The sequence below is a fragment of the Accipiter gentilis genome, chromosome 11, assembly GCF_929443795.1.
Source record: "Accipiter gentilis chromosome 11, bAccGen1.1, whole genome shotgun sequence".
In the NCBI taxonomy this organism is placed as follows: domain Eukaryota; kingdom Metazoa; phylum Chordata; class Aves; order Accipitriformes; family Accipitridae; genus Astur; species Astur gentilis.
In genome coordinates, this window is record NC_064890.1 from 4,579,895 (window position 1) to 4,724,073 (window position 144,179).

A 144,179-nucleotide genomic window follows, 5' to 3' on the forward strand; every position below is an offset into this window, starting at 1 on the left:
ACAGTCTGATACCTAAATTCTACCTAATTACATGAAACTAGTCTTTCGGACCAGACAGCATCTCTGAAGACTTTGAAGCACCACTGGGAAACACTAGACACATGGGTTGAGGAGGACTTAGGCTGTCTAATCCTGTCTTGAGTGACTTTGATCCTGTTTTTACCTGTGGGCCTGGATGTCTAGAGGATTCAGTGATGGGTTTTGTGGGTCACAGGCTCTTCCATTGTCTAAGCACTGCTGGAAACCCATCTGCAACAAGCCAGCCAAGCATGGGGAAGGCAAGAGACAGATGAGAAGGGATGTGGTTCATAAGAAGTCAGATGTCATTTTGAGTTCTCATCTATGTTTCCTTGGTTGGGTTAAAATTTGGCTGTGATCTTTTGTGCATCGCTAAGATGTCCCGTTGCTTTTCCATCACTGCACATGGTTTTTGCTAGTCTTTGATTTTCTCTGCATCTTCAGAATTTGTTTACAGACATCCACATTTAATGAGATTAAAAGAAAATACTGAATAATTCATTTTGAATGAAGAATTGAACTGCAGTGACCTTTATGTTAATAAAAGTGCCCCTTTCCTATGTGCAAATACTTTAGCCTTTGCAAAGCAGGGAATTCACTGCATCTGTTGAATTCACAAGTGGCTTTTTTTGTTTCTGTTTGTTTTGTTTTAAATAACTGCCTAATAGCTGGAACCGGCATTGTGTTCCTCCTGCTGACTCACTGGTTTCCAAAAGCTCTGCAATGAGTGTGACATCTTTAAACACCACAGAATATACTGTTTCCTTTCAACCAGGCATAATCTGCAATGATTCAACTCACGTAAAAGAACCATGTGGGTAGAAGTATCCCAACTGAATACGTCACCCTCCATACCTCCAGCCTCTGTGCCTTGCACCCCATGTGCTATGCCATTCAAATACTATTTACTATGGCAATCCATAAAAAGACTTTGCTTTTGTTTCAAAAATCATGTAATGAACGTGGAATTTGGCTGAGGCAAAATAGTCCATGCTGATTAAAGTGACTAATTCCAGTTCTTGCCTCTACTATGATATGAAGTGTATTGACACTAACGATAAAGCAGTTACATAGGGTAACCCATACAGGGTAGCACTTGGAGTTATGAAAAAACATAAGGCCAAAAATCCATACAAGAAAAAGTCCCTAAATCACTGCTTGGTAAAATGTATCTAGATCTGAACATCGTGCAAGGATAAGAATTCAGAGAGAGTACAGCTTAATTCTGTGATTTTGCCATTTGTTATCTAATTTAGGGCAAGCCTCTCCATTGTGGTCAACATCAGTTCCTCATCTGTAAAACGAGGACAGTATCATGTCATTTTTTGTACAGTTAGACCAAGCTCTTCAGGAAGGAGGTAATTTTTCATCCGTGCATCTAAAGAGTTGAACACAAGAGGGCTTTTTATTCTGGGTGAGATTTCTATACAGTGCTGCAAAATAAATAATCTGTGAGCGTTCTTGTGTTGATGTGCAAAACCTTTTTATTTGCTTTTTTGAGACTGTTTGAGTGTTTACTTGTAAGAATGTCTGCAGAAAGTTAAGTTGTCAGGAGAATTGGTGAGAATAAATATTCATGAGAATAGTCTCGCTGCAAATGCTTTTGTGGCCATCTGTAAAAGCTTTTTTATTATTCAAACAATGCTGAGCTTTTTGCAGATAATTTGCCAACAGAAAAAAAAAAGTAAAGTGGTTTTTTTCTCCTTTTTTTTTTTTTTTTTAGACAGCTGATGCTGTAGTGGCACAGTCATAATCGCTGGTGTGTGATTTAATATCCAACATGTGGCACAAATAGCCAGGAAGGAGTAATGAGAACGCTACTGTCCTGCTATGAAAAAGGCAAAAATATGTTTACACCAACTATTTTGAATAAAGAACAAATTAGTAAAACTACCACCTGTTTGTGAATAATTAAGGCAAACAAACAAAATATTCTCAATTTATCAAATAACTTGTTTATAGCAGCAATTCTCTTTAATGTTGGTGTGATGCCTTAATGTTGTTACACAGCAGCCTTCTGCTCAAAAGGAGAACTTTTCATTGTGGGAATTTCTTTCTCTTTTTTTGATGTGAATCAGGAGTAACATGACTTAAACAGTTTTGCCTTTATTGGTCTTTTCATCAAATGTCTGTGGTTTTCATCACCATATTAGCAGACTATCCTCAAAGCACTATAGCTCTATACTTACTTACCACACCTCCTTTTTAAATAAGACTTGTTATCTCTTTTTTTGTAGGGAAGGAAGTGCGCAGAGGTAATATTTGCCCTTTGCTAAGATCACCCTGGAAATCTGTGACAAATCTGGAAAATGGAATTCTACCCAAATCCCTCCTGTATTGTAATTGTCACAAAACCATCTTTTCTGTTGATCATTCTATTCCTTATTTACTTTATGTTTGGAGCTGAAAGAGAGGAATAATTGGGAGGATCCTTCTGTTCTTAGACTTTTTTTCCTGTTCAAGGACTTCTCACCATGGTTGGAGAGATGTTTCTGCACTATGAGGGCTATTGATCTGACCCAACTATGAGTTTTCTCATTATTTTTTTTCCTATTCCACAAGTGTCTCACTGAAAATTACTGAAACATTTGGTGCGCTATTAAACTCCATACTATCCTTCAGCAGTGAGTTCCACAAGTTAGTCATTCACTGCATGCAAAGTTGCTTCAAATTTTTTAATTGTGGGTTTGTTTGGGGGTTGTTTTTTTTTTTTTTTTTTGCTTATAAGAGTGTGCAGGAATTCTTGCTTCGCTGCACTGATCTGTATTCCAGCCTCTCCATATCTCAGATTCCTAGGTCGTGGCTTCTGCTGAAAGTCCTAGGGCCAGATATTTACCTCTGCATTGGAAGGGTAAATCTGCTTGAAATGGCAGCCTTTGGGATCTCTTACTTTAAATGGGGATTTTCCCAAAGCACCTTGAATCTTTAAGAAATTTCAGCTGAAAACATCTCAACAGAATCTCTTTATGGTATTTCAGCTTCTCTGAAACCAGTCGTTGAAAACTTCCAAGATGTCATAGGAGGAAAGGAGAGTTTCTTCCCAGCTCATTGCGCCAGGGTGGGTAGAAAGCAGGGACCTGCTTCACGGTGCCCAACTCCACATTGTGGGTGAAAATCAGGGCTCAGGACAAACAGCTCAGATTGTTCAGTCATTAGGGGAGCCCTGTGTTCTTTGAATCCCTGCTCTGCTGAGGCAGTAGTCTCTGGGGAGATGAAGGCAGTACGATCCCAGCATATTTCCTTCTGCAGCAGCAGTGATGAACACTTGAGGGAAGCAATGTCCTTCTGGAAGAGACGTCTCCAGAATTTCAGGGGAAAGGGCCACCCTGCCATCACTGTGGGTGCACGGGTGCATCTGCGTGGGTGCACGTCCTCGTGCGCCCGCTTGAGTGTCTGCGGACGTGGCTGTTCCGCTGAACCATCTCTCGCCTGTCCCCAGGAAAATTCTGTCTTCTCCCAAACAAAGAGTTTGCAAGACCCCTTTTCTTGGTAAAAATATCCTGTTCCCCAGCTTGAGCTATCATTGTCATTTTGAACACTTCTCATGGACTGACTCAGTCTCTGCTGCAGACTTTGTCCTGATTCTGATTGATCAGCATAGCGATAAATCAGGAGAGCATTGCATTTACACCAGTGGTAATAGCAGCCCAAGCTCAAAATAATTTTTCTTTCTCCAAATCTCCTTTTTGTTGCCTAACCTTAAAATTTTAGTCTTTCTCTCTACCTAACATGACCATTCAGAGTCACGACTGTTTGGAGTAGCCAGGTACTGTGCGGTTAGTGGATGCAGGAACAGACAGATTTTGAGCATGGACTTCACAATGCTCTCAGTTCAGAGGACTTCATACGTATCAAACCTGAACCAAAATCAATAAGGATACATTTCATTCATGGCTTTATACCATACCCTGCGTAAGACCCTGATTTGAATGTCACACGCAACAGAGTGAGCTTGGGCCCAGACTTTGAATTTATGACAAAAAATAAATTTCCCTCTCTACTCCAAACGAAACTGGCTTGCACTCTGCAGCTCCTGTCCTCCTGCTCTCTCTCCCTCATCAACTCTCTTTTCCCTTTCACACATCAGCTGCAAACATCTCATTTGGCTGGGATGTTGAAGGCAGGCTCATCTCTAGCAGTTCCAGACTGTTAATTCAATCAGCTCTTATATCAGCACTAACATAAGTAAGTGAAAAAGGCTCTTGAATTTCATCACCTTGTTAAAAACTCAGATAGATTTCTGGAAGGATTATTTGATTTGCTTCACTAGGTTTTATAAAGGTTTGTACACAGCATTTAAACTATTATTATTTACTTTTAACAAGCTATTTATGTCCTATTCTCAACTGCATAATCAATACTGCTCTCCCATCTGTTCAGAGATCCTGACATCATCAAATTTCAATTCTCCGCTGACTGAGTAAAAAGGAAGGAATAATTCAAACACAGTGAATGAATGAGAGAAAAACAGCCCAAGAGAGACTGATCTGAACTAAATCTCCATGTCCAGAGATGGCCACGCTTTCAGGAATTGTGGCTCCAAGTCCTAAACTTGCTGAGGACATTGCTGAGAGCACTGAAGGAAGATGCTATGCTTGGGTTTAGATTACAGTGACTTCTATCCTGGACAAGAAGAAAATTTTGATAGCCACTAATGCTGCTTGAATGAGTTTTCTTTTGAATTAATTACTTGAGACTTTTGGAGGTTTTTTGGCTTTGCCCTGGAGGAGACCAAGGGGCTTCACCTGGGCATTTCCAGCCCCTCTGCTGCATGGCTGGCACAAAGTAACTTCTGAAATTGTTTTGGCTAGATGAAATCACCCCTCTGAATGATGAAAGGTGAGAGGGGGATGAACATCTGCATGTGCAGAAGGATGCAGAAGTGCAGATGGGTGATACAAAGGGAAGAGGTCCCAGTCCATTGCTGCCCTGCCATTGTCAAGGCCTCAGGAGATACCCAAAATGATGGGGACCAAAGGATTCTGGCTTAACTTACAGTAAGGTAAACCTGGAATAACAACGCTGAAGTTTTCGGATGAGGTCACTTCAGGATGGGCTGATTTCTCCTTTTTCAGAGATTGTAGTCCCAGGTAATATCTTCAGCCTGTTGGCGTTATCACCAGAGATAGCACAGAGATCACAGCAGCTGAGTTTACTTCACAGCATTTTTGGTGCTTGCTATCTAGCTAATAAATACTTAGCACTGTTGGGGGGGGGTGCTTAGTCAGCCCACATGGACTATAAAGTCCATGCAGTTGCTCTGCTGCCTCTACAGCTTACAGTTTAATTAGTGCAGGTTGTGATCTTGTTCTGGTCTCACCTGGAAGGGGACTCATTTCTCCTAACTTGAAGTGATTTGACTTTAGGCCCTGACATGAGAGACAGCTCTCCTGGTCCTGTGATAGTCAATGGAGACCTCATCAAAACAGCTGACGAACTTTAGAGTACAAATTAGGTAGGTATCTACTTAAAGGTGAATTGACTTGTGTTATAAGTTTCTCTGGCAGTAATAATTAGCCCTTAGTGACTACAGAGGGAACCGAGGTTGTACTTGTTCAGGTACAAACATCTATACTACTTACTTTAATACACATATAAATCACAGATCTGATTTCTATGACACTTATTTTCATGTTACCTGGACTGCAGGTGTGTCACAGACACAGACAGTATTGCCTAAGTCTTGGTGTTTGATAGGTTTTTAGCATCTGTTAATCTTACAGGCATCTGGAGAGTGTTTCATTCAACCTGTTTTTCGATCCCCCATGTGGGATGGGATAAACCTCCCTCCCCATGTGCCTCCACTGACTGCGCGGGGAACCTACCTGACTTGCTAGACTAGACCCTAACATCCCAATAGCTAAAGTCAGGTAAAAGAAATATGGCTTGTGTTGTCATGGAAAAGGGATTCCAAGGACTTACCATTAAACTCAGGTCTACAGACCCTGAAGAAAAGCGATCTCCACCATATTAAGCGAGGTTTGCATCGCCTGCAGAGCCACACTTCCATAAAAACACTTTCCAAACTGCTCTTCCACCATTCTGTTTCAGTGTCTGGCCAAAGTTACTCTGTAGCAGCAGTCTCAATTGAAGAAGCACAAGATTAATCCAAAATTTCTAATCAAAGGAACAGGCGGATGTTTGGGTATGATTCCCTGGTGTAAATCAGGCATCACACTAGGGACGCTAAAAGTTATACCTGCGGTAAGACATGGTAGAAAGCTGCCTCCATCCAAAAATGAAGAGCTTAATCATAGTTTCATCACTATTCAGTGTTTGGTTGAGCTCTGACGACAAGGAAGAAATGTATATTTCAGAGAGCTACACCATAGCAATCAGAATTTATTATTTCTTTATACCAAGAACAAATGCATCTCTTCTCTTGCAGTGGTCCTCTGCAGCCCCAGCCTGCATCTTGAGCTTTCCTAGTCACCTTCTCAGCTATGTCTAGATCCAAAATTTTGGCAGACTTTGGGTGCAGGTCTTATTCTGCTGTATGCTCCTGTGCTGATAAAGAACCACATCACAGTTCCCAAGAGGTCCATCGAAGACCCTCCGTTTGGAATATGGAAAGTGCTTCAAGGTGGTTGCTGCTGCTAAAAATAGTGGCTTGAGCTGACACAGCTGTCTCCCTTTAGCAGTTAGTCCATATAAGTGTGTGAAAGTGTTGCTAATTTTTAGATGAGGCATTTAGTTGAAATCTTAAGGCAATGGCTGATTTTAGCAGGTTTAAGCCCTGCTTTTGGCACAAAGATGGCTGGTTTTCAGCCAAATATGCTGCGGTCTTTTGTGGAGACTTTCTATTTATTCCTTTCTTTTCAGTCCACCCAAAGAAAGAGAAGCAAGTGTATGATTTGGTGTGGAGAGAGCCCAGCACAAAGAAACAGCTAACGTTCCTCTTCCCATCTGAATTCCTCCTGAAGAACTAAAATGCATTATTAAGTTTTAACATCATCTTTTCCAAGAAAGGTCACTTTGTGTCACTGCTGAGTCCTACCTCACTATCTCAAAAATGCCACTATGGTCTGGGATTTATTATCCTTATGATAACAGTGTGGTCCATTTTCCCCATTTTGTCAGGTTTTTTTACTCTTTTCATTATGCATAGTATAACCAGAACTGAGCTGATTTGCTGGGTGGATTATTGTTTCTTCTGAATTAGGGTTGCTATTTTGTCCCCTTTTCTCCACTACTTTGGCCCCATGACATTTTGGGGGGAAGGAGGGAGGAAATGAGAGGTTATATCTTGAAGAATTTCACCCTGGTGGAAAATACCAATGATTTAAAATAAATATACTCTCTGAGGTATCACATTACCCTGCCGAGCTCATGCACAGCAGAGATAAAATGGCTTTTTTAGAACCGATTTTTCTTTCCCCACCAGCTGAATGGAATATCAAAGTACAAAATTTAAAGTAACTGTTAGAAAAAAGGTTATACACGATGCTATCAACAGAAAGGAGCTGAAAATTAAATGGAAATGATTACTGGAGAACTCATTTCCTTTGCTACTGGGAGGCTAACAACAATAATCAAGAAGAATTTAGAAGTGAAAGCTGAGATTTTTCCTTTGATGTCTGAATATTTTCTGTTTATGTTCCTTTAAAATAAAGGTCCACATCATAAATTAAATGTGATGCTTAATTCTTATTTTCTCTCTGCTCAAACAGCATGTTTTCCTCTAGGTGATTATTAAAATAATGATTCACCTCTCCAGCTGCTGTATACTGGCAGGTTTTTGTTTAGGCAGTGGAGCAGCATGGGTTGAGTGATAGCTGGATCTCAGACAGACAGAATCCTGTTGCCTCTTGGAAGAGAGATTAGGGGGTTTTTAATTTAACATGTGAAAATATAGAACAAGAAAGAGCCTGTGCCCATAAGCACTCCTGTAGGTTCATCTTAACTGAGCATCTCCTATGATACTCAAGTTATTTAGCCAAGCCTTCAACCCACTTCAGTTTTGGAGGCAACGTCATTGCTTTGATGAGAAATCTCAGGCTAAGTCCGGGGTGTAACATATTGATTACACTGGGATTCTGCGTGGCTTTAAAGACCAGTGCATCACACACGACCCACAGTCACCCTTGGGTGCCGTTGCAGGTTGAGCTGCACTGAAGCTGGAGACCCCAAGCACACCCACCACCTCAGTATGGACCCAGGCTCTGGTCAGGCAAGGCATATATGGGCAGAGTTTTGCTAGATCCCAACCCAACAGTGGCTGTCCCAGGACCTTACCAAATACTCCTAAAAGGGCTTCAGCTTCTTTATGGCAACGGACTGTGGGAAATGTCTGTGGCTTTGTAGCTGGGGCTTTCTAAGCTAAGCTACAGGCAGACTACAACCAGGCTATATCCAGCCACATAGACATGCAGGAGCTTTTTGTTTTGAAGTGATTAAGACCTATATCATGACCCTGGTCTTCAATTGGAGTGTATAATAGAAGAAAGCAAATGTCACTCCTACCTTCAAGGAGAGCAAGAAGGAGGCTAAGGGGTCTACAGCCTGGTAAGCCTCACCTCCATCCCTGAGAAGCTGATGGAGAAAATCCTCTGGGAAGCAATTTTCAAACTTGTTATGGACAAGAAGGTGATTAGGGGTAGTCAGCATGGATTTATGAAGGGGTAATCATGTCTAACCAATCTGCATAAAAGCCTTCTACAATGAAATTATTAGCTTGGTGAAAGAGGGGAGAGGAGTTGATGCTGTTTAGCAAAGCTTTCAAGACAGTCCATAACAGTCTTATAGACAAACTGATGAAGTCTAGACTAGCTAGGTGGACAGGGAGATGGATCAACCCCTTGACTGGTCCTCACTCCAGTTACCAAACCAGGGTGCCACAACTGAGACCTGAGTAGCATGACACTCACAGCATAGTCATTCAGCACCAGTCTCGGGAGAACCAAACCTCATGCACAGCCAGCTGAGGCATTTTTATATTCTCCTTATTTATACAATGGCAGTACTGTATGTACCCAAGAGAAAGGCCCCACTGAAGCCCAAAGCGATGCAGAAGGTGATGCACAAATACACACAGGGCAGCACTTGCCTAATTTTCTAGAAAGTAGAGGGAAAGAAAGTTCAGTGGACAACTCTGGTTATCTTAGAATAGGATGAATCATACTCAGACTCTTTCCACTGATAATAGAGGAAATGTAGATTATTACTTTGAATGCAGCTAGTTAAATTTTGATGAACTTTAAAGATTACATACTTTTATGCAACTCTGGTTAGTTGAGCTTGAATTCCATTCCACGAGCCTCTTTCCTGAACAGCTTAGAGCAACAGAGCATGACCTATGTCCATTCAGAGGAAGAAACATCAAAGCCCAGCAATATAGCTTGCGCTAGGCCACAGGAGATATGTATAGCAGAACTTGGAAATCTAGGTCTACAGACACTCAGTATCACCTTAACCACAGGACTGTCTTTCCCCTAAGACATGTCTCTGCAAAGTTGTGTTGAATATTGTTGGTTCAGTTTTGCTCCAACTTAACCCCACCAAGAGATCAGCTAGGCTTTGTTGACCTTTTGAGGAAATCTCAAAAGGCGTTAAGGGTTTGCAATGAGCTTCTGCACCATTTTCAGGGAGGTGGACAAAGATTTCTGGTAGAGCTTTGCTTTTAATTTTTGGCTCACCAGATCCAGATCATTTTCATCAAAATGAAAGTGAATGTCCTTGTGGAGACAGAAAGCAAAGACAGTTCTTAAAAGACCATAAATACCGAGCTTTGTGCCTCTCTGGTTATCACTGCTTTAGTATGGGAGAAGGGGAGACGCTTGTCAATGGGAATGGAAATGCAGTGTCCTCTGCCCCCCCTTAATGAGGATATACCAGGAGGATGGAGAATTTCCTTCATGAAGTTTCTTTAGCAACTACAGAAAACACGTTGATGACTAATTTTTGACGTTCCTTCTTACAAGGCTTTTCCCTGACAGGGTCAAAACATGATGACATTGCCAGCCTCTAGTTTGGGCTGTTTCAGTAGCTCAGTGCCAATAAATATCCCACAAGCAGCTACCGCATGCATGTAGATCCAGTCTGCCTACCAGGGGCTCATGCTCTTCGCTGCCAGCATCTGCTGATTTCCTCTGGCTGGGAGGCTGGTGAGCACCATGGCAAAGGCTGTTTCTGGTGCTTTTCAGGACAGAAGTCAAAGAGATGGTATTTTTGCAACCCAGTGGCAAAAGCAAAAAAAAACCCAAAACCCAAAACAATCGTATGTGTTGAGCTGTGACATGTTGTCCCCATCACAAGGAGCGAGTCGGCTGGTTGAGTGCAGGTGCCTGTTGTAGGGTGAACTCAATCACCAGGCTTGATCCAGCTGCTTATGCAGAGGTGTCCACTGCTATTGGGGGTGCTTTGGGGCAATAAGGCTGTGGGATATGCCACAGGTTGTAGGAAAGACCCATGTTCAGTGGAGGTCCTCCAGGATATCCCAGTGTGTCTCAGCGATGCTAGATGATGAAAGGCGAGCAGTTAAACTGCATTCCTGTGCCATAGGCAGCTGAATTCAATTATTTGAATTGGGACCTGAATCCAGATTCAGGACAGAAATACTTGGATTTCTTGGGGGAGATGTCAGGGTAGGGGTGGCTGCTCTGTGTTGCCTGGGAGGCCAGATTAGATAGAGCCATTCATCTATTCTAGCCTCAGGCTGTCCCATCCTCTGAAATGTCTGAAAATCCTGTGCTTTCAGGTACAAAAGCAACTCTAGGATGGTACTGATGGCTTTGAAGAAAAACAGCAGAGTTGTAATTGAAACCATTGAATGAAATGTTGCATGAGATTATACCAACCTGTATCCCTCTTTTTCTTTTCTGTGCTTGTTTCATCTTCCACAACTCAATGATGTTTTTTCTTTGTTTCACTTTCCTTTTATTTTTCAATTACTTCATACCCTTGTGTATATAAATATTAAGGTAATATAGGGGATAAAGGACTCCACCATGCCTGTTTACCAAACAGTAGAATGGACCCCATCATGTCAGGTACAGCCACTGACCTGTACAGGACCACTGGCTTGCAATCAGTGCCAGTTACAGAAGAGCCAGAAATACATTAACTCCTGTACTGCACCAGCTCTGCCTGCGCTGTCTTGGCTGCTGTGATACAGCAAAGATAAAATTTCTTTGTAAGGAAGGAAGATAGAAAATCTTCCTGTGGTCTGTGCTGAGACCTCCACTGGCTCCTGTAGGTGATACGCTAGGTGAGCTGGCATCTTTTGGAGTGAGAGAGCAGTTTAGGTGCCAGCTGTGATTTCTCGCTTGTGTTTCAAGTGTCTAAAGTACAAATACAATAGTAAAGGGAGGAGCATACCTACTTGCAGTACCCACTGTTTGGAGCTGTACTGGCAGATGGGGACTTTTGATGATACCTCTCCACTGCAAGATATGCCTGGTAATAACTGGGCAAAGCTGACTTTCCTTTCTGCATTGGCAGCAAAAAGCATGGGGGGTGCAGGATGGAGCTTGGTCTTCCCTGCGGGAGAAGCGACCATACCCCTGGGCTCCACGCTGAGGAGCTGTGAGACCAGCCAGCCTCCTCTGGAAAGCAACTCGGAGGTGTTTGCAGGAGGGCTGAAATCAGGGCTGTCACTCACTGGTGACTGCCACTCGTCCTGACCTGTTCATCGGCCTGAGGTTTGGTTTGGTGAATGCCAACAAGTAGGAATTTATGCATCTGTCGAGTGGAGCTGCAAGACTGGGGAAGAAGCAGTTGGGTGGTGAGGACTCCCAAAACTTGAGCTGAGGCAGTTGGTGTTGGAGGTCAGACCCTGACGTTTGCAGGTGCCATGCTCCTACAGCAGTGCTGTGACCCCATGGGGCTCCAGAGCAGGATTGGGCCTTCAGCAAATGAATAATCAAACCAGGCAAGCCCCATTTACTATGCCAGAAAATGAACATTTTATGGAGGAGGGGAGAAAAAAAAAAAAAAAAAAAAAGGAAGAAGAAAAGACAAGATGGGTATGGAGGTGCCAGGTTGAGCCAAGACAAAGGAGCATCTCTGTGAGTACGTTGGCTCCTGCTCATTTCCGTGCGGGTGTTTGGCTTTCAGCCCTCACCGGCTCCTATCTCGCAATCGTTGCCACCACAGGAAAATGCTTGCTGCTTACCACGTCACTCTTCGCACACCACAGACAGAATTGGGAGGGTTTTCAGGCTGTGGCACCGGTGAGACACACAGTACGCACGTTCGTGGCTGCTCGTACCCACCTCCCCCATCTCCCTTCCCCCATCCTCAATGGGTTTATTTGGGTTTTAAGCTGAAGACACCTTGCAGAGAGAAGCAAACGCTTCATCTTGCGGTTTGCATCAAAAGCCCTACAGTAAGCCTAACACTGTATCTGCTCTGGCAGTTACTCAAACGTGTTCCTTTACGAGCCACTCTCACGTTTGGCTGCTTTAGCTATCTGGGACCACAGCTGTAGTGCAGAGAGCCCTGTCTCTGGTCAGAGAGGTGTTAAACCCTGTTGCTTTTCAGTTACTTAACCACAAAAGGTGATTCAGCACCCTTCCTCCTTAGTCTACACTCTTGGGGTGTCCCTGCATTGTTGTCAAGCACAAACCACTGTGCTGTTCCAAAGAAAACATCCCTAACAGTCATCTAGAGCGGGATACTGCCAATCTTCAAATGCTAAGAAATGCAGTCTCTGGTCTGGATCAGGCCACCCAGACTCCATCCACAGTATGTGAACAGAGTCAGGTCCTCCCAGGTCTTGGCTGATCCAGCCTCATGCAGATGTCAAAGGGTGATCGCCCTCTAATAGTAACGACCTCTGCACATCTGGGTCTGCAACCCCTCTGGGACAGCAGACCCCATTTACAGCCATGTCACCTTCCAGTAATTCAGAGGAACATTTTACTCTCTTCTTGGATACTGTTGCACAGTGCCAAATCCTTGTTTTAGATACTGATCTGTGGAGTAGTTACAGTTGTTCAAATGCTTGCTCATCTTGTGTATTTATGGGTTGAAACTGCGCTGGGGAACATCTCCCAGAAAGCACAGAGCCATTTTAATGGCTTTTCTAAGCACCTTTGTCCTTCATCCCTATTTAATCACTTCAGTGCCCATTTTCCAATTGTACACAACATTTTATTAAACTGTACAAACAGCACTGGCATTTAAAAAATTCCTGTTAACCGTTCTAGTTAAACATGATGACCAGCTGCACAAACTGTGAGCACAGATGCCCCCTGCATTTCATACAGCACAAACAAGGATTTCATAAGAATCACTGGACTGAAACCTTTTTCAGGGGGCTCTGCTTTTCTTGTCGACATTAGGCACTTCTGCTCTTGGTCCTGCAGGATTCGGTGCCCGCAGTCACTGCCAGCGATATTCCAGCACTGCCTGCAAGGTTGCATTCATCCTGTTGGGGGGTCCAAGTTGACAGCCTGGTCCAGCAGAGCCAGAAAGGCACCTCTGAAGGGAATCTGATTTTGGGATGACTCACCTTCTAGAGCTTCTCTTCTCCAGGGACTGAAGGGGTTGATGCAACGAAGCTCCAAATGTATACACTTCAAGTAGAGCCTAACACCAACTTGGGTGACTGCCTAAGTCTAAGCTATTACAGAATCCTCTCTTTGGGCTTTGACTTAATTTTGACCGAGTATTTAACTGGTATCTCAGTGACAAGCAGTAACTGGGAGGTTCTACATCTCTCCAACCTCAGAAAACAGTGCAACTTTATTTAAAAGGATCCCGTGATGAAAGGATCACAGAAAAGACTTTTTTTAAACCCATCTCCATTTCCACAGACTGCAAAGGGATAGAACACACAGCAAAATGTCACAAGGTGAAGGAGAGGACCACCCTCTCCTGATGTGCTGTCCTGCCCTGTGACCGTTGGGTGCAGCTTGTTGACGTATGTCCACCATCTGTGCCAAAGTGTTGGGTTATCATTTAGAGCAATAGAAAGTATATCAGCCTTTGCAAGGACTGATTACTACCTTTCAAGTAAAATATGCCAATGCCAGAAGGCCAGTTTTACGACCAAACAATGGTTTGAGGAAACCTCTTCCACCTTTCTCATGAGGTTTTAGGATAAAACTCAAGAAAGCCAAGTTCAGATTTTACTCTGAGCCTGGCGTGTGTGAGGACAGTTAAAGCTTTAGAACAGGGGTTCTTGAGGCTTTCTGCTGGACTGCAACTTCCCAACCTTCCTGACCAAGTACTAAGTGTAAACCACTGGTTTTCTGGATTGATCTTGACACTTGCCATGCCAATGATGCTCCTTCGGTGTTGCGTCCTTAGCTCCAGGGCCTCTGGTTGAGATTTAAGAATGCTGGAATGGGCACCTGCAAAGTCTTTTTGTCCTCCTGGGGCAAAATTGAATCCTAACACCTGTGAATGTTACTCTTAAAGTGTCTAGGAAGTAAAACTGCTTCTTCAAAACTTCTGTGTACACATGCACAATTCTGCACATGTACAAGTGGAGGTCACCAAAGCGCCCAGCCTGAAGTCTTCCCAGATGCCCTCAGGCCTTGAGCAAACCACTTGTCCTTCAGAAGGAGGTGGGCCGAGGTGAGATTTGAAGAAATGGGCACTGTTATCACCAGAAGTTCAAATATACTTGTTTTTTTCTTACAGAGAAACCCATTGACTGTGCGTACAAGTAGTGGGGAACATGTTTTGTCACTTCCTCATTTTCAGATGCTCTCAACTTCAAGAACGTTGGGAAAAGAGAAGAGAGACCAGAAGATACCACAAAGAAACTTCATCATTAGTGAAGAGTGGCTCGCATCTGCTACAGACTGGAATAAGCTGGAAGCCTCCAGGCATGGTACAAACTTTCACTGAGGTGTTTTTCCGGTGGGTTCTTGATAAAAATAACCATGCATAGTATTCAGTTGACAAAGTGTTACTCAAACCATTACAGAGAATCCCTTCAGAAAGGCAGATCTCAGGAAAATATTTTCTCCATTTTAGGGTTCACGAAAGAAAAGTTGCTGAACATATTTTGGTCCATGCTGTTAATCAGTGCTCTGTCAGCACAGGACAGTCTAGGTTTTTCATTTAGAAATTCCTTGTCAAAGTTGCTACAGTCACTCGGAGATTTCTTCAAGAAAAGGAAAAAAAAAAATTGATGTCAAACCACTAATATTCAGATATTCATTACAATGGTACTGGCCCTATCAGGCTGCTTCCTATGGGCTCAGCCCAACTAGTTGAGAGCAAGCTCAGCTCAGCCAGGGAACCCGCAATTCATTTGCTCTTGGCCTTTTGCACGTGATTAGTTACTCCAGCCCAAAGGATGTATAGTAACATGTCAAGCTGCAGTGAACTTCTGTCTGAGCTCTTAATATCCGGCAGCCAGTGCTAATCACTTGCTTATTACCATCCTGTTGAAGTAGTAAAGGGAATAAATATTATATAGGAGGCACTGAGCCTGTGATCCATTAATTCAGCCAGGCAGGGATGTTACAGCTTTGTAACACAGTGGACTGGACCCATCAATTAAATAACACTTGTGAAGGGCTGTAAAATGCAAGTATGATGCACTTGTCAAAATAAATTGTATTATTGTTATTAATAGGACTTCAATAGTTTAATAGGACTGTTATTAACAGTCAGGACTTTCCCGAATTAGCTGACCACTTGGTTACCTGAACTGCTTTTCCTTCTTTACCTTCTGCTGTGCAGTGAAAGGTAATCCTTGCAGAATGGGTTGCACTGATGTGGTTAAGGGAAGGTGTTTTTAAGTGACATCCAGAACCCTGCTATGGTAACTGAGAAAGTGATGAATAATTTATGGTTTCTCAGGTGTGGGCATGCCAGACCTGGGCTTATAGCCTTCAGAAAGTAGTAGTCATGATGATCAGGTCAGGCAGCCTAGCCAATAGACTTACGTAGTTCACAATTATCTTTCTAACGACTGTACAATGAGTGAGGCTGTGGTAGATCCAAATTGTAGATGGTTTCAGCTGCTTGTATCTGGTGTGCACAACATACCAGACAGCCTGTGAACAATTTAATCTGCGTTTGGACATTTAAGTAAGAGTCAACACTTTCCATTCTGATGGCCCAAGACCAAGGTCCTCCATCTACTTTTAGTCAGAGAGACTGCGTGTGCAGAGCAACTCCAGAAGATATAAACCTGAAAATTTGAAGGCATTTTGAAAGCTTTCACTTGGTGCCTAAAACTGTTAATTCCAGGATGAAGCAGACATTTACCCACCTTTAAAAGGCTGACTCTGTGAATCTAAACAGGATTTGAGGTCTCTGACATTAAAGACCCATGTCTGAAGAGTTTGGACTGTGCCCCTAAATAAATGGGTTTATAACATTACTGCGGGTCCTGGCTTTGGTTTATTGCTAGCATGTGCTGGAGGGTTTAAATATTTGGGGAATGAATAACTCAGGAAAGAAAGACATGAGATGGTAGAACTGAAAGAAGATGCATCCTTACCACTCTTGGTTTGAAAGGAGGTTCCATCCTTCTTTCTTCTAAAGCTTCCCAGTTTATTTCCCGGAAAAAGGCATGCTGGCGGATGTTCCCTCTTGCTCCCAGTCTTCTCTCAGGTTCTCTCACAAAAAGCTAGAATGTTGAAGAAAGAGAAATACCTTAGTCTTTTATCAATAACAGTGTGTTCATTAGGACAGTCCTACCAGGTAGGGGTTCAGACTTCAAACTCAAGCATGGCTGGTGAGAGTGTCAAGAATGTTCTACCTTGCTAAATTTCTGATTGGGGAACCAGTTTGGGTTCTTAGCCTAACATGCCAAAACTGAGACACCTTGGCCACATTTTTCCTTTGCAGGAGAGAGAGGACAATTTGCTAGAGTGACAACAACATATGTGTCTGAGCATGCAAATATGCAGCTACACAGGTGAAATATCTGGATTGCACTTGTGAGCTTTTGTCTGGACAATTTCTTCTTATCAGAAAATTTTTAAAGTTGAAATATAAGCATAATTTGTGAAAATACTACCCTAGACTATATGGGGTTACATTCATATCCTATACCTTTGGACACCTGAAGTGTCAGTATTTGACCCTTTATCATTAATGGAGAAAAACAGTCATCTTAGGTGCAAATAATCTGACCTCCTTTACACACTTAAAGATGAGTTAAAAGACACTCTGGAAGTGCTCGCTTCTCTCCACTCACTAGCTCACATGCTGACAACCATCTACTTCGTCAAAAGACAACTCCCCACTCAGATAGCTTGAGTTTGCTGCACACTGCAGGCTACAAGTCCTGCGGATGACTAATTCTGCTGAAGACAGGGAAAAGTCAGAAGAGGGGGCATATTTTTTCACCATCACCTACATACAGGCCTAAGCCCACTTTTCAGTTTAGTGTAAACACAACCTGTTCTGTTATAGATGGTTTTATGGTGATGCAGGAGCCATTTGGCTCTGGAAGCAGCTGAAGTATTCCTGAGGGAGAGTTTCAGGAGCGCTAAATGCTTCAGAGCTCCTCTCAAGGTTTGTGAACAGGAGGTACTGCTGAAGTATTGCTGTGTGTGAATAGTTTAAAACTCATCTTTATATCTGCAGCAAAATGTCTGGGGCCTCCAGGCCAGCTGACCCATAAAGAACCAGATCCTAGATCCCTCCAAAGTTGATGGAGAGGAATAGTGGCAACACTTGACAGAAGGTGACCTGAATACAGCCAGTATGTCCTACTCCAGAGGAAAGGGCAAAATTTCAAAAGCACTTTATTGTTGAAGGTCACCTCAAAATGGACTTGGGTTACATATGGTAGAAGTTTCTTGCTACGCTATTTAGCCAACAGCGAACTATTAATTCAGTTATCCAGAGCATACAATAGATACTACTCAGCAAAGAACTAGTAGAAATATCTAATGCCAAAACTGGCAGCAAAATAATCAGATGTATGGACCATTGAGGGCCTGTTTGAAAAAAACCGAGGCATTGGGTTTTGGTGAACACTGTGGGCAAAGCCTCACCAAAACGGAAGTGTCCTACAGACAACTGATTACTCAGCAGTGCAGACTCTGTACATTAAATTCTGTGCTGCTAATACAGGCAGTAAGCAGGGTCGAATAAGTAATTATCCAGAGTCAGTGGCAATGACAATAGCTCATAATGGAGAAAATGTTTTTTTTACTAAGCAAGGTAGTTTATTGATTGGTATAAAGAAAATTACTACCTCTAATCCTGACAGAAGTACAGGTTGTTTGTGCAGAAAGATGGCAGTGTATGTCCCAGAAATAGAAGTTCAAAATCTCAGTCTGCTATGGTATGTCTTCCTGAACAACTGCTTTTGATTGTTTCCATTATTATCATTTTATAGTGATACCTAAACATCTGAGCCCTGCTGTGCACAGCACAGATGCTAATATAATCTCCTGTTCTCTTTTTTTTTTTTTTTTTTTTTTTGTAATGGAACGCTGTATGTTGTCCTGTTGCTTAGTAAATGCAAAAGTCAAGGTAGGGACTGTAAGTCAAATATGACCAAAATCTTGTGATGAAGAAGTTACCTCACAGCAGCTGAGCCATTATAAGCCTCTGTACATGCTCACTCACCATGCTCCATCTCGAGTTAAAATGCCTTAGCTTAGATCATGTTCAACAGTCCAAAGCCCAACTGAGGGAAGGTAGCTTGTTAGACTAGTTGTGATTTGATTGCATTTTTATCTTGCAACTCTAGAATAATTTGCATCCCAAGCCAGAAAGGCTACAATGATAAGTGGCATGGGGCTGAGAAGGAGGCAATGAAAAAATCAGTGTATTAATGGACAGGAACCTAAAAGATGAGGAGGATGCCCATTAGAGGGAAACAGAAGTGTGCTCCACTCAGAAAGGACAATATGCATTCCTATGTAGGAGATTGAAAGGGCCAAAAATCCAGATGACTTGGTGCTACTAGCTTGAGTAGCTCCGCTACTTCAGGACACAGGCTTTGTTTTCCTGCTCTTTAGCTCAGTGCAAAGATGCAAAATATTCTCTACCAAAAATCAAGCTGAACACCAAAGCAATATACCCTAGATGTCCTCCTATCTCTGAGGCACAAGAACTGCTTCAATGCCATAATTATTGAGGATGTCACTGTAACCCTTAGTTTGAAGCCTGGCAGAATATCTTTTTCAGGAGTTAACATGCCTTGCACCTTAGGGATTGCTCTGCAAAGAAACTTCTCTCTGCTGGTATCCGATACCCTGTGATACTACTTGTGGATGTGAGGAGCCATCATCACAACTCAGGAGAAAGAAGACACAAAGATGGCCTTATGACTCAGGTCAGGTGTGCTTTGAGGTCCACGGACAAGAAAGTGACTCTCTCCGGTCCTGTCACACTAAGTTTGTTTCTCCGAACAACAGCTGAAGGTGAACAAATCAAAGATGACAGTTCTGGCAAAAAGACTTTATTTTGATGTGTGGTATTTCTTACCTTCACCAAAATGTCCTTGGCATCCTTGTCAAGCCAGCGAGGGTAGAATGGGTTATCCATACGGATAGACTGGAAAAGCTCCTCTTCATCTTGGCCATGGAAAGGAGACTGGCCAATAAGCATCTCATACAGGAGGACACCAAAGGACCACCAGTCAACGGAGGTGTTGTACTTCTGCCCCAGCAAGATCTGCCCAAAGAGAGGAGTGACAAAAAGACAGACGCAAAATGTCTGACGTGAGTATTTCAACCTCAGAAAGGTTGGCCAGACCCTGACCTTCCAACAGCCGCTTGGCACTGAGTGGGATAGCAGAGATGCTTCCCCCTGCCTGCAGCATGAACCAGAGCATCTGCCGGGGGTGCAGAGGCTGGGCTTCGAGGGGGTCCGAGTCTCAGCCTCACCTGGGTGCCAAAACAGTCCTTCACACTACAGATAACAGGTTGCATGTAACTCTTAAGTTACTTGAACAAATCCTTGGCTACCGGGGAGATCTCTAACATAAAAAGTGAGGCAAGTCATCCTCTGCCCGCTCTCCAAGTTATCCCAAGGGTTCAGATCAGGCTTGTGAAGTCCAAGAAGACAAATGGTTAGGCATTAGCATTTTGGGACTGATTATACTCACACAAGCTGGTATTTTAAAATTACAAGTGTGGCAGTGTAGGGGTACTTTAGGACTATCAGTCAGTAGAAAAGGTGGGAATCTATCCCAGCAAAATCTGCCCCAGGAAAAACATGAGAAAGCGGTTGCTGATCTGTCCTCTTGAGACCAACTGAGTTATAGGTAGAGGAATGGTCATTTGTCCCTCAGTCAGTCCATTGGTTTGTGCCTTTCTGTGTCAGCTCCAAAGTGAAGGCTACATCCAGTGTGTTGGGGCCGGGGGGGTCACCAGGAGTGACGACCTCCCCTAAGAAGGGATGTGGCCTTTCCTGGTGGCCAGACACCACCAAGTTCTCAAGCTTCCCCTCTGGGGAAGCAAAATTAATCTCACCTGCCTTTAGATATCTGTTATGGAGATATATAGAGCTGAACCAGTTATCATTACCACCTTCTATAGTCAAGGAAGAGAATCAGTCCAATTTTAGACATCCAGCTAAATATCTACCCACTGTAAAGTACGACCCCCTATTCGTCTCCTTTGGTTATCAAGGAGTCTAGATAACTTGCTCATACATAGATATTTACATGGCAGATGTCTAAAGGTACATGTGATGACTATGATGTCTAGGATCCTTATCAGAATTTTAGAGCTGGAGAGGGGAATAGTTCATTTTAAGGCACAGTCTTCACACTTGAGCCCACAGCTTGGTTGCAGTGTGATCCCTTATACTATAGCCATGGTGTAGGTATCAATGACAAGCACTGGAGATGGCTTAATACCAGTGAAAACAGCTATCAGGATGAGTACATATGAAACTACTGATAGTTGAAAAATTATGATTTGGAGAGGTGATCTTTACTGCTGGCTCTGAGTGGAAGTAGGTGAGTAATTTCTTGACTATTTTCATACCTTGGCTTCACTGCTTGTAAATTGCCTCTTGGGCCCAGATTCATCTTATTGCCTAAAAGTTATGTGTCTTATTAATTTAGTTATCTAGAGTCTTTCCATAGTTGATGGAGGGAAAATGGCAATTTAACTGACTTACACACCTAAGATAGGAAGGGATGACTTGTCTTCTGGGATGCTTGTCTTTCTACAACACTATAAAGTGCCATCTAATGCCTCATTTTTAGATGAATTCCCCTCTGATGTACCTGTGGCATCTAGGAAAGCAGGACCTTAATATCAGAAGTCTAAACCCAAGCTGATGTAGAATGCTCATGAGTAACACCTTTGTCTCCAAAAATGCCAAAAGAGGAGATAAAAAATGGACAAAAAAAGCTATTTGAATATAAGATGCAATATATACACTCAGAACCAAAAAAAAAAAAAGGAATCAGCAAGACTCTGTAATATATTTCTTCTGGATGAGTTATAAACAAAATCATCCCAACCTTTCCTTCTGAAAAGACACATTGTTTTTATAAGGCTTTACTTCTTAAAGTACAAAATGTCTGGAAATTAAAATTAAATGTTTTATGACAGTCAAAGAAAAGATTTATTAGCTTTGCAATTCTCTGGAAAAAATAAATAAACTCAGCAATTTCATTTCAGGTTAAGCATTTTTTTTTTTTTTTTTTTTTTTTTTTGTCAAATATTTTTCAAAATAAAAAAATTGCTTGTCTACTGACCCAAAGCCCCCTTATTTACACGGCTGTAGCCAAGGTGCTGAGTCTATAACAAATTACAGTGCTAGAAGCTGCATTGAAATACTGACAAAAAGTCCAGTGCTCCTGCCTCTGGCAGGAGAGATGATCCATAAACTCTAGCAGTGCTTTCAATTTAGAGGTAAAATGCTTTATATGCACTCATTGAATCTCTAAAATAAATGATGGTGCAGAAATAAAACTCTGAGCTATTTTAGTCTTTCTCTTTTCTAGGAAGTAAAATCACAGATAATGGATTATTACTTGGCTCTATTTTTTTTAAGGATCAGAAAATAGCTTTTTTTTTTTTTTTAAGTAAAAGCATATTGAAGTGGAATAAAAGACAATTGTGGCTTGATTGCAGAGCACACTTACACCTGCTTTTAGGCAATACAAATCCAATTGATTTGAAGAGACCAGCCCTTGTGTCAGCAGTGGTGTAACCTAGATCAGAATTGAGCCCTTGGTGCACAGTAAAAGATCAATGAATTATAGCGGAGGGGAAAAAAACCAAAAGCTTTAAAAGCTATTTGGAAAGTACCAATATCCATCATGGAAACACTAAAATCAGGAAATGGGATCTTGAAAGGCAAATAAATGGATTTTAGAGTGATGTTGGACATGATGCATGGATGACTCATAGGTTCTTCTCTGAGCTGAAAAATGTTTTCTTTGGCCTCAATTTGCCACCTAATTAGTCAAAGCCTCTCCATAGTAAGATCTCGCATTGCGTGAAGTCACCAGGTTAAAGGAGCTTTCTCTTTTCTGGAGATATCTGGTCCAAAATATCTAAATTTACCAAAAAAACCCCAACCCCAAATCCCCCCACAAGTTTCTGTCTGGGAAAAAATGGAAAGAAGTAAGGATCTCGCTATGGGCAAGCTGGAGTCTGGGGTCTGTGATGACCCAGCTTTATTGCATGGGCACATAGAGGCCAGGTTCAGCTTTTCTCCACCAACTATCAGTAGATATCAACTGCAGAAGGAGAAGTGGAACTGTTGATATATTTTTTGCATGGAGCTTGGAGACTGTCTCCATGCAAGCCCCACTCTTTTTGAGTCAAGGGGACAGAGCAGGACCTCAACATGAGCTACAATCTCTGCCTTGCCCTTGTCAGCTCAAGCAAATCCTGGCCCTGATACAACTCCATCGTCTCTAGTTTTAGAGCCCCCTTCACCAGGAGGCAGCTTGTGGAGGCATGTCCTCCAGGGATGGGATTCATGCAGTGACGTGAGATGCTCTGGCACCTTGCACAGCCAAAGCAGAGAAGCAGGTAGTCCAGATCCCAGAGTCAGCAGGTCAGGTCCCAGTTGTCCTCCAGACAGCAACACCTCTCCTCCGACTGCTGGCATTTCGAGGGTGAAAATCAGGATGTATGACCAATCTCTTGTTTATGTGTCCAAGCATCTCCATCCCTTTTACAAGCAGCTATTGGTTGTTTTTTATCTTTACAGACCTTCAAGCCTGTGCTCAGTTTTTAGGTTATGCCTCTGATGGCAGAGCCTTTTCAGAGCATATAGTGCCTTATTCAGCTCTGGGAGGATGCTCATGATGCAGGCTGTGTTTGCAGCCAGCTAAGCACCTGTCTGAGTAAGGGAGAAGTCCAAGTTTATGGGTGCCATCCCTATTCAAGCATCAGAGCATATCCCAGAGGGAAGGTAAACCCCAATCTCTGCTTTATAGTGGATCCAGCCTCTCTTCTCTATCTAAAGGGTGGTTAATCAATGAGAAGGGAGAATCACCTCCACGCAGGGATTTTGTCTCACCTTTCTCTATTTTCTCTCTCAGGTTGTGATGAACATCATCCCTTAGAAGTGCCCATAGCTCCCTACCAGCTCTGAAGGAGCCTGTACAGCCATAGAAGCCTACTGTTAGCTAGCTAGGGAACATGCTTCCCATTCCTCGTGCTGTTTCTCTCCCTGAATTGCAGACCTATCTCTTGGAGCTTCTTCTGCCATGGCTCAAACTGGATTTTCATGAGGCATTCTGTTACTTGGTTAAGCCAAGCACCGCTTTCTTCCCAGGCCCATTTGCACAAAAAAGAGTTAGCCACAAAAACAGGCAATGCCAGACAGCAACGCAGGCTCTGAGTCAAACTGAAATCCAGTTCCTAGCCTGGAACTACTCAAAAGCAGGTTATTACTCTTTGCACTCTCCAGCACTGACTGACAGTCATGTCTTAAGACATGTTTTCTCTCCGACAGAAGCATGCTGACCTCCCTGGACCCCACACCTACCTCAGGAGCGATATAGTCAGGAGTCCCACAGAAAGTACTTGTCTTCGCATCCCCAAACATGTTCTCCTTGCACATCCCAAAGTCAGCAATTTTGATATGCCCCTCATTGTCCAAGAGGACGTTGTCTAGCTTCAAGTCTCTGTGGAGAAAGAGAAGGAAACCCCTTCTTTAAAGTGTTGAAGAACCACACAAGTTATTTCAGCAGGTTACACTTATTAACTTGCTATCTGCCTCTGTGTCGTGCCTACATGTTGCAATTACAAAGGAAGCTTGAGGGCCAAATGAGGAGCTGCTCTCTTAGACTTTGATATCCCTCTTCTTCATTCCTCCTGTCCCAGCACTGATTCATTTGCTGGAGAAGAATTTATCCAAGACATCTTCTAAAAGTTACCTCCTTCGAGGATGCAGAATAGTGAAGCTAAAAAGGGCTTCGCTCCTGCCCTAACACAGCCTGGGCCAGGTGAGCAAGAAGGGACCAACTAATGCTCACTTTTTCTTTCGCTGGGAGTCTCAGTACTCTCTCTGAAGCTGCTGCCAGGTGTCCCTTCTAGTGCAGGCTCTACAAATGTTGGAAGACGTAAGGATCTGCAATCTCTGCATGGCTTGTGGAGGGTCAGAATAATCCCAGACATCAGCAGAACACCCACCACTTTTTCACTGCTGGGCTGCACTGTTTGAGCCCTGGGGATTTACAAAGCCCTTCACACGTAGCTGCCAAGATGTTGTCAGAGGTTTCAGGCTCTGAGCTACCATGGGAAGGAAAGAGCCCAGAGAGAGAATAAAAGGAAATGCACAGAGAAGGAAATAAAAGAGAGTTAGCTGATGAATCATGGCCATTGATGGAGAACAAAGACATCTTCACGTGGGAACAACCTCTGAAAGTAGAGAAAAAATATGTAGAGAAGGAAAGAAAAAGTAAGAAAGAAAGAAAGGCTGGCATGGCTTCTTTGTTAATTTTTTTAATATCTTACGTAAAGCTTTTGCTTTTCATTGAAATAATGACTCAGGGAGATGTTTGGATCAGTGATGCTGCACTTCACCTGGGATGTAGGTAGAATTTGGGTTACCTGATCTCAGAGCACCCACATTCCTACACTGCTTATCCTGTGCTATCATTCACTGCTCCTTCTCAGGGCTCCCAAAACACCCAGACACAACATTTGCTTGTGCCCACAGCTGAGGATACAATTGGTCTTTTCCAACCTCCGCTGCTTCACAGCCTACACATATTTTCCACATCTCAGGCAAAAGTCCTAACCACGAGGCTGCAATATAGCTACCCTCGCAGTGACAACTCTTTTACAATGTGTTTTTTTCAGAAGTGGCTCTGACTCCCTCAAAGAAGGTAATTTCTAATGCATGACGTTCCTGAGATAATCGCCTACAATTGCAGGAAAGATGGCTGTTCAGCCTCCCTCGAGGCAAAGCTCCTTGTCTTGGTTCGGCCAGGTCCCAGTCAGGGTGGGGGGACCTCCCAGTGTCTACACGCAAAATTGTTGTCATGGGGAAATTGTTCATTGCTGCTAGAATATGGCCCAAGAAAAAGTGGGAGTCATCAATCAAAAAGAAATGTAGAGACAACCAAGACATTTGCCTTCCAAGTGGCAGACACTCATGTTGTCACAATTTCCAGCTGGAATGACTTATTTTAGTTACACCATTGAGATCAATCTCTGGCTGCCAGCACCGCTTTTATTCATCTGGTAGATCGAAGCAAAACAAAAAACCCATCACCTACAGTTAGCTTTCATTATTTTGATGAGTCTCAAACTCATTGGCTTCAGGGATTGGAGTTTCTGCCAAAACCGCCTCTGCTCATTCATTAAAATTTAAGCCAACATTTCCAAACGTGGGTGCATGAGACAGAACAGCTGGATTCATTATTCTTACTACATCGCAAGTGATGCAGTTTCAAAAATGATTTCTATTCACTTTCCTAAATGCTTAGTTAGCTCTGACTGAGATGCTGATGGCTGCGCATTCTCAACTGACCTCGTTGTCATTGTCTTCAATAAAAAAAGGAAAAAGGGGTAGGACTGGTTAAATCTTTTCTCTCCAAGCGTGGTATCCAAAGAAATGCTGCAATGACTCCTGGGAATGAGCTATTTCTTCCTGTCCCCGATGTCTAGCTATTTCAATTTGCCTACATTTCCCAAGGCTCCAGATTCTAAACCTCTCTCTCCTTTCATGAGGAAGCGGGTCCCAAACCCTGACACATCACTGGTGTAGAAATTCCAAATAAAAATGTAAATTATAAACAAAATGTCAGCATTAACAGTCCTGCCACAAACTCACCATATCCTGCAGATATTTTTAATCAACTTTTCTGAGAAGTCTGAGTAAAAATGAAGACATGGCTAAATGATTTGGGCACTTCAGAAAATGTTTCCTTTCAGTCATCCAGAACACTAATTAGAACCAGAAACTTGCTGACACCCCAGAGATCATCTTAGCTTTATGTCATGGATATTGATCCCACGTTTACGCAGTCACCATCATTGGTCAATAAAGACTATAAACGGCTCCCACATGAGTACTAGTAATTAATAATAAGGAGAGTTTATATGAACCAAAGCTTGCATTTTAATGGGAGAGTGGATTGTAAACAAGCCATTCACTTTTAGCATTTGTTCTAATGTTCACACTACATGGCAAACATTGAAATAAGCTCATTTTGGTTTCAGCAAACACTGTTGCTTTAGTGAGCTTTCTCATTTGTTTGTGACAAGCTATTTGCTTCCTGCTTTTACAGAAAGCTGCAATGTAGTAACTAACTTTGCCATGAAAATGAGCTGGACTAGAGCTCCCCAGAAATTCAGTTCCTCCTTTTGGTCATGGGAAAGCAGACTGTGGCCTGATTTCTGCAGCCCTTCTTGCTCCCATCTTGTCTCTGTCCTTTTATATAGGTCTAAAGCACAATATACCCTCATACATGGAAAGCTTAAACTGGGTGCCTATGCTGGGTGCTGTATGAATGACTGAGTGTAATGCATCAAAGGGCTTGTTTTACTGTTAACTGAAATAGGACTGGATTCTCAAAAAGGTCTCAAAACTGCCTTTTCTACACTATCTCTTCCAAATAAAACAGCCAGACTCTGTAAAAAGGAAATCTGCATTGAAATGCAGTACCAGTAAGTATATCCAAGCAACAGTCTCTCGGTTACCATTAGTGCTTGCAGGGAAAGCAGAAAAGGTTTAGCATATTAGATACTGTACAGTAAAATTACCTGTATATTATGCCCTTGGAATGGAGGAACTGGAGCCCGCATATGATTTCAGCAGCATAAAACCTGGGGGACAGAAGGTGCAAGTTAGAATGGATGCAAGTTAGAATGGCGCTTTCAACTAGACCCGAAAAGATGGAAACTTTGTCTCCACAGAGGCCAAAATTTCCTTAAGTTCCCAGAAGGCTTGGGGTAACTGAGTCTTACAGGTAACTGATGGATGATGTGAGATTCCCAAAAAGCAAGCCACATGGCTAGCAAGCCAACTCCCACTTTGTGAAATGGTAGGGATTTGGAGCCTACTCTTCTTCAGGGATTTGGAAGCCACGCTGCATGGCTAGCTGCATTTTTTTTTTTTTTTTTTTATGTGACTGACTCTGAGGACATGTCCTTCAGTGCCCAAGGATGTCTCCAGATCAGGTGTGGAGCAAAAAAACCATCACCCAGCTCCTACTACCTACCCTGCCTCACCTCAAGATACGGTCCCTGTCGCAAAGAAGGCAGACCGGCTGGTATCCGTGCCTCTCCCTTATTTACATATTTAATGCAAATCAATAATTTACAGTGAGGTGCCAGACTGCAAACTGCAAATTACAGTTAATGCCTCAGACCTCAAAAGAGCAGCTATAATTTGCCATGTTCGGTAGCTGCTGCACAAAGAGTGGAGCCGTCCCGGCGAGGGGACAGGCAGGTGGGCATCTGGGTTTGGGGACCACAGACAGTCTCCTTGGCTTGTCAAACAGATCACTGCTCAGATTTATGCCTTGATTTTGAAATTTTCCCCAAGATATGAACTAGCTAGCAGCTCAGTGACCTTTCTCTGGAGTCTTTTCGAGTTTGAGATCTTTGTTCTCAACACAGTTCTGCCTAAAGGACACCACCACGTTCTGCTGGAAAGAGGCAGCATAAGGCTGAAGCACCATTCACAATGAGCGTGTTCTCCCAGAAAAGAATGTAACTGCAGGATCATAAGCCCCTCTGGTGTTGCACAGCTCTGCTCCCTCAGTCTTCAATGCGTCGGCCCTTAATTCTGAACATTTAAGTGCTTTCGAATAAATCATCAAATTAAACACTGATATAAATGAGGGTTTGCTGGTTTTTTTTTAAATTATTAAATAAAAATTAATTCCGATAGTAGTTTCAATATTGACTTTTAAAATACCTTTTACTCACAGAAGGATTAAAAGCACCTTTCATTTATTCTAATTCATCTATTTACTTTAATGAAAGTGAAATAAATTTTTAACTCCCTGATGGTGTATTAATTTTTAATTTAAATTTACCTTTTGCACTTTTGATAGGTTTTCTCTCTTCCCCCCCCTCCCCTGAACCTTAAAAGGAAAACCGGAAAATCTCATTACTTCTAACAAACAACAGCTTCACCTCTGATCACTGGACCAGGAACCTCAGCTTGTGCATGTCCTGCAGCTTGGCTACAGGCCACCCAGCGTTGTAAAGAACAAGACATTTGGTTCCACAGATGGCTGAAAATGCATCTGTGGGATTTCTTTGACGGCGGTAAATCTGGGGTGGAGGTTGGGTCCACAGTGTGGTTATTGGGGCCTCCAGTTATGGGCTGAGCAAGAACTCAATGAGTGCAACAAAGAGCGACCCCAGGGCTGCTGTAATCCACAGCAGACACCTGTAGGTTGCTTTAACATGACCCTCATCCGTGGTCCATGTAAATAAGATCTTAGGTGTGCTTGGGGCTGTTTATAGCCTGTGGAGGCACTTCCAGAGGTAAGGTCTCAGCTGGGTTGAATGGTCCCTCTGGAGTCTCTCTCTGTTTCAGGGACTTCAGTCCTGGGAAGGGGACTAATTCAGCAAGCAGGGCAGCTTAAGGGACAGCTTCTATCCAGCTCAGCTCTCGGCTCTGAACAAATGTTTGTGGGACTATGCTGAGGTTAGAGCAAAATACGGGAACCAGGTCACAGGCTAGAAGGAGGTCCCTGGTTTGCAGGCTAAAGGATAAGCCTGCAGGCAGAGGCAATGCTGACGAGGGTGTAGCAGCATCTGTAACGCTTCCAGACAGAAATAGCTTCCCTGGTTGACCAAGAATGCAAAGCAAGGTCACGTCTGACTGAAATCAGCTGTGTGGATGGGCTTTAAAAAGCCTTCTGTGGGAGGGGAAAGAGGACAGGGAGAGGAAGTGACTTGCTTCAAGTCCATCGTTGAGTTGGGCTGATGTCTGTTTTGTTCAGTTTGGAGAGAGCTGGGCTAGAGAGTGATTCTGCTTCCAGCACAGGCATTACCCCCACTTTGCTGTTGGGTAAGGTGCAGAGAGGTCAAATGATTTACCCAAGGTTTCCTCTACAGGACAGTAGCAGAGGTGGGAATAAAATCAAGATCTCTGGTGTCTGCAGCTGCTGCCTTTGCCTCTACCATGTGTGCGATCTGCAAGCCAAAAAGTAATAATAACATCTTACGTTGCTCTGGGAAGGTCGAACTTATGACAACTCTGTATATGGAACATGAGGTCTCCTCCATTGAGGTATTCCATCACAAAAAAGAGGTTTTCCTAGAAAATGAGACAAGGTGACAATAAGGGGTGGGGAAGCGTGAGATAAAAGTGAAAAAAAAACAACAACCAAACAAAAAAAACAAACCATAAACCAGCCCAGAAAGCACTCAAAAAGAGGAAGGAGAAGATTACAGTGAGGGTTTTGGCAAGAAAGCAGTTTCTTTTTCAGATTCCTCATTTCTCCTGTTTGTTTTCCAAGTCCATACTCACCCCCTCTGCCCTGATTTATAAAAACAGCATTAGCAAACATTGCAAATCCACTTAATAACCAGATGGTGCAATTGATTTTTACCAGCAGACCTCGAGGCTCAGTAGAAGGGGATAAGTAATTCTACAGTGCCTGCATAACAGAAGGACAGATGGACAAGCTTCCTGGGGGACTAGTGGAAGAGGCAGAAGTAAATCCCAGGTCTCCTCTGGTTCCCAGTGTATTATCCATCCAGTGGAGTGATCTCAAGCTGGTGTTACCTGCATTGCTGTACATCTTTTGTGAACGCACATGGGTCCGATCTTTCCAAGTTAGCAGAGACACTGGCCAGATGCTGCAACCTCTTCTAAGCACATGCTTGATTTTAAGCCTAGGAGCTGCTCTATTAAATAAGGTAGGACGTAACTTGCTAGGGGGAAGATTCATAAATTAGTCATATTTCTGGGTGCCCATTGAGTGCTTGCATGTCAGAGAAGACCAGAAAAAAGATCCAGTCTTTGTCCTCCGTTGCATGCAACCATCAGCCATTCTATGAAGGCAGTGGAAAACTCTCCTCCTGGTATGCAGGAAGATGGAGGGAATCTCTGTATTGAATAAAGAGCAGAACAGAGCATCCAAGTTTCCTTTCCAATTCTTGATGTACCACCAGGCCCCCCCAGAAGCTAGAGGCTGATTCATACCAATTCCTTCCACACTGAATTGCACCTACAAAACAGGACGGGCGCCTTTTTTTGCAAGAAGAGGATCTGTGCAATAAGTTATGCTCCCAGTTTAAACTTCTGTTTCAGGAATCTCGGCTTTTGTGCATAAATGCATGGATAAAATAAAATGGATGCAGTACTTTTTTTTTTTTTTTTCCTCAAAAGCCTCTCTCTGTTCTGTACACATCTGAAGTTAGTCACCTCCAGGCTATGTTAAAGTTTATGAATATCTTCCCTTTGTTGCGTATTGCCCATCAGTTTTTTTGGGGGAAGGGAAATAGAGTTCTTTTCACTTATATTTTTAACAGTCAAAGGCAGATTTTTATCCATAAGATCTAATGTAAGCATCTCTGGCATCAAGCCAAGATCTGGCTATTTAAAAAAAACAACACTGTTTGTTCCTTTCAGATAACAGCTGTCTGCTCTAATTTGTGCAATTTCTTTAGCCAGATCCTTTTAATTACAGTAGTTTTATTTAAATGGATGTCTGGCTGGAAACCCCACCTGTCACGCAACAAGCACGGGGCCAGATCTGGCCTCCCAGGGAAAGAATACAAATTTTGCCAATAAACCAAATGGGTGCAGGTTTTCAGTTTGAAGGTCTTGTATCTGTAGACATCTGTGCACATCAGTCAGTTTAAGCAAGAAGGCCAAATGGAGATGGGCAATTCAGTATAGAAATGCATAGATCTTGGAAGCAATGTGAGCTCAGGAGCCCGTTCGGGAAAACACTTGAACAGATGCTTTTTATGAAGGTACACAGGCATGTGATGAGGTTTAGTTAACAACAGACCAGCAGCCGCACGTATCACACTGCGACAGATGAAAACGCCTGGGTCTTCACATGGGCCACACTCAGCTTCATGGACTGGGAAGGAGAAAACCCCCGGGTTTCCCTGAAAAGTCCGCTGAGTTGGGCTACACCTTATCACACACCTTTAAGCATAACTTGAAGTCCACGTTTAGCAGTCATGCTCTGCTTGCTCGTGGATTTGAGCAACCATCTGATGGACCTGTTTAATTGAACTGGGGACTCTAACTTGAAACTGGGGACTTTGGCAGCATCCTTCTGCCATCTGAGGAAAGAAAAGGTGGACAACCCCTCAGATTAATTGGCATCCAAAGATCATTATATGCACTCAGTTGCTCAACTGCCTAAAGCTATGAAGCTGAAGACTACAAACTTGACTTAGGCATGATTAATACTGAAGTTCATTGTCTACCAGGTGCTACAGAGTGGTACAGAAATATTGTTGAAAAGAAAGATGGCATCACTCTGAGTTTTCTGCTCCAAGACTTGGAAGTTCCCCTTGCTTCTTACAAAGGTCAGTTGTCTGGAACAGCCCGTGGAGAAAAATTGCTTGAGATCAGCCCTAAGTACATAATTATGAGTAGCAAGATGTAACTAAGCAGTGCAAGCTGCAATGAATTATTGGAAACAGCTTCCAAGCCTGAGATCTACACAGCCACAGAACCCATTAAAAATGAGAAGTGGCAAAACCCGTGCTTGAAATCACTAAAAATTCAACAACGTGCTAGACATTAAAAGGTTAGAACGTCACAGAGGGCATGTTTGCAGACAGGCTCCAACCTACACTTCCTCTTGTCCTGGAAAAGTTATCTGATGGCTCCTGTCTGCTACTGCCAGGCTCTGAAGTCTGTCAGTAGCTGAAGCAGGCGAGAGTAGGTTAAGTGGGTATTTCTTAAGACGTGGCAGTTGGGATGGCATGACTTTGTCATGCCTTTATCCCCTGCAATGGTCCTAGCTCAGGGATGTTAAGCAAAAATCCAGGAATGCTGTTCCTCAGTGCCAAGACCTACAGAGCTCTGAAGGAGGCTTGGGAAGAGCCCCTCACCTTCACCCTACCCGTCTGCCCTGCAGACAGATGACAGACGACTTGCTGACCGCATGTGAGAGCATCCTCGGATAGCAAATGCTCGAGCCAAACTTCTGGTCAAGGGTCCAGACTCACACAACGGAACAAAACAAGTCTGGTCTCATGGCAGAGTTTGGGGTCATCTTTTACAACCACAGAGCTCAAGGAGGACTGTAAAGGCATTTCCTGCACTCAGCGATGGACACTGCCCCAGGATAGTTGGCACTAGTTGTCTTGAGGACATCCATATAATAGCCATTCCCTGCTTCTAGATCATCTTCCAGGGGCTTTCTCCATTGCAGCAGAGGGAACGTGACAAACCCCTCTGCGGGAGGATGAAATGCTGCTCCTACAGCAGACAGAAGTATAAACATGACGTTGTACAACACACAGTTAGACAGGTACAGGTATGCATCCTGCACACAAAATATCAGGGATCCCTAGCCAGGCCAATCCCGATTACTGCAAGAACTCGATTTCTTGCCCCATGAGTCCCTCAGTGCCTGGGCTGAGCTGAGCTCCTCTCTGCAGAAGTACCTGCTCCCTCTGCCTCTCCAGGACATGGCAGGGATGGGGTTAAACCAACCTGCTTCTGTTCTGCCTGCAACTGCTGTGAGAATGAATAGTCACTATCAGAGATGCTTTCAACTTTATAAACAATGAGTATAAAGCAGGCAGTATTTAAATTGATCTTTTGAAGGTACATCCTATAACAGGCTCTTAAAATTCTCAAACCAGCTGGAAGCCCTCCAGAGCACTTTTTTGCAGACATTTTCAGATTTTGTTTTCTTCGCATTTGAAAGCACTTGCATACATACAAATACACAATTTAACACCATTTACTGAAGAGCAAAAATTCTTCTTCCCAGGGCTTCCAGGAGGATGAATATCAGAATAATTAATGCTGCAGGATAGTATGGCTTTACCCTTATTTAGAGCAATTACCCTAAAAAATATCTGCAGGTGGAGAAGGCTCCTCAATGCAGATTAAGTGACCTAACCCTACTGCACACCCATTGAATTAGGTTGGCCCTTGCCAAGTGAAAGGTTTAACGTCATGCAATTCCTGCAGCTGATTCTTGTCTCACAAAATGTGAGACAAAACTCGGTCCAGTCTGAGTGCTCATCCATGCTTCAGATCTATTTTATTTCATGGGACAGATGGGGCCAAAGGCCTCTCAGCCCTTCTCCACCACACCACCCACTGAGTGTTGCAGTCCCATCACAGCATCCCATCCAGTGGGAAAGCAAGGAACGCACACGCTCCTCACTGTGTCCGCTCCCATGAGGAACAGCTAACCCAGGATCACTCCTTGCTAGTAGGTGACCATACGAGGTATTAATGTTGCTATTTGCACCATCTGGGGATGAGCAAAGCCTGTTTGTTACAGATAAAGCAAGCCCCGGTTTAATTTTGTTCTCTGGTTTAAAGACTTTTTTTTTTTTCCCCTCTTGTGTAATTTCAGTTTATCTTCTGGAGATGGCAGCATTTCTTACAGCTGTCAAATAATTCAGTCCAGTCCCCGATCTCACGCTTTATTTTTCGTTCTAATCTTTGCACTGTCAGCATTTTTGACTGCATGTTAAACTGCTCATTTGGGATGCTTAGCTTTGTGTGCCCGTCTGCTTGGTACAAAGCGTATGAATATATTTGTACACATGTATAAAAATACTTATGTATACATAAAAGTGTAGACATGGCTGTCAATAGCTCATTTCACTTGAGTTCTGAGGTCCTAGGAGCCTTCCTCACAGCTCAGAGCAGACAGTGGTAAACTCACAGCGGTGAACTGAGTTACTGTCAGCCCCAGAAAGTGGCTTCCCCTACCAGTATTGGGTGGGATCTTGGAAAAAGACTAATTTTCTCAAGGCTGGATAAAAACTTCTGTAAATATTAGAGGATAAAAAAAAATGCCAGACCAAAAACTAAACAAAAAGTGGTCAACCTTATGAAGCCTAAATATTGTATCAGCTGAAAAATAGGGGAAAACCTGATATTTTTAATTTAAGAAGTCAACTTTTTTTTCAGGCCAAAGAACTGAGCAGCTACACTTCAGACTTCTAGAAATCCCAGGCAAAGCTGAATGCATTTTGACTTGATTTTTCTCAGAGCTGGACAACAGAAAAGCAAATTAGAATATGTGTATTGAATATGTCGATCATCTATCATTTAAAAAAACATGCTTGTGAGCTGGGCCTCTATTTTCCTCGCCAATACCCTCCACCTGTTCACACCACATGGGCTGACACCACCTAGAAATGTCTTGTAAAGACTTCATATTTTTGATGTTATAATTACAGCTGCTCACACCTTCTCTGGCAGAACCTTGTTGAAATCCCAAAGCTCTGCTGAGACTCTGCTATTTCTACTGAACCATGTTGAAATTTTGGCCAGGACTGAATGAGACCTTGCCAGTTTTCCTGCCTGCTGGTTGCAAGAGGCAAAATCCTCAAAGCCTCCCTAAACTTCCCAATTCTTCCCCAACTTTCCCATCAGCTGGTTCAAATTTGGCCAAGTAGCTTTGAATCAGATGTTTCCAAGCTGATGTATCCCCCCAAAAACACTAGGAGGATGGAGACTTAGAAACCTTGTAGCTTCAAAATTGTGTTTCCCAAATGGCTGAACACTAAGGCATGGGATGGTTTGTACAAGGGAAAAAGATGGTTTGTACAAGGGAAAAAGATGGTTTATACAAGGGAAAAATCACTACATTGCCCTGTACTGTCTTCTTTAGCCTTCCTTCCTGGTCAACGCCAAAATTTGGATGCTCATTTTGTGACCAGCGCACTGTGTTTGGTTTAGTCCGCCCAGTACTTTGTTGTGCTTTGGTGGTTCAGCAGTGCTGGAAGTCAAGGCTTGCAACCTCGCTGCCCTGCAGGATGACTTCTCCTGCAATGCACAGGCACCCTGCAGCCGTGCTGTGGTCAGAGAGGATCTGCATTGCCTGGGGAGGGCATGTGGGCCTGATCCAGGGCTGCTCAGAAGGTCCTTGGCACAATCAGGCAGTGGAGCCGAACATCAAACGGGTGTGGGACGCACATGTCCCAACCCACACGCTCTGATTCAGGTCAAATAATTCAGCCCTGTCCCTCTGACAGCAAGGCAAAGATAGATGAAAACTGAAATTGCCCTTCAAAAATATTTTGCAGGAATTGCAGTTCCCTCGGAGGAGATATTTTAATGAGAAATTTCCTGAAAATACTCGTGGAAAAAACCTCAGGGCCTAAGAATTTTTCAATTAGGATCACACTCCTTATTTACAATACTTTTTTCCTTCGTGCCAATGTAAGAGATTTCTGAAGTCAGTATTAAGCACATTAAAATAACAGAACATGTGAAAATGGCTCACCACCAGGACTTTGAAAAGATAGAATACATTAGTAAAGCAGAGAAAAAAGTCACTGTAACATTTGCTTTTAAATTGCAATAAAGATTACTTCTCTTTTGAGTTGAGATAGTCTTCTGTGTTGCTATTTTGTGCCACAAGCCAAAATGCCTCAAGACTTAATTTGAATTTAGGTTAAAGGTGTGAATAAAAACTTGGTCAATGAAGCAAAGAAACAGAAACAAAAATGACTTTTGAAAAGGCAAAGCCTATTTTTATCACAGAAGATCAGTGAAATGCAAAAAGAAGAATAAAACATAAGTGCTCGGATGCTAGTCACTGTTTTGGCATTACTGATTTTGGGTTTTCATGGAATTATAAACATGTTTTTCCTCCTCTTTAACATAACAGTGTCCCTTTAACCATAATACAACAGAAAAGCTCTCTGAGCTTGTTGTTAAAATTCACACCATATAATTATGTCAGCTGAATATCTGGATACAAAGATTACTGCAGTAAAATAAAACAGTCAAGTTCAAAAACAGATTGGGAAAAAAACTCCATGTGCTTGAATTTATGCTCATGTAGCAACACATGACAAGTATTCTGAGTTTCGAAAGCACTGATTGTTCAGCCTCCGCAGGAATAAAAAGGAGCATTAGGGGCCTGGTGCCTACAAAAACCTGTCTGAAGGGCTGTCAAGCTTTATATATTTCAGCATTCACTGATTACCTGGGTTGAGGCCAGGAAGAAACTCATCCCAGAGCTCAGAGAACTGTCAACAGATTATATGACTTTTTTTTCCCTCTGGAGACATGGGGACTAGTGAGGTTCTTGTTTCAGTGTAGGAATATTCCTGGTTTTACTGTCCTCTGCAGAGGCACTCAGTACCTGAAGCAGCTCAGAAACCTCAGGATTCAAAGCATCAGGGATTCAGAACATATTGGCACATGCATTTCTGTTTGAAACTACTTATCTATCCAGTGAAACCTCAAAAAAAAAAAAATTCAATTTTTCAATTGAAAATTCAAATTGTCAATATTAAAGTCCAGAGAGGGACTACACAGCAGTGCCCTGGCTTCTAAAGTGATTGCTCCAAAAGATATTATGACTGAACCATGCTGTCCTTTGAGCTGTGAAAGACTGCCCAAGGCATGTCACAGCTTTCCTGCTCTGAATGACTTTCACGTGTTGCGTGATTGCTGTTTGGCTTCCAAAGGTCAGAAGAGAAAAACATAAGCTAGAAATCAATCACAGCCCAGAGCGGCTTTGGCCTGGGCAGCCACATTCCGTCTTCTCTGTCTGGGAACTTGCGGGCAAAATGGAGAGACCAAATAACATTAAAGTGGCAATGTTGACTTGGGATGAGATGGATGGAGATGCTTTCTGTACGTCAGGAGAACAATACTATGATGCCACCCATAAGAGAGTGTAGGAAAAGGTTGCTAGGATTTTTGTGTGTGGCACCCATGGTTTTTGCAGGCACTCATTGCTTTTCTATCCTGCAGGTTTTCCTTGCCTCAGCCACAGCTGGAAGCACAGTCCCCCCACTAAATGACCAGTAAATCCAGTCTGGCTCCTGACATGGTTCCATTTGGTCTGTTCATCTTTTTGTCGTCGTCTCATGAGGGAAGCAGACACTTGTATCCGTGCACTGCCTGAAACCAGAGCTGCAGACTGCCACTGCCGGATCCATCCTGAACCTGACCTAGACCAGGGTTGGACCAGGCTGGACCACAGACAAGGCGGTTCTGCTGCTGTATGCAAGTCAACCGCTGGCATCAGTCAACCTGCCCTTGGGCACCTGGACTTACAGAGAACACAAGCAGCTCTCCCTGAAGCATAAGCTCCCTCATAGAGCTGACCGTTGTGAAAATTTTGTCATTTTAATTAAGTCTTGATTTTCTTTGCTTTTGGAGTTGGGTCACTTCTATTTCCCTCTGAAAACTAGCCCCCAAAAAAGAGAATTAACCTTTTCCTCTCCAGGCAAGGATCCATCCCCAGGACGCGCTGTCCTAACTGACAGTCCCGAAGGGGTTAAACATGAATGCCTGGGCTCAGTGTCACATTGCCTACGGCAGTTCCCAAACGTTCCCTGTTATAAATTTAATCTGTCTTTAAACAGGTGCTACATCCCACGGGCGACTGGGATATACTGCAGAGGGTTATATTTGTTTCTCCTGACCCTGCAGAAGCAGTGAGCCTCTTGCTGAGCAGGCCCTAACCTCACACCCAGCAGTGTTTTGTGTCATTAAATTCTGGGACTGAGCAGGGACTGGGAGCATCCTAACAAAACCCTGAACAAGCAGCCTTGAGAGAGTGATGTTGCTCTGAATTTGAGCTCAGGGATAGCAGGAATCTCTCAGGAGTGGTTTGAGTAGGTCAGACAGACAAGACAATCTCTCAAATTTCCTTCCATCATTTTTTTTTCCTATGCCTTGTGTGTGCTTTAGTGTTAAGATGATTGGTTGTGGCTGGAGAAAAGGCTCTGGAAAGTTAATCAGTCGGTGATTTGTTGCCATGTAGGTCCTTGAAGATTTATACATTACTTAAATGTCACTTCAGTTTTGGACTGGAGTCCTAAGCAGGGTTTCGGGTGAAGATGCTTTGTGCTGCGCCTCTGAACTGCAGCCTTCACCACCAGTGGTCCTGCATGAATTAGGAAGAGTGATGCAATTTAACAGTAACTGGGGGGAAAAGAAGATTCCTAAAGTGAATGAGAGCATGGTTATTCTTTATAGAGTTTTTTGAGTTAGCCCTGATCTAGGCTAGTCGCTACAGCATAAAGGTACTGCTTCATGGTCCAAGAGGTTCAGATAACACCACTATGGGCACATCTGCACGCTGGCTGTGGATGTGGCCTTTGCACACCCTCAGCCCAGGGTACCAGGACACACATTTTAATAGCGTGTCTCTGCGTAGCCACCACAATCACTCTTGGATGCCATAATCCTCAAATGCACCCCCCAGGTTAATGTGGGGAAGGTAGATGAAGTTTCTGGAGCCACTTCCCAAGTGGTCAACGTGAAGATCCCTTCCCTTAGCACTACTCCATGTCCAAACTATTCCCTAACATCTAGCAGGCTTAAGTACTTCACCGAGTATCCATATCTCAGCAAAGCCTGCTCAGCCCCTGGAGGAAGGTGACAAATCCTTGTCTTACCTTGGTCTGGAACGTACAGAAGACGTGAGTCAGGAATGGGTGCTCCCAAGCTAAGGAGAGGACTCTCTTCTCCACCATTGTACATTCAACGTCATCATCCATCAGCACCACATCCTTCTTCAGGGCTTTCACAGCAAAATACTGGTCTGTGCTCTTCAGCTCGGCGAGGAACACCTAGGGTGGAAACAGCTGCTCAGAAAGAGGGATGCTCTTCTCTCAGAGCTGGCAACACAGCCACGTGAGGATGGGAGCTGAGCTCTGGGGAATTCACTAGGGTAGACCTCGAAAAAGCTGATGTTTAAGGCCCAATTCTGCCATTAAGACTTTGTAGACTTCGAGTTTGCTCCCCACAACCAGAATAGTTTTATGAAGCTGAACCCCAGGGAAGGATGAGAAGGTCTTGATGCTTACAAGAGCAGGGGCTACTTGCCTGCGTGGACAGGACATGTCAGAGAGCCAAATACTTCGGATAACAGAAACCATCTTTATGCAAATGCTCATGAGATACATTTCCTGTTTTCTGCCTTCAAATAACAAAACATAGCATATTGCTTTGTCAACATGTGAAATGCAAATGCCCTGCAGCAGATCCTCAGCAGGTGTAAGACCATGTCCACCGGTAGTCAGACTGATCTATATCCAATGAGACTTTCTCCCCTTTCTCCCAGTTAGCGGGAGGCCTGAGCAAACAGGCTGGGTCCCCTGTGCTTCTGCAGGACTTCTTCTTTGAGAATAGCAAAACACATCCCAGAGGAGTTAGGACCTCTGTCTGTTTTTATGGGCAGGGAAAATGAGACATGGAGCAGCAGAGAAGGGTTTTCTAGAGACCACAGGGCAAAGAAGTCTCTGCTGGAAGGCACTGCCAGTCCCGACGTTTACGCTAACAGCCTGTCGACAGTGTTTCCCATAGACTGAATAAACACGTAAGATTCATCAAAGAGGTCTTTGAAGTTCTCTACCAGACACTATTTACTGAGTAAGCTCAGACATGTTTTAGCCCTGACAAAAGTTTTATTTACCCTTTTGGCTACTGCTGCATTTCACTTTGTGGCACTAGACAGAGAGTAGAGCCTAGAGCCTCCCTCTGTCTCTGCAGTGAATGACCAGAAATGCTAACAGTGCTGATGCTGCAGGCACCCTTTTTACCCCCGTTTTTGTGCAGGGCACTGTTCTTTTGGGGAAACTGGGGAACGCAGTACATTTGTGACTTGTGCTGTGACTTCCAAGGTGCAGGTAGGCAATGCTAGACATCATGTAGAGGGGGCTTCTCCATGGGTCTGGCCCTCAACCTCCCTGGTCCATGCAGAGCTGGAGAGACCCCTCAGGCACTGAGATCTGCACACCCCGTCCCCTCTATGGGGAAGTGAATCTCGCTCCAAACAAGTAAAGGCACCAGGAGCAACACCTACACAGGAAACTTGTGGGTGATGTTTGTTGCAGAAGGGCATGAAATAGCCCATTCTCTGCACACCCACATGGTGCACCGCAGAATGATGCAGATGCTCGCAGGCTTGGAGAGTCCGTGTTAACACAGATCGCTGAAGCACGGCACAGAATCTGCTTCAGTGGAGGTATTCAAGACTTGACTAGACAAACCCCTGAGCAACCTCATCTGATTAGACCTGTTTTGAGCAGCAGATTGGATTAGATGACCTCCAGAGGTCCCTTCCTTCCAACATAAATGTTTCTGTGACATCTATGCTCTTAAGTCCGGGTTAGTCTGGGCTGTGGCATTTGGGTTATTCTGGCTTAGCTCTAACTCAGATGTCTCAGCTCCGCTTCCCATGCAAACTGTAGACATGCCAAGTATTTGCAAGTATGGAAAGCCAACACAGCAAATATTTCACCAGTTTAAGAACTGGCTGCAGCAATTGCTTCAGCTCACTTAGCAGGCAAAAAGCAGCCCTTCTTTAAGCCACAGTTTCCACCTTGGAAAGACGTGGGATCTGAGCAATGCTATGCATAACGATACTCATTCTCCTTATTGGCTGTGAAAATACAATGGTGAGTTCCTCTGAAATTGCTTCATGCAGCTCTGCGCTGGCACCGAGTAACATGAGTCCCCCATGTTCCAGGGGACATCTGCAAGAAGGAGGAACAATCCGCAATTCGTCAAGATTAATGAATCCACTGAAAACAGGTGGTTCTTGTTTCAAAAGCACAAATTCTTGGCTGTTGCAAAATTTGCTTTATGCTCCAGCACAGATAGGAGCTGGGAAAGAGCAGTTAGCGTTCCCAGCTGGGGACCTGCTGCTCTGGAGAGGGGAGGTGATCCACACTCAACTTTTCAGCTAATGCTTCCGCCTCCCTCCGAGCTTGCTCAGCTAAGTTGGCAGGAGTAGCTCCACAAAGGGGAACAGCACAGAGATCTTTCCCACCAGCTCTCTGTGGACAACCAGGCCCCGTCAACCTGCACAGAAGGGGAAGTTGCAGCTTTCCTTGGCTGCTTTCCTCTCCTGCCACGAGCACTCATGAGACAGCCAACTAACGGCGCAGAGGGAAGGGCAAGGAAGATCTTTGTCTTAGGTAACGAGAAGACCGACTTCAAGACTCAGCCACACCAGAGCAAGGCTTCTTGGAGGGCTTGGAGATGTTTTTCCTAAGTGGCCTTCAATCCACATGCTATTTGGTGCCATAATAAGCAATAAGCAGAACTATGCAGTGGTGTCTAGTCCCATGATGCTTACCTTGCCAAAACTGCCCTTCCCCAACATCTTGTGCAGGACAAAGTCTTCAATGGTCAGTTTTAGCTGCACTTGGTGCTCTTCCCGCTCCTGGGGTTGGTCTCCCAAGTCCGACTCTATTAGAGCCTCCCCCTTCACTGTGCCCTCCACCGGAGTCTCCCAGGAGATGCCCTGTGGCTCTGCAACACACATCAAAGGATTCAAATAAACCCCTGGGAATGAGCAGAAAATGCCCAGAACACTTACAGGTATTGTGTCTAGAGTTTTAAAAGGGTATTTCAAATAAATGGAAATGTGGTGGCCACATCTACTATGTAGATTCATTCTGCTCTCACATTGCTTTCTTGCCAGAGGAAATTTTACTCCAGTATAACTCCACCTTCTTCAGTGGCATTACTCCCACTTTATAAACTCCTTCATCTGTCTTTCTGTTTTATGGCAACAAAACATGACCAAACCCTTCATTTCTGGCCACTTGTGTTCTTCATTCCTTCTTGCTGGTTGCCGTTATGATGTGATCCCATTTTTTTGAGGCCTTCTCAAGACCCTTGGCAAAGCTAGCATGGGAAAAGATGGGACACCATTTTCATATTGGGTCCCTGCTCTGGATGTGAAACTCTGAGAGAGTACTCCAGCTGCTCTGGAGTGGAAGTACTCAGAGTTTCTTCAATACTCCATTCACTTGGATGTATGTGAAATTAAGAGATTCTGTCCCTTACTGGATTTATCCCATGTACTCAAGTGCACATTTGCTGTACTGTCCTAAATTGCTGAACAGCAAGAACACTACTCAGCTGACAAACAGACTCACAGGTAAACCAGATTTGAAACCATTTGAGGCTTTACTGATTCACATCAGCAGAGCCAGTTCTACTTGTAGAAAAGAAAGAAAATAAGCTCAAATGGGGACATCATTTATTTCCCCTTGGGGGCCAAAGGGCACTGTCCCCTTAGCTCAGGTGGTACCAAAACCAGCCTTTGAGGCTCAGTAGCCTGGTGCTGCACAGTATCAAACTGGTATAATGTGGCTCTGCTGTGCTTTAACTGGTGCCTTCTGACATTTTGCTCTAGGTCCAGTTTCCAGGATATGATCCCCACACAGAGCAGTATTAACTTGCATTGAGAAAGTAGATGATGGTGGGCCTGGGCTCTCAGCCTAACCCTTGGTTAGTGCTGGACCTGAGGACCCATTGTCTCAGTCCTTGCGAGGTTTAAGTACTGATTCACTTGTACTCTTCTTTTTCTCCCTCCCCTTTCTGGCAGATGCATTTTAAAGCTCGTGGGAGGCAAAGAACCATTGTGTCAGTGCCATCAGAGGCCTGCTGCAGTTACAGTACAGTGCTTGGAGGGGCACCACGATCCTGAAATGATCTTTTACGTGGGCCACGTAGGTCTAAAGAAAGATGGTGATGTTTTTGTTCCTAATATCCAGAGTTCTGTGACTCAAGCACAAAGCAGACAAACAAGGCATCTCCCCAGGAGACTAATTTTTGTTTTAGGTCACTGAGCCCCTGGTAGCTTTGTCCAAGGTCTGTTAATCAACAGTGCTCCCTGATCTCTCATTCACCCTCCTAAATTCCTGCCCTTGTAGCACAGAAGGCTGTGACACCTAGATCAGCTCCTGTGTGAATGAAGTGGGGAAGTGTCAATGATTTTCAAAGGTACTGGATGTCAACCCCACCCAAAAATACGAAATCAGAAAGAGAATTAGCCATAGTGATCACAAGGACTCCCAATCTCCTGTTCAGATCTTGGTTTCTCTTTAAAGTTCTCACATTTTACAGTCTATGAGTCCCCAGAAGGGAATAAACATATTATTGCCAGTGGAGGTGTGAGGTATGCTCAAGTACAGAGTCAGAAAGAGAGTTTAAGGGTTAGCTGAATGAGTGGCAGTTGGTGTCTCATGTCACCAGCGGTTGGAATGGCAGGGGGGAAATGCAGGTTTATAGAGAAGAAAGGAACCAGGTTGGGATCCAGGGTATCTGCCACATCCAAGTGATGTGGCTGGGAAGAGTTGTTGATAACCTGGGATGAGAAAAGGTATGTCTTGCTGGCAAGATGCAGGAAAGATTCACTGGCTAATAAATTCCCCACCCTCGTCACCTAACCACGTACAAACCAAAAAAATTAACAAAGCCTGCCGCCCCATCTCACTAGGGGAAACTACCTTTTTTTCCTGTTGTAGATGCTGGCAATGCCTGAAGTGGTGTTACCTCCTTCGCTGGAACTGGGAAGCCAATTTCAAGAGGTCCATCCCTGGAGATCTGTTCAGTGTCACGCTGACAGCGAGCCTGGGTTACAGAAAACAGCAAATGACTTTTGAGCCAAATATCATGTTCTGAGTTTATGGACACTGAGGCTTCTTAAGTGTGACTGTCACACAAGCCAAGATCTAGAAGAGGTCTTTGCTTATGAGAAAAGCATCTCTGTACCTAACATCTAGGGGTTTGGTAACCTAGAGGAACCCACAGCCTTCAGCAAGGTTTCTTATGAGATGTGAGTGGATGTTAACAGGTATTTGTACTGCCAAAATAGAGATGCCCTATTTTGCACAGGGGTCTGAGTCTCTGACTATCCACGCAGAGGGCATTTTAATTAAAAACATCCTTTTTAATAGTTCTCTTTGAAGAGAAATCTGGAGAAATACCAACAAAAAACTGGATCATGTTGTAGCCTCACCCCTGTACAGTGTCTGGATGTCACTCTGAAGAACTCCTTGTCCCAGGATGTTGCAGAAGGTAAGAGTTTGTCTGGATTCAAGGGTGGTGAGACAAAAGCATGAAAGACAAACCCTCTGAGGGCTACTAAACACTAAGACTCCATCTATGACTCAAGAAGTCCCCAAAGCCTAAGTTTCTGGAGATTAAAAGAACATTTTGGGGAGAGTATGTAGTGTTTGGCCTCTGCAAAACCCAGTGATGACCCAAAGTATACAGTGCATGGAGCTGGAGGGAGAGAGCAGGTAGGAAATAGAGAAGCAAGAGCAGAAAAAACTCCTCTTTGGAGGTTTGGCAGCACTACCTGTTGCATAAAGGTGAGGAATATGCAGAGCTAAACCTGGTAGAGAGGCCCACAAGATTGTATAGATGGAAAACCACCTGCTGTATGGATGAAGATGTTGCATTGGGCTACCTGAGGAACCTAATATGGAGGACTGGGTACCTATGGATTTTGTCTCTTTCTGAGGTTACTCAAGAGCTGAGAGGTGTCCTAACAACCCTGAACTACTATCTCTAAATACTTTTACAGTTTTGGGCTTGTGACAAGCTAAATTTCCTTCTTTTTAATTCAATTTTCTGTGTTCATACACTCTTTATACGACAGTAGTATCTAGATCCTCTCCCCAGGGCCCATCTCTCTTCATGAGAGTCCCTGATTTGGGGAGCTTCGTTCCAAACACATCGGAGAATCACAGGAGCAACTGCTAAGTGACAACCATGGAGCAAGGCAGTGACAGCAAAAGGACCCAAACCAAGTTCCTTGGACCCTGTTACACAATCTCAGTTACAAATATAACGTAACTACAGCTGTACCGAATCAGGGCAAGAGTCCGTCCAGGTCCTATCCTGTCTGCAGCAGAGGTCAGGTACATACCAGGTAAAGTTATAAGAAGAGTGGAGGCACGCAAAGTCACCTCCTCAGAATATTCTCCCTATCTCAGGGAGAGAGATTTCCTCAGAGATTTCCTGATTCAAAGGCAGTGCTTTTCCATTAACAAAATTAATTATTCTATTAATCCTGAATGGATTTCTCTTCCATGAACACTGGAGATTGCCCCTTGAACCTGTGAAAACTTTTGGCCTCCAGAAATTGCTGCAATGAGTTTAACTACCTATTCCATGAAGAATCCATTTCCTATTCTTTGCTTTGAACTTATTACCCACAGCGCTCCACTCAATGCCCTTATTTCTTGCACTGAAACAAATGTCGAATAACTGATTCTCCATTCTCTGGGTCACTCAGAGCTGAAAGTATTTACCTGCTGGGTGCTCTCTATCATTGCCAGAGCTTCAGCCATTAGTTTCTGGTTAACTCCACAAAGATTTGCTACTTTTGTCTGGCACTTGTGATGGACGTTCATGCCACATGCTGAAAGAAAGAACAAGAGGTGTCAGGACAACAAAGGATAGTGAAGCTGTAAAGGGTTTGGCATTAGGTTGGGCAGGAACATGAGCTGCTGTTGGCCAAGGGTAGAGACCAGCCATGTAAACAGCTCAAAGCCTGGGCACCTTTTACATCTCATGAGATGGCACTCAGGTCATTTTTTGGTTCTCTGTGGAGATAAAGTTTTTTTTTATATCGTCTTCTAGGCAAAAGGTTGCATTTCCACATCCACCAGCCTTTGCAGCTACAGGCTACCAAAACTCCACATCTATCAGCTCATAGATAAACCGTAATCATAGAACAGGATTTCCCCATTGGTATAGGATTATGAAGATGGTGGAGTGTCTTGGGTCTGTCTGACAGTGGAAACAGAGCATGAAAGTTGATACTAGGATTGATTTTGGAAGATCAGCAGTGTCACCGAGATGTTCTTTGCTTCTCTGAGAAATGATTCTTCAGCCTCGTGGACTACATATCTTTCTATATGCTGACAGTGGTCCTTCTCTTTGAAGAATGATTCTCCTTGAAGGATGGTCCTCTTTACCACTCCTTCACCACCCTGGATGCCATCACATACAGGTCTCAGAGAAATGTGATAAATGAGATTTGGGTCTTTAGATTGCAACTCTCTAAAGGCAATATCCCACTCCCATGCTCGCCTCGTGCCACATACATCAGGGGCTCACCATCACACTTCAATCCTTGCCGTGCAAGGCCCCAGAGGAGCGTGCCGCAGTGCTCACAGAAAGTTGGACTCTTGTAGTTGTAGACTTTGAAGCGGTGAGGCATGTCAATCTTGAATCGCTCTTTATGGAACTGCAAGAGAAAAGACATGTTGGCAACTCACTCCTCTCCACCTCATCTCTTCGTGGAAACCCAAACTTGTACCACAGAAGATGGGATGTCTACTGCCCTTTTATCCTTGGGTATGACCATCAAGAAGAAACTATAACTATCATTCAGATATGCAAAGCCAAAGTTTTATACATAATAACTGCAATTCGGTGGGAACTGCGTGATTTCCTCCCTGTCTTGATTTATCTGACCAGAGAGCTGCTTGCATCTCAGCTACACGCCAACGTTTTTTGTCACGAATCACTCCTTGGAAGAGCCTATCTTTCTTCTTTTAGTACATAGGGAGTCAAAGGTGATGACAAAGTTGGATGCATCTACCCTGGAGATGTCAGAAGACGAGCGAGATGAATCTCATCTCTAAAGACTGTAGAAGGAGAACAGGAGCCAGGGTGGGATTGGAAGCAAACAGAAGCTGTGGAACACGATTAAGGAAAAGGGAACAGTCCTATCAAGAGGTAAAGTTTCACTTTTGCCTACCAAAAAACGCTTATAATAAACTGATATGAGAAAAATAAAACAAATAGTAGTGGAGATGCTAGATAGTCCATTGACTGCTTGGAAATCTCAGATAACACAGAGCGGGATGTTAAAGTACTGCTCTGAAAAGTCAGTGTAATGTCCTGCCTAACATCGGAGAGTGAAAAACTTCCTCCAGTAAATCTCTATCTCATGCCCATGATCTTCCTCGGACCTATACTTCATACATTTGAAAAATGTCAGTCCTGATTCAGCAACTGCTTCTTCAGTGGCTGCATCTGAGTAAATCACAAGTAGGAGGTAATGAAATCATTGGGAACATGAAAAACAAAGGGCACAGATCAGATCACACAGCCTTTTTTAGTTCAGTAGCATGTTTTGCTTCATTAGAAGTTGTTTTACAGTGATGTAGGAGAGATCTGAATGACACTAAAGTTGTTTTAAAAACAGCCAAAGAATAATACATACCATTGTTTCTCTGCTATTGATTGCTGATCCTGTACACTTGGCTATTACTTTATCAATGCACTTCTTATGAATGGCAGCATTACATTCTGAAAGAACAAGTGTGTCATGGTGTTAATAAAAAAATTCTTTAAGAAAGTATCAAGCAAATAAGGATAGTAACAAAATAAAAAAAAAGTCTTACGTCTGCACTGATAGCCTTGTTTATTCAGACCCCTGAAATAAACAGAGAAATGATTAATTCTGAATTGTCTGAAAGCCTCAACAGAAGAAAGGACAGCAACATTTATGAAAGAAAGAGAATAAAATGGCTTTGCTTTTTATCAGTCTTTATAGAGCTTCTCTAATGTAAATATCTTCATTCAATCTAACTGTGGAGTCATTCTCTATGGTTTTCACAGCACATATTCACATTCTGAATTTCACAATATCCAAATAGCGAACTGGGCTGATGAGAAATGTCTGTGCATTTGGACAAAACCAGAAATATTTATAAAAAATAAACTAAAAAATGAAGGGAATTTTCACAGTTGGAATTAAAACTGTGAACCACATCCCTGAAGTGATGCAGTAACTCTACATGTAAGATGTCAAGGGTACCATCCTGCTGCCTTTACTGACAGCAGGAGCACAGATATTCACCGGGGAATCATAGAATCATAGAATCATTTAGGTTGGAAGAGATTTTTAAGATCGCTGAATCCAACCGTAAACCTAACGCTGCCACATCCACCACTAAACCATGTCCCTAAGCACCACATCTACAGAAGAGCTGGTCCCTAGGGTTAAAAGGAGAAAAAGCAGACATCTCTTTTCCTTTACCATACAAACTCGTGACAGACAGAGCAGAAGGTGGGTTGTGGAAAGAAGGTGGCCGTGAACTCGTGACACTTGACATTATGGATTTTGGCCTGTTTGATGGCTCCCCTGCGCTGGTGCAAGGAGAAGAAGCCTTCAGTCTCACAGTCAGCCAGGTCCTTTGCATCTGGGGGGAAAGGAAACAGATTTATTAGGGTACCCTGTCCTGATCGGGCGCCTTGAGAAAATGCAGCTGCCAAAATACTAAGTGACAGAGACTGATAATTCACTCATGGGAATAAAAATTTTTAAGAACTACTGCTTTTTGAAACCCCCACAAGACTTGTTTGGATGTTTTTTTTATCTACTGTTCCTACGAGGACACTAAAATGACTTTAGACTTGGGAGTCTGAGCTCCCTTGAATATACATAATGCTACTTTTGAAAGGTAGACCAGAAATTTCCTAAGGAGACATAATTTGCAGTTAAACATAAAATTCTAACTTCGTATAGCACTGAAGAACCATGCCCTAAAAAAGCTTAAATTACATAAAAATTAATTGTTATCTATATATGCGCACACACGTGTGTGTGTATATATATATATGTGGGTATTTAACTGAATACTTGATGTGTGCATGTAACGTGTGTGTGTAAGCATGTATGTATGCTCCTAGGATATTCTTTTTCTTCTTATTTTTCCATGCCAACATTTGCTTTGCTGTTTGCTGTGTCCATGCCATTATTCACGGTTCACATTTAAACTTTTTAGAACAGCAAACAAACCAATTCTGACTACACATGCATATATACTTGTGCACTTATATATGTGCTTGTGTTCACAAATCTAGATATGCACGCAGTACCTCACTCTCAATCTCTGTTTTGTTTTACTCACACATTACACAGCAAATTACATAGATATTCTGTGGAAACTGGCCCCCTGTGTGATCTGATGCTGATCTTGCTATTTGTAATACAAACACAACTTGCATTTTCTATGCTTTGGCCTCTGATATAACATACAAGGAGGCAACAATAGTCTGTTCTATATTAAAGGTAGGAATGGATGAAGAAAATATCAGTATGGACAAGCTATTAACCGCCTTCAGTACTTGTATGCTTCTATAAATGGGAGGTCCTTCTAGATACCTATACCTTACAGCTTCACCACACGTCTGAATGTGGCAGAATTTTGGCATCAAAGACAGGAGAATAAGACTGAGCTTTTGGATTGTAACCCATTTTCTTCAACAAAGCAAAATGCATTTCACATGGACGTCGAACTCTGCCGGTGGGCTTTGGTTCCCAGTGAAGACACGTAAATGATGGTGTCAGCTGTCCAGGTTGACTAAGCCACTGCCACATCCCTGGAGGACTAGCTGGACCAGGCAACGGAGCCCAGTGAATGACTCAGCTCACCTTGCAGCAGAAACCTACATTTGATCAGCTGAATCACTTTCTAGGTTCTTTTCCTGTTTTGCCTAGATTGCTCTTGATCTTAAAAGCTAACTATCATGTAAAAGCTGACTAACATGTATACTTAGGTGTTGTCAACCATAAATTGTATCCCATCCTCTATATCTGCACTATAATGCACACCAAGGCATATGTTACATGCATACATACAAGTAGAATGATTTCAGAGGGAGCTGGCTCCTTATGTATCTATTCTGTCTTACTTAACATAATGAGAAAATCTATCATTTTAGTGGCAAAATGGCCAAAAATCTGCCTTGCAAATCACAGAGGAACAGTCAATCTTCATTCCCACCATACAATAAAAATCACTTTTCTGGAGCATTTCATTTTCATGTCTGCCCCACATAACCAGAAATCACATCTATCTATTAACAAACGAAATCACTTACCACTTATTTCCAGGAAGTATCTTGCATTCATCAGCATTCTGCCTTGAGGTTTCAGTTCTAGCTGGTTGAGATAAGTGAAAAATAAGAAAAAAAGATCAGTGCAATCATTAAACAGTCATTCAAAGAAGCAACAATAATTTCAGATGACTCAAGCTATCTTCTTTTCCTAGAGGGAACTGGTGAATGCCAATGAATGCTAATTTTGGGGTTGCTCATACCCATGTGGGGCAACAAGGCAGGGTAGGAGCAATTATAGAGAGAGGAGGCTGGATCACCTCTTATCAAACACTTGGAGCAGGATGATAGAAGAGATAAACCACAGAAGCTGTAGGCAGGTTTTTAGACTCCAGCTCAGGACCAGCACTGTCTATAGAGAAATCTCATGATTCCCAGTAGATCCTGCAGGGGGGAAGTGGGAGCACCTCAAAAAACCCAGCCACATTCAGGCAGGTGCTTAAAAGATGTTGAAATCTTTTAGACACTTGGTTCTACAAGTCTAACTTCCATCAGAGTCCTTGATGCCACAAGCTTACTCAGGCATTTTTGGGGCCTTCCCGCTGGACCTGGACATTCCCACCTATCTGAACCTCCATCCGTAGATGCCTTTGTAAATCTGGATCCACTTGCCTAGGAATAAGAAGACCTACCTTCAAGGATTTCTTCAGCCTGACAACCACAACAGTCCCTTCCCCACCCACCTCCAGCACAACCTGAGCAAGGTGACCTCTCTACCTTCCAGGTGAAACCATGCCCTTGCACAGAAAAGTCAGAAAAATGCTATTCTCTCTCCTCACGACCCTTGCAGGATGAGATATCTGAGACCACCCTCCCAGGTTGTAACTTGTATTGCAGAGTAAGTAGAGAGATCTCAGGAGCTGCTACGAGGCTGGGACACAACAGAACGAGGGTCTCCCAATTCCACTTGACCTCAGGTCTGTTACCCTTGCTGCCAGCAAGCAGCACCCCAGACTACGTCCCCCCTCTCCCCCTCACCAGGCTGCTGCCTCCCACGGCTTTGGAGCCTGGGGCTGGAGTCATGCTGAGCAGAGCCTTTCGGTTTTCAATTCTTTCCCTAAGTTTCTCAATTCCTTCCAAGTTATGTGTTAAATGTGCAAATCTCTACCAAATCTTGCTCTTAGGTCTATTGAGTGACCAGAGCCTTTTTGACTTTTCCACTCTCTGCCTAATGCAAGCAGCTTAGTCTGAGAACTGGCATGAGAAATAAACCAACCAAAAAAACCAGGAAATCAGTTTCTCTCCAAATGTCTTTCCGCTTTATTGTTATTCATGGTATGGCTACTGAATACTACATGTTAAAGACTATTATCAAGAACTTTCTTGCTTGGACTACCAGGGAACACAAGCTTACATTTAGCATCCTTATGAAGACTGTTACTTCAAATTTACTCCACTATAACTCCAGTGATTTTAAAGGAGTTCCTCTGACATAACTCTGAAGTCGGGCATCTGTGAATCAGTTACATGATATTAGATTAAATTTTTAAAGCTGTTTCCCCAGAGCACATAAAATAATTCACATTTAGCCACTCACATTACCATTTGTCCCCAATGGGTTTCCTAAGCGAAGATTAATATGTGGGCACGGCTCACGTGAACCACAGTCCTTGCTAAGAGAAGGCACATGTTTTAATATAACAGCAGCAGGTAATATAAATGTGCCATGCTTTTTTTTTTTCTGACATGCACGGAAGTCTTTCCTTCAAGTCATACCCAAGTATACTCAAAACATTATTCCTCAGCTGGCAGCCAGCTCCTGCTGCCCTCCTGGTTACTGTCACAGCCTGGCACGGACACAAGGCGTTCTCGTACCCTACAGCAGCACCCCATCCCATCCTGCAAGAGGAGATAACGATGCTCACCCATATCTCTGTTTTCCCATTGCTCTTTTTGCACCTCTCCGCCAGCACCTTGAGTTCCACCGTGGTCTCTGAAACCATTTCGGCACTTTTGTCCTTGACAACGATGTGCATGACCCTGCCGTTGTTGATATGGGCGTCGAAAGTGCTGTTCCAGGGTGGGTACATGGTGGGCTTCTTCTGCACGTACACTTGGCCATTTTCTGTCAACAAGAGGTGGTTTGGATTGACTGGACTCATCTGCACTAAGGTTCATGCTTCTCATCTGCACTAAGGCCACCACTCTACAGTCCCTGCGACAAATCTGTGTTATTTATCCACTTTAAGGTCTCTCTCCTGGCACGGTGTGTAATGGACCATGTTGGAGTGTATTAGGAGGTTACTACGTGAAGTAAAACCTAGGACAGGATTTCTCACCTAACTTTAGGTATGTACAATGTGTATGCCCATATCTGAGCTGCCTGAATACTGGCTCCATTCAGAGTCAGTGAAGAGAATGTAATCAATATAAATCAATGGAATCAGGGTGTGTTCATTTGACTAAATACATACACCTACCTTAGAAAAGATAATTTCCACCCTTGACTCCATTAACTCTATTGAGTAGACCTCAAGCGTAGACTCTGGCAACATAGATACCCACTTCTAATCAGGTGAATCTCATCATAGATAACTAGCTACAGGTGTCATTTGTCCCACAGCAATGCGAAATCAAACAGGTTTGCTTCGATCCCCCCAAAAGTTGCCTGCACTTTGGGATTAAGGTTCAGCTGGAGCGCATGTCCAGTCAGTTGCTACATCTTGTGTAACTCAGGGATGTTAATATATGAACTGTCTTGCAGACCTGCAACCACATCCACAGCGGTGTAGAGTTTTCAACCTAGCAAACTTCTTCTGCACCTCTTCCTCATGCATTAATTCCTCTTCCTTCCTAGCAGAAGCATCTTAAAATGGTGAAGACTATCTCTGAGACTTAGCATTAGCTTGCAGACAGTTATCTCTAGTTAGTTCTCTCTGAAAAGAGTCTCAGACAGCTTTATTCATTTCATACAGCCCTGTAAAAGGCTTGGACACTTACTCAAGGTAAATTCTGTTTCACAGTTACCCTCTCCAAATTTTCAACCCAACAAATGCTGAAGCTGGAGGCATAACAGAACAAAAAGCAGTTGTGCGAGCAGCAGACCTGCGACTCCTGTCTCCTAAAAATCCTGCTCCTATTTCCAATAATCCCAGCCTTTCCTTCATCCTACCCAGCTGGAAAAGCACATCCAGCTGATAGCCTGGAATGTGACACGTGCTGGAGAAAATCTTTCCCTAGATGGGAGGACTAATTCGTGTTTCTTCCCTCTGCTCAGCTTTGATCTACACAGGCAGGAACTGGGGGATTTCTGAGGCTTGTACCACACCTTCAGGATGGATTAAAATTGGTAAACAAGCTCCAAAGTTATGGAGGCAGGAGCGAAGGAGGAAAAAAAAAAAGGAAATGGTGACTCCTGATTGTGTAATATTCATGTCAGGAAATGAGAGAACGGTTTTTTGGGAGAGAACAAATATCAGGGCTGTGAGATTATAACAAAACTCGCTCTTTATCACCCTGTACACTGGTTTCCTATGGAAGGAGAAAGAACTGCCAGAGATGTGAACCATACTCACTAGAGAGATTTAGGTTGAGAAAGTGGCTTCCTGAGGAGAGGCACGCAGGATCCTGCAACCAATACTGACTTGCTGAAATTTCACTCCACAGCCCAACACCTGGCTCTCACCAAGTGCTTTTGCACTTGTTTTGGTCACATAAACTCAGTCTGAGCTGCAGTCCGCTCTGACCGTCAGCACTGGTCTGCATCGCAGAACTGAGCAGAGATCATTCCTGCAGCATACGAACACTTCTCACACTTGTCCTGCCTGCTATGACAAGCGGTTGTGCAGCTAAATCTTAGGTTCAAATTCATTTTTCCCCAAAGTTTAGAGCAACTCAGTCTAAGGGGAATTCATCTCTATCAGTTAAGTGAGGTTGACTTTTCACATATGCAGATTTAGGCAATCTTATACTGAGCTCATTGTCTGCAGGCTTAATTCATTCCCATCAAGCTTGCAAATATACATTTGATGCACTCTTTCAACAAAAGCAAACAAAATGAGCCATAAAAAATGGGACATAAACTTCCAAGCACCACGGAGAACAGAAATCTCAGTAAGGACCATTGTTTCTTTGCTACATCAGTGAAACTCCACGGATGTGAAACACAGCACTTGCAAAACAAGTGCTTTCGTTTGCATTGCACTCCGAAACATACGGCTTAAATAAACAAACCCTGGAATGTGAATGAACTGGCCAATATATGGGATCAGACAGTCACCCCCGGCGCATCCCCGCTGACGTCTGTGGAATTCTGCCAGGGATTAATCTAACCCTGGGTTCCTGAAAAATAAAATAGCATCTGTCTTTCCCAGGCAGCAGCCTCCACTGTAGCTGGGAGCACTTTTCCTGGAGGCTTGCTGAGTTCAAACACGGAGCAGGATCTTTCACGAAGCAAATGTCACCAGGACAGGTGGTAAAATGGCACCGGGCCGGGTGGCTTCTGAAGGCAGAAGTCATTTTTAAAGGGCAGGGTTTTTTATACCTCAGAGGCGCCTATGATCTCTGAAATGTTTTGTCAACAGTAATAAATTGTTGTAACACTTCTAACTGTATGGAAGTATGGGTGGCTTTTTTTTTTGTTTTTTAAAGATTATATCATAAAATACCAGGGTTCCTTTTACAAAATAAGCAAGTGGAAAAAACCAAAAAGGCTGCCCGAGATCTTTCCTGAGCTTCTGAAATTCTTTGGGGTGGCCTTGTTGTGGCACCCCTGTGTCCACAGGTGATGTGCACTACTCCCACACCCCTGGGGACATGTGGGACTTATTCATCACAGCTAGTCGACAAGGGACGGCCTTTGGAATGAACCCAAAGTCAGAGTCAAACTCCCTTTTTTTTGGGAACCAAACACATTTATCATCTACCACTGTACGCGATAGCTCTGTCTGTAAAAAAACCAACCAAACAGAAATGCCTCACACTTTGCTAATGCTAAACATGGTATATATCCGATCCGTAACAGGACATTGCAAAAGTCAGAGCAGAGTCATCTACCAAACCGGTTCCAGCACAGAGCTTGCAGGGATTTGGGACTGGATCTATCCTGGAATCGGCTCTGGGTTTAAGCATGTCCTGCCCTGCATTCTGCACTCACCGCTATATAGCAATCATTTGTCCTGAAGAAATCTTAGTGGCCGTGTGTCAGAACACAGGATTATTTGCATCTCTTACCAGCCGTGCAGCTGATCCACTCCTGCACCTGGACATGCCACTTTAGCCAAAATTTGCATATCAGGGCACCAATATAAATTTTTTTTTGAATCCTATTACCTTTGAGTAGCAAGTGCTTCATGAAACCAGGAAGCCAGAGAGCAAACCATGATCAAAAAAATCACAAAGCAGGGATGCAGCTATTTCAAATACACTCAGCTGATGTTTGTCCTGAGACCTTCAGTGCCTTTTGCCTTCTCTGAGCCTGTTTGAGCATGGCAGCTCCTCGGGATGGTCATGTTGAGAGCACTTCTGGCATTTAGAGTCAGGCTCACCTCACTGAACATCAGACATTTACCTCTGAGCGGACCACCTAAACTGGCCTTGGAGTCAGCGGAGAGCACTGGGCTTTTCTGGGTGTGATTCATCAGTACCCAGTATGGGTGTCTTCCTCAAGATGAGATGAATCCCACCATAGAAATCCCTGTTTGTTCCCTTGGGCTCTAATGCAAGGGTAGCTGACTTGCTCCGACATCAACGCCCGTGCAGAAGACTGGAATTATAGGGGAGATGGATCCCACCGTGGCCTCATCTTGGCTTAGTCACCTTAAAGTAAGATTAGCCATCTACGCGTTTAGACACCCTCTACCAGCAGCAGATTAACACCTCCCAAGGGTGGTTCAACCCCCCAGGAGGGGAGTCTGAGATGAATCAGTCTCAGGAGGTTCCTGCTGCTATCCCTGACGTGACGAGAAGTGCCCCTGGCTGCCCCACATGCTCTGAGCAACGGCTAGACCAGCGCAATTACACCCCAGCAAACGTATATCTTCTATTAGAAGGACATCGTTTTTCCTATATTCAATCCTCACTAATGGAGGAAAGTTCCCCAAACCACACTTTTTTATTTCTTGTTGGTAGAGGTACTATTATTATTATTATTATTATTAGTGACTCTGAGGAGCACAAAAATTATATCCCTTAGTACATTTGTGTTTGTTAGGTGCCAGAAAAAGCTTTCTGCTCTGTGTAAGACAAATAAATATAGGTCTGTTCTGACCAAATTGATTTTATTTACTTTTGAACTGACAGAAACTTCAATTTGAGTTATGGCTTTCAAAGGCCTCATTAAAGCAAACTGCCAAGCTCTGCACAGAAATGAAATAGAACATCTTTTCAGTAAAAAGTGAGATCTTAGGGATAACTTGTCATGCAGTATTTTCTTTCCTTTTGAATTTACCAGTCACCACATCTTTGAGAATCATTTAAAGTGTCATTTGAGCCAAACTAAAGTTCAATGTGATAAATGCAGACTCTTAAAAAACAAACAAACAAAAAAGCAAACAAAATAAACAAACAAAAATGCCCAGGGAAATACTGAATTGTTTTAAAATTCTAAAATCTCTTTTTTAAAACTACTTTAACATCCTCTGGAAATTGAAGTCACAGGGAATCTCAAGGTATAAAAAGGGATTTCTGAGTTGATTTAATTTTTTTCAAGAATCACAGCAGTCAAGTTAGGAATTTATCAAAGATTTAAGATAAACAACAGCCAATATGAGGAATTCCCTGACACTGAAATTCTTGATATTCATGATTCTTGAAAAGCAGAATGGAAGAACTTTTCATCCTCTCACTGGGACTATTTTTGTGCATAAGATGTTTAAGAAGTGTTTTCCCAGTGAGGACTCATCAGTCTTGTTCAGTCAAGGAAAGTGTGCAACGATCCATTTATCCAGACACAGACAACAGCTTAGCAGGAGGTTTAATTTTCAAACGTTTTACATAGTACAACAATTATGTAGTGAAATTAACTCTCTCTGCAAAGGCTGGGGCTGTCTGAGACCTTTTTTTTTTTTAAATTATTGAAGTTGCTGGACCTGTCAGTTCCTCAAAAAAACGTGATAAACAAAGATAAACAGGATATTTCTAGGACACCCAGACTTCACCTGCCTGGAGTCCCACTGACAAACCAGCAACTGCTCATAGAAAAGTGAAACTGAATACAGCTCAGCTCATCTGCTGTGTCACATGCAGAACTGTAATTCAGTTGATAATAACCTCAAATTGAAGACATAGATTTGTTGGGCACCATCTTAAAATCAGATTGTCTTGCAGGCCACGCCAAACCCAAACTTTCACTGTGCTGAGACACAAAGTGCACTTTACAAACCCTTATAAAGATTTGCCAATGTGCTTCTTACACACCAGAAATGACCCAGTAAGGTACACACAAGTCTTGTAAAAACTCATATGCATATTTAACATCTCCCCGCTTACCTGACTCCACGGCTTCTTTAACCATCACGGCACAGTAAGGGTTAATCACCTCCCCCTGGGATGGCAGGTAAGGGCCGCTGTCATAGTTGGATAAACCAATACGCAGAAAGGGAGACATGACAAGTCCTGTGTCAAACAAAAGACAGGCGATATTTGGGAAGAGTCTAAAAATTCCCTTGGTTTTAACCAGCCTCTTATCTCCGTTCGACAGGGTTACGCCGGCCGTTAGTTATCCATCCAGCTGGAGACTCTCCGACTTCCTCCACTGTCGAGCAAGACGATGGACTAACTGAGTGCTGCTTAACGTGCGTAAGGTAACGTAACTCAGCTGTCGGCTTAACCGCATAGCTGAACTCATCGCGGGGCTGGAAAGACCCACGACAGCAGCTTTGAGTACTAATGACTTGATACCAGCCGTCAGGAACGAGAATGACAATACGCAGAAGCCAAATTGGGACTTTCTTGGCTGGGGTAACCTCTGCTGTAATTTGTGTTGAGTCACGCGTTCAAGCACCCGAACGCTATGAGATCAGAAAGGGTTTCGGGAATACAAGGATGTTGGAAGCCTGTGAGCTGAACATGAAACTGTGAAATAACTGCGTACTATTTATATACAGCATGGAAATGATCTTGGGCATTCAGCTGCCTGGGTTGCTGACCCACATTCATAAGTCAAGCTATAAAGAGAAAATTCAGCTTATATGAACCACACTGTGTAGAGAATGGAGAAGAATAAAAAAACCCAAACGATCTCAGGATAATTTTAAGCAGTTGAAAACAGAACCATATAAAATCAAGATGCCAGGAAACACAACAAAGCCTTTGGGTTGGTCTCCTCTGTAGGCTCTTCGAGAGCTTCTAGAGAGAATATGTAGTGAAACCAAAAATTATTAACTGCCGTAGGTGGTGGCCATCATTGTGCCGCCTGGGCCCAATGACTGGGATTTACCACCCAACTCCTGTGTCAACTTCAGAGCTTGTCATTCCTGGCTCCCCTTCTAGTCAATGGGGAGCAAGAGGCTCTTTGATCTCGGCTGCAGATGTCTATGTATTGGACCACCAAAGTTGAAAGACACAAGTCTTGTCACCAGCTGTTACCTGTCAAATATATTGACAATACATTGTTCAACTACAAGAGAAAAAAGTAGAAGGACTTCTGGCGTGGGATGCAGCCCAAGTCTCTTCTCCTTTTTACATATAAAATGTCCTATCCTAAGGGCAGCTTCTCTAGCCTCACATAGCAGAAGATCCAGATTCTTTCCTGGGAATGGCATTTTCTTACCTGCAAATAGTATTTTCCTGACAGACAAGTTCAGTCTCTGGCAAGAGGGTCTTCTCTTTTCATCACAGTTGTGCACAACATGGAAAGGATTTTCTCAGCTGAAAGAATGAGGACAACTGCTCCTCTGGCTGGGCTGACTTTAAAACTTGGACTCTCTGTTCAAGGAGACAGCAGGCAAGACCATCAAAGAGAGAAGAAAACGTGACAAACCAAGACATAGCCCTTTACTTGAGTGTCTTTTCTCTTACCCAGCAGTGTGGAGCGATGAGTTTCCATCAGCCCCCTGTGCAAAAGTCTAGGCGACTGCAAAACTCAGAACAACTTTCTGTTAGTGTGTGGCCAGGTCGCAGCAGGTTGTTGTTTTGCTTGTGTCCTGGATATGGTGAGATCTTCTCCTTCTTCCTATTTTATAAAATGAAGACAAACAGCTACAGTTTGCACTGGGACTGAAACACCAACTATTCTGGCCCAAATATTCACAAATACTGAACATTCATGCTGCAACACTTTCTGACATTTTGGCAAACAGATGACCCATGCAGGCAACTGCAGCTATTCTCTGATGGGGATTTTGGCAGGAGAGGCTTCCCAGGAGGTTTCCCTAAATTTATTCCCCTACATAAGGCCAATTTATACAACGGACAGCATAGGAAGGCTCTCCTTCCCATTTGAGCTCCTGGGTAGGTTAGCTAACAAAATGGGCTGAGTTTTCAGGAAACCAGCAGACCCATAAACTCTCTTGGATATTGTGCTTAAAAGAGAATAAAACCATCAGGTTCTTGGGGAAGACAGGATAGGACAGAAAGAGAGAAAAAAGTCCTGTGACTCATGTCTACTGCGTATCCCTAGGTACGCACAGATTGTGGGCCACCAGCAGCTATCAGACCTCCTCTGAAGACTGCCCAAGGACCTCTGCATGTGGCATTGCCCTCAACTAGGAAAACACCAACACTTTTGCAATTTTACAGAAGCTAGTGGGAAAGGCAAACACCACCTGGAACTGGATGCAGGAGATTAGGGCGATCCTATTCTCCTCTGGATGAGGGCAGCATCTCTCTGAAGGGTGTTTCAGAAACACATTAGCTAAGTGCCTGGATAAACTTGCTCTGGAAAGCCACTTGCCTTTAGATATTCAAGCACAGGTAGCTCTGTAAGGAGGAGCATTTGCGGCACTGCACAATAGTACAGTGAATGGTTTATGGGTGGTCCATGGCACAAAAAGACTAAAATTTCTGCCTGGACAGACAGAAGCAGAGAAATCCAATCAAATTAAGTAGGGGAAAAAAATCCCTTTAACAGTAAGAAATATATGTATATATATTTCCCCTCTCTGTTCCATGTAATTATTTAGCCCTTTGTTTCAAAAAATAAGAAGCCTACTTAGCCTAAAGAAAAAAGGAAAACCAAATCAAAGTGTTTCTGGCAGCAGAAGGGAAATCCAAGTAGCTGCATGTTCTGTCTGCCCTGTGTGTGAACAAAGATGTATTCTCTCTGCCTCTACCATAGTCCACTAATACTTCTGGTGACTGCTGGGCAAGAGAAGATTATGTATCCTCTTCCAAATCCCCAATTCCCACATCCTTGGCTTTGACAACCGCTTGTTCCATGAATGGGAGCAAGGGGAAGTGCAGAGAGGGCTGTAAGCACCCCCTTACCAGGACTTTCAAAACTCACCTTTAAAAACTCAGAATGCTAGCCAGAATTACTAGTCAACCTGTTGGGCATCTAGGAACATGAGTGTTGGCAAAGAAAGCTGAAGTTTATTATTTGATGACTCCTTGGCACTAAAACGTAGTAATGCTATTGGCTTAAGTACTAAAGAAACAAAATTAGGGCTAAAAGTTTGAGCCCGGCACTCATCACATTTCGATGAAATCAATGTAGTTACAACATAGTTAAAACTGGGAAGGCATCTTGTCCTGCTAAATACATCACGGCTCCAAAAATCACTGGTTGGATGTGCTACAAGATACCTGTTCAGATCTGTGGATCTGCTCCCTAAACAGTGACATTTAAAACTTTTCTTAGTCTTAAATCCTGGACACCCCCTCCCTCCTCTCCAGTGCAATACTTCATTTTGGCTCTGTACAATCAAACACTTTATGAACAGGTTTTCCAGAGAGGTTGTGGATTCTCCATCCTTGGAGATATTAAAAAAACATCTGGGCATGGTCCTACTGGCTCCAGGTAGCCCTGCTTGAGCAGGAGAGTTGGACAAGATGATCTCCAGAGGTGCCTTTCAAGCTCAGCCAGCCTGCTATTCTGTGAAAACATGGGTGGGACAGATCTCACCTAATCCTAGACATCTACAGCATCTGTGTCTCCACGTGAGGCAATTATCTGGGCTCCTGAGAGAGAAACAGGAAAACCAGCACCCTCAGATCATCAGCTGGATGGATTTTAGACCCCTCTATTAGCATGTGATGAACCCATTTCTCTGCTTTGAGAGCAAAGGGGAATGCCTGGGGATGTTCACAGGGAGCACCTCCACAGTACACAGCTGGTTTTGCTCATATTCCTCAAGCCATTAAATTTCAAAAAATCCCCTGCTTTGTATCAGATCTAAAAGATTTATGCTGGGACTTCACATAAACCAGTCTATTGTATGAGATGTTCTGCAGCCACCAGCAAACAGGCGAGAATTTTCTACCCAGCTGCAAAGCATGTAGGTTTGGCACACCTAGTGTTACCACTAGCAGATCAACAGCTGCCCATGTAAGCTTTGCAAAGGCTGGCTAAAAGCTAGCTAAAATTGGAGTTTACTGTTGTACCAGTCTCGCATGAGCACTCTGTCCTGGGGTAAATTTCTTCACCCTGTCCAATAAATCAGACAGATAACTGGTTTCCTGCTTCTCTCTCACTGTCTTTCCTGAAACCACCTTGGCTTTGGCCCAAACATCTGTTTTCCAGGTCATATCTCCAGCTTTTGCCACTACAGGACTGCTACTTGGCTCGCATCCACAGCCATAAACAATTACGGAACAACACAACTCAGCTCCAGCAACAGCTCACTGTAATAGCAGCAGTTTAATTTAACACTAGAAGCAGCTGCAATGGATATGGAGAGTGTCTGCTTAATTTCCCAGTGGAAAGGATACTATAAGGTATCTGAAAACTAAGGATGAAATGCATCTTTCTATAAAGGGCCACCTGCAACCTCTCCTCCAATAAAACGCTAAATACGGGGTAATTGGGGTTCAGCAATACTGCTCCCTGCTTCGCTGGCGCAGAGGAGGTTTGCCCACTCTTCAGAATAATGCAACATGGAAATCATTCCCAGATGATATTAGGAAGTAATAAACTCCTTAATGTCCTTACTCAATTGTTGTTAAGGAGAGACGAAGAAATGAGTTCCTGCTCCTAGTCAGAAGAAGAACTGCGCTGAGGACAGCTGCCTTTAGTGGGTTTTATGCTTTTGTGTTTCACTGAATGAAAATGGATGCATGCACGATGCGGTGAAGATGGCAATTTACTGAATGAGAGCCAACCGAGAGAGGAGGGGAAGTATTTCTGGATTTGAGATGCTGCTTCCCTAATGTCATAAACCTCACATTTTCTAGAGGTCAGAGGGAATATTTCCAGCTCTCCCCCCCTTTTTGAGGCAAAACTGTGCATACAAAATGAGTTCATAATCTGAGGATCAGCATCACCAAGAGAGAAAGGAACCAGGAGTTATAGCTGAAGGGTATGAACTTTCCTTCACCCCCTGAAAGGCATCTCCCAGCCAAAAACGCAGCTCCTGACCCTGCAGTGATCTGTTTATATAGCTGGTGGAGACCTGCACGTGAGCATAACTCAACACACCTCAGGGTCTTCCTGCTGATTTCAAGAGCAACACCGAGCACCAACAGCGATGGCTGGAGTCCCTGTCTCTTTCCCCGGACTCCTCATACCCCGCAGACGCCTGCCTACAGTAGGGAACAGGGATCTAAATAACTCCCCTGAGCGACTTTCATTTTGGGTGCCCCTATCACCTGTTATTTCAATGGAGCTCAAACCAGCCTGTTTATAAAGGAGGAAGTTCAGAACCCCTCTGGGTGCCACCCAACATTTCTCACACTTTCTGGGTACCACCCAACATTTCTCACACTTTCATTTTACAAGGGTGTGGATCAGAGGAGGAGGATGAAAAGGAGGGGAACTTGCAGAGCCATTTAATTTTCCCTCTCTTCATAGTCAGCCATCCCGTCTGGAGCATCTCACAAAGGCGGCTGAGGGAGAGGGCAAGGAAAGGCAGGACCAGCGGCCCCTGATGGCATTGGTACAACACCAGACTCCATGCAACTAAAGAGGCTCCCAAAGCTTCATGGAATGTCAAAACATAGGTGATGGTCTCCACGCAAACCCTTCCCCATGGCTTGCACAGAGGACCCAGGCAAAGCATTTCTTCTGACATATGAAATGAGATTTGCAGCCTTTTCGAGGGCCAATGGCAGGCTCGGGAATGGGCATTTCTCTTTAAAAGTCTCTGGGACAGCTTGTGATGCTGTGTTTAGAGCAAGTTGTGTGTATTGGTAACAGGACCTGGTCTCCTATATATAGCCTACAAACACGGCTGTTTGGACTCTGCTGAGTTCATGTGGTTTCCTCCTGTTGCATTTGTTGGGCGCAAGGCAAAACCAGAGCCTCAGGTCTATTTCAGATCTTATACGTGATTTAGCTACAGCGGAGTTAATGCAGGTGAACAGATTTAGGGCTGTGAAAGGGTTGGTATTTGTACCACTGAGGCAATTACGGAAAATTGCTGCTGGGAATGCCAGTGGTCATTGCATACATCAACAGACTCTAGGACGGAATCTACAACCATTCTACCAGGGACATGTATAGCTGGGTCTCAAAAACTGAATTTGTGCTTTGCTATACTTAGGTCTCTGCATAACAATTGTTTAAACCTGACCTAAATGCAGGCTATGTCCAAAGACATGGTTCAGCTCTCCACCCCGCCTCACACCGCAGGTTCCCAACCTCTTCCAGCACAGCCCAGTATCTGTGTAGGGTTTGGGATCAGGGACCAGATTTCTCTAAAAGCAATCCTTCTTCTTTTCTTTACTTGACAAGCCGGTTTGCAGCTGCATCCATTCCCTGGTCTGACTGACCCGGCACGGACGCGGGGGCCTGCACTAAGCAGGAATGATGACATGGGGGATGGTATGCAGCAACTGCATTTTGGCTGGGATAAAGAGACTGGGAAATGGTAGCCTCACTGCCGGTGAAGAGATTAAGGGTGGATTCACGTGAATATACGCAGACAACTGCAGCGCATATATGGGCTACCACCCAGGTCCCATCATATCCAGTAAAGAGATATAAGTACTTGTAGCGGTGCATCACCCCATCCTAAAGAAGACATTTAAAATACGTTAAGCCAATCCCATCTGGGAATTGCTCTTTCCCCACTATGATTACATCTACCCCAAAGATGGCCAAGATCAGTCTTACCACTGATGTTCTGGTGTCCAGTGAAAAGGACCCAGATTGTAGGGTTTGATCCAGGAGCAGACGCATTCATGTCTAACAGTTACGATGGCTTGAAAAGATAGTGAAATACAGCTGGGAGGGGACCCCACACATCCTGCCAGGCCAGAGCCAAAACCATCCACTCTGAAAGTCGCTCTAGAAATGGAAAGAGGGTCCGGTGCCCAGGAGCACTCCTCAGCACTTCTTAACTTGCTCACATAGAAGGAGCCAAAGTCTTACCCCAAAAGGAGAATCTCTTTCAGATGTGCCTTCTGTTTTCCAGTAGACAATGTGAATTTATCTCCCTCTGGAGAGGCAAGACTTGTAAAGCTAAAACCCTTGTTATTTCTGCAAATGGGGAAGAGAAAAAGAGCAGACCCACCAAATCCCTATTTGGAATAAACCCCTCAAGGTCCTGTCCCTGAAGCTAAGTCATAAGCCTTTTTTTCCTCACATTTAATGAACGTTTGTCAAGTGTGGTCCTGAAACAAAGCAGACTTGCATCCTCACCAGTCCTATTGGAAAGAAGCACAACTATTCAGTTTACTCTCCTTTGTAAATTTTTTCTTTTTTTTGGTGCATTTTCGGGGGTCCAGATTATTAAAAGCAGCTTGTCGGTTTTGCTTTCTTATTTTCCTGGGGAGCTTTTTTGGTTAATTTAATTTCCTGTGTCACTGCATTTCTGCAACACTTGGGCCACATGAACTCAAAATAAATGTTTTCAAAATAATTATCCCCATTGTACTTATTTATAATTTTTATTACTAACGTCTCTTTTCAGGTTTTAGTTGTCTTCTAACAAACACAGTGCTATACTTGAAGCGACAGCACCCTGTTTTTCAAACACTGCACGCAAAATTCTTTCAAAGGGCTTTTTAATGTAATGAGGGAAATAAGAATATCTTGAACTGAGATGTAGCTACAATATCTCCTTTCCTTTGGCCTCTTGTTCGTTAGCACAGCAGTTCCTGTATTTCTGTAAGATTTTCACACCGCTTCACAGACCTCTTGCTATGATCTTTTTGTTTAGCTTTCGGTGTTGTTTTTTTTTAATGACACAGGTGGAGTGCGCCTCAAATACTTCACCATCTTGTATCAGGATGGTCGTTAATGCACTGAACTTCCTGCCAGTGCCAGCATCTGCACCTCTTTTTTTATTTTCTTTCCCTTAAAAAAAACCAAAGAAAATGTCCCAAGGAGGGGGGCAGAACCATAATGGGACATATTAACATCCTTCCTTCTGCAGGCAGTTTCACGCCTATGGTTAACCTCGTTCTGCAGTAGAGGTATTTAATGTCTTTATTTAATCCAGAAATCTGCTAAAGGTATTTGGATGCTGAACCATGGAAATGTTGGGCTGGAAAAGAGCATTTTGCTCATCCCTCTGCCTCCTGGCAGACTGTCTACATCATCTTTGATGTATCTATCTAGCCATCTGTCAGGAGCAAAGCTTCTTGTGCGCTTGGTGTTACCATGTACTCCTCCAAAATGTGGCCAAATTTGTCACAGAGGAGCCTCAGATTGTAACTGAAGTCCACATTGGACATCCACACCTTACTTCTGTGTGACACAAAGGACTTTGCAGATGTATTTTAGGAAACTAATTTTGATCTAGGATTGTCCTGTGTTTCTCCAGAGCTTGTAAAATTATTTAAGCAGAATTAGTGTTTTCTCCCCACTCCTCTGCAGCACTGGACATTTCCTATCAGGCTTAGCAGATAGGAACTGCAAAAAGGTGCCTGACTGCCAGATAACTTCGTTTTAGGCATGACAACAGCAAGAACCCAGCTCTGGTCCCCAGCCCTCAGCTGCCTTCCCTTTGCCCTGCAGTCCTCCCAGTAAGTCTGCAGGAATCTCCACCCCCGTGAGCACCTGGCCCAGTTCACACTTTACAGGGAACACCACCACGAAGGTTTCCGATAATTCAGCCTTCTCCACACCCTTGCAGTTTCATGTTTATTCTTAAACACCTTAAAAGCAGAAATACTTCTTTTGCACGGCAGAAGCTGGCTGACCTGCAACTTCTGCCTTCATCCTCTGCGCCATCAGTCTTTGCTTCCACGGCTTCACCAAAATGACCCTCAGGACGTTTTTTTTTATTTCCATCAATCTCAGGGCTCCCTTCTGCAGACGGCATACCCGTGCTCTCTCTTGTCAACACCATCGCAACACCAACCTCTATGTTTTCCCACTCCCAATGCCTTCACACCCCAGCCACTTCCTTAAATAAAATCTGACATATCGTTCCCTCTTCCTCAGTCAGACCAGAGCTCAATTTAAAACTATACTTCTATTTAAATAAGGAAGCTTTGGCTCCAGCTAGGCTGAAAGCCCTCTTCCCACTTATAGTTTAGTGTCCTGTTCTCAGCATCAGAGCCTCAGGTGGGTTCCTGAGAGACCGTCCATCTCTGTCTCTTCATACCTTTCCACCCCACTTACCATTTAGCTAAGTCTCTGAGAGGTCATTTGTCCACCAGTTTCTTTCTGTGCTTCTGCCCTTAGTTATCTCCCTGACTGGGTGGTTACACACAGTGGGTGGAATAATGTAATACAAAACAGTCAAAATTAATTTTACCCAGAAAATCAGTTTTTTGTTTTGTTTTGTTTGGGGGGCCAGTGGGCTGGTTGGTTGGTTGGGGGTTTTTTGTTTGTTTGGTTTGGTTTTGGGGTGGTTGGTTGTTTTTTTCATATCACCTTCTGGCTGCTTAAGAAAACCTTCATGGGTTCATCTTCACACTGTGTGAAGAGCTGAGCTGAGATCACGCAGACAATATCTGCCTCCCTTCTCCCCAAAACTCATGCTGTTTTTCCTACTAAGTAGCCCTGGATCAGGCTGTCCCTGAGCTCAGGAGGTAGCACAGAGCCTCACACAAAGCAAATGAATATTCAGCCCATCCTACAGTAGCGATCTCAGTATTACCGTTGCTCACAATCCCCAGAAACTCCGCAGGGTTCACCTCAGCATCACTCTCCTTTTTCCGAACTGATGGCATAGCTGTTGCCTAACACAGAACTGAAGAACCTGATTTTTTCCAAGGGGCTGTGCAAGTAGGAGCTGTACCACGAAGAGGCATATTGGTGGCTGCTAGGACTTCAGCAAGCACGTATGGCGTTCCCTGAAAGGATTGAATTCAGGTGCTCACATCAGTACCGTGGTCCAAAGCTCATTCAGTTAACACCACATCCTGCCTGTCTACCATGCCACTGCCCTCTGCTCGCTCCTCATCCACCACCACGGTCTTCCTCTGTGGGATTAGCAGGAGAGCTCCGTGAGCAGATGGGGCTGAAGCTGGTGATGCTTCCACTACTGGGATCCTCTGCCCAAAATGGTCCCCAGTCCCCAGGAACCAGCCTATGGCCACTTCTTCCACATTGATATGGGTCCTTCTACTGGTCGTGACACAGCAGAGGTCCCCTTCCCTCCCCTCTTTGCCCAAACAAACCAATATATGGCTGGGATTCCTGACACCTAACTTTAGAAATTCACTCTACTACCTACTCTGCATACATCTGCATATGGACTATTCACCCCAGGCTCTCTTCATAAATGACAGAAAGAGACCTGCTGGGTTTTCAATTTCCGTTATCCCCATGGAGCTGACTAAAATGGGTCAAATGCCTGGTGACCTCAAATGCCTCTTTCTCCCTCCAGCCAACAAACAGAGACCAGGCAGCTCGTGCAGGTGGAGATGTCTGCCCGACATTTAGGTTTCTGAGATGAGAGGGGCTGGCTCCCAGCCATGGTGTTTCACCAGCCAGCAGTTAAGCAAATTCAGAGATCAGCTTATGGGTGTTTGTCTGCACCGAAACCCAAATGGACTAACACATGTTGTGCAGAGAGAGATGAATAAGATGAGGGCACAATGATTTGCCCAAGTGCAACAGACTCTGAACCAAAACTCACTGAAAACTATTTAACTTTCTATGGCGTTTGAAACCAAGCTATAAATAAGGCATAAGGACAACGCTAATAGCTAGGAACTGGAAAAACTGACATAAGCTGTATAACCGTATTTTCTAAAGATGACACTTGGTAAAAGCACCATCCTTTCCGATTTCACTAGAAAATATATTACAAAGACCCACATTTCTTTGACGAGGGGACGACAGGGAGAAGCAGAGCTGTTCTCAAGACACTTTATCTAATTTGCTCCAGTGTTTTAATACCAATGTCTGTAGTTGCCCTTACAAACAGCCTCCCCTTTGAACGAGGGGGAGGAGAGCACAGGAAAGCTGAAAACGGAAGCTGGAGGATGCACGTTCTTTACTATTTCACCAATGTTATAAATCAAAACATAAATAGCAAGTGTTACTGCAAGGGTGGGAGGGGAAAATCTGGGTAAATTCAGCTCTCAACATGTGCATATTCCTTCAAGACAAATAACAGCAACTCCCGCATCAGCATTTGTCTCCCTGGTTTCCGTGGATAAGTAGGGTGCGACCTTGTCTAAATCCCATTCACAAGCCAGAACAAATCTCTATAAGCCTCAGCTGCTCTTTCTGTTCTCAGCACATCAGACCCAAAATGCCTCCTCTTTCACTCAGACTGATTCTTCCCCCCACCGCAGCTATTCCTGACTTGTACTGCTGATTTACATCAGAAGAGGAGCAGGTTCACCAGCACATAGAAACTCCACAGCAAAATCAAATGACCACATCAAAAACCTTCTCAGAAGAAAAGGCTTGGATCCAAGTGAAAAATTAATCATATGCAAGTTTAGTTTTGAAACAAAATAGAAGTTAAGTTTCTGCTCCCAATGCACTCGCAGAAGTCTGGAGCAAGGCTCATGGGGCTTTATGGTGCTAGATGACCCCAAAGCTTGGCCTCTTCGTTAATGTGACAGCCGTCCTGTTGCTGGCTGTGGCATCCCTGAGTTATCCCTGTAGATTGTTATCTGCTATTTACAAAATCACGGGGTCATTAAGAGACCAAGCTGAATTAGGACTTCACTCGTGCCAAGACAAAGCTGCAAGAAGCCTGCATGTTTCAGGAAAGTTACTCCAGCCCTACCTGTGTGTGTTTGCAGATAATCCTGCTGCCACTAGCATTTGTCTCTCTTTTTTTTTTCTTTTTTTTTTAATTAAAAAATAAAATTAAGGGCACATGGCTAGGCAGTTTATTCAGGCTACAGGTTAAATTTGGCCTCTCAGAGTAAGACATTTAGCTCACAGTGAGGCTACTGCTGCTGTGTGTTTGGTCCCAAGGACAGAACTGGGTCCAAACTGTTGAGTTACTGCATCAAAGAGGACAGACAAAGACAAAGTATACACCTACCAAACCCAAGAAAAACCTTACTGCCAGTCCAAAGTTACGAGTACATTTGTTAGAGGGGTTCTTCTCCCACAAAAAAACAGAATAACTTCACAAAACGACGAGTCAGCCAAAGCCCTCCAGCCAGTCTGCTTTGAGAATACATCCTCTTTCACCCTTGATCCCTGCGTCCCCGAGATGAGCTACATTAAATCCACGCTCTCAGCAAATGCATGCGTTTACAGTGGTGCGACAGCCCTGCTGCTTATTGGGATGGACTGGTTTATTTGCTTTTCCAGAAAACATGTGGTGTAATGACATGTGAGGGAGGAATTGCACCTCCTGGCCTGGGCGGGTGGCTGCTCTGCAATGAAATATCCAGGTGTGATGACAGAAAAGGAATCTATGTTTGACTTAGAGCTATTTGTTTGGATTATAAATTGTCTGCTGTACTGTTACTGGGACTTTCAAATGCCTCATACTTAGCAAGGTAAGAAACAGAGGAGTCTATGCCCTCAGAGACGAATTTTTAGGGCTGTGATTTAGTCCACAACACTTGGCCCAGACATGGCAGGGAGGAGCAGGTCCATGCTGGTGACCAGGACAGCCATTTCTTCTCACCTTCTCTGCTGAGGTCCCAAACTTGCTATATGCAGTACGCAAGGAAAATTCATTAGGTTCATTACCCACTTCTGGCTACATCCCTTCCTAAGGGGAAGGGCGTAACTCCTTTCTGTCCTCTGACGGTCACCAAGGTCCCACTAAACCCAAACTAGGCAGTCTGATCTTGTGAAATGAAGCCAATACTGTTGGGATCAGCAGTGCACGGACACACAGGTCCCACATTGAGTGGACCAAGGTACCTTCTCTGGTCCCAAGAGCAAAAGTGCATCCATCCCTTGGGTACATCTTCCTTCCTTGAAAGATCCTCGTCCATCCTGCCTACAGGGAACTGTCCCTATCATATGCTACCACTCAAAGTGTGCCTGCCAGAATGCTGCTCAAATGGGCCACAGCCAGACCTGGGACTGTGCTGATGCTTAAATGTTCTTGCTGACTGCAGCACAGTGCTCAGCCCTGTTATTTTATTGCCATAGCCAGTAACTCCAGACACACAATAAAGAATGAGCCACGCTTGCTCTCAGGAGCACATCCAGTGGCTCACACCAGCTATCAGGTGGAGCTGTACATCCTGCCTGGATGGAAAGAGCAGGCAGCAGGTCCCAGTCCTTTGCTTAACAGCGAAGATGGTCCAGCAAGGAAAAGAAATGTCACTGGGGGAACATGACCAAGCATCATTGCTTTAGTTTGGACTGGGACTTGGTTTGTGCTACATAACATGAACATTTGGGTTCACTAAGTTCACCTGGATCTCTGGAGAGCTCACCTTCCACCCTAAAAATAAACAGTGGCTCCATACTGCCCGTAAACTGGGAGTTTGAGGAAAAGGCACACTTGCATTACTGCAGAGTCTGAGTGGGTCTGCTCTGGTTCTGGGGCAATAAGGCCTCCTCTCCATGAAGAGGCAACAGGCAGAAAGGTCTCATGCCTCAAATATCACCTAACAGGAGGTAATTCACTAACTCTGTCCCAGGCAAATTTTCTGGAAGTGTCTTTCTTTCCTACAAGGAGCAAGGAACAAGGACGGTCTTGTCTTAGGTGTTCTGGTGAGGTGCGTAAGCATGAATCCTCATGCCCAGGACTGATGCTAACAAAGCCAAGGAAAGAGTCAAAGCTTCAAGAGAATTGAAGAGCACTTCTGTACAATGTGCTAGACCTAAACACAGGTGAATCTCTAGCTCAAACCTTCACCTTTCTGCAGTAGGGAGGAATGTACTAACCACCCCCAGACCCACACCCACCTCTCACCATATACCTGTCTATCTTCTACCCACCTCGCTGTAACCAGCCCCTTCTTCTCAGGCTGTCGGTCTGCACAGGGTTTTTCCTGCCCCAGATTGCTGTCGTGGTGAGTCTGAGGTCTATCCTACCTCCTCCACTCAGTGATCTGCTTCTGTAGGCATGCTGACATCTTCTCCCATGTTACCACCAGCGTCTGGAACGACCTTTTCAAACCAGTTTCAAACATCATTTTCCTGCCTTTCTAAATGATAAAACCCTCCATGAGCAGCAGGTGGTGAGCCAGCGTTTCTTGTTGCCATAGGAAATTGTCAAACGTGTTTGATACAGAACCACTTTTTCAACCAAAAAGAAATAAGTATTTTCTAAAGAAAAGCTATGTTTTTTGCTCTAGGAAACTGAGGTGCAACATCTGAAATGTTTTGATTCAGCCAACCTGTCATAATGCCTCATGGAAACTATAGATAAGATTCCCTCATATCCTCATTCTTTCTGTCAACCTGGTTTATCCACAGGACGACATCTTCCTCGAACACTACTGCCAGGGACATTGGGGTTGGAGCCAACACCTTTTTGCGCCACATAAAGTGGTTATGGTGCATCTTGGAAGCTTCAGGAAATCAACTGAATGGAAAAGCACATACCATCTCTAACTAAATTCCTATGACACACAATAGCAGAATTCAGAATGAAAACATTTTTCTTGTGGACCAAAATATTTCCACTAAAGAACTAAAAAAAAACCTGAACATTTTCTGTGTTTTGGAAAGGAAAACACCTTTATTTCTCCTGGCCTCTAAACCCAACTAATCTGTAACCCTGAAGCTTCCAGCTTAGACCCTGCTTTTCTAACACCATGTCACTACACCTATGAAGAGCTGTCATCTTGCAACACACAAGGTTGCAAGACTCCTCCTTCCTTCCATCTCCTTCTTTCACCATTCCTATTTCCATATGTACCATGCTTTTGCTGCCCTTGCTATAACTCATTCTTACGTACATTGCAAACTCCTTAGGATCAATTTTTTGTATGTGTTCATGCACTGTCTCATTCTCAGCTCCTGGTCAGGGCAGCCATAATTATGAAGGCAGTTCTCCTACTGTCATGTTTGATGATAATTATAACGTGCTGAGTACAGAAAGGTTTTTATTGCCACCTTTGAATTCCTTTACATATCATGGAAGGTGTTCAAACTATCTCCTATAGGCACCTCTCTGATGTCACATCAAATTCTTTAACTGTTCATTGTCTGGCATCCCTGGATGAAAACTACCTGAATTTTTCATCACTGTAGGTGCCTTGTCTATACTGGGAGATGATTTCAATGCAGCAATACGTTAGTAAACTAGTAGATATTTCTCATGAAAAAAAAAAAAGACACTTCTTATTTTTTTTCCCTGTTTTTCTAGTTTGTAATCAGTGGGGATAAAATGCAGGGCTGTTTTCTTTTTCTAAACTCAGGTATTCATGAGGCATTAACGCTGAGATGCAAATAAAAAAACTATGCCATGAAAGATACAGTTTCTCCATAAAGACTGTCTTCAGCTCCTGGGGAAGTGGCATCATCTCCTGATGGAAGCACAAGAGTGCCCTGGCCTTGGGTGACAGAACGGGGTAGAATGATCTTTTCTACTCTTTTTCATCTGAAGTCTCCACACAGCTGCAGTAACACTGCTCAGTGAAGTTCAAGGCCTTGTTTGTGGCTATCTTGAGGTTTTTCACATTGTTCTGCCGGCTGAGACACCTCTTTTTGTCTGCAAGCACCTCCCAGGCAGTTGAGAGCTTCTTCCTCCATAATCTTTATGCAAAGCGCGGAGGTTTTACCCCTGTTTATAGCCAGGTCCAGACTGACACACAGGTCAGGTCCTCGACAGCTTAGTGACAGAGTGTCAGTCAAACACCTGTAGGTTAAAACACTCGGCCGTGCAGGAAAAACGTTGCAGAGGACACAGCACAAGTGCTCACGTAACGAGCTGTACCCAGCAGCCCTTCCCTCCCCGTTGACCTGGCAGGGTGAGGATACCCTAAAATGGTCTCAGCATTAAGAGTCCCTTCACTTCCCCGACGAAATGGCAAGTTCAGTAGATGTAACAGAAGTCACGGGAGCAGCACAATCAGGCTGAGTATGATATGCAGATGGTCACAAGGTTCATAACATCCCTGTTCTCACTCATTTATCAACTGGAAACTTTTTTGACTTTTAGGGTTGGTGTTTCCTATGCCTGCATATGCTCTGACTATATTGTTGTATCTCCTGGAGATAAGTGGGATGTTTGCACTTGACAACAATAAGGAAAAGAGGATACACATCTTCTGAATGAATGCTAAGCAAATTAAAAGTCATAATAATCGAGGCAGCTGTTTACTTGAGAAACAATCCAGCCCAAAACAGGTCGAATGTGATGTGGAAATGACCATTCACAAAAACCAGAAAAATGTTATGTAGAACTTATCATCTGTAAATCTCAGGGCTCTTTACGGCTCAGATAAATATCAAGAAATTCACCTCAGAGATAACTGAACCCTACATCCGCACCACACATGACACCATGGTGAGAAAGGCAAGGTACGGTTACGTGAGAGCTGCACCATTTTCTTTTCATCCCACCCTGGGCACATCCTATGCAACTGTACACTTCTTCCATTCAGCATTTCTGCCCCAAAGGAGCAAACACAGGAAAGTATTCTTACACATAGGTGGAACTAAAAATATCCCCAAATGGGATGGCACAATTCTGCCTCAGCAAGCTGCTCCAAAGCAACAGTGTTGCTACAAGGTACGATACAAAGCAGAGGAATTACCTGTTGCTAAAACAGCTGTGTGTAATTTGAAAAGCAATCTGGGTTCGTTCCACAAACATCATCAAAGTTAATAAACGTTATCTCTACTGTTGGATGTGATCTGGTTGGTGGTGACAAAAATCTCCACCAGGCTTGATACATCACAAAATTAACACAAACAAGCAAAGATACAAAAAGCACTTTACAATTGGTTATAGAGAAGCATTTGCAGTTTACTCTGCCTTTGCCAACGTTTTCCTTCCAGCCAGGCCTACAACCAAGAGTCAGATGCTCTGGCTGGGTTGCAAGTGCAGGTGGAAAGAGAAGCCCACCACGGAACGGTGGTGACAAACTGTCACGGTGAGCTTGCAGGCTAACGCAGGCTGCCTTCGGATGTCAAACACGAACGTGATCTGGTGAATATTTCTATGTGAGAACAGGCAGTTAGCACGTGAGAAACCCTGCAAGGGAACTGTGCATGCACATCAAGCTGTAGGTACCTGTGATTACAGGATCAAGGCTCTGGTTGGTGCTACAGATGATTTCACCCATACGGGTTTTGGATGTTCATACTACTATATTGACTTTCTCTTTCTTTTCCATTTTGAGAATCACTTTTTTAAGCTTAGGCAAAAAGAACAACACTCTGCTTACACAAACCCTGGCTTCAGCAAAATGGGAAGCAACAGCAGAATTTACAGCCAAATGTTTTAACTTAGAACCACAAACATATACATAAAAAGCCAAGAGCAGCTCCTATAGAGCAGCCCTCCTGACAAACCCCTCAAAGGTGGTTAGTACTTCAACCTCCTTCCTAGGCTGCTGCAGAGGTCTTTACAATTAAACCCAGACAATAAGAGAAGAAAACAAAAAGTTGCCCTCAGAAGTTACGTTCACCATATCGCCATCCTCAGAACAAAGCGGGAGGATATACGGAGACTAACCTGGAAAAGATCCCAAGGAGGAAAAATAAAAACTTGTCATGCCGGGAAGCTAAGCTGCTTGGGCTCTGCTTCCCTCCATCCCTTCTTCCTTGTCTCTCCCTTTAAACCTTTTCTTTGAGATCCTTCATCTCTGACGTGATGGTGAGGCACACACTGCATCCGTGAGAAGCTCTGAGTGTCAACTGAGTGACTTTCTTTGAAAGGAAACAGACTTGAGGCAGAAAAAAAAATCAGTTAGCTCCACCCTGGCAGTGTAATAACCCTCTGCTCATAGCTCTCCTTAGTGTGAAAAAAAATTAAGATTTTTACGCAGTGTGATTACAAAACCAGCCTGGGAACAGGGGGGCTACTGAGATGCAGGATGGAGGTTCAGGAGGCAGATCTGAATCTTTGATGGGGCTTTGAAAAAAATCCCAATGAACATGTAGAAGTGGGGATAAAGTCTAACTAAGCTCTGCATCACCTATGCCGGTACAACTGTGGCATCATCTTAAAGCAAGGAGTCTTTCAAGTCAGAAACCTCTGCACAGGCTGAGCATTACTTGCTTCATTCATCCTGTGTCGTCACAGGTGTTGGCCAAAAAGTCATGCGAGTAAGACGAGGGGTTCAGCACAGCTCATGGAGCTTTGGCAAGTGAAGGCTGGTGGACCTCAAAGTCTCAAGTCCAGCCTAGACACCAAAAAAGAGACAGAGACAACAACGCGGAGCTCACGCTGGGATCCAGATTGAACTCTGGTGTCAGAAATTCAGCCAACGGCAGCTCGGTGGGTCTGTGAGCTCCAGAAAAGCAGCTTTCTCAGGAGCCCGGCCGATGCCTCCAGCTGGATGCAGCCCTGCTCCGCCGCAACCAGGTGGGCCAAGGACCTCCTTGGAGCAGATGCTCCTTGCTGGTTCCTCGGCTCGGCTCCTAAAGCTTATTCCCCAGAAACTCAAAAACGCCTGGCGGCCTCAACTGGGAAGTGGAGACTTTTCTTCAGTCAAAAAGAAGGATAAAAAACCAAACAAACCAAATATAAACCCCACAGGTCCAGGACCTCAAGGATTTGGCTGTTCAAAAACACAAAAGTGAGAACATTGCCCTATTCACCACAAATAGTTCTGCTTCTCCCTCCCCCCTGCCTTTTTTTTTTTTTTTTTTAATAGCAAGTTCAGTGAAACTTTATCTCTTCCTGCCCTAGTAACCCTACTAAATAATCTGTTATTAGCATGACTCAATTGAGTGGCTTTCAGCTGCTGAAGTCATTTTCTTTGCTACTGTTGTTTCATCGGTGGAAATTAAAAAAAAACAAGAGCCTGTAAAAAGCTTCCCACCCCTGCAAAGTATCACACCACTGGAGATTAAAGTACAGCCGAGACGTAAGTTAGTTGCATTGCAGTTACAATTAAAAAGAATCCAATTACACCCAAGAGTTTAACTTCATTAGCATTCAACGTGCATGCAGGGAACATAACCCAGGTCTCAAGAGGAGCAGCCAGGCTGGGTTCTCGAGTCCTCTCCTTCGAAAGGAAATGCAGCTCACAACACTACACAGCGGAGGAGGGATGGAGACGGCTCATTTCTCTTTGCTGCTCAAATCTGCTTTCAAACTTATCACAGCGCTAGTTTGTAGAATATTACAAACCTGATCCGAAAACGATATAGCCAGCTACTGAGATACAACCTCACCTCTAAAACTGGGCTTCTCTCTGGCTTACTACAGACTGCTGTAACCAAGAAACACCTACAAAACATCACAGAACCTAGCAGGGGAAAGTATTTTCCTTCTATATTTTCCCCGGTTTGTTTACTGTGTTGAATAACACTTTGGTTATGGTCGGTTTTCATTGTTTTTCTCATTTTCCTCTCTTCTTTGTATTGCATGAAGGCACATGGGAGAAAACAACGCTTCTTTAAAGGCAGGAAAATGTGATTACGAAACCACAAACACTCGCAAAAGACATCAGGTGTAGAACCTGAAAGTAATTTAAACTCTTATTTAAGAAAAAAAAACAAAAACAAAACAAAAAACCCTCTTTGCCTAAACTCCGAGAGCTTTAAAACCCCAGAACAAGAACCCAGAGCCGGAGCAGAGCGTCCTCCAGCATTCTCCCAGGTAAAAACAAAACCCCCAAAAAAACCCGAAACGCCCAGCAGCGCCCCAAACTTTCCCACAGCCCCGCCGGGCGCAACTTCTCCCTCCTGCGCGCATCTTGCGCGCGCCCCGCGCTCTCGTCCCGTCCCCCGTGTCCCCTCCGGCGCATCCCCGCCCCCCCCTCTTGGCCGCGCATCTTCCGCCCCGCTCCGCGCCCCTCCGCGGGCAGTACCTGCTACCCGCGCACCTCGGCTCGGCTCGGCTCGGCTCGGCGCTGCCCGCCGCCCGCCTGCCCTCGCCGCCTCTTCCTCCTCCTCCTCCTCCTCCTCCTCGGCACCACCCAGCTCTCCGCCCTCCACCCCCTCGGGTCCGTCCCGTCCCCCCCCACCCCCCAACTTTTTTTCCCGGGTTTATCCCCAAAATGACACGATTCCCCCCCCCCCCCACACACACACCTCCCGGTGCTGGTGCTGGCTGGGAGTTGAGCATCGTGGCCCATCCTGCAAAGGACCCTCCTGTTGTAATTAATCCCCTTTTTTGCAGACGGGGAAACCGTGGCTGCAAAGAAAATGCTCGCTGAAAAAAGAATGAAATAATGAGGATGACCTGATTATTTTATTTTTTTTTTTATATTTGTTGTTTTGCAGGCTGCTGAGGGGTGCGGAGGGGAAGTCAACGGGGAAGTTTTTCCCCATTTGTCCGTCCCTTCGTGTTACGTTCTTGGCCATAGGGATTTGAAATATCTCTTTTCCTGTCCTCAGACCAGGGTGTTGTAGGAAAGACGGACAGACGGTACCTGTTCGGCGCACCCCCAAAAGGGCTCGGGGGTGTCGGGGGTGGGTTTTGCCTGGGACACCCACTGGGAGACCTTCTCAGCGCCGCTGGTCTCGTGGCTTCCTCCTGTGCTGTGAGATCGGGTGTGATGCTGGTGCATGTGGACAGGTGGATCTCGGAGGGGGAAACTGGCCTGGGAACCTGGGAGAGGAGCGACAAGGAAAGGAAACCCCAGAAATGTGGGTGCCAAAGGATTTTGGGGAAGGCAGTGCGAACCCCCCTACCCCCCCCCCCCCCATCCTGCAGGACCACATCAGCCCTGTGAGACAAGCGGGCTTCGCTGCTGCTAACAAACAAATACGATTACAGCTATAACAAGGAGACCCACAGATGTCCTTCACCCCCGTGATGTACCCACAGAAGCCGTGAAGCTGTGCTCAGGTACCTCCTGTGGGTCCTAAGGCTCCGGGGAAGAATCTCAAATGGTGTTTCCCTAAAGGGGCAATGCACCATTAGAATGCCAGAACACGCCACTTGCCAGACCTGTAAAAGAGATACTTTCTTTGAGATCATCCGAATGAGGTGTTTAGAAATTTTAGGACCTCTAAGTGTTCGCTTTGAACAGGCTGGGATGGTTCTTTGAATACCATTGTGATTATTTTGCCCTTGCTGCTGATCCCTAAAATGTAAAGCATGCATTAAAATAAAGAAAGGGGAGGCAAGGCAAGGCAAAGGGAAAGGCTGCTGGGGTTTTGGAAATCAGGGGAAATGAATTGCTTTCAAAGAGCGGTTCTCTCCTATTTTCTGGAACAATTTCAGCTGAGTATAATACCTATTCTTGTTACCAGCAGGAGAGAAAAAGACATTCATGAGGCAGATGATTTTGCATTTTAATTGCTCACACACCATTAACTTACATATTCATCCTTCCTGTCTGCATCAGAGTCCATGATACTGGGGGGGAGCAAGAGATGTGGTGATGGTACTGGTGAGCATGCGGAAGAGGTTCTTTCACCCCAAGTGAAGGTGAGCTGTAGATAATTAAAATCCCATATATTCCCATCCCAAGCTTAAGTTTTCAGCTCCACTGGTTGCTGCCGCTGCTGCTACAATTAACACAGGAATATGACGGTTGGAGGACCATCGCATCCACCTGCACTTAGACTGGATGAGTGCAAGCTCCGGGCTTCCTCGTGGCGTATTCCCAGCTCTGATGCAGCCCCATGGTCTCTCCCCCACTCCCTGACCCCATTGGTTTTGCCACCCCACATATGCCAGATCCCCCCTGGGGGACAGAGCATGACACAGCAGCCGGTTACATGGGGATCACTTTGTCTATAGGAAATTTTGCAGATGCGCAAATGTTTAGGCTCAGGATTCTGTGGATCACCCACACAACAGCGCATCAGGCCACTTAGCTCCAACATAGGGGCAGAAAAAGGTTTCAGCCCGTATCCTCTCCCAGCAAAACGTTTGGTTGTGCAATGACAAGATCTCAGAGCAGAAAAAAACCCTTGGCGGGACATCTTTCTGCCCCAAGGAAAAAAACAATACGAGCCCTTTCTAAGGGGACATTCACCCGTCTTGTCCCTCCAGACCTCTGGTGACAGCTCCACGCCTGCCTGCCACAGCCTGTCCCAAAGCTGTCCTTCACTGCTGGAAAGCGTTCCCTTAATGCATAACTGAAACCTTCCTTGCTGTGATTTAAGCCCACTTCTTGTTACAGAATCGTAGCAAACGGTTTGGGTTGGAAGGGATCGCTCCAGGTCATCTAGTCCAACCGCCCCGCAATGAGCAGGGACATCTTCAGCTGGATCCTATCCACCAGGGACACGGAGAACAGATTTTCACCTTCTTTTTCGTAGCAGCTTTTTGCATATTTAAAACCGACAGCGCTGTAGTCTGGGAGGCAGCTGCCGTATTAATTACCCAGCTGACACAGAGCTTCCACTGAAACACGCATCAACTGCTGTACATTATTATTGTCATTTAACTTGACTTGTACAACTAATCAGGCCTTGCCTTCTACAACAGACAAGGCTACTCCTGTGGGTGTAGGTATTTGGAAACCAAAAGCCCTTAAAGCTGCATCTTTCTGGTGGAAAATATCACCACAAGCCATCGTGTTTTCTTTCCTGTATTTGAAAACCACCCACATTTTCAGTAAGAAAAAAAATTATCAAACTGATTGAGTGTCTTGCCTGGGCAATAGGCCTTTCTGAAGAGTTTCATTCTCAAAATATTTGGTCTCTGTTGTTTGTTTTTTAAGGGTGATTATTTGCAATTTATTGTTAATTTAAAGGAGGCGTGGGGAAAAAATAACAAGGGAACACATTTAATAACTGCTGCAAAAGAAGGTAACATATTCCTCTTTGCTTTGAATTAATTGAAACTCAGTTAATGAGTCGATGCGCTTGAAAAATAAAGAAGAAAATATAGCAGGTTAGATAATGTTCAATGTTAAAATAACACTAAAACTGGGCTTTTTAGTTTTTCTTTTCCTCCCTAAAGGCTTCCATTCCTGCTCAAAGTGTGTACTGCATGTTAACACGAGGTTTACATTTCAGTCTCTTCTAGCAGTCATAAAAAAAGGGCTTGGAAAGGACCAGAGAGGTCACTTCATCCCTTCTACTATCCGGTGGGTCTGACACTCCCGAAACCGCACGTTCCCAAGAGAGGTCTGTTCTGCCGGCTGTTACAGATTTCCAGCTCAGGAGCTCCCCGGCCTCTGCAGAAGAGGACAGGAAACACAGTGAGCAAATCAAACCACTTGCAAAATACTGTGTGATGGTGCATGTCTCCCAGGCTTCACCAGAAAAGGTTGACTAATTATGGGAGAATCTTTCTACAGGGTCCAGTCTGATTTTACTTCCTTGAAACTCTTTGACTGGAGATACGTATTGTCCCTTTCAAGCTGTGAAGAGAAATAAATTGTGATGCTGGTCTTATTATTACTGGTGGTGTTGCAATACCCTCCAGGAATTCTTAGTCTCATACCAAGGACCAACCAAACATATGAAGCAAAATGTATTGCCAATCCATTAAGGTTGCTCAACTGCGATTTTTGAAAAGGTGCAAAGCTTTTTCTCAGTCCCTATTCAGTTATTTCGGGCTCAGTACTATGGTTTATCAGCAGCTGTGAGCTGGCGGCATTCAAAATAATCAATTTAAGCAGATGCATAAAATGCATTTTAGGGCACAGGTTGAGGGAGGCGAGGACGCTGCCTGCCCTTACCTACTGGTTCCCACCCTCTGCCTCCCTCCTGCCTGTGTCCTGCCTCCCCACCCCACGTTATGGCTTTGCTGACACAACCAATCGCCTCACCGTGCTCTCAGCCAGAGCAGCAAAAATGGTCTGGATTTAAGAAAAACAAGCAAAGCAAACCTGGGAAAAAAAAAAAAAAAAAAGAAAAAAGAAAAAAAGAAAGGGTTGCCCTTTGCCTGTAACCGGCATCATTTTCACAGGGCATGGCCACATGAAGGGCTGAATGAACACAGTTGTGGTGGGGAAGAGGTGGGTTGGGTGGCGGACTGGTGGGAGTGGGTGAAAACCTCCCCAGCCAGCTCCATAGCCAAAAGATTCATGTGTGTGACCACACGCTGTAGTTGACACTGCATGAGAGGTGTGGTGCTTTGAAAATGCTAAGTCATTTTTGAGCAAAAGGTCTTTTCCTTCCCTGGGGAATAGTCCCCCATTGCTTGGGTGAAAGCAATAGCCTTCTTCTGCACAATGACACCACTTCGAGAAAGTCTCCCTGAAATGGGGATCATTGAAACCTCACCCCAAGCTTGGTCTGTTCTTACACCTGGGCATTAGCCGTTGACCACCCTTGGAGACAAATTGCCTGGTTTGGGGGTTGAGGGACTGCTGGCACACATATTCTGCCATTCCTAGCTCCTTTGATAACATTAATTGATTGCATGGGAATTCTGAAGCAAAATCAAGAGTAGTCATCTTTGAAATCACAGAGTCACAGAATGGTTGTGGTTGGAAGACACCTCTGGAGGTCATCTTGTCCAACCTCTTTGCTCAAGCAAGGCCACCTAGAGCTGGTTGCCCAGGACCATGTCCAGACAGCTCTTGAATATCTCCAAGGATGGAGACTCCAAGCCCTCATTGTAATGACATTGGGCTCTTTGTTATGATGTATTTGCATACCGTCTGTATTTACTATCTTCCCAGTTAAAAGGGCTTTAGTTTAAATTCAGTTGGGATTAGCAGAAGTCATTGCCCAGGGAGGTCACAGAGGTTAAGAGACCAGCAGCATTTCAAGTGTACTCACATTTATCTTTGTAACGGCATTGATATTCAGCAGAGAAATTTGCACTCCTCTGGAGGGTACCCTAAAGACAAGATGACTGGGAGGTTGATCAATCTTCTGTTGCCGCTGTGCTAACAACACAGGGCACTTTGTTTTGAATATGAGACATTTTTTCAGTTTTAGATCTGGGTGTCTGGGTTTTGAGCTTCGCTGCTGACAAATCACACCACGGTGTCCTTCCATGACTGATGTCTGTACCAAGATTTAAGCTGCAGCATAACTGAAATCTGAAGTAAGCATCATGGCTAGAAGATGGTTATGACGCTTGCCGAGGTGGGGCAGATGTTCTCGTTGGAGACATAGTCACCCCTTTCAAACTAATGGACTTCCAACAGTCCAGCTGGTAAGGGCTTTTGCATGTGATGTAGTGATCATGCACTCAAAACGAGTTTGAACCCTCCTCCCAGGAATCCAGAGATTTGTTGTTGTTTATTTTTATTATTATCTGTACAGTTTCAGTAGACAGATTGTCACAGATTCCTATTCTTCAAATAAAATAGTTTGTCAGAAAGAGCAATAAGGCACCATGATATTAACACAAATTTGGATCTTAAATGAATGCTATGTAATGGTGAGGAGTTGAGAAGTTTTGCCTGATAACTTTGATTCTGGGTTGCGCGCTGCAGTAAATCAAAGCAGTTTATCGCTAGTATTTCAGAAGTGCTGAGTGTCCAACACAGAAACCCCCTGTGCTGGCTGCTGTACAAAATCCTAAAAGGGACCAAGTCCTAGCAGCAAATAGCCTCCTTTACACAGTCTGGAGGAGGAAAACCCAAAAGAACAGGTTGTCTAAGGCAAGACCGAAATCTTTCACATCCAGTGTATTAGCACCTCCTAGTTTTTAATACATTTATCCTTACTGTGCTGTAAAAAGGAACAGCTTTCCCTCTTTTATAGACAGGAGACTGAAGCCTAGGGACACAGAAGGGCAATGTCTAGCTCTTGGGTAACCAGTGACACATCCCCACACTATGAGTCCCCAGACATCTTGTCTCAAGGTGTCTTTTGCACTTGGACCTGTCTGGAAGGCATGTGGTGAGAACTGACAGGACAGGCCTGGCAGGGGAGAAGATGGAGACTTGTCCCGTTGGAAAGTCTTTCCTGAGGCATGGCATGAATTAATGCCAGAAGCAGCTCCAGGTGGTGAAGACGTAGCCAAAGGAAGAGCTGATTTCTCATGGGAAAGACTGCAGGAGCTGTCACAGCCACTGGTGGAGGTGTAAGCCTCAAGCAGACTCTTTCACCAAAGGCATATGCAGATGCTCATTAGTGGTCTTCACCATCTCAGTAGGGCTTTTTCCAAGAAAGGTCTTGAGATAAGTCATCAGTGGTTTAGCAAATAGCGCTGTGAGACTGAGACATAGCTCGAAAGGTGTGGTGGGCTAAGCCTGAGGAACCCTGACTCAGCCCTCTCCGCTCCCTCCCATCCCAACGCGGGGATGCTGAGCAGTCCCTCGCTCCACTGCCACCCTGCTACTCCACGGTGTGCTGAGGCCGTGCCGTCACCTTCTCAGTGCCACGAAATGAGTGCTGATCTACCTCCTGCTCTTGGTTTGCACCAGTGCCATCTCCTAGCTGGGAGCAGCCAGCCAAAACCCAGCCCTTTCTGTACTTTTTACCTCTCCTCTGGAGTCCATCCGTGAGCAGGCGTGAGCCAAAGATGACCTGTGATGGTCTTTGTTTTGTTTCTCTGAATTCTCTCTGTGTTTCTCATGTGAGCCGGCCTGCTAATTATTTTGAAGTGGTCTATTGACAAGAAACAAGGACGCCAACAGACAGGGTTGTTTCTCAGTCAAATTTTGCTAATAATGAGTTATTCCGTTGGGTGGCTGTGGTGTGCACGCTCCTAAATTTCCCAGAATTATGTCTTCTCCACTGCAGACTTAACGTAAGCTGGGGCGAGCAGAGGCTGCTGACGGTAACATTTCAGACCTGACCTCCTTGTGGTGAATACTTTGGGTGAGGACTGTGTTTGCTGGCTTGCTTTCTTTTAGTGGTTAAGGTGAAAGGTCAAAACTTTTTCTTCTCGGTGCTATGAAAACGTCTGATGTGAGTGCATTTACCATCAGTGCTGGCCGATGGAAACATACCAGGCTCTGGTTAAGGGAACCATTGTCACATCCTTTCTGTTATGGCCACAAAATTTTCAAAATGATGACTTTCCACGATAGCTTCTCTTCACTGGAGGATGCTGCATGTCCAAGATGATTTTTCCATCAATGACCTCAGCTTTGGGACACCCAGCAAGAGACATGAGGGACTCAATTTTCAGCAGCGTGGAAGAGAACAAGATCAGATGGCATTAAATGTGTCAGCTTCCCTCTGAAAACCAGGTGACCTCGGGCCAGCTGTGGCAGGCAGGAGAGCTGGTTCCTCAGAGGTGGATGTTACAGAGGTCTCAGCTAGGATCAGGAGGAGGTGCTTGGAGCAATGTCCTGAGCAATTGCAACATCAGGAAGGTGCACAAAGGTAAGATAGATAGTGGTCCTCTCTTTCTGTCACTGGCCACAATCAACGGGTTATATATAACCCACTTAGGTACCCAAGTGTCTGCAGCATTGCTAGTAGCAGTAGAAATGGGATTTCAGTGAAGGAAGAAATAAAAGGGAGATCCCCTGGTATTTCACAGCTGTGGCTCGGCTGTGTGCTGACTGTTCATTCCTACTTTCCTACGAATGACTGAAGGCCACTCCATCAACCGCTTAGAAACGTAACTCTCTGCTTTGTGTGATCCTCATGCCCGCTGTTGTCAAGAGGTCTGGCAGGGTAGACAATAACACCGAAATCTCCGCATTCAGTTTAGGAGACCAGAGGAGAAAAACGAGAAAGAAATTAAGTACAGATTAGTGCCATAGGTGACCTTCAGTACCCCGTCTAAGCCATGAAGTGTGGGAAGATGAGAGGGCTGTGATGCAGGGACAGGAAGAGCGCACGTACAGCGTGGTGGTGATTTGGGGCAGCACACAGCAAGGACACTTGCTTTGTGTAGGTGTGAACACAGAGGATGTTGCCTCACTGGGGTTGGTTTTGGGGATGCCAGTGCTGCTGCCTGCCTTGCAGTACAGTGCGGAAATACCTGAGCTCATTTGAAACGAGCTCTTGTAGCTATTTCAAGGAGTTGCTCTGTGACAGTACAGATGTGGGGGAGGAAGGGCTGATTGATCGTATCGAGAAGTTGATATCTGTGCATTAGAGCACAGTCTTCTTCGAATATTGTCCTTGTCACTACAGCAACAAAAATGCAACTTTGGGATAACCCAACAACTGCCTTCATGTCCTCTGGACACCTGGCAGGCAAAAAAGCCTGGGCTGCTGCATCTTCAGTGCTCTTGTTGCGTGCTGGTAAACAAATGAAAGCCATGGTACTACTTCATGATCTAGTCACACCTCTGTTTAGAGAAGGTCAGGATCTGAAGGGTGAAAAGACCCCGGAGCATCCTTTCCAGCAAGATTTCTCCTAGCCATGCTCCAGGGGCCATACACATTTACCCCAACCACCCAGTCCTGGGGCGTTCACTTACTCTTAAAAGTAGGTCATCACGGTAGCAGCTCAGGCTATTTTGTTTCTGGTGGATTTGAACACTTTGCTTTCCAGACACCGATAAACACGATTGTATATGAATCATTGTTTACCTCCGCCTTCATTTGATTGTTAGAGAGAGCTCTTAGAAAGGCTGAGATGGCTGGAAGCCTGCTCGGTAGTGCCTGCTAATGAGAGGAAAAACAAAACTACAATCGTTTTTCTGTTGTCTGATGCAAAGTGGTTTATCCTGTGATTTCCTTCAGGATATACAAGAAAAAGCTCAAACATACCCTGAAATTAAATGACTGTGTCATAGGAGGTCCCCCATGCAGGAGGCAAGTGCAGCACTCTAGTTGTACTTGAAGTCTATTTTGAAGGCTTAAGTGGGACTAAGGTAATAAGTAGGCTTTGTGTTTTATCTTTCAGTACAGCCTTGCAGATTTGGACTTAATCCAGGTGTTGTGTAAGGCATCAAGGTGCTATAACACTAAATGCCTCAGAAGTAACAATTGAAACCAGCAGTTCTTTTCATTTATGCCTCTGGTTTGTACTGAAATGCTCTTATAATTTCTGAGCACTCTTCCATGCACAGTAGAATTAGTCAAAAGTCCTTTTCCAGGTGAGGGAATCAAGGGCTCCGTTTATTAGCAACGGAAGAGACTTAATTCTCTTGAAGTCCCAGAATGAATAAGCCTGAGGAACCAGGGGAATCATGCAGTGACAAAAATGATTTTAAAAGGTCACTGCACATAACCAAGAAAGGAAAGTCAGGTTCTACCCACCAACCCTAGGAAATGCAGGGCCTTATTTAATATTCATTGTGGGCTTTCCCTAAAAGTCAGTGCATGTTTAAAAATGTCACTGCACAAACTCTCAATTCATGTTATTTCTTAGGCCATTGCATGTTCAGTAATGGAAAATCAGCTCCATATTGCAAGGAAGGTCAGGCAGTACACAGGGCCCTGACTTCTTGTAATGTCAGTACACTTAGCATTGAAGACTTTGCATCTGGTTTTGTAATTTTGTTCCAGTAGTGTCCTTCTCTTCCCCCAGTTCTTTCTAATTTAAATCTTCAAGCTCTTTGGGATAGCAATTGTCACTTCTACAGGTCTGGACACACTCTAGCATGATAGCTTTTCGCCATGGCCAATTCCAAGATGCTAGTGAAATATGAATGCTAAACAATAACTGTGATGATAAGGCAGTATATATTCCCTGTAGGAATTACATCTTTGGCTTCTGAAATGAATGCAGAATTTCACTTTCATGAAGAACTGCAGGTCTAATTCAGATCCCACTTGTCAAAATGGTAAAGTCAAAGAGACAGCTCCTTGTAAATCAGAAAAAGTTCATTGACTTGAGAAGGATTGTGCTCATTTAAACCACAGCAGGCACACCTCCAATCATGTTAGAGGTCAGGATCAATAGAAACACTTGCATGATTTTATTCACTGTCAGTGAAAGGGTTTGTTTCTTCTGAGTCTCTGGAGATGGGAGGAATGTTCATGTGGGAGAAAGCAAGGTGGTGAAACGGCTGGAACCAGAAGTTATATGGACTGGTCTATGTTTGGGGTTTACTAAGAGAGTAACGCAAGATGCAGGCTAAAAGCTTAGTTTAAGAGGTAAAAACATGCTTTTTAAGAGTCAGAAAACTTTGAATATTGAAACCATTGTGCACTAATCTAAAGGCATACAAAGAACAAAAGGCAAGATATTCATGCATACAAATCCATATTCATAAATAGAACCATAGAATTATTTAGGTTGCAAAAGACCTTTAAGATCATTGAGTCCAACTGTAAACCTAAGACTGCCAAGTCGTATCCACGTGTAAGCTGCAGAAATGTTTAGATGCAGGGCTGTAGCAAGGGCATCACCTACACAGGATATCAAAAGAGCCTATGTATATATACAACATCCCCAGACATGCCAGGATATCGCCACAGGTGTCTGCATCTAAGACCGAGGAGAAGGTCTCATTATCTGCAGCAGTCGGGCAAACAGGAGGAGGCAGCAGCTTAGAGATACAAAAAGAGATGCCCAGATGACAAGGGAGAGTTGCAGTAACAGAACAGTCTTGTGTCCCATATGCCTTTGTGAGTGTTTATACATGTGTATATTTGTATGCTCTGCCAGTCTCACTATTGGTTTTGCAAAAATTCTTACTGCACTTGCCCACATACTGGAAGAGAGGGGACATATTTTGCAATACCAGTGACATGACTGAGCCAGGCAAGCTGTTTCAGGCTGTTATATCCCTACAGCCATTTTTAACTCTCTAATGTGAAAGAAGTGTCGAAGTAGACAGACTGACTCTTCCACGCACGAACCTTCAATCTATGCTTCAGTGCCTCAGTACTGTGTCTTGAGTCACCATCAGTGCCTCAGCTGAGAAGACTTATGGACATAAGGGAAAATGAGAAAAGTTGCAGAGATGAGCACAGACACGTGCAGCTAGAGACAACGTAGGACAGCTTTCAGAAGGTGCATGTCTGTATTTGGGGAGATAATCTGCAATATGTGGCGCAGGAGGGGGAGAAGATTGGGAACTACAGCACCGGCCCAGGCTGATGTTGCACAGCCACTTAAACAGAGTTGATGCAATTGTGCTTTTGCTGTTTCTGTCGAGGACTGTGGAGCTGTGGAGGAGGTGGCTGCTCCTGTCTAACCTGCCCAAGTGTCCCCAGATGTCACATCTTGTTCTCCAGGTTCCTTGTAGTAGGGACAGGACGAGCTCTCCAGCTGACCAAGCAGAGGGCTGTCACCTACGTATGGAGGAGTTGTACCACTGCCAAACTTACGCTGCCAATCCGCTCGCTAACCACGTCCTAGATCTGGCCTTCCTCCTGCAGCCTGAACTTTCAGGTATCACTTTTATTATTGCCCAGGTCTATTTGCCTGTTCTTCGTCAGACTGCTCTGCTGAGCCCCTCAGCAAGCTTTTCTACCCCTTGCTCAAATAACGTGCCTTCCCTCCCTGCGACCGGTTTGTTCAGTCTGGTTAGGGACTGGTTTTCTGTTTGTGCAATGCTCTGCAGTGTAAAGGGAGAAAGGGGAAGTGATCACTTGTGACCGGGCACTGGGCACTATAATAAGCAGAGGGTGACGATACAAGCGAGGCTGAAAGGAAGGCAGGAAGTGCTTGTTCGTACATGAGTAGGTTTTATTTTAATTCATGTGACATACGACCGCATTAGTCTGGGATCAGGCGGTGTCATCCTAGAGCACAACGAAGGCCACAGCAGAATAGAGATGGATAACCTGGATATCTCCATCCAACCTGGCAGAGGTGCGGTCAGGCGTCAATCAGTCTTCCAAGGCAGTTCAGTGATCAAACTGTAGACCACAGAAAAACCAAAGGGATCATTTTCACATGTGCGTGTGTGTGCGCGCGACTTTCGCTTTGAATCCTTCTGCGCTCAATTTGACACAAAGAGAAGAACAGAGCAGCCGCTGCTCAACCCAGAGGGGCAGATGAAGTGAAAAGTCAAGGTCTTTACTTGCAAATTAAAAGTAATTTAATGTCTGCCTCCTAGTGGAGAGTGTATAAGCCAACTCTTTCCCGGGTATTTTTGGAGTGCCACCCGACAACATGAAATGGGACATGCTTGCTTCTGGTAGGTGCCTCAGATTTTATAATAATTCAGGCAACATCTTTGACATTAGTAAGAACTAGTTATCATGCAGGGAGTTTCAGTTTCACTGTGATCGCCTTATCTGAATACAAATCTGAACGCTCCGCACATCCTCAGACATAGCTTAGGACATGAAAATACCTAGCATGCTGTTTATTGCCGTACCACCTAATCATGTTTTTCTAAGATTCTTTTTTTCACTGGCAAATTGTTGGTTTACTGCTTCCTAGGGTAGAATAACAGTGATTTGGGTTTGGCCTTTGGTGTCATGGATTTGAGTGTCAACATAGTCATCAGGGTCACTGGGGCACGTGAACATTCCCAGTACAGCTCCAACGAGGAATCTCAGACATCCTAAAAGCGCTTTTTCACACTCTCAGCTGCTGTAAACAGAAAATTGCAATGCTATGCTTTGTCCTGGGTGAGGCTCCTCCTTTAAAGATCATAAGCACTTTGTTAGTGATGTGCTTCTCATTGTGGATTAGGAACCCATTGTGCTTCGTGCTTTAAGTTATGAGAAACTTCTGACTCCAAAATTCGAATGCCAAGTATCTATCTCCAGCTAATCACCTAGGGCCAGTGGAGACAGACAGGTGCACTATGAGTGACCTCACGTATAGTATGGGTTTGCAACTCAAAATCTTCTCTCTTTAGGTTAAAGAGACCTTCACGTCTTTCCATAGCTGTCGTTCTGAAGTGTACAATTCAGAACAGAGATCCTGCGAGGTGGATGTTAGCTGAACAACAGCTGGAACATGGCAGCTGCATCACAAACTGGAAAGCTGGCAGCTGCTGAAGCTGAACCTGCAAACCCACAGGTTTCCTGGAAGTAGACTGGATCTGGAAATATTCACGCAGTCACAGCCCTAGTAACCTGGGCTTGGTCACTCCAGCATGCTGATGGAAAGAAATCAGCCCCAAACTTTTTCCTGGATATAGTGGCATATGAAATGTTCCAGCAGGAGTTCCCTGTTATAGGTGAATTTGAGCTCCAGTATGGAGTGAGGTCCTCTCACTAGCTGCATAGCTGAAGGGTTCAGATTTCATCACTGATGGAAAATTTATTGGGAGATTGTTCATCAAACCTTCATTGTAATACCTTCACACTCCCACTCCCTGAAAGCTTTGAGCAAATGAGCTGTCTCTTCTTTGAGCATGGAAAAGGCAACATTTCCAATGATAATTTGTTACTGGAGTTTGTGGGCAGGTTTTTTTGTTTCTATTCCCCCAGGATGGGAAAAAAAAATAACAGAATAAAACTATTGACTTTTAAAGTAATCCTTTCTGTCAATATAGGCCAAGCAGGTCTTGATTTCAAACAATTTATAGAGATTTGCACACCTCTTTTCAAGTATCATGCCACGATCTCGACTCCATGCTGCAAGTTGTTTAATTAGCCATATTAATCCACTAAGTGATGGCAAAATGTTTAGTAATGATGTCTAACTGGGACATTGCAAGGGAACTTTGTTGTTTAATTAGGAGATAATTGATGATAGTGCAGAGAGTACTGGGTTATAAAAGGCTTTTGCATGTCAATTGGGCTTGTGCTGAACTCAGTACAACAGCTTTTAAATGGCCTGTTCAAATTAATTGCCATTATTATGGTACATAGATTTAAGAGGGGCCATTATTCATGAAAAATTTAGCATTCCTTTAGATCCAGCTAATTAGACGGAAGGATAATGAAAGGTACCTGGAAGGAATGGAGAGGTGGCGAATTGACCATCTGACATGGAATTAGCTATAGTGGTTGCACTGACTGAGGAATTAGCTCCATGAGGCACCTTGGACATGGAACTGTTGAGGCTTCATCTTTCTGCTGCTTTTAATGTAGTTATGGTTTAGGAGCCTGAATACTCTTGTGTATCTGGGCTATGGAATCCAGGTAGGTCCTTGGTGCTGAGGATGGTTGTGTCTTGGCTGAGATGGTGATGCCTGCCAAAGTCAAAGTCCTTTTTTAGTCATTTCCACCATGGAAGTCATTTGGGGTGAGCTAAGCCCAAAGTCGGCGGCTATCTCTTCATGGCCTTTGAGGGCTTCTGGCTTGGGGTCCAAAGAAGGCCTGAAGAGCAAAACTCAGACAGAAAAGCTACTGAAGACAGTTGGGAGAGGAGAAGGCCGGTTGAAGACAACTGGAAGAGGAGAAGGCCAGTTGTGGATCCTTCAAGTCCCTGGAGGTTTGGGACAGGAGGGACCATCCTGGTGGGCAAAGCCACAGCATTAGACTGTCAGTGGGAAAAATATCTGTTACAGGGTTCTGCTGAGCACAAGGAAACTCAGGTGATGCTATCCTTTCCTACCACAGTTCAGTGTCTTGGCTTCACTTCTACTCCATGACCTGGCAGAGCACAGCCCCTGTTTGCAGCTTCCCTACACAATTTGCAAAGTCAGAAGAATATATCAGAGTTGAACTGGTGTTATGTGTGCTTGGCATCAAAGAACACGTAGGAAAAGCAAGTATTTGAAGAAAATAACTCAAATCATTGTCATGGCATTTCAGTAGCTTCTAATGATTGCTACAGTTTTGCTAAAGATGGAAGTTTGACAGTCCTACTTTGCCTGGGTTGACTCAAATGAGTGGGATTCTCCTCTAACATTAGTTATCTCCCTGTGAGGAGGCTGCTGAGGCTGCATGGTTGTCATTGGAGATCTAGTCAATAGTCAGTAGAATTTAAAGTGCAATTTAATTGACTGAAGGTGGACATTTACTTCAGAGTGGGATAAACTGCACCATGAACAACATTGATTGTCTGCCTTCTTGACACATATGCAATCAAGCTTAATCCTCTTACCATACAATCTATTTCAGCATCTCATTCTCTTTAACACTAGAAAGATGATCTTTCATTAACATCCAACCCAAATCCATCCAAATAAAGCTGAAGCCTCTGACTTCTTATCCTGTGATATGACGCAGACCTATAAAATCATGAGTGCCATCAAGACAATGTGTGAGAAAAGAATGCCCACAGCCTTTTTTAGTACAAGAACATCAAGTTGTTATCAAAGTACATGAAAGAAATAGGTTCAAGCAAACATGCAGACGTAGTTCTTCATGTAGCATGCAAGACCTGCAATTAAGTTATAAAACCTCTCAATGAAGGATGTTGTGACCACTGAAAGCTTAGTCATGTTCAAAAAGCACTTAGACAAATACACAGATAAAAAGCCCTTGAGTGTTATTAAATTCCAGTAGACCACCTCTGACTTAGGAAATCCTGGAAAGTCAAGTTGTTGGAGGCTGAGAGTTTTGAAGGAAGTATTACTGTGTGCTTGATCTATTATAATTTTCCTTAGTTCATTTGCCCTTAGGAGCTCTCAGAGACCGGGCACCCTCCTGCCTGCACTGAATTTGTCTTGTCTTAATGGTAAATTGCTCCAATTCAGTCTACTTTTCCTTGTAGATAACTTTTTCTTAGCCTCTGATGTCTTTCTTGCCATCCTCTTCTATTCCACGCCTTTCTAGAAGGGTAGGCTCCAGGCTGGACCTCAACGACTGTGGGTACCAAGCCAACAGCCCATACAAGAGGTTTACCTCACCTTTTTTTTTTCTTCTTCTTCTTCTTTTTTTTTTTTTCAGTCTGTGGTGTCATTTCTACACCCCAAAGTTCTGTTTCCTTCGGGTATAAATATCTCTGATGAACAGCCGCAGGCTGGTGTAAATCTATGGTATGCAAATCAGCATGGTACGAGAACATCTGTTCTGGCAACATGCTAATGGGGAAAGCAAAGGGAGGGATTTGAAGTCCTGTGAACTTTCCAGGTAAATCCATTCCTGTGAAGATGTGGCTGTCCACCTCTAGTTGTCCTCACCACATTCCACCCTGTCCTGGGTAAATGTGGCTGGTATACTGAACAGCTGGGACAGAAATGTCAGTTATTAAGTTAAAGGACCAGTGGATGGTTATAATATATCTGCATTTAATTCTCGTAGCTGCTAGAGACTTGATGTATGACGTCCCTCTCCTGATCGCTGAATTTATCTGAAAATTGTGCCTCCACTCCTGACTTGCCCACTGGGCTCATCAGAGACCCTGGGTGCTGGGACCTCTCTGTGCTGCTGTTAGTCTTCTTTCTAATTTGTTTCTGATGTTTTATTCGGCAAGATCCCAAGCCTGGAGCTCTTGACACTTCATGAGGTGTAAGATCTAGATCCAGACTAGAACTTTTAGGCTCAGGCCTTTTTCTAGTTATGAGACGGATGTTATTTGCCTATACTTTCTTGCTTCAACATGATATGATCCTCTGAATTAGCATAGGTCTAATGAAGAACATTTATTTCAGGACACTTTCTAATAATTCCCAGCTACATTTTATAGCAGTTATTATGTTCTAACAAATACCCTCTATAGAAGCATTGCCTTCCAGTGCTTCTAAAATCCTTTAGTGGGTGGAATCTGATTGTAAGGAAAAAAAATTGTAAAATATGCAAAGGTTAAAGCAGACAGTTGTTTTGAGATATTTTCAGATCTGAACATCTTGATCTTTGTGATAATTTGTATTCAGACATGCTATGTTTGCTAAAGAAAAGCTTAAAATAAAAGTTAGTAAAATACTTTACTTTAGGGACTAGCTGGTTGGCTGTGAAGTGCCAGACTGCTCTTTAAATTTTCTCTGCATTTACAGGCTTATCACTTGCTGGATTGCACTTAAATTTCACATTCTTGACATGGAGCTGGTTTTGTAGCAGGGTGCCTGGACTCTGAGGATGCCAGTTACTCTGTCGTAGGTGTCTACTGCAATTTTAGACATGCCTGAGTATCATGCTATCACGCTCAGCTTTCAGCCACACATCCAGAAAGGCACATGTCCTATGTAGCCCGCCTTATGTGAATATCTCAGATACCCTGGGCATCTCAGATGTCTCCAGGCACCTAAGTTTTGGTAAGTGAAACAAGCCCCAACTCTTTCTCGTGAGAATTTGATTGATTCCTGATTGCTTTAGGAGCGTTCCACAGAAATACAGAAATAAAGAGGGCAAATAAAACATGATCCATGTTCTTCATTGAAAAGTTCATCTCCAGGTGTTCCCCTTTTTGATTCTAGCCTGTAGTACCCTGTCATCATTAGTTTTTAAAGTTGACAGTCTATGGAAGGGAATCATACAAACTCCCTCATTCAACGGCTGTCTGATGCTCATTGACAATATAGGATATGGCTTGGGTTCATATGTCCCTCCCACTTTCCAATCTTAAACTTGCAGTTAGAAAAAAGTTTGTATTCTCGGGTATAAAATGAAATCCTGCAGCATAATTCTCCTGGTAGGCAATAAATACATTGACCAGTTCTCTGACACCCTAACAATGCTCTTAATCCTGTCTGGTGGTGATAACATCCTGTCTTCTTTTGTGTTTTCACTGATGATTTCTACCATGATCTTTTCTGATTAGCCACCTCCTACGTTCTAGTCAAGTACACTGGTTTCCTCCGCTCCCCAAAACATCGACTGCCCTCCCTCCCCTTCAAGGAAATGAACATTTGATGTTGGTGGGGGAATTGTTTTAGACTGGGGAAACTGTGGGCTGTCCAGATGCTGGCAGACTACACGAGAGCTGGCGAAAGGGGTTTTTGGGGCTCCTTCTCTGTAACCACCCCCTCCAGCCACCGTTCCGTGAAAGCAGAGATTGGCAATTGTACGGCTTAAATTGTTGCACGGTGGTGTGATGTGGGGGCTAAAGCACCCAGCTCAGGAGATCTGGGGTCTTTTTCCCTTTGATGGCACAGAGCAAGTTCCCTGCCTCAGTTTCCCCGTTTCCCACAGAAGGAGAATGCAGCACTGGGGTGAGTAATTTCCAGGCTGACAGTTTAAGAAGAAAGAAGTAATTCCATGAATTACCTGTGGATTTGCTGCAGGGGACTGGTTTCTTTCACCCACTTGCAGGGCCCAAGCGGTGGCACAGAAGTGTCTCCTGTGTGGATTCTTCAAGGTCTAATAAGGGTTGTGTTTACAACTGCAGCCATTGTAGGTGACATGGGTCTCCATCTTCTACTGTCTGCATCTTTCTGTGAAATGTGAAATACTCAGAGCCCTCAGTCTCATCTTCAAACTATCCCAAAGGTGTGGAGCAAGGGACAGACAGAGGACATGGCTCCACAAGCCTTATGGCTACGTGAAATGATGCTGAGACGTGGCACCAAGCTCCTGCATACTGAGAAATGAAGCGCTGATTTAATTACTATAATGAATTGTTTCTATTGCTGCAGGATAACAGGTCCCCTTATGGCACTGGGCACAGTGTGCTACTGGGCCGCTGCCTTTCGTGAGGAACCACAGTGTTTGCGTTTCCAAAATGTTTTAGCGCAGCCAGAGGTGACTAGAAACACAGGAGAATAATGTTTGAAAAATAGAGGTGCCTTGGAAGATGGAACTGGGAGTCAACTCCAGCATCTAAAGGGAGGCTTTGGGCCACAGATGGGGCAAAGAATAAAAAGTGGTTTTCTGCTGTAGACTGCCCTTACCTGGGCCTCTGTCAAGATTGTTTCTTGACCAGAATTTGGTCCCTTCTGTCCTTTGGTCTCACTTTGCTGTGTGGAGATACATCTAAAAATGTTTATTAATCCCTGATCCTGCACTAGTGGCTACATCTAGACTGCTGAATCAAAACAGGCACCAATTGCCTGTCCTGGGACTGGCTTCTGGCTACGTCCACGCTACATTGCACTTGGCCCCGGCTCTTCTCCATGACATGTCTTATCTTCCCACGGTCCTGAGACAGGTTTGTTGTTTGCATTGTCTTTATTATCTCCATACCGTTATTATCTTGCTTTCAGGTCAAGGTCACAACAGTAAAGCTGCAGTGGAACCTGCTAGAGCTGTGCTTCGTAGCAGGAACCTGACAGCAAATGTTTTATACCTTGGGATGTGGCATGAGGCTATATTGGTGGGTGTGAAGTCTGCAACCAGCAGCCCACCCCTTGAGCTTATTCCACATCCCTCTTTCATTTTACAGCATCTGCAGAGCCAGGAGAGCTGCTACGGGAATGCTCCTTGCAGTCTGTCGGTTTGATGTCAAACAACAGAAAACCATTTAGGAGAGGGATAGAAGTGTGATAGACCTTTCTCGTACTCCCTCAGCCACCTCTTCAGTCTGGAAATGAGTCCAAGGTCATTCATCTGTTCCTCCTTGGGCTGCTATTTCACTTTTTTATCATCTTTGTCATCCTTCTCTGCACCTTTCTTGAGCTGTAAAGCAAAGCTCGCTCTTTCATGTTTTTTTACAAGTAAGTAAACACAAGACATGAAAGACATGTTTACAAAGTAATCCTCCTTAATTTATTATTCATTTGACTTTTTAATAGGAGTGTTTCTGTAGCCCTGATGTCCTGAGGATATAAGTAACACAAGGTTTGTAGAGAGAGGTAATGTTTTTATTAGAGCAATGGATAGATTTAAGGAGGAAAAAATATTACTGAGTAGTGGACATGGAAGCCCAGCTTAAAAGTCTTTCAGAGAAAGGTTTCTGTAAATAGAAACTTATCTATGTTCCAGCTGCTCTGTGGAGTCATAGAAGATTTGGCGTCTTTCCCCAACATTGTTTTTTTCTTTTTTAAGAGAGGAAAAAATATGACTGAGAAGCTCAATGCAAAGGTTAAAAGGCATGCAATGCTGTTGACTACCAAGCTAATTAACACAATACAGTCTTGTCAATACAAATTGCTGGGAAGATGCATTTCTTTCACGGACAGGCTGATATATTTTGGTTTGCCTTTAACCTGCTTTCATGGACTTACTTTACAATACAAGATTACCTGCATCAAAATAAGACTGTCCATTTGAAAATTTAGACTAGTTTTACTCTGTTGATTCCACTTTGCACCTTCAACAGTATCATAGTGGCATCCTCATGCTGACAAACTTTAGGCCTGGGGATCTGAATTATAAACATTTCAGAAGTTAACGATTCCGGCTGGTTTTACCACCCTCCCCCACAGCTGACCAGTGGCTTTCACTACAGAGATTGCTAGAATAGTTTAAAGCAGTGCAGAGGACTGATTTCACAGGATCAGGACCAGTCTTGCCATTCATTCTTCCAACTCTTCTCCAGGGATGGGAATATCTGGTGGAAACAGAGCAACAGGCAGGAAGAGATGGCAAGATCTAAAGCACAGCACAACACACAGCTTGATGCTTTGTGCCACATCCAAGGGTGCTGCAGCAAATAAATCTTGGTGGCTGCAATCCCCTTGGGTTCCTCTGAGTCTCTGAATCATCCTGAGATATTAAATTAAAGAAAACAAAACGAGGGGACAGGAACTGAAGAGGAAACCGAAGTATTAGGGAAATGCTTTCAACCAAAGCTTACTTTGTTGCTTGAACAGTAAAAATACAGCAAACTGGGTGCAATGGACAAGTCCCACTGACCACAGGCTCCATATAAAGGGAAAAGCTGCTGCTTTAATGCAGCCTGGGAAACCAGTATTTAGAGGCTGTACCATCTAGAGGTCATCCTCTCTTTGACTGCTGTGGGTGCCAGGTAGGCTCCAAGATTTTCTGAGGAGGAGGCTAGAGAATGGTAACAAGGATCAGGGTGTAGGGGGCATGACCATGGCAAAGGATGGAAGCCGTTGAGGATGTTTAGGTCAAGAGAAGTGAGCAGCAGCTTTCAAATAAGCCAATAGTAGCAAAGAAAGAGGTGTATCTCTTCTCTGTGTCTCCTGAGGACAAGATATATTGGCCTGAAATTGCAGGAAAGGCTGGTTGCATTAGACATTTGGGTGTACTTTCTAATCCTTCTCTGAATCATTGCTTTTTAAGAAAGATATCCCCAGTGGCTTCCTGGGCTGACCTTGCCTTTGGCTGTGTAAGGTGTCCCAAGAAGATCAGATTGGTTCAGTTTGGCTGTTGGCTGTGGTTCGACTGATAGCTTTGACTGACGGTTTGAACTGATGGCTTGCTTTGGTTTTGTCCTGACCCTAAATGAGATCTTCAAATTGCACTGCCATTGAAATAACCCTAGTAGCATCATAATAATAAAAAAAGGGATAGATTAGTGACAATATTTACAGAGAAACATCTGTAGAGTTTGTGACTGAGAAAGCATATTGAACCTTTCATCTCGTATTATTAATTTAGTCCTTGAAAAAGCTTTTTAATGCTAGGACTAGTGATGTACTGCAATAGCTTTCATGGAGAAGGGATGGGAACTCCAATATTTCTCTCTTTTTTCAAAATAACTTAGACAAACATTTATTGAGGAGGTCTTGGGTAGGGCTGATCTTACCTTGTGATAGAGGGATGGAGAGGATAATCTATTAGGCTCCTGCCAACTCCATCTCTTGTAAAGGTGCCTCCTCTTCCCAGCCTTTCGGATATTATACTTTATTATATTTTACCAAGAATCAGCCACCTTTTGGGACTGCTAAAATGAAACTAAAGGTCTGTGTGTATTTTGGTTTGTGTTTTTGGGTAGCGATTTCCTGTGTCTGCTGTGCAATGTATCTGAATTGAAATCAGGTGGAAGGGCTGCAGCCTGGCAGCCCCAGCTCTCCCATCTCCCGGGCTCAGCCCGCACACTTGTCCCAGGAATGAGCTCCTGAGGAGCACCTACTGCCAGACACATGCATCACCGAAAGATTTTTGAATTTTGTCTGCTGGTTAAGCCTGATTTGCACTTCTGGATGTGCTTAGGTCTCATTCCAGCTCCTCTTTCCACTTTCATTTTGCAAATAGTATCAGCTGGTTATATGTCGACTGTGATGAGTAACTGAGGATAGAGTGAAAGATGATAGAGCCATCATGACACCAATAAAACAAATACAATGTGAGTGCTAGGAGGGTCTTTGTAGGTACACAACAAAAGTTTGTGTGACATTTGTCCTCCCTGAGAAACCCTTATGTGGTGCTGCATACGGGCCACGCAGTGGGCATATCTCAGCCACATAAGAAAAAACTTAAATAATGCAGGGATGTAACTGCAGGAAGGTGACAGTGGTCATTTTGGGGATTGCAAATGCACAACCTAACAACACTGTGCTCTGGATGTCTGCTGGCAGCTTGGGCTGCCATGGGATGCATTGGTTCCAAACACGCTGGATGAATCAGAACTGGGTTTATACAAAGCCATGTAGATATGGCTTCCACGTCCTGCAGGATGGGGGGCCAACGAGTCCATAAAATTGATCTTATGGGCAAACAGCCATAGATGCTTGCAGCAAATGCAAATCATTCACTTTAATTTATTTGTTTTTTCATGCCTCAGGTGATAAGATTAGGTTGATGTTGCTCATATTGCCTGTCACACAAAACGCAATCAAGTTGAAAACCAACGTCGAATCAATCACTCTCGTGAGGAGTCTTTGGGGAACGCATTTTCCGTGAGAGAGTCAAGGGTTACGGATGCTACAAAGGAAGAAGGAAGCCTGACTTTCAAAAGAATAGAGGAGTTTTTATAGCAGCCTCAAGTTACACCATACGAAGTTAAAAAAAAAATGTATATAGTGTTCCCAGCTGAAAAGCCTGGGAATAAATGAAACTAAAATAAACCTCTTCAGCTTCATGCACAAAGGAATATTATTCTTCTCTCAGTTGCTCTACTTTCATGCTGGTGTAACTCCAAATAATTCATTTCGGTTACTTCTGTTTGTGCCAGCTTTGCGGAGAAGAGATTCAGGCCCAAGCACTGGGTTAGTGATTGACTCATCTTTTCCATTACAGAGAGAAAAACAGCAACTAGGGTGTTTATGGCTGAACCTGGCTTTCAAACTGCAAAAATTATATATACATATATACACACACAAATATATGTGTATGCATGTATATGCATATGTACATTCTTCTGAATTTCACTAGAACACATTGGACCCTGTTTTTTTCGACAGGCTCCTGAAATGCACCACTTAAAGAGAATTTATGTTTGGGGCAGATCTTAAATATGAAATTTTTGAAGATTGTTTGACAGCATGACATGCCAAAATAAAACAGATGATGCAATCTCTAAAATTGACTGGACAATGGCACATTCTGGTAACCTATTACTCATGCAGGTTTTTGAATAAGTGTGGATGTTCTTCCTTTTTTTTTTTTTTTTTAATGCAATAATTCAAGGAAAGGCTGTTTTCCAACATATTTCTACAGAAATATGAGGATCAATTCAGACTTCAGCTGTTTGGGCTTATAAATCAAGCCTGGAGCCCATGAACAGCCCATAATCTTTAAAAAGGAAGAAAGATGTTTCTGTGAATGAATGTTGCCAACATTTATGTGTCCACAAGCTTACTGGAATAAAACTGTTCAAGTGTTTGCAGGATGGAGTTATTAATTAAATAAGAAGTAATATGGGGTAGTGTATAGTACACTATGTTGCTGTCCGTCAGTGTTCTGGCATTCTTGGAGTATCACTTTGTCTCTCCTTCCTTTCCCTTTTTGATAGTAAGCACTTACAGGGAAAAAGTGGTTCCTTGTTATATATTCTTTCTTTGTAAAATGGTTCCACGCTGAAGGCAATTATAACCCTAAAATTCTGAAGGTCATTTGCTGTGATATGTGTTCACTGGCTCCAATGATAGGAACAGGACTGGCAATAATGGGTTTAAACTGCAACAAGGGGGAATTAGGGCAGACAATAGGGATAATGCTTCGTCAGCTGTGACCGAGAAGCTCTGAACAGGTTGCTGCGGGCACGTTGCAGAGGCTCCATCACCTGAGGGTTTAAGAACAAGGCAGATGAACTTGCACGTGTACAAAAACTTGTGGGAGATTTTAATGAGGAATTAAGCAAACTTATAGAGAACTGAAATAGGTAGGGTGGATCCCAACCTGGGACAGATGATGGAGGAATCGGTCTCTTGAGATCCTGTTTTACTGTGATTCTATGATTTCTCGGAACACACACTTACACCACCTATGAGTCTAGCTTTATATTTTTCTGTAAATATTTTTGTACAGCACAAATAAGAGCAATTACCGTAGATGAGAAACACAGTGAATTTCAGTGGGCTACATAAGGTTTCAACCCACATTGCATTTAATGGAAATTATGCATCTGAGTCACAGACCAAACAACGGCATAGAAAAGAAAAGGTGTTAGAACACTCTCTGTACATTTGGACATTGTAGAAAAAAAAGTTTTAATTACGGCTAGCCTAGCAAAAGTTTGCTGTTAGCCTGTGAGCAGTTAATCCTGAGTTCAAAATCCAAAGACCGGTTACAATATGCATTTGCAACAGTGCAATGGGGAAAAGGGGCAGTGCATGAAAAATCTCTTTCAGTACGTAAACGACTCATTTGCTTACTGAACTTTATAAAGTTTCCCTCCTGGTGATAAGAAAGATCTTTTTGATCTTAATATCATGACTGATGTTCTGTTTCAGAAAGATGGGCACTAGAGAGGAAGTAGCAACATTAAATAGACATGATCACCAGCACTGAGGTCATATTTAAATTGACATTGAAATAGATTGGCCATGAAATGTCAGAGACATGTACACCTAAAGTCAAACTAATTCACGCTGAACATGTCTGGGGAGCCAGAGTTCAAACCCTGGAAATTCAAGACGAGAAGGAAACCCAAGCAGTCCTCTTAGGACAGGAATCCCAGAAATCTTTTGGAGCTGCTGATGGGTTTTTGTGTCCCCATGTGAAGTGTATGGAAGGGACAAACTTCAAAAAAGGCTGAGGGTCATCCCCTGAAGGTGAGCATTTCTTAGAATTCTTGTGCTGAGTACCCAAAAATGAAGCTTCTCAAAATGCTGGCAGCTTATCAGATCTTGGGCAATGTGCTGGAGATGAATCCTTGTGAAGATTAACTCTGCAGGGACTGAGGAACTGGAAGATGCCTGAAGGAATGAAACTCTTAGTTTTACATACTTTCTAGAGCTTTCCAGGCCTTGATTTATTGGCTGACAGGCCTGGCAGGCAGCTTAAACATTATTCTAGCAGGAATCTCATGTACATGTACATTACACATACCAACAGAAGTCAGGTCATGAATCTCATTTCACAGAACAGTAACAAGCCCATCAACACACCAAGTGACTTTTACACATTTTTTCACCAACGATGGGAGCCATTATCCTGGAAGAAATATTTTCTGCATACTAGGATGAGCACAGAGATGTAGCCACATCACATTTACTGAAACCACCAGGTATGAGCAAGGCATCTCTGGTAGCTTTGGTTAGCTTACCCCTAAATAAAGGGAACAACGATCTTTGCATTTGGGAAGCTCTTGTATGGCAGGCTACATGAACTGAAAAACACAGAAACCCAGACAATTAATCAGGAGTAGCTAATGTATGATAACACGCTACTGCACAGTAATTCTCATGTGTGAAAGAACCCTAGTTGCACAATGAAAAATAATTAACATTCCGATCCTGAAGAAAGTGGGGCCCTGGCACACTCCTTGGGAGTGATTAATGAACATTTCATGCTATAAAGAGTAAACTAAACTAATGAAAATAGTAATACACTGCCTGGAAGATGAGCCTGGTTATAAACTCTAAACGAACTGCACCTTTAGGGGGAGAGGAGAGCTGCTACTCCATTTTGTATCACCACCTTAAGCATGCCACAGAAGGGAAAACAGTCAGAAGGTTGCTTTATTTCTGACAGCAGCTGGCTGTAAAACACTTTATGCTTTTAATGTTTTTCAGCTAACTCAGGCAGAGGAAGTTAACTATGAAAGCGTGCAGCAGGGATGGAAGGAGTACTGCACTCCACATCAAGACAGACATGTGAGAGTGATGCTTTAAAACAGCTATTATCAAAAGAAGCTGAAAACATAGAAGACTTTATGACCCATCTAAGATTGAAGAGAAATTCTGGCTTTGTGGGAGGCTAGATCCCTTGATAACAGATCAGAGTGTGATGGTAATCAGGAGCTAAAAAGTCAGAAAGAGAAAGTATTGGCAGATTAAGAATTAACCCCTGACAATGTGGTTAGGATGCATTAAGAAAAACTGGGAGGCAATTCCCTCAGAGCACAGCCAGAACTGTGACACCTGAACTTTGCATCATGAAGCCTCATGTACAGCTGAGGATGTAGTAAGAGGTTTCCAGTGCCATCAACGGGAGTGGCAATTGATGTTTCCATCCCTGCCTGCAGTTTTGGATTGTCTGTGGGGCCAGGTACTATCTAGAAGCATCCCATGGAGGGGTACCAACGGGTTTATGTGGATGTTCAAGAGTATAACACATGCCTACATAAATCCTGTGGAACAGTAATATTAGATTAGTTGCACACCTGTGAAAAATAAGCATGTCGGTAAATCACCTCATTCTTCAGGCCATATGCAAATGTCTCCACAGACATGATCAAGCAGCTGGAATAATCAGCTGGAGCGTTAGCCTGTAATGGTATGTAATCAACATGGAATGCAAGCCTTTGCAAAACTTTTTAGAAATTGAACAGATTCATTATAGAGTCCCAGTATCACGTGTCCAGAAGTAACACAGATAAGATGACCATAAATACTTCCAAAAAGGTGTGTGAGAACAAGAGCTCAAGTCAAATCAGTAGTAGGTCAGTACGAGACTTGCCATTCATAGATTTCCTGTAGTTGTGGCTTTATATTCAATACCTCGTTATGGATTTTTCTTCCATCAGTTTATCCCATTGTTTTTTGCATACCAGCAACCTTTCAATATTCAACACATCCCATGAAGACAACTACGTGCATTAGCCTCCTGCAATACAAGTATTTACCAATATCACCGCCAACAAGAGTGTAGTTATTGCACAGGTGATCTGAAAGGCCAGTGACTCCAGAATCTCACTGACCTGTGGGACCAAACTTCAATAGTTAATGAATGCTTCTCATTGTTTAAAGCTCTGCTTTCTGTTAGCACGGACTGTTGCTACTCTTGTCACTCTTCTATTGCTATTATGGACATATGGGTCTGGGAAAGGAATATGTGCAGAACTGGGTTTCTAAGAGGTTTTGTTATGAGCCTGGTGGATCCAGGAGTGCGGTTGTAGTCAGGTCGTGAAGCAGGTAGACCTTTGCTGGGTTATTTAGCTCCAAGCCACTACTGAACAAACATCTTCCAAGGACCTCTCAGAGCTGTCTTGTCCCTGGTTCCTTCTGATTGCCACAGATAAGCCATATCTCTTTTGCACCGTAACCCGGTTTCCAAAGCCATGACCTACTCCAAAGCATCCTGGGCTAACCCAGTGACTCTCCTTATCGCATGGCTCGTGGTGACACGGTGCAGCAGCGAGGAGCAGGGCTCTGCACCACACTGAATGAAACCACAACCAACAGCAGCCCTTCCTCCACCTAAGCAACTGGGCTACTGTGCTGGTGGTGCTGGGGGCTGCTCCCCTGTTCACACTCTCTGAGAACTGAAGCTTGGATGCAGGAGGGCTTTCACCTCCCAGCTGCTCATTTACCTCTCCAGCAGCAAAGAAAAGGAGCTCAAGTTGAGTTAAGATGTGGACAGAGCTGGGACAGTCATAAACTTTTGGGCTTGGTAGCTGAAATTAATAAAATTAAAAAAGGGAGAGGAGTGAGAGAGCATTTCAGTGGAGGAAGGCATTGAGGAGCATTCTCTGGATATCAACAAAGCAACTCAGAGAGGGTCGCTTTAAGTCAGGCAGAAACATTTTGTTCTTCCCCAGGTTCAGCGGTTTCTTTTATTTCCCCTGTATTTAACCCCCTGTCTGCTAGTGTTCACAGTTAGCTCCCCTTTTCAGAGGAAACAGGCTGCTTGAAGTCCCAATGTTTCATTCTGGAAAAGCAGAAATACAACATCTTAACATTTTTATTCCTCTTTTTTGAGGGGTGAGTTTCTTCTTTGAATCCTGCCCAAGTTGCTGAGTATTTCTGGCCATCCCAATTTTTCCTTTTATTCTCTTCCTCACCCACTCCCACTCATTAGCCAGAGCCCATCTCCCTGTCTTCTGCTAACCCACCCCACCAGGCTCAGTCATCACTTCTCATCCTATTTGGCATTAGGCTGAACCGGTACCATTTGGCTTGGGGGCTGCAAAGGTCTGGAAGGACGTGGGCCTGGGACTCAGAGTCAATGTCCCTCCTGTGATGGTGATCCCTCATTTCTACTCTGCAAGACTCCCGTGGGAGCATGACTACCAGAGCCAAGTGAAATATCTGACGTCTTTGTGCAAGGAGCATGCAGGAGCTGGTTGCGCGGTGTGACCATGGCCGATTTGGGCATGACAGTGTAATGGTTGCTGAGTCCTTGCTGGCAATAAATGATCTGGGCTGCTTTGCTAGCCGGAGAGAGTTTAAACTACTGCTTCTCTCCATGGAAGAGTTTAAGATGGGATGCTGTGCTAGGGTCCAACATCACCTGCAGGGGCAGGAAGGCGTCCTGCCCCTCTTCCTATATGTTGCTTGTAGCCTAATGGGCCAGTGCCTCTCCTGGACATCTGGAGCAATGGATTTTGGTCTTCCTCAGGTCTGAGGAAGGCTCTGAATCACAGCCTTTTCCATAGGGTTGAAATCCTCTGACCAGGCCTCCATGAGGGTGGTTCTTCTTTAGCTTCCTCATAAACAACTACCATAATCTTTGATTTTCCTTCTAGGAAAAGCAAAAGATCATGAATCACAAAGTGCATGGGTTATGAGAGCAGCTCTGTTTCACCTTTCACTCTGGGTGCCTCAGAACAGCCCTTTGATGCCTATTTCCTGTGGCAAGTAAAAAAAAGAATAGACGTATGGGTACACATTTTTATTGTTTTTCTTTCACCCTGTTTTTGATGATTCAGTGGCACCTGTTAGACCCCAATAGCCTTCTTCACCCTGTGTTACCTTTCCCTGGGGTGAAGCATGGGAGGGAAGATGGGAACCAGCAGATAGATAGACCCCAGCTATGGATTCACTGGGACCTGGGGCAGCTGCACCTGGGAAAACTCCAGACCCCCATGGACCAAGGCCCCAGGACGTAACTGGGACTGGTTGGGAGATCACAGACTAACTGCTCGGGAGGTTTCTGCTCTACTTTATTTTCCTGTTGCCTGGGCACCTCTGAAGGTGAATGAGTCAGGGGAGGTGAGGGAAGAGTGAGAAACCCTCCAGTCTCTGCCTCCCCACTGAGCCCAGAGGAAGAAGATATTGTCTCTGTGGTTAGAAAACCAGACACGTGTCAAACGTTTGCATTCGAGTGTTCAGAAGAAAAAATTGTCACACGAGCCGTATCACAGCTTGCAGCAAAGCTTTATCTGCTGGGCCCACCAAGGGTCGGTTTGAGGTGGAAAAATGTAACACCCAAATGCAACTATTTGTCTCCTGCAGAAGGACACCTGCAGGGTTTTCCATCTTGGGGATTTCAGACCCCTTGATCACGGCAGAGCAGGAGCTGCGGTGGTGTGCTCCCCTTGTCCCAACCTGACCTGTACTTCTAGTAACACTGCTCAAGTGATAACCACCAGAGGCGGTCGTAGTGGATGCATCTGGTCGTGATGGCCATATGTCTCAAAGTGAATTTGGGGGAGACAGATAGCAACGCAATAGCCAAAGGCTAATTTGAGCAATGTGCCCACCTAACCACAGTGCTGCTCAATGTCCGACTCAAGCCAAATTTGGAAGAAGCTAACATCTGCAGTTGGAATGGAAATGTGACTATGAGTCAATTATTTTGCTCCCTAAATAGTGGACAGGCCAGGGCCCGCTGAGCTCTCCTGCACGGCGGTGGGCTGCACGCCAGGATCTCCCCTTGTGTAGGGACACTTCTCAAGGTTACTCCTCGAGGTTGAGAGATTCCTTGCCGCAAAAGATTCTCGGTAAGTGATTAACAGCATGGTAAACTTTGAAATCTTAGCGAAGTGATATAAAGTATTGATTGTGCATATATAATCCTTTAGACAAAAAACGGTGACCAAGTCTGGGACTAGGTCACACTAGCCACACCAAGACTCCTCCCTGGGAAGGAGTTTAGAATGCAAGGGTGTCCATTCCGAACCTTGCGACTCCAGAGGAGGGTGTCCCTGACAGTTTTGTCTGACCCTGTCCTCTATGCAGTAATTATCCAGTGAACCTTACCATCGAATCTTGTTAACCCACTGTCACATTCACTATCAAACTTTGTTAAATCTCTGTTTTATATCAATAAACTTATTGCTACTTCTTTCTTATGACTGAAGTGCATCACTCCACCCGTGACAGGGGCTGAGCATCAACCCTCCCTGATGTGTGGCGCGCAGCTCTGGAGGATCAAGACGGGCAACAGGAGCAAAGCAACTCCCTGAAAATCAGACTTTCTGTTTGTGCTTTTAAGAAAAAGGAGTTTTCAGTCATTCTTTTTTTTTTTTTTTTCCATGAGTGAAATTCAACTCCTCGATGAACCAGAGTGTGATAATAAGCATGGTCTGGAATACAATCACTTTTCATCATGGGGAAGAGGCACACAGGCACGCTCTTTCTGTAATTATTTTGGCACACAGGCTAAAAGAGCATCTTTCCCACCACAGTCCCAAACCGCCAGCTCCGTGTAGACCTGTTCACTGTCCCAAATGTACCTTCACTATGCTGGCCTAGCATGTGAGAGGTTGGTCTGTCTTTGTGTGTCTGTCTTGGTATAGACGCCAGACAGGCCATGCCAATGGGCTTGGGGACAGGGAAGGTGTCCTGACCCACTTAACTCACTACTACAGGTATAACACTGCATGTTGTCTTGGCTTTCTAGGGCCTCTTTTAACGTCATTCCCTGTACTTGGTCCCCTTATTGGGACTACATGACCCAGGACACAGAGGGAAGGCCAGTTCCTACCCTCAAAATTTTCTTTAGACAGCAAATGGTGGTAACTTGTTGAGATGCCTGATATGCAGATGAGGTTTGCTCCTAAATATGTCAATGAAAACAAAATTAGCACTTTTTTTTATTATTATTATTTCCACCCGACTTACTGTTGGGTGTCTGAAACAAAAGCTGCAGGACGGAGCACACAGTGTTTGAAGTGGGCACGAAACGTCATGTTTTGCCTCAGCAGATTGTTCCATTACAGGAAGCAGCCACAATTTTTCTTCTGTAGCCAAACAGATCACGAAAACCCTCCCCGCCGACACCTCACTCATCCATGTCAGTGAGCTAAGTTTAAGGAACCACTTTCTTCAGCCCTTTGGGGGCTTGACAATTTGGCAGGGACCATTTTGTAAGCCCCTGTTGCATTTCCCCCTTTCTGAGATACGAGTATTTGTGATTCTGGGGGATGGCACCGGACAGAGCAAGCAGCGGATCCATTCTGGCCATTTGTGAGGGAAACATTAACTTTTTAGTGGCTGGACAGTTACTGACTCTCCAAAGTCACTGAGTCACTTTGCAAGTTATTTTATTTTCCTTTGGTGGAAATGACACCAGATGTCCAAACCATCTGGTTAGTTTTGTATCATCTTTCTACCAAACTGTGGTTGTCACAGCATCACAGTGTGAGTCGTGGGCTTCAAGGCTGAGCAGTGAAGATTGGAGGCTATTAGTGCTGTTTCTTTTATTTTTCTTCTATCAGGGAAGTAGTCCAAATTATTCTTTGGTAACAGCTGCTCGAATAGAAAACGTTATATAAAATCAAATGGCCGCAGCAGCTCATGTCATAGGACCAGACCTGGCAATTGCTTCTCACAGGTCAATAACTTGTGTTTATAGGGAAGGAAGAGGGTAACCATGTAGAGATTTCCAGGCTCAGCCCAGCCTTGATGTGTGGAGTACACAACATGGCTCGGTACAGCACTGCTGATGTGGGGTGCAACAAAAGCTTCTCCAATCCACCATACCACATCCAACTCAGACAGACCCATTCTGTGGCTTCTTGGGAAGTCTAGGATGCTAATTCTGATTCTGTTTGAGATTTTCCTCTGAGCTTTACTGGACAGGAATAACTGAAGTGCAAATATGAGTATGAACCGTTTTGAACTTTTGGCAACAGCCTACAGCAACCTAAAACCTCTGATGGCCTTGTCATCTTAGTTTAACAAATAGGATCAAACACAGGTGAAGGAATATTATACAACTTGTAAGAGACTGGTATTGTGATCAGAGTGTGGTAGTTTAGCGATTACCAAGATAAAGTAAGTGAAATCAGCATTTCTCAAACATATGAATCTCTTCAAGAACATTCATAATAGAAGATAATGTAGGAATGGAGTGTGCTTTGCTTACAGATGTTCCAGGTATGGCTCCATCAGAGCTGGTAGCCACAGCTGAAAGAATTAGACACTTACTGAAGCCAATGGCAAATTTAAGCATTCTGTAAAAGGCCACTGAAATAGCTTAGAGATGAGCAAGAGTAACTTCTTTTTCCTCCAGATAAAAAAAATTTCTAGAAAAACTATTAAGTGTTGGCTGTTAATCTTATGATTATACAGATGTCTGAAGAACCCATGCTGATCCAGGTGTGTAGGTTAAATGCATGTGTTGGATCTGCTGATAAGCCTAAACTATAAACAAAAATGTGATCAGTCATGGGATCGTAATTTCCATCTGGTCATCAGTTAGAAGAAGGGAGTATGTGCAAAAGAAACACAAAATCTGATCAAGTCACTGTCAAGCTGAGAAACACTTGGATGTTTGTGGAAATAAATTAACATATGTTATGTGTGAAGGGTGCAGTCATTCTTTAAAAGACCCAGTGACAAAAAGCTAATCAAATGGCAGTTATAATGACTGGAGCCCGAAGGGAGCTGTTATAATAATTATACAACATGCAGAGGATTGTAATAGCAGGCCTCACTTGCTAAAAGATGAAAAGATCATGTCAGATGGAAGTATTTGAATTCTAAAAGGTGGTAGGAAAGCATAAAGAGAAGAGCAAAGGAAAGCTGCATCAGGAATCAATTTACCTTGAGTAGTTTTGGCCCCAGGGGCTGTATAGCTTCAGCTGTTATTCGAGTTGAACTTGGATTGCTTGGTGCAGCAAGTGAACAGAAAAAGCAGATCCAGCCTCAGACCAAAAGTACTTGTGGAGGGTGATCCAGGTCTGCACTGGTCTGAGTCACCATCTCTGATTGTCAGGGTACAAATTCCAGTTTCTGAGAACATTAGTCAGTGAATGACATCTCCTTTTATCCTCACATAGATCATCTTTGTCTTGCCTAAGGTGGTACTTGCCATGTCCCTGAGTGATATTCCCAAAGAAAAGGAGGCTTGAATTGCTCAGTGGAGTGTGGAACTAATCTGAGCATTAGCATAAAGAGGGTTTTTTTCCTAACTTAATGCTTATTTCTTAACTTAAGATAATCTTGATTTTTCTCGGTCTGTTCAACTCTGTTGCATGAACTCACTGTTGCAGCAGAAAAACAGGTGTCGTGGCAAGACAGTGTAGGTAAATTCCTTGATGCATAGTCATGTTTTCTTTTATAAATGGAAGTGAAAGTAAATAGCATGAACTAGGGATCCATGCACTTCAGGCAAGGCCCCTGATAAGTTTAAAGGCTTTGTGCCCCTTGTATTGCCATATATTTAATTACAGTATGAACAAGCCTACGGAATATTAGTGATTATCATGTAAAATGAGAACTTTGTAGGGAAAGCTGTACCACAGATCTGATGTGCTGCATTTCATAGGTCAAAAAATTCCACTTCCAAAATCTGAAATCACTTGCTCTTCAGACTGGGAAAAAGAGAGCACATTCTTCCTAGGTGCTATCTAATTTTCTTAAAAACATGTTAGCTTCATTTTTCTTTAATTGAATACTAATAATATGTGTGGTTTGCTTTCCCTTAGAGACTGATTTTCCTGGTAGCCAATGGGAATACTTTATTCCAAAACTTTTGATCCTTTAGGCTATCATCTTTGTCTTAATCTGGATGGATGATCCTTCCAAACAGCTAAGGCTCCCAGTATTATTCCTAGGTTTCTAAGAAGAAATTAAATAGCTGTTGGAGAGCCAACAGATAATGGAAATAAGTCTGAGATGTGGGCTTGAAGCTTCGGCAAGATGGAAAAGGACAATTTCATACTTGAACATCAGTGACACTGGAGCCAGAACCACATGTTGGATCTGAGTATTGCTTAAGGTATACATGCTCTTATCCTATTATCCTCCACAGTAAATTTGTGGTAGTTTAGCCCACTTCTCGGAGTAATGCATCTGCTTTTCCCTCCGTAGCTCACAATTGTTGGAAACCCCTTGTACTGAAAGGGTCTGACTCACTCCTAACTAGGACTGTGTCAGAACTAGACTGGAGTATATATCTGACAGTGGATAAGAGCCAGTGGCTCAAGGCTGGCTCAGGGAGGGATTGATGTCAAGTCCTGCTTGGAATGGTTCTGGATTACATATCCTACAGTAAAAAAATTAGCTGAAGATACCATTAAAATCTCAGTCTGCATTTTGTCTCTGTGGTTTCCTTTAACATTTCTTACTCTGAGCACTATTAATTCTGCTCATTTCTAGCTGTTGCTTTTTAAGAAGCATGCACTATGATCAAGAAAAAAATGTTTAGTCTCTGTTGGCTATGGTACCTAGGTATTAAAGGATAGTTCCATTAATGCTCTACACCAAGGCTTTACCACTACTTGACATGTGGTGTAATTTATCCCCGTTGACAAAAGGAACTGAAATCAGCACATTCATTTTATAGCCTAATCCTGTACTTCATATTAATGTGTAAACAGTGACACATGAGAATTTTACTGCATGACATAAAACATACATCAGCATTGAGGGGATGTGTCTGTGTGTTGGAGGGAAGCTTTTTTTTGCTTCAGAGAAGACTGTTTTCTTCACATAGAAAACTTGATGAAGTAAGATCAAACCACTTGCGTTGGAAAAGCAAACAAATGTAATATGGAGAGCAAAAGGAGATAAAGCATATCTTTTGGTACCCTGAGAGATGCAGATGTTCAACTTCTGAGTGCAAGTGCCAACCTAAGAGTTTAATGGGTGCTCAGCATCCACTATAGTCCATGGAGATTTAGCGCAGGCAGTCAGCAGAGCCTAAAGAGTGACTCAACATCACCCTAAAGCAGATGTCAAAGGCCACACATGGCCCATGCCATTTTAGACACATCCCATCTGGCCTCCCGCTATTGCTCTAGATGGATACAGGTCTCTTGTAGGTCCTGTATTATATTTACCAGCCCTGTGCTGACACCCTGGATAACTTAGTGTAGCTCAATTGCCCTCGATGCCCCTATTCAGGCAACTGGTTTGCATCCCTATGCATGGTCAGCTGGTCACTACTGACTATATCGTCTCCTGATCTCAATCCAGTTACCTAAGCACAGTGACCCAGGCAATAAGATAACCTAAGATATTTGTGCTATCTGCATTAGGATTCCTTCATACTTCTGGATCAGCCGCTGGAGTTCAGGTGAGTCCCACAACTGAGCTATGCCCCATATCCCTCTTATCTACAAAAGAGAGCTTAGCTACGTAACACATGCATGGACCCTCACATCTCTACAGTCTGGGGGGAATTCAGCTCCAAATTCAAGCACTTAGATTTGAGTGCTTGGAATTGAAACTCTTAGGGCCTGTAGCAAGGACATGCTCATGAATCAGATTGATTGTGGACTAAAGACTTCTAGTGCTTTGCTCTTCTGCATGCTGTCTTGATTTTTTTTTTAATGAAAAATGTTTGGGTTTTTTTATTAAAAAGAAATTTCTTACTAGCTTTGGAAGGGAGGGCAGGCACGCTTCAGAGCTGCACTGTGCTGAGGATTTCTATGCAACCTGAATTCTCGCTGTAGGAGGGGGTGAGACATCTGGGGCTCCTGAGGATTCTCCAAGAGACCAGTGAGATCCATGGGCAACTGTAGACATCTCCTGCCTACAAACCATGGCTCACCTGCAAGGTCCTTGATGGATGTGAGAGGTATCTTTTTGGCTCTCACTCATTTTGGTACAAAGCTTCGTGGTCAAGAAAAGTGCCATTTGTGTTCTTCTATGTAGCCTGTGCTAATGTAACAATAACAGAAAACTTCATTATACTACTGTATAAATCATTCCAGGGCCTCCAGCTGACGTTTATGTTGCTGTCCTGTCTCCTCACCTGAAAGCGCAAAATCCTGGGACTGGAAGCAGTGGGAGAATGACAAAATGCTAAAATGTACCATTGTTTCTCTATGATGAACAATTGGATACAGTAGGATTTTTTGGTCTGGAAAAAAGGTAGCTGAGGGGGCATCTGATATAAATCAATGAGTGGTTTAGAGAGCAGGAACAGGAAACAACTCTTATCTAATATTCCCAATACTAAAACCCAGGGGAGCATCAAATAGCATTACTGTCTGGTTAGTTCAGAAAAAACAAGAAGATGTATTTCTTGTAGCAGTGCAAAGTGCAGCTGTGAAACACTTTGCCAAGAAACTAGTGGATGCTAACATTTACATGTTTTCAAAAAGTGATAGAACATTTTCAGGAAAAGAAGACTCCATTAAGGGCTTTACTTACAAAATTATCCTTCTAGCTGCTGAAGGCCCAGAACCACAAGTTGTCAGGATGTTCTTGGTCTTCTTTTTCTTTATACGTTTTCTGCTGGCCATTGCTGGAGACAGAGCTTGGCTAAGCAAACCTTTACTCTGATCTCATACAGCTTCATGCTACTTTATCACATATAGTCTGTACCCACAACACAGGGGAGGTTTTTGCACTCTGAAGGAGTCCTCTTGAAGCAACGGTGTCCACCAAATGCTTTACCCTGACCTGCAGCAGTAGCTGGGTAAGCTCTTTCACAACCACTGCATCTGATCCCACAGAAGAAGGCTACATCAAGGAGACCGTATCAAAGTCTTCAGTGGTGCAAAACCTCAAAGGGCTTCAAGAAACCTGGTACTTTGTGTAGTCTGGGTGAGACATTTATTAACAAAGTACTCGTGTGTGTTATTAGCTTAAGTACACAGGGCAGGTAGGAGGAGAATTTGTGACACTTCACCAAGCATTTAAGGATGAGCGTGTTTGAAGAACAAAGCCCTGATTTTCCTGTATCTTTTATATCCTCATTAGGAAGAAGAGGAAACACTTCTGTTCTTTTAGCACTGTTATCTTCAAAGCACTACAGTGAGATTGGGAGTCCAAATGTCCACAACGTGCAGAAGATAACCCCTGGCTGGAGGCTTTCCAAAGTGGGGTTTATCAGGATCCCCCATTCAGCAGCTCCGTCTGTCCATCTTTAGATTCTTCCAGATAACGGAGTCAGTGCCACCTAGTGTTGCTCTCCTTCAGCACAAAGGAGCTGGACCTTCATGGACATTGAAAGGGACAGGAATAATTTGGTCTCTGCTTAAGAATAGTTGTGTTGGGGTTGCCCATTTAGCCCTGACCAAGCTCAGGAGAGCCCTGTTTTGTTTTACTGAGGGAGGTTCTAACTGATTGCAACCTATGATGTGGATCAGGTGTGGAGCGTGACAAATGGACAGCTTCACGGCTCTTGTGGCAACCTCGCTGCTTTCCTCCTCCATGACCTCCTTTGCCAGACCAAGTCTCCTCCTGACCCATGTGTCTCCCACCAGATGCAGTGGATCCTTACAGTCGTGTCACAGGAGAGATATCAGGGCACTGCAGTCCAGACAGGACCATGGTGCATGACACCATGGGCGTAGGAAACCTTCCAGATATCCCCTACTCAGCTGCTGTCTAGCACCGTGCTCCTTCCACTACCACAAGAACTTTAAATCTGATGCGTTGCCCTCATGGGGCCTTGACAAATTCAGCACTCAGGGTGAAATCACACCTGGCAAAGTTGACACTCAGCTGCTGTATCAGAGGGGGTTGTCCTGCCCACTCTGTGGAAGCTGGCTGCTTTTGAAAGCAAAGAAACAAGAGCAGGACCCCAGCCTTGCTGAGCTGATTTGGTTTTCAGCATAAAAACAGCCTGGAAAAAGATTTAGATGTTTCTGACTTGTGATTCCTTCCTTTCCTTCTCCCAGCCTCGCCTCTTGACAAACTGTTTAAATGTTTTCCATGTACGAGGAAAGCCTGAGGAGCAGAAATGCTTCTGACCAGGCAGTTAGCTGAAGTGTTGAAGGTCTGAGGAACAAAATTTTATGGTCCAGCAGGTCAGCTAACAATGTGTCTCAGAAAGAAACGAACTAGAAGAATTCAACTCCTTTAATCTGTTTATTTCTGACAGAAATGTGGTTGAGAGCACATCCTGCCTGCCAGAGTACACATCTGCTGTCAGTCGTCCCCTGATAACATCTGAGCCCATCAGCAAGGCAGACTGAAGCTTGACACCAGGATAGCAGCCTCGGAGGTGTTACCCATGAGCCCCACAAGCGTCCATAGTTGGGTGCAGAGAAGGTACCCAGTGGACAGCAGGAAGAATCCAAGCCCTTTGGATTATCTGTTGTCATTACATCCACAGACCAACACACTCACTCTCCACAACCCATAACTAAATCGCTGGGGGACACGAGGATAGCTGAGTTATTTCAGGGCAAGGACATTGCGGTACAGGAAGAAAACGAAGGTACCATAGGGTAGGCAAGGGCCTTCAGCCAAGTGAGGCTTAAAGAGGATTGAACAAAAATCTGGGCTGACTGTGGAGGAGGAGTGTGTGAGGCCAATGAGACAAAACTGTAAGAAATTAGACTTCATTAACCAGAATAAACCCTGAACAGATCCTGACTGCTACTCTGTTATATGTCATGCTTGCCTAGTAATTCAGGAACAAATAAGAACCCACGCGATACTTTTTCTCATGATATTTTCTTTAGCTAGGGACAGTTTAACACTGGTGTCCATCCCCAGCAAACAACCTTCTCAAGTGCCTCCTTTCTTGATGTATGAGACAATTGTCATGTGGTGGTCTTAAAATACATGTTAGAAGATGTTCTAGATGTGTTTGGTATAGCTCACCCATAGCACTGGATGGTCTCACTGGCTCTGCCAGACTAGCTCTGCCAGTCGGAAGGTTGGGAGCGGGCGTCTGTAACTCAGGGTCCCAGTGTGTAACGATCCATCCTGCTGCCGCAGCACTGGCCAAGCCAACTCTGTCTGGCCACAAGCCCAGAAAAAGCTGGGGCAGAGATAAGGGCTGGCTGAAGCCAGAAAGGAGCAGTGGAAGGCCCATCACACCAGCTCTGTCCTCAAGGAGTGAGACATGGCAACCTTGCAAATGTGCGTGGCAACCTGTTGAAGGGGGGGGGCATCAACCGACATAAAACTAAAAGTTCGGTATCGTTTCTCCCACTGTTACCAGGAAAGGTTCCTGGCTCAGGGTCCCTGGACCCAACATCCCCACAGGCAGGGACGGTCAGCAGAGGAACATCACGGGAACAACCACAGCTGAGGTAGGACATTAGCTGGGGGTGTAATGCAAGAAGGTGTCACAAAACAGAGGAGGAGACAGGCTGTGACAAGGAGTCTCCACAAACTCACTGGAGAGCGGCAGATACCATCGAAGAATGATTTAAAGCACTTTGGAGAGGTAATTAGCACCCCTTTGGCCACAGAGCGATCTACAGGTGACTATGCTTGTAAGTTGACTGTCCTGGTTATCTGACAAAAGTTAGATAGCAGTAGCCGTGCATTTCTGTTTGCAAACCTTCCTCCTCTCAAAGAAATTACCACAGCTGTTGGGACAACCTGTTTAGTTACTGCTGTAATGCTGCTGCTGCTGCTATTCCTGGACTATGGCCCTTCTCCCATTCAAGGGCAAAGACCCAAAGTTCACGCCTGTCAAGCCCTGGCTAAGGAATATTAACACAGCATCTGCCAGGCTGTTTTGAATAGCCACTAATATCTATGCTGCTTTAAGCTAAAAGAAAAGCCTTTTCAAGTGTTGCATACATTACCAGGAACAGTGGGGAAGGATGTTAATAATTCATTCATGCTCTCAGACTCCAGAGTGTGCTAGATCTTTCAACTTATAACAATAGACATCACCCTGCAGGCTGTCATGTCCCGCTTTTAACAAAGGAAAAGAAAAGAGAGGGGGTGAAAAGGAGGAAGATTTCCCGGGTGGAAAATCTGAAGCTTGATGAAGAATTAAAGCCTGTTAAATGTCTACTTGAGCCAGCCATTGAGCAATAAAATCTATTTGCAACCGGTTGTTAGAAGAAAGAGCTGCGTGTGTAGGAAAAAGCATTTGTTGAGAAGATGCTGGCATTGTTTTCTATCAGTTGTGGAATGTATCACCCCCCTAGGGCTTCTGTTCAGTGAGTTTTTCTTATTCAGGCCAGACCAGAGATAGAAGAGGAAGAAGTTACCCTGAGAAAATGCATGTATAGAATTGTTTTCATGTGACTGGCCCATCTATTGAGTATCTGAATAGTCTTCAGCTATAGCCTACCCCATAGGATGTTCCCAGTGGGTGTGATAGAGTCCCATACACCTATTTCCAGCTCTACCAGAAATAAAGGGAACCAGAAGTGAAAAGTGTTAAGAGGAATGGTTTGGGACATAGGGAAAAGCAGGCAGGAAAGCAGCCACTGCTGAAGGCACAGCCAGGATCTTTAGGCTGGTGACCATTGCTGAAGTGTAGCCATCCCCAGCAGCAATCTGTGCCCATCACTACGGGGCAGGGAGAGAAGCCACCCATTTCTTCGGGAATCATCCTGGGTCTGTATTGCTGCCTTTCCCTTCTCTTTCTGCTTCCATGAGTGGAACAACCTGACCTATCCTTGCTCCACCACTCCCAAGGTGGTAAAGTCCTACCTGTCATGTTGAGAAACCCCACAACAGTCCAAGAGTCAAGGAGTGTCCTTGTCTTGATAGAAAAACATTTTTAAAGAGAAAGATTTAGGTCCTTTATGTGGTGGGTACTAAACTACACCCCAAAATAACAGGAAGGTCCCTCCAGCAAAGAGTGGACCATCTGAATGAGCAAGAGAGAACTGAAATGTTTCCTTCCTGGGTAGGCAGGAGATAAAGAAATAGAATTTAATCCTTCTGAGATCCAACCAACCTCATTATTTCTGTAGCCATGTGAACAGTTTTGAGCCATTTACCAAATTCCTCATGCGACTCCCCTCATTCTCATTCAGAATTATCCCAGACTGGTTGACAAATGGAGAAGAGGGCTTAAGTCCTATCACCACTTCTAATGTCTTGATGAAAACCCTGGTTTTCATTGCATGTGCTGGCCCATTGAATACAGTATTTTATGCCCTGGAGTTCACTTGCTGCTGTTTCCCAGGATGACTCCCCATGGACATTTTTCTGTACTTGAGAGAAGAGAAGCAGTGCTTAAATTCTTCCCTTGTACAAGTCTGCACATCAACCACAGAACAGTTTTCCTTCAGAAGGACAAGTTCCCTCCAAGTAGAATTGCAATTTGAGAACTGCTGCACATAAAAACAAATTGGAGATTTCAGGCTTGCTTTGCTCTGTTGTACTCCAAGTTCAATACAGGCAGATTCTGCTGGAATTTACAGCTGTGTGCAAAGATGCGGGGCTCCTCCGAACAGAGGAGTGGGAACACTGATGCCTTGGAAAGAAAGCCAAGGGGAAAGCGCTTCACAAGGCAGGGAGTGAGCATGATAAGTCATGTCACTTAAATAACTTAGGGAAGTGGAGAGAAACGTCCAACAAAATTTTGCCGATGCATTTCTTTTTCATAGACATGAGTGGAAAATCCATCTGGATGGCTTGCACCTCATATGGATGTAATGTGAGTTCTCCCTATGGTTGGGATTGAATTCAATTTTTGCTATTCCCACCACTCTAAATGCTCTTTTATGTTTCCTGCTCAGACTGACACCCCCTTTAAGAGTGGGGGGTGCTGAAGTTGTTTTTCACCCAACATTTCATATCCGTGGGAAAACTTCTCTCTTACTTTGTTAGCCAATGAAGAGACCACAGAAGGTAGGGGTAAAGGCTGACAGAGTGAAGTAGCCTGTCCAAGATCATCCAGAAAGGGAATGGTAGTGCCAGGCTCACATCCATATCTCTGTATCTGCACTAAGGCTATGGGAGGATAACCACAGGAATCGTGCTGTCTGTTCCAGTCCCAGTTTTCCCTAGTTTTCATGCCTTTGTGCAGTGATGACATACAGGACATACGGTGACATACAAGAGGCCATAGAGTTGGGAATTCAGATAAAGGGTTGTGATACAGGAGTTCCTGAAGGACTGTGACCATAAGGAAAAGATAGCAGCTCAAATGTGTCCTGTCTTTGCCCTGTCCCCTCTCCATCTGCTATACGCTTCCAAAAAGGTCTTTTGCAACCTGGCAACCTGTAGACAACTCCAGGTTCAAAATCAAATGAGCCCTCTAAGGACACAAAGCCTCTCAATGGGCATTGTTCTGCTGTCTTCCATGGAAAAAGACTAATTTACACAATTTGCGTGCCTGTGGTACAATCATTTTTTGTTCATGCTACAAAGAAGAGCTCCACCAGAACAACACTACCAGCTGGGTTTATCTTGTAGCGAAGGCAGTCCATCAGCTGGCAGTTGCTACTGAAATTTTTCCAAGAGTTGCTGCTCACAGGGCTGGTTTACAGCCAGCGGTGAGCTGTGTTAGGAGTCCTACTATATATCAGAGCAGTTAATGTTTTGCTCAGTCTTCTCTGATGAGGTGAAGGAAGGGGATTTTTACATGGATGGGGTTGCACAACATACAAATAAAGTCTAATTTAAGGACATTGCGACCTCTAAGCTAAGGCTTGTGCCACACTGGACTGTGACAAACATCATTGTGAAAGCTGAAAGGTGTGCAGCTAATGATTCCTCCAGTTTCTTCATCCACAAGTGCGTGACACCGCCTTGCATCCAGAGATGCACCAAGGAAGCGATGGGGGGTCCCTAAAGCTGCTGTACGTGATAGCAGAGCTTTCAGGCTACATGACAGGGCACGGAGCACAGGCAGAAGGCAGAAGCTGGGCCGCCTTCTGTTGTCCCTCAGACCGGGTTCGTTTACCCGGTGTGCAAGCCAATAACACACAGAGGTGAGGTATTTTCAAATTAATTTCATTGATGCGCATGAATGGCTGCCTGTCTCAAGACAGCACACCCTTGTCTCAAAAATTCCCACATTTATATACTTAAGTAATACATATTCATTATTATTTCCCTTAATGATTGGTTCTTTCTTCTTTGCCTCTCATGTAAATTAGTGCACAGATTGCCTTCTTCCTTCATTGTCTTCTTTTGAGTAGGTGGTATCATTCGAGTAGGTGGTTGACGAGTTTGTGTTCGCGATCCCTCCCTGTAGAAATTACCTTTTACCTACTTCTTACTCTACCTTGGCAGTTCCAAGCGGTTCTTCAAGGTTTGTTGATCAGAATACAATCCATTACCTTTTCTGACATGAACATAAAGCCCCATTGTCTAATAGTTAGTTCCTAAACCCTAAATCATGTCTAGTTATTGTTTCCTTATTTTAAATATTAACTGATGGGGGCTGTACAGAGGACTTCAGTGGTTCCCTGGTTATTTCAATCATATTATACATATTAAATGATAACACTTCCGCATGCAATGCAATCCTTGCAACTACAAGCTCCCTGGACTGCCACGCGAGGTGTCTGGTGGAGAGACAAAGCGAGAAGAGAAGCTGGGGACTGGAGGGCACCGGGGCTCAGGAGAGTGTAGGTGAGGTGGCAGCCCCTTGCAGGAGCCCTCTAAAATGCTAGGCTTGGTCTTTCAGAGCTAAAACCATCTCAGGAAGGATATGTCAGTTGTGCTGGGACCTCAGTTTGGCCAGAGCCATCAGCTCTGTAATTATGTGTTGAACACCGACTTCCCAGGGAACTTTAAATCAGCACTTGGGATTTGTCTGTTTGACCCCTTGTCAGCCAGCCCCCCAAACCCCCTAAATCCTCTTTCATGGGGCAGACGTCTTCTGAGGTAGAGATGATCCCTGGGTCATTCTGAGCCCAATGAGGTGTCACTTTGTCTTCTGGGGACATGCTAGGCACCAAGTGATGGAGACAGCCTGAGCTGCTGGCCCACCCTGTCACACTCGTGGGGGCCACACTTCAGGCTTTTCACAGCTCATCCTCCCCCCCCAGCATGGACATGGAGACCTGGGAGAAGGAGATGGATAGGCACCGCCATGCCTTCCCTTGGTCCCTCCATTCACCCGTCTCCTTCCTCTCACCCTTGGCGTCTCCTCTGCAGCGGTGCCAGTGCGATGTGACAAGATTACAAATAGTCTTGGCACAAGAGTCCTGCTTTCTTTTTTCCTTCCCTCTGCAGGGACACGCAGCCAAGAAAGTGTCAACTGCATAACTCTGCCCCAGCAGAGCCCTGCAAACTCCCTCAGCCAAAGCAGCTGAATAGGAAATGTGATGGAGCTGGAAACTTGTCCTTGTCAGCTGGGTTCTCCATCCAACAACTCATAAAAAACCCGACATGAAAGCAGCCGGAACCATTATAGCTTAGTCCTATCTGAAAAATGGCATTCAATTCCCTGACTGTTTATTTAACTCTACACAACAGTTGTGTAACGTCATGCTGCTCTGTCGTGATCGAATTCCACAGAGCAGTTTTTTGGCTAAGGAAATTCATGGGTCAAACTGCCGGATCTTGGTGTTTTGCAGAGCTCTGCCATGCAAGTGATTATTTAAAAAAAAGAAAGACCTCTAACACAGGGCTTTGGAGACCTGCAAAAAAAAAAATAAAAATGCAGGTTTAGTTTTATTTTCATTTTAGATACATTTGTGATGAAACACTTGCCTTGAGCCTAACCATGCAGGAACGAGCAGGAAAACGTAGGGCCCCAGATATAGTGGGGGTTTTACCAGTCATCCTTGTTAAGGGCATTTGGGGACTATTGAAACCTTGGACTGGGCTGTTCTTTTTCCCTGACTACACCTGTATGGCTTGATTTCCTATTGAAATCACTCAGCTGAAGCCAAGGAGAGCGGCACAGCTGAAAACAAGATTTGGTCTCACGCTCCCGAAACAAGACCTTGAGAGCTAACGCTTCAAAGCCTGCTCACTTTCCAAAGCCGAAACCATGCAGAAGGGAGCTGAGTTGAATAAAATAAATTCCCCATATGTTCATTAAACAAAAGGGAGAAGTTTGATTCTCTACAAAGGGTGAAGAGATTTGTTTTGCATACTGTACTGCAACATTTTGTGTGTTTGTATGTTTATCCTCATTTTCCAGTTTTGTCAGAATGTAAGCAAGGAAAATTTAGACCTAGGAAATTTGCTTGCATTGGATTACAAGTACATCAGTACAGAAACATTCATTTATTACGTGGAAAGTTTGTAGTGACTTTATTCTGCTGTGCTCCAATATCCTTTTGCTTAGATTGTTTTTTGTGTAGTAACACATTAATATTTAACAAGAAACGCAAGAACCACAGGTGTAGGTTTGATAAAAGCAGCTTGCACAGCCACTGAGAATGACATTTAAATGTAATAACTAATGTGATAAAGAAATGCAGAAAGTGATCACGTAGCATAGATTAAATAAGGTCTAAAATGCGTACATGAGGTTAGGTTTGGCATTTTCACCGGTATAGTGGTTTTGGGCATCATGTTATTTTCTTACTGCCAAGTAGCGCTAAGACAAATATGCCAAATGATCACCGTCAAAATGCTAACCCTACACCTTGATTTGTGCTTAAGTAAGAATGTAACTTTGTGCAATAATTCTCACAGCCAGAAATGAACACGCGAAACATTCAGTTTTCATTTAATTCTGTTGCAAACAAAATCGTAGACAAATCTCTGGGAACAAAGTTGAGGGTCAGTGATCCTCTAAACTATCTGCTGCCCCAAGGCAGGCCGAACTTCTTTTAAGCGGTTCCTGAAAATATGAATTTAAAGTGTTTTTAAAAAATACCTCCAGTGGTGGAGACCCCAAGATTTCCTTGGGCAGGTGATTTCTTTGCTCTATCAGTCTCCTGATGGAAATTGCTACCCATTCCCCCAGCGTTCCATGCAGGGAGCGAGCCACAACACAGCTTTGTCTGGCCAACTCGGAGGCTGCCGGCGCTGGCTCCGAACCGATCCGTCTTGTGACTGTTCTCGCAGAGTGCGATCAAGGAACAGCCTTCCACCCACAACCCTTTTCCCCACCGCACACATGGAGCAACAAATGGTATCTAAATATATGACAAGCGATGGATACAACAAGCAGATGGTGGGAGAACAAGGGCCCAGATCCATTAGCGGAAATCTGGATCAACTCGCGGATGATTCACCAACTCAAATCAGGGGTAAATACATAACAGGCACTCCACGCCAGCCATTCCCCCAGGAGCTGAAAGCCTTGAGTGACAAATCCAGGGCTCGCATCCTTCCATGTGTCTTTTTGCAGTTGTACACAGGAGGGCAGCAAACATTTACTCAGCGTTTGGCACCGCATCTTTTCCTAACCTCTGCCATAAATAGATGCTGTTGGGATAGCATAAACTGTCCGTCATCACGAGCGGATGCCTGCTAAATAGCCCCATAAAAAAACCCCAAAGTGACTGTAATTAGACGGAGTGCACATTTCTCTGTTATGACTAAGGCAAAGGTTGTCTTGGAGTTTTGCCTGCTGTTGGGCTAAATTCACCCCCCACCAAATTATCTCTGGATATTCCTTTCTTCTCTTGAGTTCAGTTTTATAGAGTGTTTGCTATCGCTTGTGCAAGTTTTTGCAGTGGTTTTCATTCTCCTGGGAAATTACACTTTTTTTTCTTCCCACTGAGATGCTGACACAGGCATTTCAAACGTGTCCGCTCCCCTTGATTCCTGATGAACAATGTACTGGGGGGAAGAGGACAGTGTGTTAGAAATTTTCTCTAATTCCAGCTAATGAAGCTTGTCAATGAATATGAAAATCATTATTTAGGTTTTGAAAATAAAGGCCTGCAAGGGAGTGTTTCTCAGCAACGATTCTAATTTTTTTAAGTGGGTATAATTAAACCAATTGTCTTTAGCCTGCAAAAATACCCACTGCCTCCTTCCTCCTTTCAGCCTCGCTCTATTCATTGCTTTGACTTTGGCTTCTTGGTAACTTTATCCATTATCCAGCACAAGCAATTCTGCACATTTATGTTGATGCCGATTCAGATTGAAGCCTTTTGGGTGGAGCAGTGTGTTTTGGCTATGAATTTGCTCTGGCTGATCCTAATTAAAGTATTAATTGACATGTGGTTGGATTATCTTCAGCTCTCTAAACGGAGACTAGGATGGGTGTCTAAGGTGAGACCAGCTACCCTCCACAGCCTCATTGACTACAAGGGGAGCCAACGGTGGCTACCTACTCTCAAACGTGCCCTATCAGACTTCTAAAATTAGGTAGGATGAATTCTGACACAAAGGCCCATTTTCTTTCTATGTAACTTTTTGTACCAGAGTGAGAGTGCACATCTGGGGTCCAAAGCACCTCTACAGACCAAGGAGACAGTGAGCTCTTGGGTAGTTTGCACTGCCCTCTGAAAATACCTGTTTTTTTCAGCAGTAGAGAGGGATCTTTGGAAATCACACCCTCAGGTAGGTGCTTAAAATTAGACAGGGAGATCTGTGCCCAAAAGACAAATTTTGCATGATTTTTGAACACTAAAATTAATGGGGTTTAGGAACCTAAGTGCTTGGATAAAAGCCAGCGTTGATTCATCTGCCCCCAATCATGTCAGTAAACATGTGATAGGAATTGAACACAGATCTGTGTCCTGGTCTAATCCACTAAGAATAATCATTCACCCTGTGAGATTCAACAGCCTCACACACACAAAGCAAGCACAACACAAACAACATGTGTCAAAAATCATTGTGGGAAAATGACTGAAAGTATATGAAATAGTAATGGTGCCTGTTGCTGTAATCTTTAATATGATAATGCCATTGGGGACTGGGATTATGAGAGATGCTGTGTGGAATGAGCCTGTCTTCTATCACAGGAGTCCACTAAGACAAAACATACAATAAGGAAAAGCCTGACCAAGCAAAACCCAGACATCGTCCAGCTGTGATTTTATGGCAACAAACATGATTGGGGATTTTGCTTATCTAAAAGTTTTATCCTGCCTTTTGTCACAGAATTACAGGCCAAACCATGAATTCCGATTTGGAGAGTTCACCTCCCGAAACAGAGATGCAGGGTCTGGGGGTGCCAGGAATACAGGAATGGTCTCAGTATGTTAAAATAAAATCCCTGGCATGGTTTACTCTAGCAGTTGTATTGGGAATATCATGTTAATTGCTGGACTAGGCTTTGGGCAGCTAATGAGTAAAGAATCCTCAATGGACTGGGGTCTTAATTACCTGATTTCCTTTAACCTGATTTCCTCTAACCTACCAGGTCAGTGGGACTAATCCCAGAACAAGACACTATGCTACATGAGATCTTCAAGCAGGTCCAAGGATTTCCAAAGATGAAAAAGCAAGTGGGAAAATGTGCTAATCTAAGTGGAAATTAGGCACCTCTGCCTAATACAATGTTCTAGAAATAATTCTTTGCTAACCACTTAGCAGCCTGAAAACGCAAAGACACACCAGATCTTGCCCCTGCCCTCCCCAAATACTTTGGTACATAGACTTCTGCTCCTGCCCCCTGTCAAGCTAAGCAAGCACTGTGGGAGGCATCTTACCTGACTTTAGAGACCTTCAGCGTCAGCACAACTCACCTCCCCTCCTCCAAACTTCTCTCTGTGATGTTCAGCAAGTCCTACAATTTCCTGTATCTCTGTTGGAAACAAAACATGTTGTAAATTAAGAACTCTCCATCAACACACAGAAGGAAGGCATGTGTCTGAATCAGCAGACATGTGGTAAGCCAGGCTTGGTAAGACCAGCACTTGACTGCATGAGCTCCAAAGCCTTATCACTTTCTTCTACCTGATGTTTGCCATTCGTTACACCTCAGGTAGCACCAGTCCCGGAAAGTGAAGTTTGCCCCGATGCAACTTCTTTGAAGTGATTTGCATAACTCTGCTCGTTTTTTCCCATGAGTCTCTAGGCCTCATTTTGGTTACACGCTGCACCAGGTTTATCCAGGCAAGTATCTGGTCTTGCTCTTCACTTATCCTTTAAGGAGTAGCATTGGGTGACACTCAGTGGTGAAAATCAGGTTAGAATGAGGTCTCTGAGCCAGTGGACAAAGTCCTTGCTGGGCTCTGTGGTGACGATGATAAACTCTGCCACCATCTAGGGAGGGCATCTCTCTTCTCACCCTGTGTTATTACCACAGCAGGATGGTCAAAGGAATTTCCACTTGTCGCTCATTATCAGAACCTGCAACTACATAGAGATGGCTCCAATTAAATGAAATCTTTATCTGAAATAGCCCTGTTTCCAAGTTAAGGGTCTTTTATAGTTCTTTTTATTTGTTTGTTTGGGCTTTAGCTTGTATTCTGTCTTAGGGCCTCATTTGATGTCTTTAGCTCTTGTTTCATTAAGAGATAAGATAAAAAGGAAAATAAATAAGAGAATCAGCACATTAGCCATGAAAACTTTGAAGTAAAAATGAATTGGAAATGCTCATCAATTTGTAGGCTAAGTTTCAGATTCATCTCACTTTCTTTAGTGGTCTAAGATTTAAGCTCTTAGTCTAGACTACCTCTATCTTTAGTAGATGTAGACACAGGAAAAACACCGACTTCTCCAGAGACTGCTACCTGAGATGATTTATCATTATTTGAATGGTCTCACTGGGCCATAAACTGAGCACGTCTTGTGCTTGAAGTGACACATATGCTTAAATGAGTGATTAGAAACTCCAATTATTAGCAGTAGAAGTTGGTGTTCCTTGGGTTGTAATGTCATGCAAAGCCTTTTTATGCTAGAGAATCTGAGTCAAGATTTACTGTAGAAATCTGTACCTACATATTTACAATAGAAACAAGGTCTCTTCTTAAACTGCTCTTGAAAGCTGTTTACCTTACCTGTTCTTAAAATCTCCAGTAATAGAGAATCCATCACTCATGTGGGTGACTTAATGCCATGTCTACCATAATTTTGTACTAAGCTGCTCTTCTGAATGGAGTATCTCAGTACCTTCCTCTTTTAGCAGAATTTCTTATGTTTTTAACTGATGCAGATAATTATTTGCCATCTTTAAAGCCCAGAGTGAACATTTTGATCACCTTGTTTGATCTCCTGACAATAGCTGTCCACAGAATTACATGTCTCTATTGCTGAATTTAGCATTCAAATATAATGCATACATTTCATACAGGACAACCAAACCTGAATAAGGTTGAAAAAGTGAAATCCAATCAAGCTCCTGATATATATGCTGATTGCTTTTTTTTTACAAATACAGAAAATTTGAAGAAAAGTGAATTTAAAATTAAGAAGTGCACCTTCCCCCCCACCCCCCCCCCCCAGAATAATGTAAACAAGATTGTTCAACTCTGTTGCTTCTCAGCTACTGATCTGCTGCTCTGACCTTGTAATCAGAGAAGACTGTGAGCCCTGCAGTTGTCTTTGAAGACTGCTAATAATTAAATCCTATTGTTTCATTGAAACAGAACATGACTCTCACAATTTGTAACCAGAAGCAGTATAGCTGCAAAGAACAATGTTGGATAAACATGCCCTTCAAAGATCAAAGGATGGAGGGCTTTGTCAATTAAAAAAAAAAAAAATCAGCATAGCTAAACTGCTGTTTCTCAGCAACTTAGTGCGGGTTCAGATCTGAGGCTGCCTAGATTGCTTTGCTTTCATTTCACAGTCTCAAGGGCATCCTTATTCCCCAAAAGCGCATGGGGAAGCTGGCACACCCAGATGTGAGTTGTGAGACTGCAGGCAGAGGGAGAGAGTACCCCCCCTCATCACTAATTAAACATTTGAAGGATTCATGCTCTCTCCAAGCAGCACATCTTTGTGACATTAAATAAAAATTGGCCTCAAAGAGAAAACACGTACACAGTATGTTCAACAAGGCAATGGGCAAGAGGGTAACAGGAGGATTTGGCTTTGTAGTGACACTGTTTGCTTTCATTTCTTCCCCGTGAGAGCCCTTCCCTTCTCCACGGATTTTCGTCAGAGAGTTTGTCCTCCTTACCACAATCAGAAACTCACCTCTGATGCCACTTTGGCCACGCAACTCCAAGAGGAGGTAGGAGAAGCCACAGCTGCTCAAGGAGTTCACCTCTTCCCATGAATGGCCACGTGGCTTATGGCCAGCAAAGCCTTCCCAAATCAATGTGACTCTCACTCGCTGTTTCCTGGTGGCTGAGAAAGGAGGCAAATTTGCAGCAAATGAGTCACAGCTAAACCTTGGCATGTCTGTTCACTAATTCGTAGCTTTTTCTCTCTCTGTTGAACAATTTCCTTGGACACGAAGACTCCCTTGCTGAAATGTCTCTACTTGTGGAAGGACAGGTCGCTGCTGAGAAGGACCGATTGCGTTCTCCATGGTCTGACCCTTCTGGTGGGAGTTGTGGGTACAGCCCATCTCTCTGTCCATCTCATAAACTTCTGAAGTGTTTCTTGTCCCAGTGCATGTGTGTGTGGCCACGCTCCCAGCACATATAGGTCATTGGCTAATGGGTTGAGACAACCCCTCCGTCAGCGGTGCGGACCCAGGATCTTTCTCTTCTTCATCCGGAGGTCCAAGTGGATCACCTAGCTATGGCACGTGGGTCCCATGGCAAAAGAGAGGTTCTGTTGCAGAGAGAGCCTTGCTGATGGTGAGGATGAGGCAGGAGCAGATTGTACGAGTCAGGGTCTCCACGGGTGGAACTGAGCAGGTCACAGATCGTCAGCGAGACCCTCATCCACTCAATCTTATACCGGCACATTCTGAAAGAGAATGAGAATTTGGAGGGCACTTAGCACCGCTTTGTCTCATCCATCCAAACAGTGATCTAATAGATGCAGCCTTTTTGGAGGGGGCTCAGCGTGGTGCAGAGTGAAAGCTGCTCTCATGGGGTTTTCACACAAGTAGTCCATGTGTGGGTGTCCTTTCTGTGTCACTTGTCTTTGCAGAATCAGCTGCCACAAGTGTCAGTCATGGTCCTTCACACTCCTTTGCTGTGATGAGTTTTCCCTGCAGCTCTCTCCCAGCACTAAGCCGAATTTCTGAAGCAGGCAGAGACGGAAGAGATGAGAAGAGACCCATTAAAGCTTTAAGGCATTAAGGCCCACCTAGACGATCTTATCCAGAGCAGAATCTTTCTCTGCTGTATTGTTCTTCTCTGAACTCCCTGAGTAGTCCTGGTCTTGCTCAGGTAATAAGGTTAAAGATATGTCTTAATGCAAAAATGAATTTGACCTGATTTAATTTTAGAGAAGGGGAAATTGAGGAAGAGGTAAAACAGAATGAATAAAATCATCCTGAAATCTTGCAGCAGAGCTGTCTCATGCATAGCTCTGTGCTTTCTGCTGTAGATCATGGTACCTCAGCTTGAGAGGGAATGAATGAGCTTCAGCTCTAGGTTTTTTAATTGAGGAATCACAGTTTATTAGCAGGCTACTGCAACACAAATGCAGCATAGAGAAAAAATGACTCATTTTTCCAGTGGTTAGGAAAAAAGGAAATCTTGGCAACTCAAACACTCTCCTTTTCCCTGTCATTAAGTTCTAGGGTGGATATTCAGCTCACATCAAACTACGGTGCTTCATTCTTCATGGCACTGGGTTTGCAATGGACATGCAACTGGATCTACCAAGGGCTACATCTGTGAGTGAGCTACATCTTCAAATGCTCCCTTTCCATTGCAGACGGGGAGCAAACGTCTGGTGGAGAGTGGAGATGGTCTCTGTTTTGAACTTAGATAAGGCCATAAAGTTGTCATCTGAAGTAGGGGAGGAAAAAGCTGTTTTATTCTGAGAATGAGGAAAATATTTGTTCCCCTTACCTCTTGTCCTTCTGGACTCCAATGCTGCTATTATATGTGTCTGTACTTAGATTTATGAATACAATGAAAGGAATGTAAAGCATGTAATGTTGAACCTATGTGCAACAGAGCTATCTAACCCCGAAGCCTGCTAAAGAACTACAGATATTTGTTGTTTGTTTGCTATACTTTTTGATAAAGCAGAGCTAGTCCATTCTGCTTCCTGTTTTTACTCTGTTTTTTTCCCCCAGTTCTTAGACATTATCATTCCACTTTGGAGAATGTTTTACAGTTTCCTTGGTATAAATCTCTCTCTCCACCTTCCTGTCTACTAAAGACAAAATCTTATTTTAATGAGTTAAATACTAATATCAGTTAAACTGAGGAAAGAATCTGGCCCATAAAGTTTGACAAATGATGATAATTTTAAAAAATAAAATGTACACATTGTGCCTAAATACAATTGACCTCATTCCCCTCAGCTGTCCTGATGTTCAGCTGCTTGGAAAGTTTCCTTCAGGGAAAACCTTTATTAAATGATTTGTGCTTCTTTTACATTTTGTTCCAAATTATCTCACTCCCTCATTTTATTTCTTCTTCGGGCTGGCTGCTTGCTACAGCTAATTTGGTTGTCCTTGCTGGGACTACCATAAATACTCTTTCCCAGTAGTACTTCGTAAGCTGAATTAGTCAAGTGATCTTGGCTATAACATTCAAGAAAACAGTCGATAAGATTAAAGACTGGGAGAACTTTATGGTTGGAGACACCGTTTTAAAGTCACCCATAAAGGCGCATGAGCAAAAAGTGCTGACAAGGCCAAAACATTTCATAGATGCTAAAATTGTGACCTTCAGCATTGTATTAGAAGGGATAATTGTTCACTCATTTCTCTCCCTACGATGACTGTATTAAAGCATGACAGTCTCTTTGGAACTCTTAACAAGGACCCTTCCACACAAATAGATGAAAAATCAGATTAAAAACAAGGAGGTAAAGCCTGACCTACAAATTGAAAGGCAGAGGATTGAAGCCTGCATGAGCCTCCAGGTATACTGGGTCCCCGTCCTTCTGACTGTGAAGTAGAGAGGGTGACATCCCACCTGGGGTGAGTGGTACCAGAGACACCCAAAGCAATAGAAAAGTTGTTTCTTCATCTCTGCCTTTGCTCTCCAGGTTCTTATTTCCCCTGGCAGTACCCAGAGCTTTAACTTGTGCAGGGCTGTGGCTCTTGGATGGAAGTCATAGTTGGGTAAGTCTGCTCTTGGCTTCAAGGAGGCACAGATTTACCATTCCACCCAGAATTAGCAGGGATCACTATGGCACATGGTCCTGCACTGCTCTGGTCAGACTGGGTCTCTAGTTGCCCTTAGAATGGTCTTATGTCTTTCTCTCATGAGGTTGAAGCTCCTGTTTTTATTTTAAAGCTGTATGAACACTTCATTCACTGAAACTTAATTCTGGGGTAGCAGAGGTTGACAATAGGGCTGGAATTATTTGTGACTGAGTGGAATCGATGAAGAGGTTTCTGTCAAAAATTCCTTTTTTTAATTTTTCAAGCCAAGCACCAGTTGGAACACTTCGTTTCAACATTTTCAAAAGCAAATGTTCCCCCTTTTCAGTTGTAAAATAATTGTTTTCAAGTCTGAAATTGCCAATACTTCATTTAAAAGGTTTAGGAAAATAATTAAAAGTGCCCCATCAGCCATAAAAAATGTATTAACTTGAAATATCTCTCTTTAATTCATTAAAAAAAAATTACTTCCCCCGCCCCCTAAGTTGACCAACATGCCTCTCCCCCCTTCACCCGCCCCCCCCAAAAAGTTTGCAAAATCAGTTACTCCCACAGTTTGCTCAAACCTTTTGAGACGTAGTGGACAGAGCCACTTTCATGTCAAGGTTAACTGTAAATAAATAGATTTTCTAATACTAAATTGAAAAGACTCAGACTTTATTCTAATAAAAAGGTGAACTATTTTTATTTTTATATCTAAATTACAATGAGAAAAGTATTAAAATATCAGTATTTCCTGTAGAATCAGAAGTCCGTATTTGCTTGACTCCTGTGCCACACACAGGGTAGATAGGTCTTTATCCTTACAAGAGCTTTCTTGCTGTTGAAAGGTGAGTCTATTCATGTTATAATAAACCTGGAAAATTCTAGGGTGCAAAAATGCATGGCATAGTGTAAACATGATCTGAGACGTTTTGGGTACAAGCAACAGTTCCACTTTTCTTGTAACGGATGACACTGCTTGAGGTTAGAACAAGAAGTACCTGTTGCCTGTGCTGTAACATCTCCTGCAAACAGCTTCTTATTTGTGGCACTGATATGAAGGCTGTGTTTTATGGAGCTTACCCAACCAGTTTTTTATGTCAGGTTATCACAGATACATTTTTTTCCAATTCATTTTGAGACCAACTGCTGTTAAGAGGCTGTAACAAGGGATGTAACTTGCTCCTTTCACTTCCATTCAGAGAGTTTGAATAAACCCACATTTCAGCCTTTTACAGTTCCTCTTTCCATTATACTTATTTTATTTTATTTTTCTCCATGGGGATTGAGCCACTTTATTCAGGTCATTTTCTGCAATATCATGTTAACCCATTAAAATGTCAAGTAATTTATTGTCCGTTCAGTCCACCCGCCTGTCCTTTTCCCCTAAAAAGCACAGTTATTTCTGTAAGCTCTCTGTTCCCCTGCATGTTCAAAGGGCCTCGTGGATCTCCTCACCTTCTCATTAAATCTCGCTGAAGAACAGTTGCCTTGGAAACCGGGGAGCCGATCCAGCAAAGGGGCTGAGCATCTTCACCTTGCCTTGACTTTGGTGGGAGGTGAAGCCATTCAGCGCTTCTGAAAGGACAGTTAGCACCTGGCCAGCACTAACATTAGGCACTAACTACTGTTTTGCTCGAGTTTCAGGATGACGGGAAACGGTGCTGGTCCCTACAGGCCCTCCTATCCTCCTCATGAAGAACAGAAGATAGAAAGAGGTTGAAACAGCTGATGTTTTTCTGGCACCTGTGAACTCATTTGTAATTGCAGAGACTTTGGAAATGCGAGTGCTTTCTAAACATTATTCGAAAGAACAAACCTTTTCTGAAAGTTTAAGAGGACTCGACTTTCTTCCCAGGTTATTTATAATGCATCAGTGCATTCGTAAGGGAGCTACCAGGGTTGCTACAGACGTGGAGTAAGAAAACAGCCTGGATTAAAAAGAAAAGAAAACCAAGCAAACAGCAAATCTTAGATTTTTTTTTGAGATAAGAGACAGCATCCTTCCAAGGACTCGGCCAATGTAAGCACCATATCTTAGCATTTCCAAGAAAAACACCCCAGGCTTTAGAAACTTGTCAACGAAGAAATGAAGTCTAGATTGCAGTGATAATCACAGCAACAAATATCTTATGTAGATAAAATATACCCTAAGAACAGAGCTGGCTCTGCTCAGGCCACCTTGGTCTATCAAGTTCATTATCCCAAGGCAGAGCCACGCAAATACAGCAAGTTTGCTTCCAGTGCCAGCTCAGCCCAGGATCATGTTATCTGCTTTCATGAGACCTTCAGACCTGCCCACAAGTACTTCCCTGGCTCCATGCAGAGCCATTTCTTGGACCTGCACCTTGATACAGGTACCGGGAGCATTGTTCAAGGTCCAGGAGACCTTTGCAGCTGAAGCAGCATTGCACAAGCTCATCAGAGAGACTTCAACCCACGGCATCTACATGCATTCCTGTGGGGCTGAGTGTGAGTCAAGCAACCCTTCCTAAATGGGGAATCATGACCACGAGCATGATTACTGAAATATTGTCATCACCCAGAAGTGTGCAAGATGATAGAAAAGCAGATTTGAATGTGACAATGTGGGATGGACAAGAGCTTGTAGAATGGTTATTATAGAGTTGTTGATGTGGGTTAACCTGTTCCCGTACAAGGAAACCCATGGGGATCAAAACGTCCGTGAGAGTGTAGAGTGGGAAGGGAATTGGGCATGGACAGGACAGTGCTGATGGGCAGGAGAACATGGCACTGAAGTCTTGGTTTGGGGACATGAGCTATGTTGAGCTACCTACATCAAAGCTATGCTCTTCAGAAAATCCAGCCAGGAGCAGTGGAAAAAAAGACTTCTTTCTCAAGCTAAAACACACTATTCCCTACCTCACAGCATTGGTTGGTGCTAAGTGTCTCTCTCCTCTGCCCTTTTCCCCATCATTTACATTACCAAGTGCTCTTTCAGAGACTGTTCCTTGGAAGAAAGCAAAGCAGCATATCTGCAGGGGCTGAAACGATAGGTAGTGGAGAGTAGCTTTCTAATACTCACAGCAAGGACAGAATAAAGTCAGGGCAGTCTCACCCAGAAAGAAGAATTCACTGTTACTGTCCCAACACTGCAGCATTGGCACCATACCTGTTCTTGACTCCACACAGTAACAGGGGACTTTCAGGACCATCCTAGCCCTTAGGGGTCATGGATCTGAATTCCTTGCTCTGCTGTATGCCAATTTTCACTCCAATCTTTGGCAAGCTCAGATTCGACCAAGCACCCAGTCTCCCCTTGAAAATAAGGGCAAATGCATTTCTGAAGTGCAAAATGTTTGGACAAAAGTCTCTTGCTTATGGTAGATGGCACTGGGGAGGAGGCAGGTGAGGATCCCTGCGTTGCAGGGATTTACACCTCCAAAAGAGGCTTTTTGTACTGGCAAATAATATGCTTCTAATTAAGGCTGCTGCAGTAAAATCTCTAATCTGATAACACATTGTGTGGGAAGCAAGGAGACATCTGTTCATATGAACACATCAATATTAAGGTAGATTCTGGATGCAAAATTCTCCCCACGCTTTTTAATAATGCCACTGGCAGAAGAGATCTCCCGCGTTAATATCTGGCAGCAAATGTTTTGCAACAGGAGCAAGTATTCCACTGGGGATTGTGTGAACATAAGATCTAATTTTCCCTGGCAAAGCATCCATCATGTGTGTGAACTTTTCACGGAAGATAATAATACCTCCCATCAATAAAATCAAGTTGGTGGGTGAGACAAGACTAGGTAGAGACACAAACACCCTCACCTCCACAGCTACCAGCTGTGGCCTCTGTTTGGGACTTCTTAAATGGAAAGCAATTGGAGTTGGGTGAAACCATCTAAAATGGCATCTCTTTGGTGCTTGTATCCCATCTCACAGAAGCCTCTGAGCGTTGCCCGAGTGCTGTTAGCCTCACGCTATCCTTAACTGATGAGGGAGGACCAGAAGCAGGGGCTGAGCAGCTGATGGCCGGAAAAATTGCCCGAACCTTGGGCAAGGGGAGGGTGTGGAATTGCATCAGGCAAAGGGTTGTATCCATAACACAAGACAAAGGCAGAAACAGTCACCTCGGGAGATTAAAGTCCCATCTCTGTTGCTGAAGGAGAGGGTTTTGGATGGAGGGCAGCTATGTGTTGGGGGGCAAGGTCCTAATACGCTTGTAAGGAGAGATGCCAAGGTGTGGACCCGTTGTGTGGCCTGATACACGCTCTTGTGCAGCTCTGTCAGGAATGAGTGGAAGAGCATACCTTGGTTAAGATGTTGGTCCCTTCAGCACACAGGTACATTTTATCCCCAGGCCCTTTTGCACCCTTTGAGGATCTCCAAGCTATTCCTGAAGGGAAGCAGGGTAATGCAAGACTGACTTTTCCAGAACAGCCCAAATGCTGTACTGACTCAGCGGTCTGTCCCCATCACTAGTCAAGCACAAATCCCTTGTAGTATTTCAGAGACATACCCTCCCCAAATACTCTTTTTTTCCTCCAATAACTTGCTGCTCAGAGTATTACAAGCCAGCATTGGTGTCTTTGTATTTAATTGCCCTCAATGCCTTTTTCTTCCGTGAGTTTTTCCTGCTGCTTTCTTGAACCCATGTAAAGTTACGGCACCCACATCCTCCCGCGACAAAGACTTGCACAACTTAGGTACAAACTGTGAGAAGAGCTACACGTTTCTGCTCTCCTAGGCTGCCACTGGCATCTGCTAGTTTAATTTGCTGAAAGCTTCAGCTTCGCAGAGGTTTGCTGGAAGCCAGGAACGCTGGCGATGCTCAGCAGCACCAGTGGGTGGCAATCTCTTACTGACACCGATCCTGCGCTCTAGGCAGGTTCATTTTGGGTGTTCATTTTGGTTTGGCTCCAAAGTGCATTGCTACGGGTACAGAGTCATTAGCTTTCTGTCAGGCGTAATTTTCCATTAACTTGGTTTTCTTCTATGCAAATAGGAAAGCAGTTTCTGTTTTTGACACACAGATGTGTTGGTGTCGGTGCCCAGCCCCTAGAAATAGCTTTGTTGCTAACATCCAGCACCAGACTTGCTGGTTTTACCAGGAATGGAAGAGGAAGTTTGATTAACCGCACATATGAGGTGATAAAAATAAACTCCCAACTTACACTGAAGCAGAGCAGCACTCAACAATTCAGGGTGATGCAGCTGACCTTGCATATGAAGGAGGAACAGTTGCTGATGTAAAAGACTTTTTACTTCTCCAGTACATCTGCTCTTAAAACAAAGATTGGAATAAACTCAGCCAGTGAGAGGGACTCAAAGAAGTGCAGAGGGAATGGTTTTATGGAGGTGGTTCTCCGTAAAGGGCTGGTCTCCTCCCCAGGGCAATACAGATCTAAAAGGATCTGCTGAGGAGCTCATGGTTTTTGGCATACAGCAAACTTAGGTGTCCTTTTGGGATCCCCTCATTATCTCTACTAGTTGTTTTTGTCAAAACTTACCACAGAAAGCCATCTGCTCAAGGATGGCCTTGCTAGAGATACCTAATCCTGTTGAAGCTCCCTTTATAACATATGTGGTTCCTTCTAGGAAGGGATTCTGTGGATTTAGATTAGATTTTGACCATTTTTGGTGAATCTTTAGGGAAGTGTGTGAAGAAAAAGCCTGATCTGTCTCCCTGTTGTAGGTTCAGGCAGCATTCAGCCTTGGTGCACAAGGAAAGAGTGTGTTAAAAGTGGGGTTTAGGGACTGCAGGCTGCGCGGAGGGAAACTTTTAGGACGTGGTAGGACCTGCTCATCCCTGCTAACTGATGCTGCTTTTTGTATCAGTGTAACACGTCAGTGGTTGGGGCCCTGGCTGACTTGCGGAGTGGAGTTGGATACAAACCCACAGGGAAATATGCTACTAGAACAAGGATAGGGAATTCACTTTTTCACAGGACATTTAACCAGACCTCCTGCATGCAGTAGATCTCGTTGTATGATGCCCTATGGGGCTCCCTGTGTTTGCTCAGCCTCCCCAGTGGTCCTGATCTACGTAAGGAGAGCCAAGAAAGATGCAAGGAGTGAGCAGATTGCTGCTGGTTCTCCTAAAGCCTCGAGAGAAGGAGCAGAGGTTCCAAGGAGAGCCACAAAGACTACTGTGCCTGAAGCCAACTCTGTCCTCCAGTGCTTAGAGCAAGGGAAGCTCAGCTCTCCTGAATTTCAGACCCCATCTTTGACACCAGGTCACCATATGACCTTGAGCCTCATGTTTTTTCAATCTTTAATACATTAGCAGAACGACAAGAAGAGAGCTGGCAGCAGAAGAGCAGACAAGAGTGCAGTAACTCTGAATGATGCAGCAAGATGTGTCTTCAGAGTAAAAAAAAAAACCATCTCTGAGGCTGTCTTAGAGCAGAAAACCTGTTTCAGCATTAAATATTTGCACTTCTCAGACATCAGTTACACTGGGGGCAAGTTGGTGGATAGATTATGCAAATAAGGATGAAAATACTTGCACATCTGCTTCAATCTTGTTTTCTCAGCCTTTTAAAAGAGTAACCATACCTGTATATATTACAGCTCAGATACCCAAAGAGTTTTGGGCACATAGTTCCCATGCCACACTCCAAGAAAAATATATCAGAGCATGGGACTAACAAGGAGCAGGGTGCTTCACAGCAGTTGAAGGAAGAATGCAAATGTAATACAGCTACATTCATTTAGAAAGAGGCTCCAAACCAAGGGTTCAGATCCATGTAGGACTCAGCATGGCTTGGCTCCCACACACTGGTTAATTTGTGGTTGCAGCCTACCTCTATGCTCCAAGTCTGTGAAAAATAGGTAGTAACTTGATCTAATATGTACTGCTACCATTCGGCAAAATATGTAGCATTGCCTCATGATTTTTGGTGTTTTAAGAAAGGGTTCATGGGCAATTGCCATAGCTAATCTGCTCCGTAGCAGCTTGTTAAACTGGTAGCTTGCTTGCAGCTCTGATGAAAATGTGGTAGAACAAGAAAATGAGCTGAATGCACGGTGAGAAGGGACACGGTAATTAGAAGCAAGGAATTGAACCCTTAGGGCTGGGTTCTAGAAACACTTGTGAGCCACTTTACTCATTTGTCACTTCCCATCAGTATCACCAGCAGAGCAGCTCAGCTGGACCCCAAATTCCTCCCAGCCCTACCTGTGTCTATGGTCTTTTAAAAGGACACAAAAGGAAAGGCTCAACCGCAGATTTCAATATCTCAGCTGTTTTGTTATCAATGCTGGTGCTTGTTGGACCGAAACGGCCAACTGAGAAAAATGCTGAGTTGCGCTAAGAAAAATTAGGAGATTGGCATAATAATGAAGTAAGTTTAAAGAGGAGGGAAATGTTTCAGGCCACCTTTATTTGACTTCTAGTTTCCCCCATGCCACATTTTACAGCTTTGCTTCGCAACTCTGAAATCAGATATATTTTTTTCACCTGAAATCCAAGAGTCTTATGATTTCAGTGCTACTTGAAAATCATCCCAGATCACTAGACTCCCAACATCACCATGAAATTTAGCTGTGTCAAGGCAAAGCACAGCTGTGTGGGATAATCAGCTAGGAAAAAAATCAGCAGAAGTTGGTTTTTGAAAGAAAGGATGAGCTGTTTCCCTCATTAACAAAGTCTTATTGCTCTTGCTTGTGGATTGCTCCTCTCATTTTGCTTTTGAATTGTTTGCATCAACTTTTTGGCACGGGGGTATGTCTTAGTACTGATATAGTCCTAACAGCTAATTGCTAGAACAATACCAAATACTTCTTAGGGTGTGTGATACTGTTGCTCATATACAAATGAAGAGATGGAGTTGTTGGAGGTGCATTTACACTGTCAGTTAAACACAGGTCTAAAATTGAAGACCACAGCTGCCCATTGCTCCTACTGTAAAGCCTTTGCTTTTGCTAGAAGGCAGTTTCTGGCCATGACCTATAGCTTTCTGGAGGGACAGAGACAAAGCAGACCTTCTTCATGCCCATGTTGCCTGGAGAGGTTGGGTCAGTGCGTTACAGCCTCTCCATCCATCTGCCAGTACCCCTGTCTCTGTGTTTGAGACAAAGCTATGGGAAGACTAACGGGTTTGGCCTGCCTAAGCCCTTTCTCAAAACTGTGTCCGTCTTGCATTAAATATAATCGTAGACCTGAACTATCACATCCAAGGACGTAAGGCATCAGATCCACAACTCAGTGAGGTCGGCAGGAGTCTTTGTGTTAGCACCACTGAGATTTGCAGGGCTAAGTGCCAGCAAAGAGAAGAGCAGAACTGGCTCTGGCCTTTCCCAAAACTAACAGAAATAGCCAGAAACATTTCCTTCTACAGTGACCCTTGCCAGCTTTATTATTTTCTTACTTTTTTTTTTTTCCCTGAATGAGACAAGAGTGGATGTTTTTCTATTAGCAAAAAGTTTCCCTGCAAAACAAGCTGCCCACTGTCACACGAAGAGCCCACGTGAGCTCGGCTGGGACCTCTAGCTGGCCACGTCACATGTAAAATTCATGCAGTTCTATTTGCGTGCGAGGCACTTGTGCAGCCCGGCCGGGGCTGGGAATGGCACACGCACCTTGCAGACCAGCTCTCCTCCACGGCTTGCAAAATGTTTCCTTTGCTCCGAAGCTGGGCCAGACAGACAAAATCCGTGCTCTCCCAAATGCACGTCTCAACGAAGAGATTTGCTCCTCGGAGCCAAGAACGCTGAACTCCTTTACCTTTCATTTTGATGGTTTCCATGGAAACCATAAAATTAAGCTATGCAGTTACTTACTGCAACATTACATAATCCGCCAAACGCTCAGTTGCTTTTCAACAAACGTGTTTGTTCTGGGTTGCTTTTTTTTTTTTGCCAGTATGATCAGCCCGATCTGTGTTGATCTGATTAAACAAGGAGCAATGGTGTAAAATCAGATATTAAAATGCAACTTCTGTCAGTTCTCCTCTCCAGAGAATGACAGGCTGCCTGCTTCCACTGCCGGTTTATAGCTGCAGTTAAGGTATTACAGCACTGCTCATCGCCTGATCATATAGATGAGGTTGGGTTGATGAGGGTCTGATCCCATTTCTGACCACAGGGACAATAAATATGTTCCAGTTCTATGACGCTTCAGGTTATTTACATCCATGCAAATAGTATGCAAAAAATTTGGTCATATGCAGCAATTTTTTGTTTAATTAGAGGAATAAGGCAGGGTAGAATTGACTGACTTCCGTTCAGTTTCCCACCTGGACTTAAGTGATCAGATTTCACCCAAAATACTTTGGACAAGTGCTGTGGAATATCCTGCGATTTTTATTATGAAAGAAAAATCTCATTATAAAGCAATGCTAATATCCATTTTTCCATGTTCCTGGCGCTCGGCCATCCCTGTTGGAATTGGAACAGAGACAGCAGCGATGTTTGGGATGAAGAAAGCTGCTGTACAAGCACTCTTTAACTTTTGTGGCCAGGTTCGTTATTTTAAATAGACCTCAGCAAAGCTGGATAGCTCTTCTTTGTTTTGTCCAGGTTACGCAATCCTGCTACTGTTGAGAATAATGTCAAAACTTTCTCACCACTGGTGAGAATAAACTGTTCCTTTTGTAGCTGCAGAGGCAAAGCAAAGACCTCACCTGGACCTTAGGGCTTGCACAGAAAATGCAAGGAAAAAAGGGAGGCCACAAACACACGGGGATGTATAAGCAATATCTTAGGAAAAGGGTATGAAAAGGATTGCAAGTAGCGGCTCAGCATCCATTACTTACCCAGTGCTGTGTCTCTCAGGCTAAAAAACCAAAAGGGGCCAGGAGATTACTCCGGCCAGACTGGGTGATTATTTGGATGCTCTAGTACTGTCTTGGTCCTGTACCAAGTCTCACACAATGATGGGGAGCGTGCAGATATGGGACAGAAGAGGCTAACTTGTCTGGGGTGCAGAAGAAGAGAGTTCAGGTGCCATGACATTTCCCTAAGGGCCAGAAATCGGCCCTGGCCCATTTTACTTGCTAGTAAGATAAGAAGTAGTTTCAAAGAAGTGATCAAGTCCAGCATGGGCAGTGTAAATTAAAGCTGCCAGAGATGCAGTCCCTTCTCTTGGCAGCATCCTTTCATATCTCTCCACTCAATTTATTCCTCCATCAAAAGGCATGTCTTCCTCAAGCACTGCTAAGCCTTGGCATAGCATCTTAAAAATCCCTTTCTGGGGTGATGGCCTTTGCTTTTGAAAGGTTGCTGAGAAACCCAAAGAAAAGCTGGGATTCCTCCTCACACCACTGGCTGTGTTTGCCATCAGGTGACACCACAAAACCACCATCCATATCCCCGGAAAATCTGTCTTTCATGGGTTAATCTCAATCTGCTCTAGCCTCTTATCCCTCACCGGCTTTGTGTGACACATGAGAAAATGATCTTAGTATGATATAAAGACATAAAAAGCTAAGTAACTGAAGCAGCTGCTGGTTCCTCATTTAAAGTGCACACATATCTAATAAAGCAGGTATTTACAGTGTCTATAAATAGCTGGAAATAGCAGATAACTAATTATTTGAGTGCCAGAAAAACTCAGGCAACCTCAGTTGACATAACAACACAGGTCATGGCTAGCAACTTCCAGCCTGAGAAGAGCTGAGGACGAAATTTGAAGGAACTAAAAGTTTCTTGGATTTGCCAAAATGGTCAGTCTGTTTTTCCCATTTCAGTGCTGAATATCGGAGATCTTTCTCTCATTGAATACTTCTACATTCCATTTTGAAGTCAAGAAGTTCCGCTGGAGTAAACTGGCATCCTTGAAAAGAAACTGCTTTACACTGGTGGAGTGTGATTCAGGAAGTCAACACAAGTATTTCTTCTATTGTCGGAATTGTAGGAAAAGATATATCCACTTAGAGTGCACAATGAATCTCTGCAAAATAAAGACTGCAATTAACATCTCTACAGGGTCTAGTCTTTTGAATTTCCTGGTTTGTTGTTTCTCTGCTTTCTACATATTGCTTGATGTGTAGAGTTTTCTGGCTTTATATATTCATCTTGTACTACACCAAGCAGTATCAGTGCTAAATGAATAAACCATAGGATTGTAAAAAATTCACCATAATAAAGAATCACCATAAAGTATAAAGAAAAATATCAAACAATGCTAATATTGGTGGTTCTCTACTTTTTCCTGAACTGGGTTTCATGGAGCCTGCAGACAAACCCTCCTGTTAGCTTCTCTGTCCATGAACTTGCAGCACCTGGTTGATAAACACACAGGCTTAATTATTTTTCAAATCTTTCTTATGTAGTTTAACTCCTTTGTTTTTTAATAAGCTGTTCAAGATTACTAGCTGCAAAGATGAGATACAATAGTTATGCCCTTGATTTTTTTTTTGTTTGTTTCTACAGATGATTGTTCAGAGCCATATCTCTGCTGTACCAGGGTAGTGTAGTTACTATAGTTACTCCCCCTGTTTCCATCTTGAAGGATTATTCAAACCACTAGAACATGAAAACAGGTTGAACATATGACCCAACATATTCAGAAACCGGGAGAGGACATCCATCACTGCTTTGGTATCAAACAGCAATTAAATAATCAGCAAGTGATTAGCAGAACATGTCTTTGTAGTGTTTTAGGAAGGGTGAGACAAAAAAAAAAATAATAAAATCAGTGGATGAGGGTAGTGATGTACTGGAACTGCTGGGTGGAAAAGAATGAAGTGGCACACAGCAGCAAGAGAGTCATCAAAACTGTGAGAAATACTGGTTTTAGAACATGCAGAATTATTAGTCCTAGAGCACTGAAAGGACTTCCAGAAGCCCGAGCAGATTTATGATAATATCTGGTAGGAGCCACAGTAGGTGGCTCTCAAAAAGGAGGGAATAGGGTGAGGACAAGAAGCCCCTACCTTAATTAGTGGCAAGGATGAACTAGGTGACACACTATGAAAACCACTCTCCCAGCAAGCACCAGAACAAACTGGGAGGGAGTGGGATTTGTCACTACAGCTTTTAGTTTAGACAAACATACGTCAGGGGTAGGTTTTGGTTTAGCTCATCCCTGAGCATGAGGTGAGACACTTTTCTCAGTATAGCAAAGAAGGTGTGGAAATGGAGTAAATCTTGAGGTCCCTGCTGCTCTTCTGATGTTGGCTTCTACGGTCTTTGTGGTAAATTATCCATTTACTGCAAAAATCGAGATGTGAGACAAGTCCTGCAAGTGTGAGAAGGGAGTTGGGATAATCTCCCAGCTTGGGCAACAGTATCAAAAAAGTCCTGGAGCCACAGTGGTCATCTGGGCTACCCAGGGTTTTATGTAGGCATGTAACCACTGACCTTAGTGCTTCTGCTGTGGTGGTTTCATGGTGATTGGTACCTGAACTGGCTGGGTTAAGGCCTGTGTGGATATGTCTCGTCACATTGCAGAAAAACCACTGGACTGGCACATCCACCCCTACAGGCTGGTGCACTTGGAGACCTTCCACAGCTTCAGGCTCTGCCAAAGGTCAAGCTGAAGCCCAGCACCTTCAGTTCATCCAGTGAAATTGCTAATATGGTCTCCTCTGTTTGGGCAGGGAAGTGATGTGTCAATCAGCAGCAACTGCAAAATAGTACAAATTCAATTCAGGACAGCTGACATTTTCCTTCCTCTGGCTACACTGTGTTAAAGTACAACGAATCAATGGAACATCCCAAATTCCAGGGTTTGGCTGAGCAAACATATTCTGATCATGCTGAGATTAGCAGATACTAATGCTAATCTCGTCCTGGGGGTGAATTTATACTGAATTTATCCTTTGAATCAAGACAGTGAGGAACTTGGCTGCTTGACATCAAACAAAGGTTATCCACTTGGCCCATTTCTCTTGAGCTCCCATCTCAGTGTTTCTTGGAATATGCTTTGAGTTGGGCAAAAACATGGCAGCCTGTAAATTCAACTTTGTAGGGAAAAAAATTCCTCTTTTTGTCTTTG

At 43.8% G+C, this 144,179-nt stretch overlaps 1 protein-coding gene across 3 annotated transcripts; it reads right to left on the bottom strand.

The window, feature by feature from the left end:
* Positions 1–13,109: 13,109 nt before the first annotated feature.
* On the bottom strand, positions 13,110–77,526 carry PRKCQ (protein kinase C theta). Of its 3 annotated transcripts, none has more exons than XM_049814154.1 (20): positions 77,458–77,526; positions 59,107–59,260; positions 58,859–59,013; positions 57,577–57,702; positions 52,014–52,213; positions 50,134–50,194; positions 48,287–48,449; positions 47,649–47,680; positions 47,468–47,553; positions 46,354–46,483; positions 45,543–45,652; positions 43,731–43,854; positions 41,567–41,742; positions 38,880–39,053; positions 29,510–29,601; positions 27,087–27,149; positions 23,860–23,998; positions 19,378–19,566; positions 16,427–16,555; positions 13,110–15,076 (listed from the first exon to the last, which is right to left on the bottom strand). In XM_049814154.1, the coding sequence occupies exons 4-20, from the start codon at positions 57,692–57,694 to the stop codon at positions 14,921–14,923; spliced, it is 2,142 nt and encodes a 713-aa protein (XP_049670111.1). In that variant the 5' UTR covers positions 57,695–57,702; positions 58,859–59,013; positions 59,107–59,260; positions 77,458–77,526; the 3' UTR covers positions 13,110–14,920. The 3 variants fall into 3 exon arrangements, with proteins under 3 accessions (XP_049670111.1, XP_049670110.1, XP_049670112.1); XM_049814153.1 differs by lacking the exon at positions 77,458–77,526 and adding an exon at positions 75,153–75,312; XM_049814155.1 differs by lacking the exons at positions 57,577–57,702; positions 58,859–59,013; positions 59,107–59,260; positions 77,458–77,526 and having other exon boundaries at positions 50,134–50,190; positions 52,014–52,115.
* Between the last annotated feature and the right edge of the window lie 66,653 nt (positions 77,527–144,179).

Excerpts from the sequence above, each read along its gene's own strand:
- PRKCQ (XM_049814154.1), bottom strand. The coding sequence starts at position 57,694 with ATGTCTCCCTTTCTGCGTATTGGTTTATCCAACTATGACAGCGGCCCT. Across the intron at positions 48,450-50,133 it reads ATACTTCCTGGAAATAAGTG|ATGCAAAGGACCTGGCTGAC; the intron begins GTAAGTGATTTC and ends CTTTCCCCCCAG. Across the intron at positions 23,999-27,086 it reads TCCAAGGGCATAATATACAG|AGACTTGAAGCTAGACAACG; the intron begins GTAATTTTACTG and ends CTTTCTCCACAG.